At 46.7% G+C, this 144179-nt stretch overlaps 1 protein-coding gene across 3 annotated transcripts; it reads left to right on the forward strand.

Annotated features, from left to right (window-relative positions):
* The first annotated feature begins 2623 nt into the window (after nt 1–2623).
* LOC146860955 (uncharacterized) lies at nt 2624–57568 on the forward strand. 3 transcript variants are annotated; one of them, XM_085644930.1, is made up of 5 exons: nt 2624–2761; nt 22776–22874; nt 27806–27895; nt 33100–33257; nt 53549–57568. In XM_085644930.1, exons 2-5 carry the CDS (start codon nt 22787–22789, stop codon nt 54383–54385), a joined length of 1173 nt encoding a protein of 390 aa, XP_085501056.1. In that variant the 5' UTR covers nt 2624–2761; nt 22776–22786; the 3' UTR covers nt 54386–57568. The 3 variants fall into 3 exon arrangements, with proteins under 3 accessions (XP_085501056.1, XP_085501055.1, XP_085501057.1); XM_085644929.1 differs by lacking the exon at nt 2624–2761 and adding an exon at nt 2892–3272; XM_085644931.1 differs by lacking the exon at nt 2624–2761 and adding an exon at nt 3175–3277 and having other exon boundaries at nt 53549–54518.
* The last annotated feature ends 86611 nt before the right edge of the window (nt 57569–144179 follow it).

Raw genomic sequence — 144179 nt, forward strand, 5'->3', positions numbered from 1 at the left:
ACTTTAGGTCATGACCCTAGCGAGACTAAGCAGCGTCTTAAAGACTGCCTGATCCATGTTGATAAATAGATGATATCTAACCATCCCCAGCTAAACGGGGGCAAGTCTGAGATCATGCTCTTCGGCAAAGCAATTGACCATTGGACACAGGACTGGTGGCCGTCCAGGCTCGGCCCGTGTCCTTCCCATAAGAACGTGGTCCGAAATCTAGGATTTTACATGGACAACTGTATATCCATGTTAATCATGTCATTGGCACCTGTTTCGGTGTTATGCGGAGCCTTCGTAAGGTTTTTAAATGGCTTCCCTTAGAGGCACGCAGATCCCTAATACAAGGACTGATCATTAATAGAATGGATTATGGCAATGCCTTATTGCTGTCAATAAATGTAGACCTCATAAACAGACTTCAGACTCTTCAGAACACGGCCGCTAGATTAGTCCTTGACCGCCCATACAGATCCCCGTCGGCAAAATTTTTAAATACTCTCCACTGGCTTCCAGTGAAAAAACGAATCCTCTTTAAAACTCTATGTCTAACTCATAAACATATGTACGGAGTCGCCCCAAAATATTGGCTGTCAAAGTTACGATGGTATCAACCATCCAGGACGCTGCGCTCTAGTGATTCGGCTCTGCTCACCCCCCTCAGAATTCATACTGCTAGGCAAGGGGGCCGTGCGTTTTCCTCCTTGGCCCCAGCATCTTGGAACAAAATGCCTCACTATCTCCGCAGTATGTCAGACCACAGTAGTTTCCGCAAAAAGCTGAAGACCTGGCTTTTTGGAAATTAAGTTTCAAGTCAGTTTCCTTTCAGAGCTGTCTGCAAGCGCCATGAGACTTGTAAGAGTGATTTGTGCGCGATACAAATGCCCTTGATTTGATTTGATTTGAGGACCTTCCTTCCTTTGGTTTTCATTGGTTTATATGTTTTGAGAGTGCAAAAGACTTTGTGATGGTCTAGCTTGGTACAATATACAAAGGTCTATGGTGCACCCTAGGTCAGAAGAGGCAAAAAGTGCATCTAAATGTACTGGAAGATAAGTGGTCCTTTGTTCATAAGTGTTAGATTGCAAATCTTGAGCTTTTTGAAATACAATTTTCTATTTCAACTGGGCTTTTTAAATGATAGTTGAAGTTGCCCAGAACAAGCGAATGATCATTATCAATGGTGGTACATGCTATACCTTCTTTATTGGAAGTGGAGACTAAGGCAGAAAATTGTGTGTGGTGTGGGGGAGAGGCGATAAAATCAAAGCAAATGTATTGTTATGTAGCCAGTTTTGCATTTGCATGCACAAACCTCTCCTTCAAATCTTCTTTGAAAACGTTTTGGGTTTCTGATTTTATTAGCTTATGCACCTCTCAAGATCTAATAGTTAGCTAAGCTGATAATAATTCATGCAATATGTAATCTGAATATCCCTTTACCCAAGTATCAGCTAAGCAACAGAGATCAAGACTTGGAGATTCACAGAGATAAGCCATTTGAAGGATATGTTTTGCCACTGATCTCACATTGCTCAACATAACCTTCAGATTGTATGTGAAGAATGGCAAAGAAGATGATGTTGTAGAATTATGAGGCGAATAGAATGACATTTTTTTTTTTTACAAAGGAACAGTGTGGTTTGAATTATCAGAATGTTGAGACCTTTCGCTAGTATAAGAAAGCATATGAGATGGGGGAAACAACATATGTAATTCATTGACGCTCGAGATAAGAGGGTGAGGTACATCATCATCAGGATTCCTGATCCCTGCTAAAAGTTGGTCGGTTGGGCAGCATCTCGGGAGGTGGGTGGGAGAGAATGGTAAGATTCTGCATGGCTCAGAGAAACAAGGTAAAATGAGTTTGCAATGACTGAGCTTTTTTTAAAAAAAAAAGTAGATTGCAAGAGCTAATGGTAAAAATTAGAACCAATCCCTCATCACTTTTGGGATGACAAGCAGGTAATGGACTGGCCATGTACATGTAATTTGCTCGATCCTTTACCAATTTGATTTCACACCAGCTAGGTGAATAAACAGACTGTTGCGCCACAGACCTGACTAAACAGTCACTTCTGATTCGACACATTGAGGGCCCATGACAGAAAGAGTGCTGAAGCATACGCCTAATACAGCGAGCACAAAGAACGGGAAGGTTCTGCCCTGCTTGAGGACAGGAGAGTGAGAGGTTGACCGGTCTAGTATTGCAGTGATCGGGGTGCTACGGCGGTGCTTTTCGTTTATTTATTTTTTGCAGATGTATATAGCGCGAACTCGACCCGAAGGTATTGGAGCGCTTTACATGAGCACCAGATACTTATACAAGGACACGTTAGTTTTTTGGGACGCACGGGGAGATTAAGTGATTCACAGAATGATGAGCTGACACCGAGGCTCGAACCTGGTTCCCCAGCTCCAAAATCGGCTGATCTGGCCGTGTTGCCACATCCTCTGCCAATTCTCAGGTAACGGGGTCAGTACTGGGAGAGCAGGGCTATAACAGGTAAGGGATGAAGTGCATCCGCAGAGCGGTGGGTGTGTCTCTCGGTGCGGCAGTGCCAGGTGTTCCCGGGATGTCTCCTGCTTGCAGAGTGCCCGCCTGCTGACGTCCTTGCCCGTACGCCAGTATCCTAGAAACACTGAATCAGCAACGCCAGCCAATCACAGCTCCAGGACCACCTAAACCCGCCCGCGGACCCTCCATGAGGGCGAGACCAGACATCCCTTCAGAGAGCGCAAACCGGAGAGACGGCCACCCCGGCGTGCACAGGTGAGACGCAGGGAAGAAGGCAGGGCACCCTGAAGGGAAGAGTAAAGAGGCAGACTTAGGAGGAAGAGAAGCGAGAGGGAGAGAGGATGGGACACGCTGGGAGTTAAAGAGGGAAGCTTCCGGAAATGACAAAAGAAACCGGAAAACACACTAGAGAGGAAGGGAGCTGCAGCAAGAGACGGTCGGGACCGTAAGGGAAAAGTCAGGATCGTAAAAGGCAACCTAGAAACCGAGGGGGTGGGCAAGGGTCGCTGAAAGAGGCAGTTTGAGGAGGGATAGAGCTACAAAGAGAGCAGCAGAGGCGGGCAGGGAAGAGAGATAATAGTACTAAAGCAAGAGACGGGAAGAGACAGATTTTGCGTGCAATAGGAAGAAGAAAGATACGGGAAGACCATGGGCGAAGTTGTGCAGGAAGAGGAGAGTGATTGGAAAGAACACGCTAAAGAGACAGAGTGAAGAGATGCGCTAAGAGTCAGAAAGAGACCTTCCGGGGATGCAGTCCAAGAGACAGGTAAGGTAAGAGTGAGATTGGTAAAGAACACACCTAAAAAACGAGATAGGCTGTGGAGAAAGTTACCAGAACTGAAGGGGAATAATGAGATCGCCGAAGGATACGTGAGCAAGAAAAAGAGGGTTGGTGAAGAGAACATAACTCCAGAAAGAGCAAGAAACGATAGGGTGCACCGTACATTGTATATTGGCCAAAATGTAATATGCAGTGAATGTATAGCCTTTGCAGTGTGTTGCAGTCTCGAGTCTAATACTTTGACAAACTATTCGATCCTGGAAAAACATACGATGTGCCAATATCCACTGACCTTGAAGATATATCAGCGCTTTGCAGCAGCCTTAATCGGGGTCACTGGAATTATGTGGCAGGAAAGCACCACATTTTACGACAGAGTTGACTAAATTATGCGTAAGGCTCCCGGTTTTCCGTTTTAACGGATTTTTACATATAAATACAGACGGAAAACATTTAGTTTTCTGTCTGTATTTATATATAGAAACGGGAAAATACTGACAAAACAAATGCCTCTGCCACCTCTGTGCTCCTCTATAAAATCTGTGTCAGAGGCGCACAGGGGCTGCAAATGAAATCTGAAACTACTGACGCTCTGCAGAGGGGTAAACAAGTGCATCTGGGGCCGCCTTGTCTGCAGAGACCCTCCAGCACCCCTTGCTGTGGTGCTCATGCAAAGTTAATTCTTTGAGCCGTGCAAGCATCCAAAGTCCTTTAAAAGGTGTGAAAACACACCAGGACATCGGCTGCAGCCCCAGCAACCTTTTGTTGTATTAGAGGGGAAAGGAGTGTAGAACAGCATGCACACGGACACTTTACAGAATTGGCCAGTGAAATGGGACAGCCTTCGCAAGGTCTCACTCCCAGCTCTATTTTTTGATGAGCTTGCTGTCTTTTATCTTTGCAGCAAGTAAATGAGGACCATGGTAAAATGTGCCTGATGCCATGAGCAGTTCTGTTGCCCTTGTAGACAAATTAAGCCTTCATACAGTGCTAGATTACTCCGTTGTAGAAAAAGAATAATATTCCACACATAAAAGTAAACAAATTATGATCTCTGTACCCACAAAAAATCCTGGTGCGACCATGTGTCTTAAATGCTTTATATTTGTTATTGAAGAAACTTTTCCTAAAGACAAAGCACATTATTCTTGCTTTGTCAATATTAGTAAGCAGTAGTTCTGTGAAGGTCCTAAGCTGTGGTATTTGCCATTCCAAACTAGCGTCTCCTGTATCTTATCCTTTACCCTGGCTTTTGACAGAGATATTACTATTAAATGTCTTGCTTGGGAAGGAAAAACACCTGGTATTGGTAATTATATTTCAGGGGCCGAACAGATCCTTCACAAAACTGACAGATTGCCAGGCTGTATACTGTATTCAGCATGCATCAGAATTTCAAAGTTTTATTTTTTACAGGGCCAGATACATAATGTTAGATGGACATATTATAGGTAAGCAGAACTTTAGAAAGTGAATGTGGGGGCGCAGGTGCCTCTGATGCAGCACCGTATGTGGCTAGGCACACAGCGTGCGTGTGGCAGTCATTTGTGGAGCGAATCCTTATTCTTTCCCACTATGGGTTCAGCCGACAAAGTATGCATGTCAATTTAAATAAATGTAGAAAAATACTAGCTGCAGCGCCTTTTTTTGATTGCAACAAAAATAAATGTGGATAAATACAGATAAAATGACCCAAAAATAAATATGGATAAATACAGACGGAAATGTTAAAAAAATAAATACCATAAAACCGGGAGCCCTAATTATGCGGCAAGAAAAGCCAAATAATGCAGCACATTTTTTTTTACAGTATTCATTGTTTTATCATTTTTACACATGGTAATATTGTCTGGGCAAATATGTCACCTCATTAGTACTAGTTATGTATAAATACATAAGTAAACAACTGAAAGATGACCAGCTAACCTTTATGAAGGGTCTTCCAATGCACATGTACACATATTGCTACGTTTTTTAGTAACATTTGATCTGTTCGAGCTAGGAACAATTTTTAGTTGAATTTGCAGATTATGCTGCTGATGATAGATTATGTGGAAAATGCGACAAACCCTTAATTATGCACAAAAAAAACCTGCGGCAGAAGAATCGCATAATTACATTGACACTGGGTTAATGGAAGAAATAACCACCCGGGCATACCCCCAGGACAGGCCCCAGCATGGTATTCACTAACACATTCAGGGCTGTTTATCTGCAAGCGACTGCATTTGCACCTCAATAGCCGTGCCTGCTCCCGAAGCAGTATTGTGGAGAATCCCCTCTTGTGTTCGATCTATGCCTTCCTAACCACAGACAGGTACTTTCACACCTCATAAAGGCCAGAACGAGTGAGATTTACTTTTCTTTTGAAAGTGGTTGAGAATCAAAATTCAGGACAATGGGCATCCCACATTGCCTAATGCAGGTAGCTGGGCCGGAGCCATGAATGTGGAACAAATCTGCAAAATATGGGACGTTTGGCAACAGCAGAGAGGCTGGATAGGAAGCATAAAGAAGTAGACAAAGTCAGAATTAAAAAAGATGGTAAGAGTTTGGAGAAGAGTGAGAGATACAGGTGAGTAGTTTGGAAGGGAGAGGAGATAGTAGAGAAATCTTGACAGACTAAGGGAGGAAAGACATAGAAAACGAGTGAGAGAATGAGAACAAAGCTCTACTCAAAATTAAGTATGCAACATGACTTAATTCATAGTGAAAATAGGTGCTGGTGTTACCATTAGAAATGCTGTAACCAATTTACAAAATTGCAGGAGTGTCAAAATCTCCATATTAATTGTCAATATGTCGACGACTCTCTGGAAACCCAGTTGCACGGTTCACCTTTTCTTTTATCAATATATAGCCTTGAATGGATATCGTATGATATATGGGATAAAATACCTCTTCGTTACATTATAAGGATATAGCTTGTCACTAAGGAGTTTCTTGATAATGTCATGGAACATTGAGGAGACTTGCAGTATCATTGTAACATACATCAGGGGGTACCTTATTCCTTATAATACATGGTCACACCATCAGACTTCCTAAAATCATGGGGTTTGATCCTTAATATGAAAAAAAACATATGGTTGATGACATGAAAAATAAAAGCTGAATCTGTAGTACAAAATTAAATACTCCAATCCATGACGGGGAATGGGGGAAAGCTCTGAAATACCCTAAGAAGGTCTCTAGGAACGCACGCTTTAAAAACATTCAATATCACATCCTACACAGGGCCTATCTAACCCCCGCATGCCTCCAGCGATTCTATCCTGACACTCAGTTCCTGTGCCCCAGATGTCAAGCGCGGAATGCAGACTTCCGACACATGTTCTGGAGCTTCCCCATCATAAAAATTTTCTGGCACCACATTCACACTGCTCTGGGTACTCTCACGGGGCTAACTTGTATGAACACTTGGGAGGCTAGCGCCATAGGCATCTTTCGCACAGGTAAACAGCACAGGGTGCAGACTCGTTTCCTCTCCCTAGCGGTACTCTTAGCTAAGCGCAGCATCGCTATGCATTGGCGTTCTCCCACTGGTCCACCGTTGGCGGCGTGGGTGGGAGCTACCCACAAGTGGGCGGCGGCTGAGGAGGAGACATTACGGGAGGAGGAGGTAAAGGGGACCCGCAAGCACCCTATATCGATGGAATGGGCCATGCTATTGTATCAATTTCGACAGCTTTCCCCGGGCGCTGACCCGAGTGGCAGCCCCCCTACGTTGTCAGCCCCACGCACACAGTCACAGGCCCTACCCAACTGATCTCTCGGAACCCCACCCACACAAGCCCATCGCAAGCCCTGGCGCCTGGAATGCGGTCGCAGCCCTCGGCCGCACCCACAAGGATAAGTACACACGAGTCGCAGAGGTGTCCTGCCCAAACAACGCTGTATACCATCGCTAATGTAACTGGATATATTCTTCCATACCCCTTCCTTAGTTTATGCCCGTGTTCCGCCCCAGTTTCTATGCCATATCTGGAACCCGGACAACAGGATATAAACATCATGCTCTCTCTATACCCTGTTTATGCTCCTTGTTTATGTACAAGCGATATACACAGCCATTCTGTCCCACTACTGGATGTATACTCTGCTATGTCTATCTGAGGGTTGTGTATGATGGTCAATGTCTGAAATATGTAAATGGCAATAAAAATAAGTTAAAAAAAAAAAAAAAAAATTAAATACTCCAAAAAGCAGTTAATTGTTATAAAAACGAATTAGAACCAGTTTTATGTAAATCAGATAAAAAGACTGTAGCTCAGAATGGATAGCAGAGTGCGCAGATACTAGTTCTTTTCTGCTAAATTATGAAAAAAATAAAGTAACTGCTAATTTTATGGGGAAAAAAATCGTAAGGACGAAAAGCCCGTTTTCACTTTCATTTTATAAGGTGTAGCTGCAATGATGCTCTGTGACCTGCCCATCACCCTGTTGACTTCAAAGATTAGAATAAATGCTTCTTTCGAATTCCAAACATGTGTTCTTTCAACAGTTTTTATTAATAGCAGACACCCCCGTGTTTCGACCCATATGTTGTAATTTCTTCAGGGCTGAAACAAATCAATAACAAAGAAAAAAATCCCATGTATAAGGAAACATAAAAAGACATTAAATTACAAATATGTAGTTGAAAAACATCTTGAATCCATATAGATCTTCATTAGCTTGAAGCCAGGCTCTGGAACTCCCTCTGATTGCAGCTAAGGCAATCCTTGTCAGAATCTCTGTTTCAGACAAATCTCAAACCTTGGCTTTTCAGATAGGTTGTTCCCTGCGTCTGATATCTCTTCAGCTACCACTGACCTCTTAGCGCTGAGGCACTCCTTTCATGCTCTTTATAAATCAAATTTCATTCTAGGTGCTATGCAAAACATTAATATGTAAACCATAATAATAAATATATCCGCTATGCAGTCAAGTGAATTGTGAAAAATATATTTTTACGGTCACACATAAGCTCACATTTATGGAACTACTTTTTTATTTGTCTTTCAGCACTCGAAGGTACATGTGTTTTCTAGCTCTCTCCCTGGTGTACTGCTTCTGTCTTTTGTGTTTTTTGCAAATGCTCTGCAGAATTGGCAAAAAGCACTTTGCACATCATACAGCATTGGCAAAGCCTGTGTGGCCCAAAAGATGAGACCAGTTGGCTTTGCCAATGCTGGGTTATTGAGTTTCCTAAGTCTTTCTCCTTACTCATTGAAGAGTGTTCTCTGTTCACACCTTTTTCCGAGATCGCCTCCATTTTACACTACATATTTCAGTCCCCAAAATATGTTCTCGAATATGCTCCGGGCCAGAGTGATCATTAATGCATCTCTTGAAACTGGAGAATTCACCAATGATTTCAGGCATACATCAGACAAATCCGGAAGAAGCAAAGACCACCCTGGGCCAACGAATTGCAGACCTAAATACATTCATTCATTTCTGGGCGAACTAATTAAAAATAATTAGTCACTCATACTTGAGATTTAAACTTCTTCTCTGACAGATGGACAGGCTTCCAAAAAGGAAAACCTACTAAATCAGATTTAATTGCTGTCTTGGACAACCTCAAGAATACTGTTAATTTCAGGAACCTGATACAAATTATAGTGCTTCTCGACCTCAACAGAGGTATAAAGAGCTATATAAATGATATAACTGGACTAGACCCGTAGTCAATAACCCAAAAAGGGATTTTGGGCCCTGTTTGTCGTTGATAAGTTCTGCACGTTTTTTTCCATCTGAAAATAAAGTAACGCACCCCAGCCGCTCACTTTCATCTGATCTTTGCAATCACAGTTTTTTGGGTCTATGGATAGTGCTATACTCTACAGATCTCTCACAATCTCCTATTGTTAACAAAAACCTTAACAACGTACTTATTATGACCATCTAATCAGGATGTTCTTCTGTATGAGGGCCTGGACAGAGCAATGGTCTGCGCCTGGGCATATGCACATTTCCCTGGCCATATGAGGTTACACCAGGGCACAGAAAGCTATAGCTGGGCAGACAGGGCGGTAGCTGGGCACACACAGCTGTTATTCAGCACATAAGGCTGTACTTTGGTTTATTGGGCATATTCCAAGATATTATCAGCAGTTCACGATCTCAAGGTTGGAGTCCTAGTTGTACATCAGGAGTTAATCCTGGGGACCCTTTGCGCTTCTACATTATAGGATGGAAAAGCGATGAATAAACTGGGTACAGGTTCCGGTCTCAACATCTATAATTATGTACTGCTCAAGAATGTTTGCAGTGCAGTGCTGATCATATCTGTAGGCAGGGCGTTATGTTCATGTGTGGAACTTGTACAGGGCAAGGTTAAAAAGGGTAACAAAAAATGTCTACAGCAGGGTTGTTTTTTTTTTTTAACATAGCACAACATAGCACAATCCTTGACGACTTCACCCAAATTTAACATAATTTGTGCAGAGCTGCATAAGACACCTGTAGCTCTCTCCATATAATTTAAGATTATGCTTTGATGAGAGCCCCGGTCTATCAAGAAGTATAAACAGCCCTTCTCCATTAAAACCCTTCTAGCAATTTTGCCACCCATCCTTGTGCTGCAAAATGAAAATGGAAAAAAAATCCCGCCCAACCCCCCTTATTCTTCATAGAGGCCTTTTGTCGCGTAGTTCATTGCAAGATATCAATTTCTACAGTGGTATTCATTGTGATAATTGTAAAGCTGTCCTTCAAAGAGCATTAGCGAAAGGGATAACGGATTTAGGGCCTCATGTAGAAAATGATTTACCAAATCTAAAGGTGTGCGACTGATAAAAACACTTTTTGAAATGTATTAAATACTATAAACAATTCAGAAAGGCTTTACAGACCGTTAAATAGGTTTATGAAACAACAAGAAATCGGTATTTGGAAGGGGTATGTTCAGGGCGTCCCTTCTAAATACCAATTCCTTATGTTATTTATTAATGCTTTGCAACCGAAATCCTGCTTAAATTGAACTCTGTTTCTTGTGCAGTCTGTAATTTTGAAACTGATGGTTTTTCTACCCGTGACTATTGAATTTCTCCCTTAGTTTTCCCTGCACTGTGCTTAGGTCAGCAGGAGCAAACCCCTAAAGCCCCCCTTTTTGTCCCTGAAAAGTTTAAAAGAAAAAAACTACACCCTCAGAGTCTAAGCAGAGTGTGTTTAAAAGACTGCTTAATCTGCTTGATGGATTAAACTTGTGTTTTCTTGGAAAGTGTATGTAGCACTTGTTTTTCCTAGAAAAAGTGATATGTATTAGTGCACGAAAAGCAGTATTTTCAGTGGTTTTAAATTTAGATTTGGGCCTTACCTTCTGGCTAAAACAGGAACTGAAAAGAGTCGATTGAGGCTGTCTGTAGCCTAGGAGATTCTGACTTCAGGAGCAGCTCTCCCTCCCCCCTTGCCATCAGCCTGTGCTTACGTGATTGGCCATCTAGCTTCCAAGCAACCCTGAGTCCTCCTCTTCCCACACCTGCAGGCCCTTAAGGTTTGTGTAGGGAACCCCAAGGCAGCCCCCTCCATCTTGTTGCCCAGCCTGTCTGTGCCCTAAACAGCCCAGTGAGCAAGCAACAGCAAAGGTGGTAAGAACATAGACTAGTACTGTGTATTCTGGATACTTTAAAGCTGCTGTGTTTTTTCTATCTCTTACTGCTTAACCCCTTCGATGCGTGTGACGGAGCGGTTCCGTCATGCGCCTCGGTCGCGCTGTGTGGATGACGGAACCGCTCCGTCACGTCCACGCCCGCACACGAACCCTTGAGCACAGCGTGGTAATCCGCGCCGCGCTGAAGGGGTTAAATTGAACTCTTTGTTCAGTTCCGGATTACCAAATAGGTAAAGTAGGTACCGGCCTGAGGGCCTTACTCCTTTTAGGGGCCCTGCGACAACAGATCAAAATAATATTGATTTAATCTTGAAAGAAAATTACACTCAAGCTTTCTTAAATTGTTTCTAATTCATTTTTGTTTAATAACATTAGTATATATTTTTTAAAATATATTTTTATTTTATTTTGTGACAATTGTAAGCATTGACATAACTGTAACAACAACATTCCACTTAGACCACAATCAACCTCCTGGTGCTTCCCACATAGGTGGGCATCTGAGGGATACAAATCATGATATAAACAAAAATTACATATAGGACCTTAGTACACGTCACGGCAGAGCCGTCTCCCACAACCCATCTCCGCACCCCCCTCCTGGGACCAGCAAGGTATCGTTAGCTGGTCACATCAATTGCGGTAGATTGGGTATCCTCTTCGCTCGGGCTCAGACCATAGTATCTCATCCAGCACCCCCATACTTTCTTAAACTTTTTGGGGCAGCCTCTACTTTTGTATGTGACCCTTTCAGCAGCCATGTATAAAACCATACCCCCTTTCCATTCTTGTAATGTAGGGGTCCCGTGCGCGCCCAAGCGACAAGCAATATCCCGCTTGGCCACCATCAAGCCTAGTGCGCTGAAAAGAAGTTGTGGTCTAGGGATATCTACCTCACCTGGGACCCCTTACAGGATAAATCTAGGGTCCATTGGTAGGGAGATTCCCTGAATTGCTTTCAATTTGGTGATTATCATCTGCCAATAAATCCCTATTCGTGGACACTTCCAAAGCGTGTGAAGGAAATTGCCGGTGTCAGTCCGACAGCGCAGACACAGAGGCATCTCTGCGCATCCCATTTTGTGTAGTTTGTCTGTGTCGTAATAGGCCTGGTAAAGGATTTTGAATTGAATAAGGCGAAACCTGGCATTGATTGCAACCTCTCTAGGGTGCATCAGTGCCGCCTACCTATCGATGTCCTCCCATTTCCCCTAGGTCTCTTTCCCACCCCCCCTTAGTTTAACCAGGGTGTCTGGCATATTGTTGTTTATAGTTTTGTAGGTGACAGAAATTGCCTTAATTTTTAATTCTTCCTGGAGTAATCTGCCCTCCAGTGGTGCAAACTCGGGGAGCCCAGAAGCCTGTATTCCCTCTGCACTCCAAGCATGGCGCAGCTGGGCGTATTTAAGAAGTTGGGAGGCAGGAAGTTGAAATTCCGCCTGGAGGGCTGCGACGGGTTTAAGGTTGCCCTTGGCCATGATATCTCTCACTGTTGAGATTCTGAACAGTTCCCAAGCCTCGAATCCCCGAAGCTTATTCAGTTCTTTGAACCAATTTCCTTTCCACAGGGGGGTGGACCTAGATATTTTGTGTGCCCAGCCTAACGTAGTATTAGTTCCGTTCCAAACCTCTATAGGGGCTCTGTTTGCGGGGAGTAGTCTCTGGGTCCCTTTTCCACCATATAAATAGTGTGTGAATGCTTTTTGTGTAAATTTTTCCCTTTCCAACCTATAGGCGGGATGATCCCGGGGGTGTGTATCCAGTCATTTATGGGAATAAGGTGGGCTGCCCAGTAGTAAGCCATTATGTCTGGGAGCGCGAGTCCCCCATTGTACGGGTTGCGCTGTAGAGTCTTTAACGCAATTCTGGGATGGACCTTCAACAAAAGGAGTGCACGGAGTTCAGAGTTGACTTCCCTGAATGTGGATCGAGGGAGAGGGGTGGTATGTGTTCTGCAGCACATATAAAAATTGGAGTAGTGAAATCATTTTGTACATTGCTGCGCGGCCTATTATTGTAAGTGGCAGTTCTCTATGCATCCTGCAGTTCTCTATGCATCCTGCCTAAAGCTAGAGAGGACCCACTGTACATTGCGTGTATGACATATTATGGGGTTGGGGTTGAGGAAAATCCCAATATACTTCAAGCCCTCTTTAGCTATACGTAGGTCTCCGGGTATTGGAGGCCATTCCTTATCTTGCATTGGGCTATATATTATAGACATGTGGTAGTTAATTTTATAACCCGAAAACCGGCCATATTCCTCAAGGATTGAGAACACGGTGGGGATTGGGATAGTTATGTTCGTGATGAACAAAAGAATATCATCCGCATACAGCGATATTCTTTCTTCCTCCAGGTCATCTGATGTGATCCGGAAGCCTGTGACATGTGGGTGTTGTCTGATCAAGCAAGCTAGCTATGGGTTCTATTACTAGTGCGAATATTAGTGGGGACCAGGGACATCCCTGTCTGGTCCCGCGGGAGATCGGGAACTCAGATGAAAACCTACCGTTAACCCATACTTTTGCCCTTGGTTCTGTGTATAGTAATGCCACTCATTTCCTAAACTTCGGGCCGAGGCCGAATTTGGCGAAGACAGCATTGAGGAAAGGCCAGTGTACAGCATCGAAGGCCTTCTCGGCATCCAGCACCAAAAAGGCATGCGGGGTAGTCCGGTTCCTGACCGTCATCTTCCAGTTATGGGCTCTTCGGAGGTTCCACCTGGTCGCCCTGCCCGATATAAAGCCGGTTTGGTCTCAGTGGATAACGTACGTAACGACTTTCAGTTGCCGCATGGCTAATATTGTCTCAAGGATTTTGACCTCCATACTCAGGAGGGAGATTGGGCGGTATGAGTCACATTTGTCCCTGGGTTTTCCCTTTTTATGGATGACCACAATAGTAGCAGTGCGAAGATCAATTGGGAGAATCCCCTCTGCATATGCATCCCAATATAGAGCCAGAAGATGGGGCCAATGAGGTCTTTACTTTCTGTAAAAAATTCGGCAGGGACCCCATTCGGTCCAGGGGTTTTACCAGATCCTAACCTATTTACTGCTTCCCCGACCTCTGTCCGTGTTCTATCTTCCTCTAGTAGCTGGACATCCTCGTCTTCTAGCCCTGGGGTGGTGGTATCTATGAGGTAATTATTAATCTCTTCAGTTGTACAGAATGATTTGTGATTGTAGAAGTCTGCGTAATGTTTAGCAAATGCGGACAGTATTTGTTTGTCCGTGTTGTGTATCGACCGCCTATCATCTACAATGGAGTCGACCCATCTGGCCTCATTTTCTTTTTTGCTAAGCCAGGCCAGTAACTTCCCGGCCTTGTCACCCACCTCATACAGACGATGCAGCATCGCTAGCCTCAGTTTCCTATCCTCTCCCTGAGCCAGTTCACGATACTCGATCCTTAGGGCATCTAATTATCGGGCAATCAATGGGTCAGGCCTATCTAGGACTTTCTTTTCTAGGGTTAATAATTGTCCCTCTATTCGTTCTATGTGTTCTCAGTCTTTCTTTTTTCTCTCAGACTATCCAGTTTTCTGCCCTGTTCTGCAGCACTGTTTTATATTCCTCCCAAAGTGTGATCCCAGAATCCACTGTGCCCAGGTTTTCTTGGAAATAGATTTCGGTATCAGTGCGAAGCCCCTTTAGAATCACTACCTTTTCAAGGTCCCATGTATAAAGCCTCCATGTAGGCCCAGATGTTCTGATCTGTTGCCCCAGCGAAACCAGCAAAGGCGAGTGGTACGTTAGACCCTTTCCAACTACCCCATCTCCCGCCTGGGGACAAACACGTAGTCCAGTCTGGATAATACTCTGTGTGCCCTGGAAAAGTAAGAATATTGTCGGGCATTCCGGTGTTGGAGTCTCCATATGTCAGTAAGCCCCATAGAGTCTGTAAAACGGTAGAGGGGGTTGTGTCTGTGTTTCCCTCTGACCTAGTGGACCGATCCGTCCCTGTATTGATGACATAATTGAAATCCCCCCTATGACGTGGAAGGACATGGGGGGGTCTCGAGGGATGTCAGCGATTTTAAGGATTACACGGGCTTGTAGTGGAGGCAGTGAGTATGCGCAGATGATAGCTTTGTTGCGGCTGCCCCAGGTTCCCGTTACCCCAACGAATCTGCCATCTGGGTCAATCCAATTGCATGTCGTTTCGAAAGGGGGAGATTTTTTGATTAAAAATAGCGTCTCCCCTCGACCCGTATGTAAAGCCAGCATGTGCCAAGACATTTTATGGTGCCCTCCCAAGGAACTTGCATTGTGTCCCCAGTAAATGTGTTTCTTGTAACAAGACTACGTCTGGTCGCAGGTGCTTTATATACTGGGTGACCAACCCGCGTTTGATTCTATCTCTCAGTCCATTAACATTCCAGGTTAGGACCGAGACAACTTGGTCTTCTATGTGTGGGAACATGAGTGTCGTGGCAACAGAGGTGCGGCCCCAACCATGTACCTATTCCTCCTATTGTGGGTCCCTCAGGGTATATAAGTGTGGATGCTAGGTCCAGTGCAAACAACATAAACAAGTAAAAAAACAATCCCTTTCTGTCCCCCAGCCCTCCGCCCCCCACCCCTGTTCCCCTTTCCACTACACCCAAACCCATACTAGTGTAGGAAAAGCTAGAGAGGTCTGTCGCCCACCCCCTCCAAAAATGACAAGCATTTGCAATGCAATAGGTCTCGCATTAGGAAAGTTTGAGCTTTTTGTATTGTAAATTGACTAATTTTTTATTTATGTGTTGGTATTGAAAATATTGAAATTACTAGCTTTCTCATGTACAATGTCAATAGTGCCTGTGTGTGTGAGCAGTGGGGCTGTGTGTATAAAGTGCCTAAAGTTGCAAGAAAACATATGGTTTTTTAAATCCTTAGACGCAGAATTAATGTAGCTAATGTTATCGACCTTAGAAGGATGAAAAGGGAATGATCGCGGCATATATTAACTTTGTAAGCGCAGAAAGCGTGCAGGGCAAACCTTATTATTTTGGTTGTTTGAGACTCAGATCTGGGCAAAGCTGCAAGAAAACACGGAGGGGGAGGGCGGGGGAGAGATAGGCGAGAGGCATGTGTGTGTGGCAAACACTGGTGGGGCTCAGAGCGTTCTGTTGCTGCCTTGTCTTGTATTTCTATGGTTCCTTAAACCCTTAGAGGCAATTCTTTTATTTTAACTAAAAGGATGGTAGTTAAATGGTGTTTACGGCAGGATGGTCGTTAAATGGTGGCTACCGAGAAGCTGTGTGCTGAAAGGCAAAGAGAACACGGGCATGAAAGTGAAAGGGAGGATGAAAATGGAATGAGTGTGGCAGGATGTTAGTTAAATGGTGGTTACGGGGAAGCTGAGTGCTGAAAGGCAAAGAGAACACGGGCCAAAGCTGGAAGAAAACACGAGATGCAAGAGGCATGTGTGTGTGTGGCAAATACTGGCGGGGCTCAGAGCATTTTGCTGCTGCCTTGATGTCTGTGTGTGTGAGCTGTGGGGCTGTGTGTGTGAAGTGCCTAAAGTTGCAAGAAAACATATGGTTATTTAAATCCTTAGACACAGAATTAATGGAGCTAATGTTGTCGACTTAGAAGGATGAAAAGGGAATGAGCGCGGCATATGTTAACTTTGTAAGCGCAGAAAGCGTGCAGGGCAAACTTATTATTTTGGTTGTTTGAGACTCAGATCTGGGCAAAGCTGCAAGAAAACACAGAGGGGGGAGGGCGGGCTGTGTGCTGAAAGGCAAAGAGAACACGGGCATGAAAGTGAAATCGATGGATGGCAATGCGTCCGTGAGACTAGCCCTGTGGTGGGGGAGGGACAGTTGTGAGAGGCGCCATGAGGAAACAATCTCTCGGCATGCGGGGGCGGGGAAGCGCATTGCAAGCGGGGGAGCGGACCCTTTGAAGTATGATGCAGAGGCTGTGGCTACACGTGCATGCGCCAGTGGGCTGAAGCGCTTCCCCCAAACGGATTGCATGGCGGCACTATACACGTGATCGTGCGCGTGCTCGCCATGCAATCCACTTTTGGGAGCACTTTGAAATGCCCCTCTTACTAGAGTCTCGCATAGCGATTGCGTAAACGCAATAGCTAGGCGAGACCTAAAAAAGGAACTACCCTTCCGCTATACAAACCCTTCATCAAGGATAAAGGGAAATGGTCTTTGGCGGGCCCTGCGACAGCACTGTTCCTGAATTGTACCGCCAGGCAGGGTGTGTATCAGGGTCTCAACTAAACTAAACTGTTGGGGCTTGCTGGCCCTTGACTGGGAAACAATGCCAGGTTTGCACATTTTATGTGTATAGAGTCTGGTGGGTCATTTATCTCTTGTGGGCGAGAGTCGACCGCCCTCGGCTCCACCCTCTATTGCTGTGATCTCCGCCACCAAGGGGTGGGTGCTGTCATCCCCAGAGGATTCTCTCAAGTTCCCCAAATCCACCTGTGTCACGCTGGCTAGACCTGTTCGTTTCATTGCCATCCGCGACCTCAATGCGTGTCGTCTACGTGCGCCCCAGGTTTTTTGCTGGGTTTTCTAAGTGCATAGGGCGTCGCCGGACTCATCCTCTTTGTTCCGCTCTGACTTCTCCTGGTTCTCCTTTGTCGATCCGTTGATCTAGCGTTCCATGTTCTGCCCTTACCCCAGGTCTGTCGCTCTGGGGGCGAAAGATCGACCACTCTTCAATCCAAGCCCATACTTCCTCCGGCGTCTGGAAAAACTGCGCCCTGCCGTTGTATATGACTTTCAGCTTTGCAGGGAATAGCAGCATGTATAGAATTTGTAGTGATCTTAGTTTAGCTTTAGTAGAATCAAGTCTTTCTCTGCTTCTGCACATCTCTGCTATAATCAGTCAAGATCATGATCTTAGAGTTTTCGTGTCTAATTTCCCCCAGCCTGCGTGCCTCTCATAGGATCATGTCTCGGTCCATGAAATTAAGGATTTTTGCAATAATGGGCCTTGGGTGAGCCCCAGGGGAGGCCTTGCATTCAGGGCCCTGTGCGCCCGCTCAAGAACAAAACCTGTTGAGAAGTGTTCGGGCAGGATAATGTTTTTCAGCCATTTGGTCAAGAACGCAGGTAGATCCATTCCCTCCACGCCTTCCAGGAATCCCACGAAGCAGAGATTATTTCTGCTGGCATTGTTTTCTGTGTCGTCCACACGCCACTGGTATTTTGGAGGTCTGCCACAGCTTTTTGTAGATCCTTAACCGCGTCTTTGACCTCTAGACCCAGGTCTCCGCCTCCATATCTCTCTCCGATACATTCCTCAGCAGCGTAACCTTGGAGCACACCTCTCCGATTTTATTTTCTAGTGCCTCCCTGGAAGATTGAATGGCCTTGAGTATGGTGGCCGCCTCCGATATGGGCTGCGTAGCCTCGTACGGGGTAACCACTTTAGTATATTTGTCCATTTTCCCCTGTCTGGGGGGCTTCGGGTCCTTTTCTTTGGTCATCATGGGGTAGGAAGTCACCCCAGTACCGCTCCCCACCCCAAGTACTTTTCAATGGTGTATGAGGATCTTGCCAAATCCAAAAGTGTGTTCCACCCCGCAGACCATGCATCTATGCAAGAGGGGGGGAGGAGAGGAGAAGCAGCAGTCACACCATCTCCCAGGGGGCTGCTATCAAACTCAGATCCTCGCTGTGGGGGGGGCGCACCTATGGGCATACTCTAAACCTAGCACGCCCTCACCAGTCTCACACGAGGCACCACTGCAGAGATACATCCAAGCTAGTCCACTCAAGGCAGGGCTCCTCCCCGTCTTAATCAGCGCAGACCAGGACAGTGGTCCAGAGGCACGGGGGCAGAGAGGGCAGGCAATAGCTCAAGGTCCTATGCACCTTCGTGGCGTCGGTCACCTCACGACACAGGCCCTCCCAGGACCGAGAGGCACTCCACACCTCACTGGGCACTCACCGCAATATCCTTCGGGCCCTGCTCCGGCTTCGCCTGCGTACTCCAGGCTGGTAGACGAGATCAAAAGGCATAGGTGCTGAGACGTGCAGGGCCCGACGGGCCGTATTCAGTCCCCTCGCTCCAATCCAGCCGCCACTGGACTCAAAGGCCCAGCCGAGGCGAGAGGGGCAGGATCAGCACACACGCCCCGGCCCCCACCACGCACGGCGCTCCGAGGGTCCCACTTCCTCCAGGGACTTCACCTGAGTAATTGCACACCCAGCAGGGGCGACAGGCAGAGGTCACACAGGCCTGTGTCCCAGCGCCAGCAAGGCGCGCCGGGATCTCGTCTCCTCGCAGGCCCTTCCCCCTCCTCTAGGACCCAGCGGGGTCCCGCACACCGACAAGCCCCAGCACCAAGGGTAGGCCTGGCGACGAGCCACAGATCCTCGGGCACGATCGCTGCTCAACAGGAGGTAGGCAGGATCCTTTGCTGGTGTCTCCCGTCCGCTCAGCACTTCTGGGCCTCATAGGCACCCGTCCGGCATTTTTCGGCTCCGACAAGTGAGCGCGTGGCTTGTCCGAAACACCTCCATTGCACCGGTCTCCGGGGCTAGGGTTTTCCGCTCAGTGCCACGGGGGTGTCGCAGGATAAGCCGGATCGAAATCAGTGGTTCATAGCTGGCAGGATGATTGAGAATTGGGGCTCCGGTCAGGAGTTCCGGTATTCAACATCTCACTTGGCCATGTTCTTGGCCACACACACCAACATTAATAATTGTTAATGTTTAGTTTTGTGTCATAAAATTGGTTTATTAAAATTGTTGGTTGTTAAAATTAAAAATGTATTAGGAGATAATTTGCGAGGGAGCCCCCGAAATTATGACTACCTAAGGGCCTCCACAGGGTTTAATCTGGCACTGTCTTTGTTTCTGTGCAATCGGTTCTTTTAAACCTGCTGGTTTTTCTACTCATGACTGTTGATTTTCTCTCCTAGTTTTCCCTGCACTGTGCTTAGCCCAGCAGGGGCAACCCCCCAGCCCACCTCTCCCCCTTTTTGTGTCTTTAAAAGTAAAATATAAAAAGAGGCAAACTACACCTTCGAAGGCTAAGCAGAGTGTGTTTAAGAGACTGCTAAATCTGCTTTATGGTTTAAACAGTGTTTGGAAAGTGTATGTAGCACTTATATTTGGCTAGAAAAAGTGATTTGTTTAAGTGCGCAGAAAGCTGTATTTTCAGTGCTTTTAAATTTAGATTTGGGATTTACCAGCTGGCTAAAACAAGTCCTGGTAAGAGTGGATTGAGCCTGTCTGTATCCAAGGAAATTCTGACCTCAGGAGCAGCTCTCCCTGCCACCTGGCCATCAGCCAGTGCTGGAGGTCACACGCTCCTTATTTAAGTTTACTATTGGATGTTACATCTGTGCTCTGATTGGCTGCTGTATCTGGTGTTTCAATTGGTTTTAGGATTAGTGTTCTGATTGGCTGATAGGTATAGGGTTCTGATTGGTTCTTGGGGCTAGAGTTTCTATTGGACCTAGGGCTTAGGGTTTTTTTCTTTATGGACCTGGTTGCAGCACTTCTGACCTGTGTCCAAACAAACCTTCAAGAAAATTATTCTACTACCTCTGCTGCCACACCAGTAAGAAGAATCACCAACGATCCCTTAATCATGGGAATATTTTCAGAAGATCTAAAAAAGTTATACATCCAACCATTACTAAAGAAAACAAACCTGGACCCGTTTAACCCCAACTACAAACCAATTAAAAATGGACCTCTCCTGGGCAAACTCATAGAGCAGCATTCACCCAGATGTCACAATTCATTTTAGATAATTCCATACTTTCAGACTTCCAAACAGGATTACGTCCAGGAAGAGGCTCAGAATGTGCCCTCATTGCCATCAGGGAAGACCTTAAGAACACAGTTGACCGAAATGGGTTTGCTGCACTACTTCTCTTGGACCTCTCATCTGCTTTGACATGATTGACCATGACACTCTAATACAAAGACACTACGAAGCCGGCATAGAGGGGACTACTTTTGATTGGATCCCATTCAACCTTCAAAAACAGAGCTTATGTCACCCATATCTCCCCTTTCTCATCCAAACCGTACTTCACAAAACCAGGGGTTCCTCAAGGCTCTATCATCTCACCCATGCTTTTCAACATCTACATGAAGTCATTACCGGCACTGATCAATCAATTTCACCTCACATGCTATAACTATGCAGATGACACAAAAATACTCCTTAAAATGGAAAGCCCCAAAGACTTTGGAAACAAATTTTCTGTTGCCTCAGAGCCGTGGATCAGTGGATGACATGGAGCCATCTCAAATTGAATGTTTCCAAAACAGAAGCGATGGGAAAAAGTATGACCCACTCGCTGCCTGGCCTGACGATCTGGGAACTCCGCCTAAAGTATCAAAGGAAGCAAGAAACCTCAGAATTACCATGAACTCCAAGCTATCAATGAATGCCCCAGTGGACAAACTAGCTTTGTTAATATAAAAACTCTGTGGCGCATCTTCCCTTCCCCTTGCATTTCCACACAAGGTCCAGGCTACTATCTCTCTTGTTCTGTTTAAACTTGATTACCCCAATAGCCTCTACTACAAATCATCTTTAACCACTATGAAAAGACACCAATAGATTCAAGCTCTGTTGCCAGACTATTCTTACATGTAAAGTCACAAGCCCACATCTCCCCTGCCTTGAAGGCCCTACATTGGTTACCGGTTGCCAGAAGATCTATCTATTTATTTATTTACAGGTTTGTATAGCGCCTGAATCACCCCCGAAGGGATATTTCTGCGCTGCGGAAATGCAATAGGAGGCTGACGGAATAAGAGTCTAAAACAGCAGTTTTTAGAAGCCGTCTAAATTGAAGATGGTCTGGACATTGCCTCAGAGGGGTGGGGAGCTGATTCCAGTACAAAGGAGCAAGGTATGAGAAGGCTTTCCCACCCATCCTAGACTTCTTGACCCGGGGAACCAGGAGAAGGGATTTGGTTCCTGAATGTAGGTCCCTAGTAGTGGTGTAATGATTGAGTTTCTCGGCAAGATAGGCAGGGCTCATGCCATATACAGCCTTATGAATGGTGCAGCAGATTTTGAATTTAATAAGCTTGCGCACCAGAAGCCAGTGGAGCTGTTGAAGAAGAGGGAGGGAGGCTGTTCTGGGGGGGCATTTAAGACCAGACGTGCCTCGGTGTTCTGGACTACCTGCAGTCGGCCCAGTGAGGACTCCTTATCTGAGATCAGTAGAGCGTTGCAATAATCCAGTCTGCTTAGAACCAGTGTCTGAATGAGGGTTTTCCGTGTGAAGTCTGGAAGAAAAGGAAAGACTCGCCGCAACAGACCGAGCACATGGAAACAGGAGCCGACGGTATAGGTCACGTGGTCCTTCATAGTCAATGCCTGATCTAGGCGTACACCCAAATCATAGCTATCTACAATTGCATCACTATTAAATTACCATTTTTTAAAATAAAAACAAATAAATTAACTTGTAATACAGCAACACTTGAAAGTGTGAGTTTATTAAATACAACTTAAATCTATATATATTACCTTCCTTATACATTTAAAGCTTCCATGTACTTATGTATCTTTATTACTTTACTTCTAATTTAACATCCCCAATGCACTACCCTATATCTCACCCTATACCTCTCTCAATATATCCTCTAGCCCCACTCTCTGACTCCTCTCAAACCTCATTCTACACTCTCCAATTATTTATTTAATTTTCTCTCTGCATCGTCCCTAGAAATCCCCCCTTATCCCGCCCCACTGCAGTTACCTGCATGGACCGCGGCTGTGCACTACCATATACCTCTCGCAGTATATCCTCTACCACCACTCTCGGACTTATCCCAAACCCCATTTTATTACTATGATCTTCAAAATAACCCTTTCTATTCTCTTCCTTCCTCCACCCTTCCTTGCATCATCTCATACCTGTTTTGCTTTCTTTGGCTCTGTTAGGCTTGAGGGAAATGGAGTCAACAGAGAAATGGGGCAAGGAGAGCCTCTGCCTCAAGAATCTGGAGAAGAAGCTGAGCACCAAGAAGAATGGGGTAACAGGTGAGAAGATTGCTTTGGCACTTCTGAAGCTTGAAAGCCCAAATGTTGTGGTACTGTGTGGAGCACATGGCAGCTCTTGTGGGTGCCCTTGATTGTTTGAGTTCTCTCTGTTGTGGAGATGGTGTAACAGCTGCACAATTAGCTCTTTCTAAGTCAAATTCTCGTGCATATCCTGTTGCTGGTTACCACTGCGATTTAAGGCAAAGCAAAGGTGCTCTGGTTTTACAAAGATGCCACTCACTTAACCATCACTGCTCAGATCATAAGGATTAACAGAGAATATAACTTTATCATTACCCCCTTCTACAAAAAAATCTTAAACTATTATAACAAGTCTGTGGAGTTGAAGAACCACAATTATATTTCTGTGTAGGGGAGTTCTACAGACTACTTATGTTTCCAACATACATCTAATAGAATCTCTGTATATGAAATTGTATACACCTGCGGAGGTAGTCCAGTTGCTTTGGAACACCATCTGCATGATTCACTGTGTGGGGGCAAACACACCAGGCGAGGCCTCTCCAACTATCAAACTGTGTTTAGATTCCTGTCTCCAGGCATGTCTGACGATCCAGCTGACATTCTCTTTACAGGACAGGGTGTCAGATTTTTTTCTGGGGATGTCCTTCACAAAAACGCTGAATGAAATATCCTGCCCTGTCTGTTTGCTAAACATTTATTCATAGAGAGAACCCACCAAAGCATGAGCGAAACATAGGAGAGCACTTGTTGTTGTCAACTATTACAAAGAAGGTTAGATTATTTACTGCCACCCACTTTTAACTTGGAGCTAGTTATGTGATGCAGTTTACCATTTGTGGTGTCCCTTTAATGGCAGTCTAAATTCCCTTAAGGTTGATGCAACATCCAAGACTGGGCTTTTCATTGGAAGAACAATTTAGGAGTTTCATCCTCTCCTAATGTCCTCCATCCTGGAGTTATTTGTCCATGCCTTTTATGTCAACATCTCTTACCTTTGGGAATGTCCTATAGTCAAGCTTCCTTAATGACCCCCAGCCAGTGTAGCATGCTACAGTTTTGATCCTGAAAGTAGTTAGTCTCACATTGATCACAACCCCACTCACCCCCTATGCCACTATCCGGGGTGATTTGTGATAGTTGCTTTTCACCTTTTAAATATGATTCAGATTGTTATTTATGATAAAATCTTAACGTTTACAGCTTTATCTGCTGTATGGGTGGCTGTATGTAGGAATATTTTATACAGAAGTACCATCTTATATAAATATTGTGTCCCTAAAGGTATTTACAACAATTTTGTCCCATTAGGTGTAGATTTGTTAACGCCTGTGGGTTTAAATTGTTGTAAATTCTTTAAGAAACAATATTTATGTTGGAAGATATTCTGGCAATGGTATTCTGATACCACAAATCTGCTTTTTACGTGGACTACTGATTTGGGGTCTGATTTTGGTTAATCTGAAATGTTCCACCTACAATATTTGAAAGTATGCATATATCTGTAGTACCAGCTCTTGCTTCTCAGGTTGCGGCTCCTTCCAACTCTGGAATCCATTCTTCCAACCCCATAGCAAGACATATATGTTCAGTATGGTCGTTTCTCCCATAACATATATAGAGATTTCACATATCTTTCGTCCTGTAATTTATACTGATGTGCCTTTTGTGTGGGAGCTTGTTGTTAAAGCTCCTAGAGGGCATTGTGCCTCAGTCCGTTCTATATGCAAAATCAATACGTTTGCAGGTATCCTCTACTTCAAGTGAATTTGCCTTTCCCTACCCACTCCAGATTTGCTAAGGTGTACTGCTCCCAGAAGTTCCCTCCATACCAGGGTTGTGTATTATATATATTTTTTAAATATATTTATTTTTGATTAATCACACTAATGGTACAACAAGCATTGTCAAGAACACAATTTACATCTTGTTGATATCCAAACATCAACATACAGTTTCACAAGAATAATATGATGTGTGTCCTAGCATTAACACATAAAGTATATTCCAGCACTTATATGTTACACCATTTTCACATTATAACAAAATTATTTGTGGGTGCTCCCTCTCAGCTGACAGATGTAGGGTTCCCTTTCCTTCCCCATACAGTCTCTCATCACTGTTTAAGCGACCTCCATTAAGCAGAGCGGGGTCTGGGACAAGGCCACCTTGTGTTTCCTCCAAACAATCAGATCCTCCTTCTCATCTCTACTGGACATTTTAAGCTACCTCCTCAACTAGAGCCCACTCCCTAGTGCCCTTATCTATGCATCTATACTGAAGCTCAATGAAGCCAGCCATTGAATAGCTATATGCCATTTAGTCAACACCAGTGCCAATTGCAAACATTTGTATTGCATTTTTTTGTTATATGGTCTGGCAATGATGCTCAATAAGCAGCTCTCCGGAGAGAACTCAAAACTGACACAGTAGCTCTACATAGTCTCTCAGACACATATCTCCAAAATTTTGCAACTTCATTGAAGATCCACACAAGGTGGTAGAAGGAAGCACAACTCCGCCTACACCGTGGTCATGCGGCAGACCTGCCAGGATACATTCTACTTGGCTGCAACGGGGTCAGATACGAATGGTGGAGATAATTAAATGCAGCAGTTTGAATTGTGAATTCCAAGACCCCCCCCCACACACCAAATTACACTCCCCTTTCCATTTTGGATCTGTGAGCATCCCACCAGTATACCTCTCCCATCTGTTTTGACACCCAAATTTGGATTTGTCTTGGTCTGCCTTTAAAGCGTTATACAGCAGGATCATAGGATTACTTCCAATGCCCAGCGTCAATAGAATCCTATATAATTGTGACTTGAGGTGTATCAGAAAAGCCAATCCACATCTCTCTGGAAGTGGCAGCAAACTTAACAAATGGGAGAAACTGTCCGGGACCCACCTTGAATGTTTCCTGCATTTCTTGAAAGGTAATACAGACTTCTCTTGGTATAGATCCCTTAGCATGTGACAACCCCCTCCCCGCCACTGAGCCTTCCTGTCAGTGAACCAACATATCCGTGGCTATATGCTGAAATGGCTAAAGAACCCAGATGTCTAGGTCACGGGGAAAAAGGGAGTAGTTTTAGAACTCTCTTTACTCTGCGTTCCTCTAACCTAGCTGTTTGACATATTATATATAGGTAATCCCTGGGAATATGCACCCCTCTCCAAGCAGTTCCAGCATTGGGGTGTCTCTGTATGTTCACTTGAGCAGTTTCTTCTCTCAGCTGTCATCGGGTGTTAAACACTTTGCTGCACGCTGTAACTGTGCTGCTTAATAATAAAGTTCCATGTCTGACAGCCCCAATCCACCCTTAACTTGATTTTGCTTTAATGTGGTTAGTGCTACCCTGCTGTGTTTACCTGCCCAAACAAGCGAGACAAGCATAGAGTTCAATTCTGTGAATGTGGCAGAAGGTAGAGGGCACAATTAACTTTGCAAAGTGTATAAGCATCTTTGCAGAAACACAAGTTTTTACAATGATGGATAATGGGAGTGTTTTCCAAATGTTTATTGACAATTACAGTCCCTCCAGTATCCTTCCTTTGTTGTTAAGATATTGCTGGTCAGCTGCTGCACCACACAAATGCCCATGTATTTGAATCAATCCATTTCCCACCTAAACCCCAATTCCAGTAACTGCCCATGTGGACGCCCCTACATTGTCCCCAGTGGAAACCGTCTGGTCTTCCATTTGTTGACCTTATACCCTGCTATTGAGCCAAATGTTTCCAAACATGCCAGTACTTTAGGTACAGGTTCTCTGGCCTTTCTCACATAAAATAATGAGTCGTCTGCCTATAGAGCTATCAGATGCACTGAGACTCACACTTTTATTCCCCAACTTTTAAATTCCATTCTGACCATAATCACCTGACCATGGTTCTGGGCATCCAGAATATGCTTGTTAAGCTGGAGCTCACCTCAGTACTGCATCTTCATATCGACTAGGACAAAGGTGTGCACACGGGACAAAGCAACAAACAGGGCACCTTCAACATCAGGACTCCAGATTTGGGGCGCCAGTGATCACAAGCCAAGGTACGGAGAGTTGTCCCCTTAGCATGCTGCAGTCCAATTCCTCAACCAGGAGGAGAGAGGCCATCCAGCACACATCGCCAATGTCTTCCAAGCCCAGCGCAAGATGCTGCAGCATCCACTCAGCGAGCGACTGGTGCAGCTGCCCGGTGACCACATCCAGTGTTGCTCCAAAAGAGCTGGCGAGCATCCCAGAAACTCACAAATGGCACTAGATTCTTCACAGAATGCCAGTCGGTGCCCAGAGCAATGTTGTGTGGCAGCCTTTGCCCAGGATTCTTCAGTGTGTAAGTAGGGCCACGGACCTGGCAGCAAATACGTGCTGTAAGCCATATTGCTTGGTCACACACCAATGAAGTCGTATTTTCAATTTGATTTATTTACTTATTGTTCGATGTTTGAGGTAAGTCCTGCTTTTTGACAAATTTTTAGGTCTTGCCTGTCATTGCTGTCTATTGCTGAAAAGACATATTGTGGGCTTATAGGTGGACTTGGCATCCTCCAATTGTGTACTATTGGTTGGCTTTATTATCACTCATTCGCTTGCTTTTTATTTGTCCACTTGTGCGGGCTTTACTTCATTATTTTGTATTTGTTCCTCCCATGGGGCATGGAGTGCTTTCTTGTGGCATTTGACTGCTCATGTCACTCACCTGAGTATGTAACTAGGGCAGTGTGGTTGGAAGATTGGGCCAAGTCAGTGCTCCCATTACTCTCCAGTATTTATTTTTTATGTGTAACTCTCTGTCTATAGGGAGTAAAACAGGTCGCCAGTATGCGGTAGCTCTTGATCCACTTCACTGGGCAAAGAGTGCAGATTTCTCTATGGAGCCTGTTGCTAGGTGTATTTCTTTCTGGGGAGTGTTTTGAGTTTGTTAATGGGACCTTTCTGTTTCAGGCATCATTGCAAAACATCTTCAGAAAACCCAGACAATGCCCAGCTCCGTGCCACTTCCTGGACCTGCACCCCTCTCCCAGCACTGTACAGGTATGCGGCGCAAGAAAATATTATTGTGATGTTACTACATAATCCCATCACACTAATGCTGCTCTTGTAAGAAGCTGCTGCTGCTGTGAATCTACTTTCTCTTCAAAACAATATTTGACCCTGTGGTAATTCTCTCCTTTCATCGTCACTCACCATAGGTCTTAAACTCCCCTGACCTGACACATTCTTTTCAATGCCTTCCACTTTCCCGGTACCCCTCCTGCGATGCTTTCCAAATCGCTTTTCTCTATAGTTCTTATTATTTAATTTAATGCTATTTGGGGTCACTCTAGAAAGAGTTGCCATTAGAGATTCTGGTAAAGATGCTTCTCTCCTCATAATCTATGCAGTTCGTACAAGAAATCTGGCTTGTCAGGGAGTTGGGCTCCAGAATGTAAGCCTCTATATCGCTTAATTGTTAGAATTTAAGTGACACTTTTACTCTAGATCTTTAGGGTAAGTCCTGGACAGCATAATTTGAACAAGGAGGAATGAGTTCCCTGATCCTTCCAAGTTAATGACCAGCAGCATTTGAACAGTATGATACTAACAGCACAACACCTGTCTGGGAATGAAAGGCACAGAACCAGCATTTTTAAGGTCCTCACCAGACAAACACAAGTGGAATCTGCACTTGTAGATGATTAATTTTCTTTTCAATGTGGGTGTTTGCCTGATTGTTCTACTCTGCGGCACAAACAAAAAACAGAAATGATCTCTTTGTTATCCAGACTAATGCATCCGAGCTCTCTGTGAAACTTATTTGTTATGTTATGTTAATGAGGTTTATTGAGCGCACAAATACCCGGAGGTGTCTTTCTGTTTCATGTTCAAAGACATTCTAGTTCACTTTTTTGTCAATTGCATTGATTGTCCAGACAGTTTACCAGTTGAAGGGGAGCAACGCATCCATGGCTGTACTTTTATATTTTTGGAAAAGGCGGATTTGATTCCTGAACCCTGATCTATCACTTACACATTATAGGTTTCAATTCAAATGTTCTGGTGGGGTAATGTGTGCAAAATACTTTATCATAGCCTAACCTCTTTAACATTACAGACTTGGCCATGGAGTCTTTGGGTATGGTTGGCAGCCAAGTTATGGACTTGAAGGCTGATCCTTTACTTATCTAAAGTATGAGTGACCCTTCCTCTGGCCGCACTGTCTACACCAAGAGCAACATAGGTTATTGTAAGAAATTTGGTTATTATTTGGGGCTGGTGATTGCCCACTTCAAGGAATAATCACAATTCTTATCAGGGTGAACCCTCATAGTCACTAAATTATCCTGAGCTCAATGACCTGGTAGCGATGGCACTGAGCAGACCAGCTTGACTTAGTGCACTTTGTAAAGTATTTACGCAGTATCAAAATAGTAATAAAGTCAAAATGCAAAACTATAAAAATCACAAACAAAATGAGAAAAATTGAGTGAATTTTAACAAACCATATGACACCAATATGACAAACATCCAATATCTGGAAAACCAATATATGAATCTTTTCATTTTTAAGTAGAAACCTGACATAAAAGCACTAAATGCCAATGATAGTTACGGGTAACTGTGGCCCAGGACCTAGGCGCAATTTGAGGCTGGCCACTATGAAGCACTCTTTGAATACAGTAACCAGGCTTGTCCTGGTCGAAGATGTTCCCCTTTGACTTAGTGTCTCATTTATATATTGGCTGAAGGCCTATTGTTCTGCCAAGGTTACTCTGTCGTCCTGGTGGAGGGACTGCCTGCTAAATGTATGAATGACTACCAAGTAGGCGGTCATTTATAAAGCATTTGCAGGAACCGCCGTCAGGGCGGTTCCTGTCAATGCATTTTTCTATTTGGTACAGGGCTCCATCAGCAGGTCAAAACGCTGTACCAAACAGGCTCCTTTTTTTATTTTCAAGAAGAAAATCACGAACTGGGATTCGCTTTTTGAAAATAAAAAATACAATGCACCCCTCACCATGGGAGTCACTCCCATGGCAAAGGGAGCATTTAGCAGTGTTCACTGCCCCTCACTGCCAGAGTTTTCTTGGCGGTGACAGGCAGTGAAAACTGACCCGTCATTCTACCCATCCAAATTATCTGGGTAGAATGACAGGTCCTTACTCCGCTGGTCCGTTGGAGGGGTTTAATCACGGTGGAGTCAGAGTAGTCTCTGCCGTTATTATCCCTAAGGCCTGCTTGCTTTTAAATTCAGCAGATGGACCACATTCTTGGTTGGCGGTTAAAATACTCCGTTGTAATGGAGTATCCTTACAGCCAATAATTAAATCACCCTCTTAGTCCCAGTCACTGAGACTTCTAAAGCCCCAGGACCTCAGGGGTGGCACTTGGACACTCACAGGGGTCCAGGCCAACTCCAGTTGCCAATGGTCAGCTGGGTACCTCCAGAAAAGACACTATTAGTTTGCTGTATATCTATAGCTTGAATGGGAGGTCAGCCCTATGACCGTTCTTTATCTTGATACAAGAGGCTGGGGGGGGGGGGGGGGTTTGGAGTCCAGTCCTTCAGGCCTCCTCTAAGGTTAAAGGCAGCAGGTCCAATCCTCTTTTGATCTTCCACAGATCCAAGACGTTTTTTGGAGGGGGTGCCACTATTATGCCTGGCATTAGATCGTGGATTGGGAATAACTCCTGGGCATGCCCTAACCAATGGGCTAAAGGTTCCCAGGGCCATCCTTACCCACTTTGGGCATTTTCAAAATGGTGAATGTTTTCTGCCACACTAAACTTGGTCTCTAAGGATAGGGGGTGTATTTTGGAAATCCTAGTGTCTTGCAACATCTAACACTACAATCCAGTTTGAGGCAGCCATTGTACCCACTATAAACCCTGATAGAGAAGTCTGGTAGGACAAAAGCAGAGTCCTTCAGCAACCAGAAAGTGGAGACCCAAGAATTGCCTTGCCTTTCAAATGTTCCCCAAGAGTTGTATGCAAACCCAGCAGACCTGGCAAACGGTATTTGACACTTTAGTGTCAAAAAGTATTCCCTACTACTCCCACCCTGCATATTCTATGAAGTGCCAAGGCATCGTCTCTGCCTATTCAGGTGTGCCTGTTTGTTCTTGGGAGGCATTTTACACTTAGTAACAACTATTTAAGGCTAATTACTGGCTGGGAGGTGGCAGAGGTGTATGCTCATTAGCCTTCTGACAGTTAAGGCAGGTAAAGGGTAACTTCCTTAACACTTATTAAAAAATCCGACCACCATTAAATTGAAATTTTATTAACTATGAAAAATAGTGGTTTAAGTTTGTTTTTTTGCCAGTCCCTTTCCAGATATACAGTATTAGTATTTACTATTGCTTCCCAGTGTTTCTCTCTGGGTTAACAAGCCTTCCTACAGTGAAAATAGCTTTTGGGGGCAAGTCACTGTAAGGACATGCTAACTTTAAATTTCCGTATGTCCTACATTTAAATACCATGCACTCTGCCTTGTGGGCTACGAGGCCTACATAGGGTCTCTTTTTTTTTTTTTAGATATGTATGTATGTATGTGTGTGTGTATATATATATCTCCAAATACTCCGCTCAGTTGGCATGTATTTTCCAGGACAAACAAACGGATAGGGACCACCATTAAGTGCTGAGAACCTTTTTTTATTCGGTGCAAGAGGTCGCCATGACTCGTTTCAGCCCTTCCCACGGGCCTTGATCACATGATATAATTATATATAATATATTTTATTGTTTTAGAACACTGTATCATGGCTCCAGTATAGGGGTGACTTATTAATATTTAAAAGGAAGATTTTACCTGCTAAAGGGATTTTACTTTGTCAGGTCACAGTGCATGTTTTGCATTGTTACAGTCAGGCTATATTGGTAGTCCTGAATTCATGTTTGCACTGCCACTGTAGTGGCTGGCACAATAGGCTCTACAGTCCGCTAGTAGCATTTATCTTCCAGGCCCCGGGTGCACATTGTTCCATATACTAGGGACGTGTAGGTAAGTTAAATATACCAATTAGGAATATTTGGTATTCGACTGTGTTAAAAGGGAGCATTAACGCATTTTACTACTGAAGTTTCAGGGGTAAAGTTCACAGAGTTCTAAAGCCAGCAAAAATATAGCTTCAGGCACCAAGAAGAAATGCCACTAAGGCCTACATTTTTGTGTGCTAGTCCATTGACTGGACTGGTACTCGGGGCAGTGCCTCAAAGCTGGTCTTTACTGGAATGGAACAGCTGGATTGGGACAAGATCGTGCGACTCTTCAAAGATACATTGAAATTGTAAAGATAAAGATGTGATCCTCAGGCTATTGTGGCAGTAAGGCAGAAACGGTCAAGCCTGGGTTGTAGCTAGATTGTACAATATGAACTGGAAGATGCTGACTCCGACGCAAGGGCAAGTCCTGCCAGTAAGAACACTAAGACACAGAGGACCAAATTGTAGTTACAATGTGTTACCCAAATTTGTCCTCTGGCTTATAATGTCTTGAAAAGAGCACACCAGACAGGTAGAGACTTACTGCCCAGCAGCAAGGGTGGATTGATGCTGCTCCCTCCGAACTGAATTTAAGCACAGTGACTACATGGGAAAAAGGCAGGAGAAACATAAAAGGATCAATAGCCTGTATCCAGCCAAAGCCTTGCCAGAATGATAAGTAGTTGGTATCACAGGGAAAAGGGACAGGTTGTCAATGCCATGTGAGATGAGCAGATTTCCTTTTGAGAACTATATGAAATGTATGTACTGTCATTTCATGACTTGACAGGAGAATGTTTTTTGTAAAGCTCTACCACGTTAATGTTGTTGATTTTATACATTATTTGCTGAGGCAATTATTATGATTCTGGCATGTCTACTCTTTCTGCTGTCTCTGGTATAATCATTTTAGAGTTGAATACAGGCCATTTACAAATATTCAAATCTCACACCTCCCACTCGATGTATTCCTGCAATGCATGTCCTCCCCATTCTCCTTTTGCCTTCTCTTCTCTAGTTATTTTTTCATCCTTTCATCTACTATGCACACTTCCCTCTTACTTGTCCTTTCTTTCCCCTCTCAGCATACCTAGAAGTTCGATTCTTTGGGTGTCCTTTTCCTACATAACCTCTTTTGCCTCTTATTCCATTTGCCTTTCCAAGAGAGGCCCCGCTTCTCAAGTAGCCTAACTTTATACCAGTTCTGTAGCCTTTAGTATTGTGATTTCCTGTCATGCTGTTTTCACCCCTCACCTCTCCTGGCATGTAGGTTCCTGTCCTGACTTGATGATGAGCAGGAACGAGATAGCAGACCTCCGACCATCATCCACACCGCAACTTCAGCGTCCACACCGCCCACTCTGTCTTTCACTCTCCTCTGAGCCAAGGCTACAGACTAGGGACTGGCGCAAGAACCTCCAGTCTCAGGTAAGGTCAGGTATTGCGGTCAGTCTTGTGTTACAGAAAGATGGTGGGGATTGTCTCTGGTTCTTTCATTCCCTTGTGCATGATCCCTTTGCTTTCTGTGCAAACACTGGTTGATGGTGCCTTTGTTGGTCACTCCCCCCCCCCCCCTTCCATATACTGTCCAACCAACATTTTCATATGGGGAATACTTAGAACATTCCCTCCTCTGCCTTCTTTCCTGTCATTTCTCCTGTTATACACCATCTTTACCATCACACTCCTCATCGTCCAGCCTGTCTACTCTGTGCTCCCTACCCATGGCTATTCTCCTGCTTTTAGCATGTTTTGTCAGCAGATTAAGAGCTTTAGCCTTCACAAGCATTTGGACAGCTCTATATAACTGCCTATACAAAACAATTAAGGGCTCCGCTACTTGAATCCATTCCCATCCCCCAAGCCCTAACCTCCCATCCATGTGTAGTGGGACTGCCAATGTGCACGCAATTAATTAATCTCCCCATTTTGTTTTACTAAATACGTCCATCTGCCAGATTTGGGGGGTAAATCACATACTTTTTCTCTAAACGGTTCATCCATCTATCATATTAACCCATTACTTGCACGTTCTCTTCTGAAACATAATGCCCTCATAGGATGGCCATTTTGCAGGTATTCTGTGAGATAGCCAAGAGTTTGGATTTTGCTGCTCCGATTTAATCTCATTGTGGCAGGCAGGTGATTGTTGATTGATGGTTGCTAGGCTGGTAGAGTGAGGCTGTAAATTGCTTTTGCTTCTTCGTACCTCCTAAGTCACTGTTGAAAATTCCACTGAGTGTGGAATTAGAGCAGCACAATAACTTACCCGTTTGCCTGAGTGTCTCGAAGGATGAACTACCATCCAGCTATTCCTCAACTTACTATTGCTTTCTGAATTGAACAGATATCGCACACTAGGTTAATTTTGGTAAGCAATTCTTACTGTCTATTCTTGGTCAAACAATTTTTTTTTTTTTACAATTGCACACTTTATACAAGAATGACATGTGATTGCATCTGGAATAATTCTTCTAGTTTGAGAAATAAAAGCAGGAGCAGTCAGCATGCTGATAACGGCTGCCATCCATGACAGCTTCGGACTTTTTGGAAGATACATGTATTCCACAAATCTTAGCTTGTGAGGAAAACTCTTGTCTGAAGTCTTTACGTGTATTTTTTTGCATCAACCTCAGATCAGCTGACTGGAGATTCAATTCTGGGACCTTGTAAGCACCAGTTTTAAAATTAACTCCGGCCATAAATGGGCCATAACCTGCACAATTGCTAGAATATAAAAATGTGTTTTAATGGGTTGTTTCTTTACAGCTACCTAAAAGTTTAATGCAATGGAAAACGCCCTGTGTTGGTACTGTTACCAGTGTTGCAATAAAAGCATTCACAAAAAGATGAACACAGTTATTTCAGTTTCCTGCTTCTCTCCGGACATACAGTATTACAATGCATAAACTCTAAAACATTAAAGATGTTATTTCTTGAAAAACCATGCTAGTTGACAATAGAGTCTGACACTTATCAGTTCAAATGTTGGAAAATGCTGAAAAGTATGTGTAAAACAAGGAAAATAGGAATCCTCAAGGTTTAGCACACGTCCTTCGGGCAAAGTCCTGTAGTAACTTCACTGGATGTTCTGAGACCAGCAAGGCTTCAGAAGCATTGACTGTATATTGTTCTTTGTGTTCTTGGAGGACTTCAAAGCTGATTACTGGCATCTGATTTGAAGGAATTTCATTCATTATTGCTAGAGCTTCAACAAAATATGAAATTTAATTGACCAACAATTTGACTGCCCAGAAAAGTTTGCTAGTATAAACATTAAAGCCTAGTAACTTATTGCTACTTCCTAGTGCTGGGAAATTTACAAAAACAGCAAACATATTTTTGATATTCACCATAGTAAGACAAGGAGCACCAAGGACTGACAAACTCCAGTATTTCACTCTGAAGCTGATTCGGTTAAAGGCCTAATAGTAATAGGCTGCTGTTCTTCAGATATAGCGACTGAAAGATGTTGAGACGAGGTGAATTCAACAGCTTGTTTTGAGGAATGATAGCCTGTAGCTTGTAGTGATGGTAGGTACATGGTTTTAGTTGTTATTTTGTTGACTGGAGACAGTATCTTTTTGTTACTTGCAAAGGCTCTGCTTTCTTTTGTTTTGTAAAAATGTGTTGAAATGCAGACTTGTTTGTATAGTTCAACAAACTGGAGTGACGCTGTAATGTTAAACATAGAGCACAGACATTGCTTTGCGGTAAAAAGAATCCAAACATCAAGAAGCTGATGAGACTCTAAATGACGGCTGAGTTGGTTCTAACAAGTATACTGTAGATATAGTAGATTCTACTAAGGCACTGCAATATGATCACGCTGTATAGCGCTTTCAATCATTATTAGGGGACCTTGGCACTTTGTTCATCGTGGCACCCATTCTTATTGAACTGAAGGAACCGTTGTTTGTATATGTTGTTTGTCTGGTTATGTTAGATTAGTAGAGAGAGCGAGTGTGTTCTGTCTTTAGATTTTTCGTGAAGATAAAGGATGGGAGTGTGTTGAAGTACCAATGGTTGGCCTTGTGTGGTTACTCCAAGGCAGGGCTGGAGTACATTTGAGACTCTTTTGACATATTTAGGGGTGTAGTAACTAAAGAAGTGCATTCTGTGAATTGCAATTGACTTATTTTTTGTGGGTATGTGTTTTGCATTTAGCATGTTCCTTCCAAATCCTGCCTTAAATTTCCCTAAACTCCTCCCATTTTGTAGTAATTATTCCTCACCTTCACACAGAAAAGATGGAAGAGGAGGCAGAGAACACTGGCTGTAGGTTTGTGAGCTGGTTTTTGTAGCTTGTTTGTAGTACAACTGTAGTAGTACTTTACTTAATACAAAACACAGTTTGGGAATTGGGTACTATGTTGGTGTCCATAGGTTTTTCTTAAACCAAGATGTATTTCCTGCATAAGATGTAAAAACTCAGAGGCAGCATGCATAAGTGAAGAAGTGAAAGTATCTCGGGCCAGTCCTAGCAATGAAAACCTTATAGTCAGTAAGCAAGCATTGGGAAAGCTAATAGGTCTTGCCTTTTTAATGCAAGCGCAAAGCCTTTGGCTTTGTCAGTGCTTGCGTGTAAAGGAAGGAAGGCAAGCTGGTAAATAAAAGGCAATAAAATGAGACTGAAAATAAAGCCAGCCGGTAAGCAAGGGGTGGGCTGCCAGTCCACTGTGTTTGGTGCTATCCTCAAGAGAACTTGCAGGGTCAAATTTCAGTTGTGGCCCTGGAGATGCAATCTCCCATACCCACCCAACCCCTCAGGCTGTTCATTTGTACTTTTGTATGTGCGTACAGTAAGGACACCTACGGCTTTCAGACTCCTGTATTTGCTTCCTTGTGTACATATTATGTGATTTATTAACCTTGTTAAATCTAGTTCTATAAGGTTTTTTTTGTATGGTCTGTATTTAGAGATGTTCTGGCTCAAAGGATTATGTCATTTAAGATGGGTGCTCTGAAGCATCTTTTCTCTATTCCATTTTAGTATTTTATAACTAGATGAGAAACAGGCAAAATAATGCTATAAGTATGTCTTAAAAAAGCATAATGCGTTATCCATTCACAGGCTCTACAAAGTTATTCCATAGACTAGTTGCTTTTCAGAGTCAGCACTTCGCAACCCCCCATTAATGTTTTACATCTGCATAGAGTGTTTCTTATTGGGACGAGGCCTGTGCAGGGACTACGTCTTCGTCAGAACATTGATAAAATGCAACACATCTTCAACTTGACCATGGGTTTGCATGGAAGGAAACAGAAGGAAACTAGGAACTGCAAAGAAACGGGATCCGTGGGAATGGAAGATAACAACAAAGTGCAAGGATGCTAAACAGTCCTGGGTTTAAACAGTCCTGGGTTGCCTGTGTTCCGGTTCAGGGAGGTGTTGGTCTGGCAGTTTGGGCTGAACTGTTCCCATTGGAGCAGGGTCAAGATTGAGGTGGCATGGTGTGTAAAATAGCGGAGCACTGAGATGCAGCTCGAGAAATTACCAGTGGTTGAGATTAATTCAAGCATTCATCCATCACTTTTTTTAATGTCCTTTTTTTTATAATTTGAAATTAAATACTGTCTTCCATTCATCTCCTTCTTTAATACAGACAAAATAGTATGCTCCTGTCAGATCTTCGAGAAGACCTTGGCATTTTTTTTACTTGAGCCAAAAGGACAGAAAGAAGAGGAAGCAGATATCGATTTCTGATGGTTATCTCATTGAGTTCCCTATAGTCCACCCAGTGGCAGTAATTGCTGTCAGGGTTAGCAATGTGAAACAGGGATCCACCCCCTGGATAGAATGAATGGTGTATCAAGCCCTTCTGAAGATTTTCCTCCAAATATATTTTCAAGACTGCATCTTCCATGGGCGCCAAAGGTTAGAAGTGCCCATGGGGAATCTTTGCATTATGTTGAAAGTCAACAGTAAGGTCAAAATGTCTATGGGGTTGGAAATTATCAGCACTCCTTTTTTCCTTTAAAACTAGTTATGTTGCTGGTATCTGACATTCTTCTTTAGATTTGTGGAGGGAAAAACATTTTAGAGGTTTGTTTCACCTGTGTCACAGATTTCAATGAGCAGCACTTGGATGTCAATAGAAGATACTCGTCCTTTCAGTTGATTTGAGTTTTAACCAAAATGTGCCTAATACCAAAAGAAATTATACTGTTGTTGCATTAACATTAAAAACGACAATCTCTATATTCCCATTGTCTGTAGTCATGAGTAAAGGTTGAGTTTTCCAGTAAACTTCCCATCCCCCAAATCAAAGGCTGCCCATCTATGCTCAGGACTGATTTGGCCACAGTCGTCGTCTGAAATTGAATCTTCTATTTTGTACAAAATGTGGAATCAATGAAACATCATGAAGCTTCACAATCAAGAACAGCCATTATTCCCAGCGCACACATTAATGTTGGAAGGGTGGCAAGCACACAAAAGTGGCAAACTGCAGTTTAGAAATAATGCCTCTCTGAGCTTTTTGGACAATGTGCTCTTTCTTGCCCCAATAAAGACATAACCACTTTTTCCTTCATTTATATTTTTCAGCCTTGGTTAGCATTCATTCTTTTCATAGACTCGATCTGCATAAGCTCTTCTCTCTTTCCCTAAGAGTTTGTGGTCTGGGAGTTACCACAAAGTTCCAATGTCCACATTCCTTTTCTGTTTGTCAAGCCTTTTGTTCAGCTTCTAATAATTAATGCATTACATATAGTAAATTGGTTCCCCACGAGAGGGCCTCTTCAAGTTTTTCACGTAGATCATGATAAAAATCTGCAGCTATCGATTCATTGGTCCACTGAGCCTTAAATCGGAGTTAAAGCTCAGCGAAAAAGGAGAGGTAGATATTGGAGTCGTAAGACCCTCAAGGCTTTAATAAACAGTGCTTCTCTAGGAATGCCGTTAGTAATTCAGAGGGCGTGTCATAAACAGACCTTCAAAAGCCTCAGGGAAAAGGCTGAGGCGCTAGAAGCAGCAGTAATGTCATGTAACTATTATGCATGCAAACAACTGACTAATTAGGAATGAAAGAATCACTATATATAAAGCTGTTGGCAAACTCTCCTGATACTCCAAAGCTATAGCGGTAGACAAGTCTTAGAACGTACCAGAAATCACTTTCTGAGACCTGGGATATTTGAAAAGAAGCAGAAGGAAACCATGACCGGTAACGTCAAGGAATCTGGAACTGGGGGAAGTGAGTATTGTCAGCACCAAGAACCATACAACCAAGAAAGTTGCAAGACGTCTGTCTTTTCCTGCTGCCGCTACTTAAACCGCCCTAGAAGTGCTCAACCCTTCTTCTCGTTGGATGAGTACTCTGCTTGTCTGTGCTTCAGAAGTCCCACCTTTACATATGATGCCCCAGCTGCCACAGACCACGCTTTCATACCTTCGAGTCAGTTTGTCTCGCTGTTATATTAGTGGGCACTCAACTATTGCTCTAACGCACTCTTACAATAGTCTTCACACAGATACTGACAGGTAGGATGTTGGGAACTCACTAATTTAGCCACAATTTCCTCATTCAAACCATGTCAAAAAAGAGTAATCTCAAACGGTTGCAACGAATCCTATCATGTTTGGTATCAAACATGTTGGAATCATACCTTGCACACCATTTACGTTGTGGGAGGTATGAATCCAAGCACTGGTAGAGCCCTTAGATAGGCTCTCAGTGTTACCGGTAACAGCCTTCTAGTCCCTAGCAGCACAAAATGGTTGCTGCAGGCCAGAGACATATTTCTACCCTCCTGCGCTGAGCCAAGCTCGCGCAGGGGAAGGCAGAACAATAGGCATTATTATTATTATTATTAAATTAGATGTATTTGGCGCACAGCTACCCGGAGGTTTCCCGGCGCCTGGTACACTGCAGGACAGAGGCAGGGCCATAGAAGTATAAACGGGATTACTGATTAAAAAGCCATGTCTTTAGATCCTTGCGAAATTTAAGATACTGCTTTGCATGACGTAGATGAATAGGAAGAGAGTTCCAGAGCGAAGGAGCTAAGAAGGCAAAGGATCGTCCCCCCATTTTGGCTCGTTTGATTCTAGGCACCTGGAATTTTAATTGATTCGAGGATCGAAGTGAGCGTGAGGGGCGATAGTGTTGGACCAGGGCGCTAAGGTAGTGGGGAGCTGAGCCCATGTTTATTCTGTGCATGTAACAAAGGGCTTTAAATTTGGTACGATTGTCGATTCTCAGCCAGTGGAGTTCTCGGAGTGCACCAGAGGTTGGGGCTGTTCTGGGAAGTTGGCAGAGCAGTCTAGCCGCGGAATTCTGGACCACCTGAAGTCTGCGGAGCACTTCCTTGCCTGCACCCAAATAGAGCACGTTTCCGTAGTCCAGTCTGGAAATTACCAGACCCTGGACGACAGTTCTTTGGGTGGTCGCTGGAAGCATCCACAGGATTTTCCGAAGCCACTTTAAAATAGCAAAGCAAGTTGAAGCTACTTTAATCACCTGCTGCTTCATAGTCAGTTGATCGTCTATGACGATGCCGAGGTTGCGTGCTGATTGGGATGGGAGGGGGAGGTCACCCATCTCAGAGGGCCAATGTTGGGGGGCCCCAGAGCGATTTTTTTTATTTCCAAAGATGAGGAGTTCGGTTTTTCCTCCATTTAACTTAAGTTTGTTAGCGTGCATCCAATCGGCTATCTTTAATAACCCTGCTTGCAGAGAGGGTGGGTTAGAGGTTTCCTTAGGGGAAAGTGAAAAGATAAGTTGGGTATCATCAGCGTAGGAGTAAATAGTCAGGCCTGCTTGTTCTGCTATCATGGCCAAAGGACTAACATATATGTTGAAAAGTAATGGACTGAGAATGGAGCCCTGGGGGACTCCATACGAAGATATTTGAGTCCGGGAATGAGCTGTAGAGGAGAAGACCTGAAACGTCCTATTGGATAGAAAGCTGGACAGCCAATTGAGAGCCTTGCCACCGATGCCCTTTGTGTTAAGGATTTTTAGGAGAGAGGAGTGGGAAACGGTATTGAATGCTGCACTTAAATCCAGCAGGATAAGTGCTACCGTTTCTCCTTTATCGATTAGTTGACGGATGTTTTCGGTCACACCCAGTAAGGTTGACTCTGTTGAAAAACCAGAACGGAAACCCGATTAAGAAGGATGTAGAATCTTTTCGGCTTCAACAAACTTGTTCAGCTGGAGATTGACGTGTTTTTCCAAAATTTTAGAAAAAATGGGAAGCAGGGAAATAGGGCGGAAGTTAGAGAGAATCTCAGGGTCGGAGTTGGCTGTTTTAGTAAGGGGAGGACCATTGCATGCTTCCAGGTTGCAGGAACACAAGCTTCCAGGAGTGATATATTAAGGAGCTGCATGATGGAGAGGAGCATGGGGAGATCCAGTTTTTGGAGTACAGCTGGGGGGATAGGATCCTGCGGGGAGCCAGACTTAATGCTTGTAAGAATATTATGAAAAGAAGCAATTTCCAGGGCAGACCATTCATTAAGCAAATTGGTACTATTTGCTTGGGCTATTTCCTGTACGGTGTGAGGAGGTGTGGAGTAGGTGGATTGAGGTTTAGGAGTCACATTGGAATGATTGTGGAATTCGGAGTAGATTTTGTCGATTTTTATCCATGAAAAAAGTCGCCAAATCATTGCATTGTTTAGAGTTAAGGCCAGGGGGCTTGGGTTGGCAAGTGTCACCCGAGAGCTCCTTTACCACATTCTGTCACAGGGAGGTGTGACCACCTACCAGACAGGATTTAGTGTATTAGGGATGGGTGGGTACGCTTGCCAGCACTTGAAAGTCTGCATGAGGGGCATATTTGGTGTCACTGTGCGTAGTCCAGTTCAAACCAGTCCTGGGAGCTTTTGGCTCCCGCTCTGGCTCAAAACTGGACAAAGGACATGGAAATAAACTTCTCCCCTGTCCAGACCATCCCCTGGGAGGGTCCCCTGAATCGTTCCAACCCTTCCCCTCGGGTACTTGAGGGCGTACTTGGGTGTAGGTCCCTAGATTCGTCCTGGACAAGATTCAGAACTGAAACCACTGCACTTCTACCGTCTGGGCACTCTGGACTTCATTTGGGCCTGACTTCATCTCCATCTCAGTCTGCTGCATCGTCTGTGCCTGTGCACCATACAGGATCTGTGCAGAACCTGTGGAGCATCCAAGACACTGGAAGATAATCTCCCTTGGAGTGAAGGAGTCACTCCCCTGCATTCGCAGGCACCGCAACACAGCTGACCGGTCTGCTGATCCCGAGCTCCTACAGACTCCGAAGGGTTCAACAACACAGGAGGTTGGTTTCTATGTCCTTGGAGGCTAGAGCTGCCCTCTCACCAAGTTTGAGGCCAGAATCCCTTGTGGGGGCTGCAAAACCCGAACCCCTGTGCACCGCGTTCTTTTGCAAGTGCATATGCTTGTTGGCAACTCTGCGACAAGTGCATTGGGCTCCAAGTAACCCCAACCTCCGGCAACTTCTTCCACCAAGATCTTCAGCCACACTGCCTTGTGGGCACCGTGGCCTGCTCCTGCTGGTGAGCTGCTCGAGGTCCTCTCGCGACTCCGGCCTGTGGGTCCTTTTGAGGGTCATCTTTGTTTTCCTTGGGTTCCCCTGATTGTGCGGGGTCTGCCCTGACTCCCCTGCTTGTGGAAAGTGTCCTGGACTTTGCTGGTCCCAACTGTGCGCCTTCTTGATTACCTGTGTGGGTTGCATTTGCCAAGGCTTGTTGGTGCTCCCGCCGGACACCGACCCCTCCGCATTTGCCATCCTTCGTGGGGCAACTCGCATACGAGTCCTGGTCATCCTCAACATCGCCTGGTCCTCGCAGCTGCAGAGTCAAGGTCACCGTCATCCTTCCTGAAGCACCCGACATCAGAGGGCATTCGTCTTCCAAGTCTCCTAATCTCTCCCGAGTGACATAGACCCTGTCCTCTCTGCTTTCAGGTACTCCTCTTCAAGAATCCATGTTTGGATTCCTCCGGACACTTTCTCCTCTTCCAGCAGCGGCACTTTACTGAAGTCCTCCAATGGGTTCGCCAGCGGTTTCTGACGCCACTTCACACCTATGCACCCGGCTTTCCTGGGATAGGTAACTCGGGTACCACGGTATCCACGGCTCTCCAACCTTCTGTGCTTATCTCAGTGTGGGAGATCCTGGAACGTAGTAGAGTATTATATAATAAATACATATTTTTATAAATACCTCGTGTGGTTCTTTTCATTTAATCTATACTATGAGATTGCATTCTGGTGCAGCAAGCTGCTTTACACTCCTTCAAAACTAATCCTGAAGGCTACTCTCCACAGCTACCACTTGGATAGCTTTCTAAGGTTGTCTGGGAACTCTTAAATCGCCATACGGGCTGCCTGGACTAGTGCAAGGTGCCCACTTACATAAGTGGACATCATATACCAGACCAGCTTCTCACAATAGATCAACTAGACAGCTGCCCAAATACAGGGTATTCACTTATGACGGGCTATAGTTTATGGTAGGATTGGAAAGGAACAGTGTGATGTCATTTATTCAGAGAAATTGCTAGATTGCTGGTTGAGCACCCGTGCAGCGTGTTGCTGTCTAATATTGGATGAAAGATTCAAGGTCCATGGCAAATAATATCTGGGACAGCGGACAACCCTGCATTGTACCTCTCTTGATGTTGATGGGAGAACAGAGGAGGCTGTTGAGGCGTAGTCTTGTCACGGGGTTAAAGTACAATAACCGGACCCAGCTCAGAAAGCTAATTGGCCTTCCTATTCGGGCTAGGGGGACAAGTAGAAGGTCCCATTCCAATTAATCGAATGCTTTGGTGGCGTTGAGGAATAATGCCACAGCATTGAGTTACGGATCTATTTAGTGCATTAGAGCAAATAGACTACGACGTTTGTGGGCTGTTGACCTTCCAGGGGTAAATCCTGCCTGGTCTATTAGGAGTGTGGCTGTTAGTAATTGCAGCAGTCTGTTGATCGTTACCTTCGCATGAATCATATTATCTGTATTGATGAGCAAGAGTGGCTGATATGAGTCGCGCCGTTCCTGTTGCTTTCCACTTTATAATAGGGAAGTGAAAAGTGCCTCGCAGAGTGAGGGGGTACAGTACCAGCAATTTTGCCTCATACATCACCAGTAGTCTAGGAGCTATGAGGTGGGATTATTCTTTGTAAATTCACTTGAGAAGCTTATAAAGGTGATTTGCACAGGGCCATACTAGTGATTATCCACTTTATCTCCTCTATGGTGATGGGGTCATGCTCATGCTATTTATTTAAAAACTAGACAGGTGAGTGTTGGGGTTATTCGATGTGTATAGAGGATGGTGTAATATGTACTCAATTCCTTAAGGATACCTCAAAATCCATCTCTCCTTTGTCTACCTTAATCTGCACTCTATCTTTTTCTTACCACGCAGTACATAGAAGGGCTGACAGTTTTCCTGTCTGGCCGCTCTTCCTTATCTTATATCCTCACTCTACTGTGTTTGCCTCCGTGTTTCACATTGCTGTCACACTTCAGAATGATACACAATTGCCTTTGGATCACAGCTAGTAATAGATGACGAGTGCTAGAGTATGTTCTGCTCCCAGGTGACACACTTCCAGTGGTGGCCGGCACAGGTAGGAGCCGTGCGGCGGGGTCGGGGGGTCAGGGAAGTTGACATACGACGGAATAAGTTAAAGTAATTTTTTTTTAAAAAAGTTACCTTGCACTTGCCGCATCATGGAGAGACTTGCGCTCGCCACACTGCCTTGCGTAAGTGGTTTTATTCATTTTAACCCCTCACTTCTCTGACTCCCTCCCCGCAACGCCTCATCGCTCTTACCTTTGCCAGTCGCCACTGCACACATCATATTTAATGGAGGTGAGTCTCGCTACAGAAATACTAGGAAAATGTTCGACAAATGTTAGGTTCCACCTTACGGAAGCGTCTAGAGTGAACATACTAACTTTGGCATTAATTTTGAAGGGAGTGCCTAAGATGCTGAACAATGCAAGATATTGTTTTAACCGCTCTTTCAGCAGCAAAGCAGGTTATTTTAAAATACTGGTGCAAAAATCAGGTCACCAAGTTAGAGGAATTGCTGTAAGAACTGACTAAAGTAGTGGGGTCTCATTGAACAATATGGAGAGTTAACCATTCATGAAATTATATGGTCACATTACCAAAACCAAATGGAGAAGAGGTACAAAAAAACAGATCAGAACAGACCAAGAGAACAGGATGACCAGTAAAGAGGATTACGGTTCTCAAAAAAACAAAAAATCAAGACTTTTATAAACTTAAAGCGGAGCAGGTGAGAATAAAGTGGGAACGCATGCATATGTTTAGAATGAGAGGAGGGATAGAGAAGACAGGAATGGAATGAAAATGAACTCAAAGTAATCAACCAGAACACTGGGTGAAAAGAGAATTTTAGAGCAGGAGTGATGTGATATGGATCTATCTCCGGTGTTCAAATTGCATTGTTTACACTTATTGTGTGTTTAACCCCTTCCCCGCTCATGACGGAGCCGCTCCGTCATGAGCCACGGTTGCCGTGTGCTCATGACGGAACGGTTCCATCATGTCACGGCCGTTGGCGGCCGCTCCGCCTACGCGGCGCTATTTCCCCGCCTGTGCGGGGGGACAACGCAAATGGGCGGAGTCATGACGGAACCGTTCCGTCATGAGCACAGCTCAACCGTGGCTCATGACGGAGCGGCTCCGTCATGAGCACAGCGCCACCGCGCTGCCCCCCCGCACCCCCCAGCGCCGCGGCGGAATTCCCGCCGCGGCGAAAGGGTTAACGTAAAATAGAGAAGTTAAAAATCAAGGAAAATAATTTTACAAACAAAGCAGATATAACTTTTGCACACAAACGATTTCCTTTCATATGGGGTCAAGCTAAAAATATTTGGATTTCCTATGCAGTCGTGTAGTGTGGCTTAGATGTTGTGCTTGACTGTGAGATGGAACAATTTAAGTTATGTTCCTTATTCAAAGCGATGCACTCTGCTTATCCTGCACATTTATCCTGCTCCCCAGCCTCCCTTACCTAGTATGCACTTGAATATAGTTGTTGTTGCAAAGTAACCCTTTTTTGGGGTGTTCACTCACGGTTTTCATTCTTTTTGGGACTTCTCTGGTTGTAAACTTGAACACGAACACTGGGAAACTGCTATTCTGTCCTAGGGTATGTGCCCTTACCCTTCAAACATATCAAAAATGACTTAAAACCTGATTGGCACATATAACTTTTCTATAAGGCCAAAGTATATGATGCAGAAATACACTCCTGGCATGGAAAGTTAAATGCCACTTTTGGACTGCAGTACCTACTGTGCCAGTAAAAACCTGGCTTGAGGCGCTCCCTGTGTAGCCTGACTGCAGTAGATTCAACTTTGAACCCTGCTCCCTAGACCTGTCAAAATTCGGGTTGGCAGAATGTTTCATTCCGCCCGCGGAATTGGCAGTATTTTGGTCACTCGTCATTACTCTTTAACGTGGCGTTCTGGCCAAATTTCTCCAATCACCACATGGTGGAATTTTTTCCTGCGAGGCTCCAGAAGATGTGAGCGATATCTGGTGTTAGCATGATTTTCTAATATGGGCAGTCTCGGTCAGAGAGCTGACCGCTCGAGTAGATTCACAGCAGCTTGAGTAGATTTTCTACTCGAGCTGCAGCAAAATCAACTCAAATGGCCTTGTGCTTTTACGCAACGCATGGTGCTGTTCATGCTGATTTTGTTTCATCGTAGTTCATGCTACCGGCGCTAAATGGCAGTGCAAGCTGCATATTTTTAACCGTTGGTGGGATTTAGCGGCATCTTGCTGAATTTTATGTAACTCTGCGAAATTCCACAGAGCGAAACTGAGTTCTGCCCACCCCTAGTCAAAATCACCATTTTGCCAGGCTGAAAAATATTGTTTTTTTTTTAAATACTAAACTAGTCAGCCCTAAGCATACCTTGATGCCCATAAGGTAGGGCAAATATTATTTAAGAGTGGGACATGTGACATTGCAAATGGCATATTCCACCAGTTACCAGGTCCAAAATGATATTGTCACTGATCAGGTGTAACTGGTATCGAGAGGAATGTCAAAATATAGATTACACACTTTAAACTGAAACGTTTCATCTGTACAGGCTAGAGACTCCGATCAAAGACCTATTTTTATATTGAATAAAAGCCCAATCTAATAGTTATGTAGTATTTTCATTAAATATAAGTGAAATGTAACTTTCAGAAAGTTACCTTTGCCCTGCCTAAAGTTGCTGCAGGATAATTTGCCTTAGGTCTTTAGCAACTGTTCAGCCTATACTTGGCCTGAATTCGACGTAAAAGAGGTGTGAAAGCGACTCCCAGAGCACAGATAATGGCCTTGAAGTAGGGAGGCACTTTGCCCCATGCAGGAAGACCAGTTGGGGTGGTCCCAGGAACTTAATTAACTTTAAAGCAGTACCATGTCATGAGCAAATGTGAGGTGACACTCGAAAGGCCCCAGCTTTTGTTGCCATTGTCAGGCTGGCACCAAACCCAATGGCTGGAAAGCTACCCCCAGAATCTGGTTTGAGTAACTATAAAGGAAGGCACTGCTCATTACCCTGGCCACATCTCTAGCTCTCCACAAAAAGAGAGAGGGTTTTTTTCTTGAATTTTGAGAATAAGTGGTGCTGTGGGATTGTTGACAGTAGGGAAGCAGGAACTGCTGGAAAGGTGGGTAGGGTTGCTCCCCAGAATGTTTACCCAATTAGTTAGGGGTGTCCAGGAGTTGGCCCCACCTATTAACTGGCACCAGGCATAAATGTGGCACCTTCTGAGAACACTTCCTGGACCTACAGAAGATTAGAAGAGGACTGGACCTGCTGTCTGTGACCTGAGAGGAGCCCTGAAACTGGACCTTGTATCTCTTGTACCTGGTACAAAGAAGTGGCCGGCCCCATGTGTGGCAATAGGGACACAACATGCTGCAAGAGGTTTTTTCCTGGAAGTGCCCATCTGATCAGTGGCAACTGGCCCTATACTGGGCTTTGCTGTTGGCCTCTGCCTCATATCCTGAGACTCTAAGTGGGCACCAGATGAAAGTATTGAATCTTTGAGAAAGTTTTCTTCCAGAGCTTCAGGAGATTCTGTGGGAAAAAGTACCCAAACCACAGTTCCATGGCGTCTGATTGCATTTCAGCTTTGTCCGGACACAGCTCCCAGCACCTATGAAAACAACCCTTGGCAAAGCCAATAGGTCTCTCCCATGCAAGAGCAATTGACTTTGTCAATGTCTTTTGGACATGTTGTGCAGGAACATGTCTGTTGTGCATCATGACTAAAAGTTATAAAAAAACACACTATGATGCGGCTATCGCTGGCCGCTTCATGGTGATTTTTTTGTTATGGTAGAAGGGCAATGTGGACAACTGGAGGGAGGGTGGGTGGTAACCGAAAGCTAAAAAAAAAAAGAATTTTAAAAAGTAATATGACCCTGCCAGTGCTAACTGCGTCATAGTGATTTTTAGGTCTCGCCTGACTTAGCAGCGCGCATGCGATGCTCTCGCCATGCGAGGGCTTCTTGGAATCGATCCGGTTCCAGTAGTCGTGTCTGATCTCCGGCCGCAATTGTGATTGTGCGCGACGTTTGTCGTCATCAATTATTCCAAACACAGTGTCATGATTGCACCGGAGGCATTTTAATCCCTCCTGGTTGCCACCCTGTCTGCTTTTGCCCCGCCCTCCGGGATTGGATCGTTTACTTGCGGCGGGAGACAGTGTCTCTTAATTAGCCGCTAAGCACTTTTTTTTGGCTATTATAGTGTTTATCTTCAACAATGGCTGACGCGCCTTTCATTTCTCTGGTGCGGCTTGTTTAACTTGTTTTGCGATGCATAAACCTACCCAGAGGGTAGATCTCAGATCTTTGTTAATGGAAATAACTTTCAAGGTTATTTCTAAAGTTGTTTTCTTCTAGATGTGTTTTTAATAAGTACATAACATCTATAGGTACACGAGTTAAATGCAACACTAAACTTTGCAGTAGAAAAGTACCCCTTAGCTAACCATCTATATGCATTCAGTTGTTTCTTAAATGCTTGAAAATGTGTACGCTTCTCTGTTGAATAATACAAACCGTGAGGCATTGTAAAGTAATATTCTATAAGTGTTTGGAGACGGTCCGTTCATAGCTCGGTGTCTGTTTGCCCAGAGCTCTTAACACACCGAATAGCGCTATACTTGTAAATCCCTCTCCAATAAACTTTCTCCCAACTCCCTACGCACTGGAATTCCTCCTTCCGGATGCCTTGAGCTGCAGGGGTGATCTCGTGGGTGATCTATTTGATTTTCAACATCCACTGTCACTTCCCACAGCCATGTCTGAATGGAATGTCACTGGGATGGAAAAAGCTGAAGGCCAGTTGGCACTTTCCTCTGCCAGAGACTGGTTTAACTTTTAAAACGGTCATAGCCAGAGTCAGCTCTGGTGTGTTTTATCCTCTTTGTCTGTGTGCTTCCCGTGCCAGTGCGGTTCCTTTTAAATAATCACTTTATTTCTTTTGTACCTGAACTTTGTGGGCTTTACGACGCCTTACATAGAGCAACGTCTTAGTATTACAGGATTCGGTCGGGTTCATTCTGTCGACCTTTAAAGGATGAATTTGCTAGTTGTGCATTTGAAGCAGTTTCTTGCAAACTACGCACATAACTGCACCACTTTCACTTCACGGAGTGTTTTCGCTGTTTCACCTGTCCGTGTATCTACTTTCCTCCGTTGGCACACACAAGTTGTAAATATGGCGGTGCATGTGTTCCGCCGGAGCTGGTGGTGACAGTTGAAAGGGTCACGAGGCTGTCACGTAGCGCTGTGCACCATCGTTACTGTCTGCGTGGGGCGGTTTGCGGGTGCATCTTTTGTGATCACACATAGAATTGACTCGGTGGTGAACCCGTGACGTATGCGCTTCTGGGTGTGCACAGTGGTGGCAGCATCTTTGTCAGCAACTTGTGGGCCGTGTTCCTGTGAATAGAACTTGTAGTTGGTGTGCGTATACTGTGGGTTGTTTTTGGATGGGAGGATATTTACTCACTTTTTAATTGTGGCTGTGTCGACTTTTGTGGTTCAAGCTTGTTCTTTTTGTTTCCCAAATCTTGTTTTCTCATCACAAGTTACGAAGATCTACTGTTTGCGTGTGTGTGTTTATATGTGTGTGTGCTGCCTCAAAATGATGCTGTCATGGCTGAGGCCTAAAGGCGTTTCCAAGCAACGGATGCCAATGAGTGGCAGGGGAGTCTCCCGAAGCTCTTATTTTTGAAGGGCAGTTTGGATGAAAGGACTCCTTTATTTGGTGGAGGTTAGGTACCGTGAAATTGGTTAAAGGATAATTCGAATCAACCGGTTCTTGGTCTTTGCGTGGGCGTTTTTGCAAAGAAAGGAACTGTTACATTGTTTATTTGAAGGAACGGAATTTTGGGTGTATTGTGTTAATGTTTCCCTTCACGTCTAACTGGCTTGTGTGATGCTAGGATGAACAGTTTATGGGAAGGAGCTGATTCAGGTGCATGTGTCTCATGTTGTCAATCAGTGGCATGTTTATATGCAAATGTGTTTGTCATGTTTTTCAAGATGTGAAGTTGTGTGGTTGTTAAATTATGGTTGGTATTGTTTTGTTGTAGTAGAAGGGCTGGATCTGGAAGACAATGCGCAGGTTTAGTCTACACTAAATAGCTGTGAGCTTCAGTGTAGAAGACACTCATTTGTTAACGTAGCTAGTTTGGTGGCAGCAAGCAGTTTGAATGTACCCAATGTTGCCCTTGTCTGATGATGAGAAGCATTGCCGTTTGAGTGACGCACACTTCCTGGGTGTTAGGAAGGAGCATGGGTTGAGTTGTGCCTTTTGTGCTGGGTCTGAAATGGACGCCTCGGATATTATTTGGAATACTTTTTTTTGTTTTCCTGTGTTTGGTCTTTGGTTGGTAGGTGTGGATAAGTGTGGCTTTTGTGCGGTTCCCTTTAAGAAAGGAAGTGTGCGTGTCCTGTAATGTGCAGTGTTCTGTTATGTGTGGGTGTTGCATCAGTGGAGCGCCCTGCAGAGGGTAGAATACTCTACTGTGAGAGTATCCACACTTGAGCCCTGAGCAGGGTGAAGGCCTGTGCTCCTAGCGTGGGGCAAGAGTCTTTCCACTTAAGCATGTGACAAGTGTAAAGATTTAACATACTCTTGCTGGCGAGCCATCACTACATGATTAGTCTTCAGAGACAACAGCAGTTTGCATTTTCTTTACCACAGAAGGAAGAAAGGGTGAGCCAACTGAGCAAATGAAGGCAGAGCCATGCCTGCGCGTATTCAGAGGTGTGACATGACAGTTGTACACATCTCCGCAGTGGGTGCTCAGCCACGCTCCGGCATCTACCTCGGTCCCAGCCTGAAAGGCGCTCAGACAACCCTGGGATTAGAGCCGGGTGTCATGGGACCAGTAAAGCTGAAAAAGAACAGCCTCCTATTTTTTTGTAGGGGGGGGGCAGGGGTGACCTCATACCCTCTCCTATTTCAGCCACTTACTTTGACGTAGAAGTGAACACAAAACTGGGTTTGCGGTAGTCTATAGATTTTATGCGAGCTTCAAAGAAGTCTAAACGAACGACCTCAAGACAAAAAATGCAATAGGGCTTGCCTTTGATTAAGTTAAAGCCATTTGCTTTGCTATGCAATACCATCAGCAAAGCAAATGGCTTTAACTTAATCAAAGGCGAGACCTATTGCATTTTCAATGCTTGTTTTCTTCGTATGGCAAGTGGGGGAAGAACACATAACGGGAGGATGGGGGGGGAGGGAAGAGGCAACAGCCACAACAGGTGGGACGGAAGAAGCAACAAGAACAGTGGGAGGAAGTTCTGGGAGGGAAGGAGCAACATGGACAACGGGAGAGTCCGGTGGGAGAGTAGCAGCAACACGGGCAACGGGGTGGGGGAAAAAGCAACAAGGATGACAGGTGAAGAAGAAATAAAATAGTATCTTCATCCGAGCACCATCAGCAGAAGGACCCTAATCATAATGAAGCAATCAGTACTTGGTCTATGCTCCAGACGAAAGAACAGGAAATGAAACCAGCAAATGCTGACCAATTCCGAAGCAGCAAATAAGAGTGCCAATGCATGGTAAGCAATGGGTGGGCTGGAAGCGGGCTTAACCTAGAAAACAATATCTCTCCAAAAGGAGAGAGAGAGAGCATGTACTAGTATAGGTGAGACCTAAAAATGACTACGTCACATTCTGCAACAGCTCCATAGCTCTGGCGAAACCAACCTGCTTCAGGAATACGGCCTTCATTTCCATGGTGGTGGCTACAGTTTCAGCGGAGGCCCGCTCAAGGAGGATTTTTTCTCAAAAAAGTGACAAAGTCCCTTGCTGCATTGGGACTTAAACATTTTTCAAACTTTTTAACTTCAAGGAGTTTCATCAGGACCAATCCACTTCTTGTATCTGGGCTTTATTGTGGTCGGCCTCAAATTGGCCTATGGCCCCGGTCTACTACTTCCTCAGAAAATCCTTGGTTCTTTGCGCCTTTTGGCAACTTTTTCACTTAAATCTTCAAAAAAACATATTTACAGTTTCAGCTATTTTAAATTTGTCATTTTGGTATTACTTTACTTGTATCATTTTTCTCTTTATTTAAAAATTGGTTGTGGAATATTATTGTTTGGTGTGACTTTTTATACTGTGCAGGCACTACTCAAATTATTTCAAATTGCCTTTGATTTAAACTTGACTGCTTTGTGTCTGGTTACCGGGGATTGAATACAGGTTTATTTTTTGTAATTTGTGTGACATCTTGCAGCTGGTAGCCTTCTCTTTGGACACTTGTCAAACCCCAAATAATCCACTTTCCTAAATTTGTAAAGCTAATAATTCTGCTGTCCTTTAACTAGTTAGAGCCATGAGCCCCTCCATTTGACCCTCACTAATCCAGAACTTTAAAAAATACTCTATACCCCATATTTGATCATAAAATAAGCTTATCCTCGGCAATGGAGCCCTCCATAGCAAGAGTCGCCATGTTTTTTTAAAAATCCAGGTGTATCAACTGTAACATTTATGGCAGCTCTTTATTTCCATCTGTTGTCTAGATTGAACACTTTTCAAGTTTGAAAAATGTCTATAGTACTCAAATATAGACAATAGAGGCTGTATGGGTATTGTTAAAAACCATCCTTACAATACAGAAGCCACGCATTATGCCTATAATTGAGAGTCCATAACTCTCTGGCCTCTGCTAACTTTTGTAGGATTTATGTTCCCTAGTTTGGTTTTCAGGACTACTCCAGTTAACTTTTGCCCATAATAGAACATGAATATTATGAATTTGAGAGTTAAAATGTTAACCTCCTATAGCCAATGGCTGACTGCACCAGGTTTTCTTGTGCTTGTAAAAATGTTTTTTTAAACTGCTCTTAAATGTTCAGCACTAAGAGGTTCGCAATGCATGCTAGGGATTGCCGTAGATTTCCACTCACCGGTACTATTAGTAAAATCTCGAAATATTATCCTTTCAAACGTTCTTTTGCTGGATTCTAATGGGAAGGGTGGCTTTCCATGCAGAAAATGCCACACATTGACATCTCCATTAGATAGTGGCTGCAGAAGATGCATTGACTGTGCACCGCATTCTGGGTGTTCCAGCAGGCTTAGTGGCATGAAAGTAGTAGCTTAATGTGTGACTCAAAGAAGTATCTCCCATAGCTATTCATCTGTGTTCCCTAATACTTGTTTCCTTGTTTCACAGATGGAGCAGGCCCATAGCAGTGGGGCTGCAAGTAGCACGGGCTCTCTGGAGAGAGCATCCCTCTTCTGTGCCACAGGCTCGAGCACTGCATCCAGCCCCATTGAGCTGATTTCCAAAACCAAATCCTCCAGCCGATTCTCCCTGTTTTCTCCACCATCATGGAATGGCAGTTTTGAGCAAGATGCCCTACCACCATCTCGCACAGGCTCCAAAACGTTCCTTGGCTACAGTCGAAAGGGACACCTAAAACCTGAAGAGATGGAAGACACAGGGTACAGGCAGGAGCACTTCCAGTTTTCAGAGCCAATTATAGGCCGGGTGACAGACTGCATCTACCTGGGTAACCTGAACGCAGCCTACAGCGGCCGAGCTCTCTGCCTGCACGGCATTGACAGCATCATCGACATGAGCAGCTTACCTGGGAACCGTAGCCCCAGTGTGGTCCCTTGTACCTGCTCCCGAGGCGGGCGCCACAGTTGGTCCCGGCTGAAGGTAGCCATCCAGGGGCCACCAGAGAGTGAATGCGCTGCCTTGCGTCAGCGTGGCTTTGGTGACGTCAATGACTGCCTGGAGGCATCTGCTGAAAAGAAAAAGAGGGTATTGGTTCACTGTCTAGATGGCTACTCCCTTGCACCCACCTGTGTCATCCAGTACCTTATGGTGCGCCGCAGCATGCGACTGCTGGCAGCCTATGAGATGGTGAGGGCCCGGTTCCCTGTCAACATCCGCCAGTGCCACCAGGAGCTGCTGGTTAGCTTGGAGCAGTCGCTCTGGCCAGGAGAGACGGACCCAGACAGTTTTAAAGGAGTCCTGTCGCGGAAAACAGCCTGGACGTGACCAGGTGGGAAATGAACTGCATGGATGGAGGATGTTGAAAGTACTAATTCATGAGATAGTTAATTTCCTTTTCTGGGCTTGCAGGGCTCACGATGTTTGGGGGTGGGAGGACACAACGGGAGATACTTTTATGTTTTCTAATTTTAATTTTCCTCTCTTCCCCTTTGAAAAGGAAGATTTGTTGAATGAACCAGATGATGAATGGTGAGCTTGCTAGCCAGGCTGTGCATTACCACTCTAGGTGCACAGCTTGGCACCTCAAAACAGTCAGACTCTGTGCTGGGGAGGGTTTGATTGTTGAAAGATTTGGATTTTGCTCTAGAGGAAGATTTGCCTTCATATCTTGTGCACCTGACACATAGTGTCTTGAGGACTCTGCCATTGAAAGTCCTCCTCAGTGGTGTAAACTTATCAGACTGGCTGTCGAAGGTCCTGCTGTTGAACACTCCCAATTCTGTTCCCCACGGCCTCTCTTCTGAAACTTACTAGAAGGGAGAGCACTCAGAGTTTGGATATCAGCCAGCATGAGATAGACTGAGGCCTCTTATTAATGTATGTCAGTTGAGAACCTGCCAAACTGACCCACGAGAAAGCTATCATTTGAGGGGCGAAAGGATTTTTACTTGCAATTAGACGATCGTCCATCATGGACCACTGCCCAACTAGAGCAACTTGATTGCGTGGGTTGTTTCTTGATCCCTTTTCAAGTGTAAGTATTGAATGGTGCCACCTCCAGTACTGTGCCCGGCCTTGCACGGCTCTGGTGGCAGAGGTGGCTGCTGTTTACAGACACTCCTTACCTGGATTGGATTCTGCCACATTTGCCTCATTCATTGCCAGAGTGACCCTGTAGGATGCTGCCAATGGTCCCTTAATTTGCACTTTATCTGGATGGGGTGTGTGTCTGGTGGCCTCCTATAGCACTACTAATGTGGGGCTCTGGGCTATATCCTACGGCATGCAGTGAGCTACGTAGACAACAAACTCTGCATCCATAGGGTCTGGCTGGGTCACCTATGAAGAAAATGTAAGAGAACAGCCTGACTGAAAGACTCTTCCCCTGCTGTGACCTCTGTGCTATAGGTCTTAATATGCGGTGCTCTTGGTTCTGCTCTGCTTCCTTTCCTGAGGAGGTCTTTGACTGGATGAGCTAAAATCAGCCTTGGATGATCAGCTCCTCACTTCAACTCAGGATGACATTTATTCTTGAATGACAACTATCTCCTCTGCTGTGGTGAAGGTTGTTTGGGCAAGGAACTACCTGGCCAGCAAATGTACCTGTGTGGTAAGCATGTTTCTTAGAATAAACAAAATGGGAATGAAACAAAAAAACTCTTGCCTCCATTCTGCACACGTTTCAAGGCAAAACAAAGGCCAAGATGTCCCCTCGCAGGTATAAATGTGTGCTTTATAGAATTTCCAAAACCCATATACTGAAGTATTTCATATGTAATTACTCCACACACAGTAAAACATATTCCCTGAGGTTTTGACCATTATTCGGGTCAGAAAATGCTTGGGTATAGGCTAAGAAGTGGGTAGCCAAACAGTATGTCCAGATGCGTGCATTGGTGTCTTACCGCTTCAGTGGCGTCTACAGTACTTGCGCTCTCGTATTCACAGCCCTACTCATCATTAGCAATATTTATACTATTTGGACAGTGGGTACCGTAGTATCACTGATCACTGCCAGTGACCGTGTTCAGGCAAAGGGCCCTTTCAGAAATGTACTCGGGTTAGGCAGTGGGTCTTCTTTCCTCACCGATCACTGCCATGGCCAATGTTTTTTAGGGAGAGGGGAAAGTACCTTTATGCAGCTTGTGCGGTGAAGGCAAGGTGTACAATTCAGTACAATTGACTACCTCACTGGACTGCCAGCTCGGACTCTTTCTGTGCCGCAGCATTTGCAGACAAGAAAATGTTATGGGCAAAGAAATGGGAATGACCAGAAAATATGGCTGTGATCTGGAATCTGAAGCCCGCCTGTAGCAATGCAGATCGCGACTGTCTAGCCCCAGAAGGAAAAGATGGAAGGTGGAGTCGAAAAAAGCAACTATTCCTGAAGCTTGGTGTCGAGGGGTCCAGCAGGCCTGGTACAAAGGATAGTTCTGTATGGTGCACCATAACAGGAAAGAAAAGTGCAGTGAGATGGTAGGATGGTGAGGACGGTTCATGAAACTGAAATTAGGACTGCCCTTAGCTGTACCGCGTGTCACAGGCGTTGCAACCTTTGCATAGACGTGCTCTGTGCTCGTGAATTTGCAGTACTGAAATGCCTTAGAACTCTTATGAAACTCTGTTAAGAAGTGGGTACAGCTCCCTAACCATTAGCAGCCACTGCCATTGCCAGAGTTTAAGCATCCTATCCAGTTTCACTCTCGGTTCCCTGAGCAAAATGCCCTTACCACCTTTATGCGTAGTGTACAGTACCACTATGTTTGACTGCCAAATGAATACAGTGCTCTTACCTGTCACTGCCAAAATCTGGTTGTTTGTGCCTCACTAGTCTTTGGTAGTGTTAACTATTAGTCAGTCTACACTGTCCTGACGTACTGCCGACAGTTGACATTTATGTGGAAACCACATGCTCCTCTGTTGGCCAGTCTTTGGTGCTGCTTTGTGAGTGTTCAGGAGCTATGAACAGTGGAGCCCTTCACTCTAATAGATGGGCATTTTAACTTCCAGTTATGAGGTGTTAACGGCCCTTTAAAAATCCGTCCAAAGCCCATTTACATGCATGTTTACTAGAAGCTGTACCAAGAACTCTGACCTCAAGAGAATTGACAGTTCTAGCTCTCCTAAAATGCCCTGGTTCAAAGGCAAAATCAAAACTGCAGATTATTCAAGAGTTGGTTGTTTGGGCTGCACCTGACCCCCTTTAAACACCATCCAAACACCCAGCTCCTTGAGTGGGATGTGAAAGGTCCTACCAACCTATCGGACAACTGAAGGCTTGTGAATGTCAGGAGTGTGGCTATGGAGATGTTTGCATGATGCTCGAGGGAACCCACAGCTCACTTGGAAATGGATACTGCGTCTGGCTAGCTACTTAAGTCCCTCATTTGTATGGCTTGTTGGACAAGCCTGTGGAAATTGTATTTTTTTTATTACTGTTGTCCATTTTGGTACCCTACAGATAGTCCACTCTCAACGTAAACAAAATAAAATAATTTTTGCATCTAATTTTTGCTTCTGTAATTCTTTTCATTGTTTGACCTTAAGGCAAACCTGTCAGAAACAGTGCTCTGGCCACCATCCCACCTATCAAAAAGACCAGAACGGGAGGAAAGTCCTTCTCCTACCTCGCGGCCAAGGCCTGGAACGACTTTTCCCTCCATCTCCGCCAAACCCCCACACTACCCCAGTTTAGGAAGGACCTCAAGACCTGAGTCTTCGTATGATCCCAGCACTCAATGGAGCTGCCCAAGCGCCTTGAGACCCTTGTGGGTTAGTAGTGGCACTTTACAAAACCCCTCAATGATTGATTTCTTCATTAGTGTCCGGAAGGTTCCCCAAGCTTTCTGGACCATTGGGGGGTGAAGATTTGAGAGCAGATCGTGTCTAAGCCAGAGGTCTTCAAACTGCGGGGCCCACCCCCCTGTGGGGGGTAAGGGTGGGGGGGGAAGGGGGTGTGACGCAAATGAGTCTGCAATTACATGTATATGAAGACCGCCTGGAAGTGCGACAGGCACGTTTCCAGGCTTTCTTCATTTCCATGCAGCAGTTAAAGTCCATTAAAAAAGTGTGAGGGCGGTTCTACTGAGTTTCATGGGGCAGGGTCAGTGAGTGTGAAGACTGGGTCAAAGACATGGCTAAAAAAAGAAGAAAAACTGCTTTTTTTTCACCTTCAGGTAACTGCATATAAAAAACACGCACCCTCAAAATACAAATAAATGCAAGTTAAACCAATCAAAGGGAAATGCATTCTTTTACCTTTTGAAACCTGTTAGCTAATGTGGGCACTGCAATTTTCTTTGTGTGTGACCAGAAAGTCACATAATTAAATCCTTACTGGTGCAGTGAGGAATAGTGACTTATTTATTTACAGTGCTACAAGTTCCCAGGCTTTCACAGAAAGCACTGGGAATGTAATCTATACTAAAACTGAATCACACAGTATTAAACAAGCAGCTGCAAAATACTATTTAAGATAAAACAAGGCTTGAAAAATGTATATTTTAGTGCTAAGTATTCCGACTATATCTAGTGTAAATATTGTCCATTAAAAGGGTGTACTCCTTTTAATGGACACATGATTTAGCTCTCAAAATAAATAAATATTTGTCACCATTAAGCTCCAAGTGACTCCATTAATTAAAACCTACACTGCCTCCAAAGCAGCCTTTATGTTTGGTGATTAAGCAATTGCACACATTTAGATTTCTTTCAGGTGAAACGACGTGTTTCTTCTTTAGCAGTTCTCTATTCCTCTCTCTGTTTCACAGCACAGGAGACCCCCCTCCGCCGCACGCACTGGGAGTGTCCAATGGAGCCCAGTTATGGCAGTCTTACTGTTAAAAAGAACACGAGGACTAACATTAGGGCCCACGTCACCATTTCTGAGCAGGAAACGGCCCAAGCAAGAGAGGAGGGTTAGGGGGATGGGGCTAAAAGTAGTTTTTCTTTTTTATACAAAGCCTGCTTTTGACATCCAGCCTAGAAGTGAGGGCCCTGTTCAGTGGGAAAAGTAGACAGCCTGGTTTGCAGAGCTGTAGGTATCATTGGTTCTGTCGCTGATTTAGAGACCTAGGGCATACTTACTGTGCTAGTGTTGCTTAGGAAGGGGAAAATTGAAGCAGAGGAGACAACTTGATTTGGGCATCAGAGAGATGAGAGGGGGGGGGGGGAGTGATGATGAGGGATGGGGCAAGATAGGAGCCCATGTTGTTAACAATGGTCGGAGGCCACAGCAAGTCAGTAGCAATGATTAGTGAAGCAGGTGCAGTGACGCTTTCGCCCAGGGGCCCGCTGCATCACAATTATAAATGTATTACTATAAAAAGATGGCATGATGTTCGCTAACAATAGGGCAGATGGTGCCCCTCACGCAAAAAAGGGGGGCAACATGTAGTAACTCATTTTTTTTCAGAAAGAGACCAAGCTTGTTTAGAGATTGAAGTGACGGTCAGTCATGGTGGGTAAGGAGTGAAAGCAGAGAAGATAGCCAGCTTCTCAGCAGGGCTACAGCCATCATTAGTGCAGTAGGTGGAGTTGAAATGGGGACCACAGCACCCCAATTTTGGGGAGTAGTGTTTTTTTTATTTTGTTTGTTTTGATGATGTTACTTTTTTTTTTATAAGTACCACAATTAGTGTGGATTACGAGCTACAGAAAAGCACCCATGAACTGATCTCATGATCCTCGCCCCCTGTGATCATCCCTACCCAACTCACTACCAAAATCCTTACCATATAGTTTTGGAGGGGCCAAGCTTCAAAACATTATGCTTAGGAAGACTCTGACCTAAAAAAAAAATGTGAAGACCTCGGGCCTAAGCTCTGTAGCTGCTAATAGTTGGCCCTAGAGCTACGTCAGAAAGCCCGATCTACTGTATCTATGTTATAATCCAGCTTTTATGAGCTACATCTGCGCAGCTCCACCACAGGGCATCTCACCCAAATCCACATGGCTGCTTACTGTACTCTGCATTGGCTTCACACGCCTTTCCTGGCTGGGTAGGAACTGCTGTGACTCCACAGGAACAAATATCTGCAGTACCATATCCCAGCTGCAAGAGGCAGAACAGTCCGGATGCTGCACAGCGGAAAACGTCCTGGTCGCCATAGGACCTGTCATAAGCAGGGAATTATGTCCCCAAATGTACAAAACAAGTACTCCTGGCCTGCAGAGTGACATGGAACAGACCAAGATCAAAGAACTTTCACCTGGTTTTCATCAGTTTTTAAAAAAATTATTTTTATTAAGCTTTACATATAACCGTATACGCTTTGACATATCTCGTACGCTTCACATAAAACTCCCTCTTGCATCATGTGGGTTAGTGAGCATGTGGTGACTGGACGTAGACATCAAGAATCAGTTGGTCATAAAATCTTGATTTGACTATTAAAAAAAGCCATAAAAAGCACAGCAGTTCTTACAAATAGCACATAATAAATACAGATACGCAATTAAAAACATCACTAGAATACTAAAACACATTAGTCAAAAACAGATAAAGAATTGTCAGTTCCATAGGATTTCCTAAATTTCCAAGGCTGAGCGGATAAGTATCGATAACATCAAACCTTGATCAGACGGGGCATTAGCGAGAATGCATGCATGTGACATACAGGCCTCACTGTTACCTGTGTTTTTTCCTCATAAAGTTTTATTGGCATTATAGGTAACCGTATTACATTTGTATACAAGGACATCATTTGCTTCCTTTACCATTTACAGACCACTTAATTCCCCACATATTGTTTGCCAGTTTAACTTGTAGAACATATTCCAACACCTAACTCCCCCACACCCATTCCCCTCCCTGGTCAGTCCTAATCAAGTCTCATGATCACCTACACATTTCAAAATCATATCTATTGTTAGAATTCCGGACACTTCCTAGGCGGTATCTCACTTTTATCGTCTTCTCTATGGGGTTCCCCTTCCCATGAGCTCTTGGGATTCAGGCTCCTAACCCCCCCTGTAAGTCTGCCAACAGGTCCTCCTCAACCTTATCATTTTTCCTCACAGATCTCATTCATACCAATTCCGTAGTCGCCCATCGCTTACGTCTCTAATCCAGTCCGAATATTGCAGGGGCCGAGGATGCATCCATTCTATCACTACCCGCCTCTTGGCCAAAACTAGTCCCAGGTTGACAAAATGCCTGCTTAGCTTTTTGTTCTTTGGCGCAGGCAGTACACCCAGCAGTACCTGCTTAATCTCTCTGGGTATACTCCAACCAGTAGCTTCACCTAGACCTGTCAGGACCCTCTCCCAGAAGGGGTGCAATAACGAGCACGTTCATATCATTTATAGGAAGTCTGCCCCCTGATATTTGCATCTTGGACATTCATCTTTGTGGGACGGGTAGATTATATGTAGGCAGCTGACCGAGATTACCCTACCGATTTGCAAATCAGCTGACCCGGTTTAAACCGAGTATTGCTGAATTTTCCAAATTGGATTCACCACTTGGCCATTTGCACCTTTTGGCCACTTGAGGGAGCCAAAGCAGTACATATCGAGATCCCTGCTTTGGGAATGCTGGTTTGCCTTAGTTAGCACTACAGTGTCAACTACTATCTTCTACGGAGGCACCTAATGGCTTTCAGGCAGGATACAACAGCTGGCGGATCGGCCACAGACTTTCCGGCGCAATGGCGGCAATATGACTCGCTGATACAAGAGGAAGTCCTTTAACTCTGCACTAAACAGAGCGGATCTGCGAACATAAGCACCCGCTCGCAGGGAGGAGAAAGACCACTCCGGGAGACGGCAGATAACTGCAGGCACTGAGGCCGCGGCAGTGCGAGAAAACCGTATTATTGTTGGACCGCCCTAATCAGAGCGAAGCGCTGGGAAAGCGGGATATCGTGAGCAGACATGCCAACACTCCAGAATCAGGCGGGAGACTACCGATTTCATGGATATTCTCCCGCCTCCCGATTCCTGCAAGCAAAAACCCGATTCCTCTGGGTTTCAGCAGACAGGGCTTGGTATTGTGTAACGTGCTAATTCTTCCAGCAATAGTCAGAATTGCGATGCAGGAGGTCTAGAAGAGGTGAAAAACTAACAAAGCCTCATTAACAAGCGAATGGTCTGTGAAGTACTGGGGGGGGGGGGGGGGGGTTGCGGCGGCTGTGTGTGTGCCCGAAGCTGTTTCAGCCCGGGCTGACGGGGGAGGGGTGTATGCACTGACCGCAACCTGCCAGGCCAGTGCAAACTCTTGCATCCCCCTCTTTCTCTGCCTGCCATTGCGCTCCATGCTTCTGAAAGGTGATAAAAAAAACACGTGAATTCGCTTTCTAATGTCCGATCCACCAGCAGCACACTTCCAAAGTCCATACATGACAGAAACCCAATTGAAGGCCCCATTCTCCCGATTTATTTATTTATTTATTTATTTTTTTTACTTTATTTTAAATCTCCCGCTTTGCTTTTCTGAAATGTTGGCATGTATGATCGTGAGGCACGCTGAAGAAACCACAGACTGCTACTGAGTGCGCTGTGAACTGGCACAGGAGCGTGCAACACGCGTCTATACAGATCGGATGTAACAGAGAAAGCAACTGTATTAGCCCAGCCAAGAGATTACTGCCAGCAGGATTAAAGTATGTTTAAGGCACACTGATGATGAGGCAAAGCAGTATGGACACTGCTGAGCATACTGCTGTTTAACTAACCTCAAATACGTCGTTGTGGAGGTTGTGAGGCCTCTATTCATCCTCCCACTGCACCTACACTATCCTTCCACAGTAAAGCGCAGTAGGTGCTGGATCTGGACCCTTTAGCAGGAACGCTGCATTTTGCCCAGAAGGCATAAACAGGACACAGTTTAGTGTGCAAGCAGACTGTGCAGTGAATCCCTGACCAGTTTAAGCTTCACTGTCACGATTAAAAGGTCATGGAACTATAAATCACTGCTTCCTTGAAATTCAGAAGGCACTACTCTATGCAAAGGGGTAATTTAAGGGCAGGAATGAACACCTGGGCAGGTGAACCTTGGCACGGGAGGATACCCGCCAGTGACTTCTGCCACTGCTGCTCCAGAACGTGGAAAATTGCGAACATGGGGAAGACTGACACAAAACAAACAGGGGCATGGGATTGTTATGACTGGCATGATTGGGATGCTTCAGTGGGAGGGGGGAGGAAAGGGGGATGTTTTACTGTTTATTGATATGCAGCACGACAGACAAATATATGAGATTTTGGTACAGGCTACACGCAGGAAGCAAAGTCTGCAAAGAGTACATTAGTGTAAGGTTACCCGATGTACCCATGGCACCGGGGACATTGTTCTCCACGCTTGGATGTAGTTCAGCAACCTAATGCATACTGGGACGTGTAGTCCTCGTTCACGTCCGTGGAACTAACGTACCAGAACGCAGAGAAAAGGCCCAGGCCTGGAGCACAGCATGTTTGGTGACCTGGGTCCTTGTGCATAACGCACTTTTATCATCCCCACGTTCGACCTTAGGCGAGCGAGGGAATACTCGACGGTAGCTCAGGCAAAAGCAGAGTTGTCACGGGACTCCTGCAGCTAAAAATGTTTGAAAACCACACCGTGAATTGTGCTACGTAAAACAACATTTTTGAATGTCTGTATAATTTATTTATGAGGCGATTAAAGAGGAGCACGCGTTTTATGTGGCCAGGACGTTGGAGCCTGGGTTTCAAATCCAAGACAGATGATACTATGTCGTCCGAAGCTCCCAGTGATATTGTAGGGTAAATTATGAAAAATGATCCGAACTGTGAGACGTTGCTGGCTGCCACAAACAATTCTCTGTAGTTTGTACCTATATACACTGCTTGGTCTGGTCAGATGGTGACATTCTGGCATTCATCTCTTCAGCACACATCATGATCGCCCTCTTATCCACTTTAAATGTCATACAGTGTGGTCCTTACCATGGCTGGGGCCTGACGAAGAAAGCAAGCGATAATAACAGCAAAGCGTTCCATAAACACCGGTAAAACACTGTCTCAGTTGTTTTTTATGGCGCGAAAATGAGTAACCACTGAAAAGCACTGTTTTTTTGAGGTATTGAAATCACTGGAAAACACTGAAAAAACACCACCAGAATTTACCAAAAAAAGAAACTGAAAACAGGAAAGCCTAATTATATGCAACATGCGTGGGGTAAGGTATACTTGATGCACTATATTATAGTGGAGGAGTTTAAATCGTGCATTTTTTACTAACATTTTGCACCTCCTCATGCACCCTTCTCCAGTCACTTTCTGTCAGGGGTTTATTCATCAGCGTATCCCATTTTTGTTGGATTCTGAGGGATTCCCCTGGCAGATCCTCCTGAGTGCTCTGTAGAGGTGGGAGATAAGTCGCCTGCCTTGTGCCATGTATAGCATGACCATCAATATATTGGTGGTGGGGGGTTCCTCCTGAAACCCCGGCCAAAGTTTGCGTGTAACACTGGAAATGTTCCCATATTGCAGAATTTGGCCTCGTCCGTGGTCAAAGGTATCCTGTGCCTCCTCCCGAGTCATGAACCTTCTGTCCACATAAAGGTCCCCCAGCATCTGGCAGCCGCCATCCTTCCGCCGACTAACTGACATGGAATCTGCGATACTGGCGAATGGGCACAGTGCCCATAGGGACATATCAGGTGGGTACGGAGCATGCTGCACCACCCTCCTCACCACGTTCGCCCATACTGTTGCTACATGGCGTTCTACGTACGTACATTCCCACAGGGATGCCGCTCCCATATTCAACAATTCGGTCTACGAGCGGTCGCCGTACGTTCCGGCCAATAGGCTCTTTTCCCGTTGTCCTCATTGTCTAACCAATGGACCGCATGCTTCAGTTGAGAAGCCATGTAATAGAGCTCTAGCCGGTGTACCTCCAAACTACCCTTTTCCCACGTTCTCTGCAGCATTTTCAGCTGCACCCTTCTATGTTTTTCTCCCCACAAGAGGTCCCCAATGAGACTCTCTAGTGTATTAAAATAAGATCGCGGGATCATATAAAGTGAGTGCTGCAGTGTATATAGGCAACGAGGCAGGACAATCATTTTAACAACCGCGATGCGCCCCGTAACGACGTCACATCAGTCCAGAAGGGTATCGATCCCCTCAACCCTTCCACCACTCAACCAACGTTGAGGTCAAGCTAGGCAGTGGCTATTTTTGCCAGGCATATGCCCAGGTATCGTGCACCGTCTTGGCCCCCTCCTGGTGGAATCGCGGCCAATCTACCAATTGGGACCACCCTGGACTTCTCAGGATTGATGCAAAGTCCTGAGATCTCACCGAAGTTCCGCAACTCGGCCAGGAGTACAGGGATAGAGCTCTCCGGGCGTGTCAAGTAGACTAGTGTGTCATCTGCATATAGAGAGACTATATGATTAGTCTCCCCCCAACGTCACTGCTCAGGGGTCCATCACAGTTCTCAGACGAGCGGTCAGTGGCTCCATAACAATTGCAAATAGTAGGGTAGAAAGCGGGCATCCCTGTCGGGTGCTCCTTCCAAGGATTAGCCGCCCGACACCTCCCTGCCCACCCAAACTCTGGCAGCTAGAGCTGCACAGAGTAGCTGTACCCATTGTAGGTACTGTTCGCCCACCCCTAGTCTCCGAAGGACCTGCCACATATAAGGCCACTCTACTGAGTCGAACGCTTGTTCGATGTCTAACAATGCTTTGGCACTATCAGTTTACAGCAGTCTTGTGGCGTGCCACACATGCGCCAGTAGTCTCAGGTTATACGTCGTATTTCTCCTGGGGATGAAACCTGCTTGATCCGAAGGGAAAAGCTGTGTCCTCTTCGGGAGGAGCCGTTCGGTCTTTATCCCACTGAGTATTTTTACATCAATATTTAACAGCGATATTGGTCTGTAGTAAATGGGCAGGTTGGGGACCTTATCCTTATCCTTTTTTAATATCCTGTTTACGAGTGCTTCCCTCCTAGAGGATGGAAGAGCACCTTTCCCCAGTGCCTCACTATAAACCTCTAGGAGTCTATCTACCAGTAACCGGGGGAATTGTCGATAGGACTCTGCCGGGAGCCCATCGGAACCCGGACTTTTAGCCGGTTTAAGACGAACTATAGCTCAGTTTAATTCATCTTTGGTGATCGGGGAGCCCAGAGCCTCCTGTTCCTCAAGCTTCAAGCGGGGGAATTCAATCGAGTCCAGAAAGGTAAGCATAGCCTTCAGGTCTGGCCCTGAAAGTCCTGTGTACACCGCTCGCAGATGACTCACCAGAGCCATAAGATGGCCGACAGGTGAGGAGCTCCGTCCTGGAGTTCCCGGCGATTGATCGCCTTTTTGGCTCAAATCCCGTGAATTCACCCTCTCCTTGGACCCTTCCTGCTCACCTGCACTGTGTGGTCAGAAGCCCTCGTCTTCTTCAACTCCCGCAACTCTGTCTCGAATTCTCACGGATGAACAGTGATCCTTATCCTGACCACGGAGATCCTGATCAATATGGCCAATGCCCGGTGGAGCTACTCGTATGGCTATAGAGACCAGCTCTGGTTCTTCTTTTCCTCGGCCGTCACCTACCCAGCCGGACATGGGACACTATTGCCGTCATCTCCCCACTGTTATTTCCGTCCCCCTCACCGATGATTTTCCGTCGATGGAGCTAGACTCAGCGCTGTGCCCCCGAGCTGGCTTTCGCCTTCCGAGCCCTGAGAGCCGTGCCCGCTGCTGCCTCCATAGCCTCCTCTGCCTTGCCTTCCCTCTGGACTGGACTCTCTTTTTTTGTTCTTCTCGTTCCCTCCACCTCGTTCTTCAATCCCTTCATCGTCCGATTAACCACCGGGGGTTTGCTGATGGCGGATCCTTGATCTTCTCTGCCGATGCCCGGCTGGGCTGCCTTGGATGCTTGGGGAGCAGCCCATCCCCTGGACTTGAGCCACGGCCGCCTGGCGTCACCCTTCTCCATCTTATGGACCACGGCTGGGATGCATGGTACCTGTCACCCCGATTGATCAGCATCAAGGGTGCCGAAATCGCTGCTGGCCACTGCCTTCCCCTCTCGAGGTCATTACCTGGGGGCCCGCTCTGACTGCCTCCTGTTCTGCTTTGACCTGATTATGGTCGGCATTCCCGCAGCTTTTCCCCTGCAAGATCCAGAGACTGCTCTTCCCCTGCCAACCTTGCTCTAGGGTTTGCTTTCCTTTGTTGGTTTTTCGAACTGACTGTTTTCCTCCTCGTCCTCCTGCCATTTTCTCACTAAGTCTGGGGTCCTTGTCCGGCTCCGCCATCTTGTCTCTACAGACTCTCAGGTTGAATCCGGCCACCGGTCCACGCCTTGTACCCTCCAGACTCGTCATTGCATCTTAAGGATCACCTCTTGGACCTCTTCACCCCCCTTTCCTTGCTATTTCACAGTGGATGCTTCAATTTGCCCCCTCCTCCTGTCCCGTTCCCTTCCTAACACTACCTGAAGCAGGGTAGGAGGCATGGCCTTGGATTTTGTTGATCTACTGGACCCTACTGGTTTGTTGACTCGCTTTCTCTATTTTTGCGTTCCCTCTTTGTACTATTCTCCTTGGCCGCTCCTTCCAGTCCTGATCCTCATCCCTTCCTCCTTCATTTTCCCCCTCCACTCCCTTGGTACCATAGTACCTGTCTCTGTTTGTAATAAGCTTATAACCGAAGTAATCATGTAATTATGTTTTCTTCTCTTTGCAATGTTCTTTCATGTAACAGCTGTAACGTGTGTAAAATGCTAACCCCATGTAAAGCGCTCTTATACCTGTGCTATATAAAACTCATCAAATAAATGAATAAAATAGGAGCCTCGGCTATTGCCCAGTGCGTGTACACCAATGTCCCATTGTCTGCGCGCATCTGCATTATCTGTGCCACAGCTGTTTCTTGCCTCACTAGTCGTGCCAATAATACTCAACTTCTATCTCCCTCCCTGTATAGTCTCTGACGATAGGCCGTATGAACATGTTTTTCTAACCAACGAAGATCAGTCAGGAGGGCCTCCTTGGCCGCCCTTCTCTCCCTCAGTCTCTGGGGGGCCGTGGCAATCTCAACCTCCAGCGTGCCCAGGTTAGCCTCATGTGTAGCCACATCCCGCTCCAATTGGCGTCAAACCCGTAAGAAGTCTTGATGCGGATTCCCCTCATGACCGCTTTCTTGGCCTCCCATTCGATCGCCCAGCATGAGGCCAACTCCCATTTCTCCCGAAAGTACCGGTTTAGTTCCTCCGATATTGTGGTTACGAATGGAGGGTCTGCTAGTGCTTGAGTATTGAGCCGCCACAAGGGTATCTCAGACCTAACTCCTCTACCCCCAAATTCCATCAGGAGTGGGGAGTGATCCAACATATATCCGGGCTGGTAGGTTATCCCTCCCACACTCCAACCAAGATCTGTAGAGAGAAACCAATAATCCAGCCTACTGGAGGATCTTGTGGCGGGAGTGTAACATGAGAACTGCCTTGAAGTTGGATGGCGCTCGCGCCATACATCTCGTAAGTGCATGCCCACTAGCATATCTTGCAGTGCGCTAGTCATTTTTGGCTTAGTGCGGAATCGCGGTGGTTCTCGGAAGACAGAGCCGTCAATAGCACAATTAATGTCCCCGCCAGCATTGTTGGTGCTCCCAGGTATGGTGAGGCTGTCTCCAGAAGGTTAGTGCAAAGGGAAGCATTATCTTCATTTGGTGTCGTACCTCCAGGTCAAATATACACAAACAAAAGAACAGGATGCTTAAGTGAGCTTCAGCAGTGCAAGTTGAATATTTAAACCCCTTATGTAGATAAACCTACTTTGTGCTTGCAAAATGTGCTGCCATTTTATTTTCAGATATCGGATATGGCTGGTGTGGTCAGATACCACTTTTCTTCTGTCGAACATCACTATATTTTTCTCTATATTTGTGACATGGCAGCTTCTATAACCCATCAGCATGGTCTAGATATGCTTGCTCTTACTCACAGCCATACAGGTGTCGCACAACTGGACTTAAAATCTTAGGCTTGATGGTTTGGAGAGGTCAAGCTACCCAAGTCCTTTTACTGAATGTCAGTGGCCACCAGCACCACACTGTAACATGAGCATCGAACACATCACGAACTTGACTCTCTTTATAGTGAGAATATAAACCATTCCATAAACGAATGCCTCTCCCACCTTGCAGCCCAAGGAGTTCCAATAAATATACCAAAAGATTTCGAATGTTGAGGCAGAATTGCACTCATTATTCCATGACAGGTGACAGAAATCACATTTTCCTTTCTACTCCGACTCCCAAACCAGCATGCAGATTTCCATGTCTCCTACCCTACATTTGCTTGCCTAGGGCATGCATAATTCTCATTCTGGATTTCTGCTCCCTCAATAGAACAAATACTTTTCAGACCGCTTAAGTGACCTTGTTTATGCTGGGTCTGTTTTTTAACACCACCGCTGACTTTTATGCTACCGAAATATACATGTTGACAACAAAATGACCGATTTTAATTCATTCTTTGCTCACCTTATGCAGTACGCTCGCCATTGTCCCTTATGGTTTCCCCTACCTATAAGAACGGACGTGCTTTTGGCCTAAACGTCTACAAGCGTATAATTCTCACGTTAAACATCCATTCTCAGATATTGGCAGCTCGTTGCTTGGTGATATTGGCATCAACTACCATGTGCTACTGTTTAGCTGTGGAAATTATATGACATCTTCATTGGTGTTGGAATAATTTTCAGAGTGGGGGTGCTGCCATTAATGTTGTATCATTAAAGTCATAGGCATAGTGAAATATCCAGGAATCAAACAAAAACAGAGATAGCAAATGTGTTGTGCCCCTTCTGCAGGAGAGTTTTAAGAATGTGGTGTGTAGCCGGTGGTGCATTTTGGCGCACTGCTGCGGTAGCGCACTGTCAATTACAGAGCGCACATTTTCTGTTGAAATGGCTACTACATTTGCATTGACATTTTACTGATAAAACTAAATAGCGCACAAATGATAATGTACGGAAATACAGTTTCAGTCAATATTTATCATTTGTGCATCATCGTGCAAACTCTTAATTTGTTTTGATCCTATTAAAATCTTTTTTTCCATCACACTCAAGAATTACCAAAAAATTGTTTCATTTGTTCTTTCCTAATTGCTGATATATTCTGAAATACATGTATTGTTCATTTACATGTATTTAAATGGTGTTGTGTGTTAGGAAAAAAGCAGTGACATCATACGCCTTTCTTTCACTTCCTGTACCCCAGCAAGATTGTCACCTAGGTCACTTTTACAAAATCCTTTCACTTTGCATTCGGAGAAATAAAAGTAAACACCAGTTTCCGAATAAGCAGCAATGTAGCTTAAGACATTGATCTTTGTCTTTGAACGCACAGCAATTGTGACACTATGAACACAACATTTAAAGGCATTTTTAATGCTCATCCACCTTCTGAACTTCAGCATGGTTATTTTTGCGGGTGCTGCAGCATCCCTACTTCCAGTGCCTATGCATTTCTTATCTATGTGAATCGAGTTACGTGTTGTTTAGCCATTGTATTATTCTTCTGATTTCCTTTAGTTCCCTCTTCATGGATATGCTGGTAGCTGACAAATTGTAGCTTGGGCATGCACATGGCTGTGTCACATGACTGAGACACATTTAGCCATTCCCATTCTCTGACCACATACCAAGCCTTTTCCCAGTGTATGCAGACCAGGCATCAAGGGTGTTTCAACTCCTCAAAAATAGCAGCCCTCCTTTGTGGTAACAGGGCACCACACTTTCCCTCCATCGTTTAGCTGGAAATCTAGGCCCTTCACCAACAGTGAGGAACCTGAGGGAACTCCTGGATCTGACATTTTCGTTCTGCCCCAGATAAGTCAGGTGACCAACTCTTCTTTCTTCAAAATGAGGACTCTTCACAGGATTTTCCCACACCTTGAGTTATCCTGTTGTCTAGAGGCCGCCAATGGATAGGTTGTTTATCCCTCAATAACAACAATGAATTATACCTTAAGTCAGGCAGCTTCTAAACCTATAGCTCACTCAACAAGAGAAGTAGAGGTTTATATGCTGCCGTACACCCTCAAAGGTAAAACTCAAATAGCAAAAAATATGGCTGCTTCTTTATTCCTACTCCTTACTGCAGTGGTTCCCAAACTTTTTTGACCCATGGCTCCCTTGACCTAATTGGCAGTTGGCCGTGGCTCCCCACCACTTTTTTGCCGGCGCACCGGGGTGCCTCGGCGCACACTTTGGGAACCACTGGTCTACATGAAGAATCAAGCCTAGACGTGATGAAGGATTCAGAGAGTAGCCATCACCATCATAAAACTTTATTTACAATCACACAGATCTTATAAAGTACATCTCAATTGCTAGAGAAAGGCTCAAGGAGCTCTGTGGCGTTACATGGGGTGGGCTTGGATGAACCCAAGATTGCTCACCAGATCCCATCTACCCAGTGTTTTAAGCTGGGTCCTGCCAGTGCAGTTCTAAAACGCAGCTGTCAAGATGGGTCCCTATCGGGCTCTCCATTTTTGCCTTCACCCTCAGGATGAAAAAAAAATCATAACTCTGTAGAAGTCACTTCACTGCCTTTGAGGTAACTTCAAAAAGACTCGTTATAGTTCTTTCACAGTCTCATCATTTCAGAACTGAATCATTTTCAATATTATATACAACAGAGCCATAGTTGTTGCTTATTTGTGTTATGCCACTAAGAATCATTGGCACAGCCAATAGTCCTGGCTTGTTGTAGGTGTAATGTTGTATTATATATCTGGATGCAATGACAGAAGCAGCAAATTACCAGTCAGGAAGCACACTATGCTGAGCACAGATTAAGCAGCGCCCTTTATTACATTAGCCACACCCCTTTGAGACCCCACAGTTTTTTCATCCCACTTAAAGCCCTGCATTTACATAAATGTAGGTGTACTTCTCCCGTCATACTTGCTGCATGATTGTTGGCTCATCTGCTTCAAAGTCGTATTTTTCCTCCCACCCCACACACCCCTCTTCGCCCTCAAATTCTTGGTGTAATGATTATTCACTAACAATTTGGCAAAATAACTTCCAAGTGTAATTGTGCTGAACTGTAATGCGAATTCAGCTGTTCTCCAAACTTGCAGCCTTTTATTGCATTGCTTCAGGACGCACCGCTCTTTCTCTCAGCCAAATTCACTGTGATGCGTAGGGTGACCAACTGGCATTGGTGCAAATTCAGGATGGTGAGTGTAAAAATTAATATTAATTTTGAGCTGAGCCTTTTTGAGAAGAGGCCCATCAAGAACTTCACCCTCACTGCAGGAGCCATTCCAGGACTGGGACAGAAGCCACCCAGGGCGGAGACAGGATCCACCACAGGGGGGACAGGAGCCATCACAGAGGGGACAGGAGCCATCACAGGGGGGACAGGAGCCATCACAGGCGGGGGGGGACAGGAGCCACCACATGGGGGGACAGGAGCCATCACTGGGGGTGGGGGGCATGAGCCATCACAGGAGGGGGAACAGGATCACCAGGGTGGGCACAGGGATGGGCATGCAGTATTCTAGTATCATCTTGGTCTCTTCCAGGGTGGGGTAGGGCTCCTCACCCCCTCCTGGACAAGACAACGAGACGACAGGCTCTCTTTCTAAAATATTAGATTTGCCATCCCCCACTGTGATGTACAGAACTTAAAGGAGATACTCCAAAAGAACTGATTTAACTGATTGTCCTCCATACTTTGTTAATCAGTGTGGGTGCGACTGTGCCATTTCTTTATTTTATTACATTATAGACTGCATGTTTTAAGAACCGAGGTTTGCTTACAATTTAGTAACAGGAATTAAGCTCTGTGGAGAGAACCACGTGCTGCCTCGGTGTAATCAGGGCCGGTTCTACGATTATTGGGGCCCTGGGTAGAAAGGGAAGGTGTGAGGCCCCTCTAAGTTGCAGAGACATGACACATGACGCATTCAGGGCTGTTTGCATCTGAATAGATGCCCCTGCGCCTGAAGCTGCAGCCCCTCCCTCTCAGTCACCTTCAAAGACAGCTCATCAAGGGCTGAAGGTGTGACGGTTGCCATCCCGCTGTGCCTCTCCAATGTTGCTGGGGGTCTGAGCTTCGGTACTGAATCGGCGTCGTTACACCCGACCTCAACAGCATCGGAGTCAAGCAATTACGGACAAATGGCATCGGTTAAAGAATCCTTCTCCTTCACGGACAACGGACAGACGAGTGTTGCGCTGCGGCTGCAATTACCATGACCCACATCCTGTGCGGCGGCGCGGCGCCCCTGGCCTCTCATCACGGCGCACTGGGGTGCCGCGGCGCACACTTTGGGAACCACAGCCTTACTGGAATAAAGAGAGTGTACCTTTAGGAAACAAAAAAAGATTTGGACAGAAAAACCTCACCCACTTACTTGTGGCATGCCTCATCATTGGCCAACCTGCTCCCCCATGTTAAGATAATACTAGGCCTGGGTGGTTTTGTGGAGTTTTACTCCGCAGAACACCCCAAAGTGCCGGAAAAACTCTGCCGTGCTCTGCGGAGTTTTGCCAGCGGCGGAGTCTGTTAAGTTGCACTCCTCACACTGATTTTTAGCGCCAGGAGTTTGTCCTGCGCTGTAAAATCAGCACGAACGGCACTACACGTCGCCCAAGAGGGTGCTGCTGCTTTTTGCCGCTCGAGTAGACCGTCTACTCAAGCGGCAGCTTCCTCGATGCGAGCTGCATATTTCTCAATGTGAGTGGTCGCGACTTGCCGTGACCGCCCACGTTGAGAAATCTCGCCGAAAGGAAGTCTAGTGCGTGATTTTTTTCTTGTGAGCGCTCGCCAACCTAACGTTGGCGAGCCGCTCAAGACAAAAAACTCTTCACAGTTTTTCAGAACTCTCACGGAATGGGCAGAATTTCGCAAACTCTGCCGCCGGTGCGGAATTCTTCACCCACCCCAGATCATACCAACAATCGGTCTCAACCTCTTGGGATGGGGTTGAGGCTTTTCCGTCTAAATCTCTTTTGCTTTTTCTTTTCTAAAGGTACAGTCTCTCTTCATTCCAGTATGGTTAGAAATAACAAAGCTGACATTTTTTTTGTATTTAAGCTTCTAAACGTAGGCAGCCAGAATAGTGTTGCACCCAACCTTAAAGCTATTCGCTCACTCATGCGTGTTGTATTTAATTACATACAGCATTACACTCTGAGCCATCAGTGGTACTGAACTGATCTTACAACACAGACTTGCACCTCTTGCCCAAGAAGCACCCTTCAAGCTAGACAGGATTTACGTCTGACCATGTTTGGTGCTGCTTTGTTAGAGGTTCCTTTGCACTAGAGTCAGCCCAGCTCATATTCCTCAAGTTAGAGACTTGAAGAATATGAAACCTCCACAACTAAGTGGATTTTGGAGGAGTGGTAAAGACCTGGTTCTTTTCTAATGCTCAATCCTGTAACCATTAGGGACTTCCTTTCAAAATGGGGTAGCGGAGGGAGGCAGAGCTATTCCGTGAGCAAAATGGCCACCCTGATGAACAGCGTCTAGTCCCAAACAGATACTGGCGTTATTGGGGAATGATACAGGTGTGATAGAAGCTGTAACTTGGACCCAAAATCGGGTGAAAACAAAACCCCCCTCATAAGCCCGAGAAGGACAACTGAGCCATCCACGTAATACTGTTCACTTGACCGATATTGCCGCCAGCACGGTCCATTAGCCGAAAGTGGAATGTGGCCTTTGGAGCTTACTTGGGCTCCATAGAACATAGTGTAGTATACTCGCAGCACCAGTTTGGTCTTTCATGGCACAGACAGGACTCGAAATGCTGCTGAAACTGCGGATCTTGGCAAAATACACCAATGCTCAAATCTATCGAGAAAAGGCACAGGTGACATAGGGAACTGATAATGCTGAGATGGAATGGCTGCTCTTATTTGACTGCGCTGTCTCCAAAACGAAGGAATGACACAGCACAAGGTTTGAGACCGGTTTCCTGTATATCTTTACAGATGGAATGACCACCTATCGATAATGATCTGCACTTAAATGTCACCTGCAGTTGCAGCTCCTTGAACTTTTTCTTTCTGTTAAGAGAACTTTAATCCATTGCATCATTAAACTCAATCACATTATGGGGTAAAGAGACTTGATCATGCGACAATACCTACAAATAATGCTTCTAATGTGTTTATCATGAGAAATCCTTATTGAAAACATGCAGAAGTGGATGTGCACTACTTTACTTCTAGCTACTCCCTAATCTTCCCGTCGGATGCTAATTTCGTAAGCGTTATCAGCCACTAAACCACCAAGCCAAATAACCAACTGTAAAATGTCAGAAACTTCCCTCGAGGCACTGATGAAGGAAATTATTGGTGAATGGTTCCGCTATTGGCAACCTGGATGGTAACTGTAAAATAATTGTCTGCAATGTGAGAGGAGGTGAAATCCTTGAGGATGTAGGTTGCAGACTTCATTATGCAACTGAATGTGACTGAAATCCACCTCACAGCTCTGGAAGATAGACTGGAGCAGGAACCAGATTAGGGAGCTGATTTGTGGCACCTAAAAAGGAGTTCTGGAAGACTGAAATAGCAGGCACAATATATGCATTCATGGGGTCACTGAAACAGAAACAAGATGATCTGCTTGGATTCCTGCAAACTTTACTGCCACCGCCTTTGTATGTTCACTGTCTGCCCTCGAATTTCAGAGGGCACACACAATTCGGCCCAGGCTCCTCACTGTAAAGGACCTCATCCTATGATAGGTTGCCTACTATGCCATCAGCATGGTAGAACAGTATTAAAAATGGCATGACGTGACAAGGGCCTATTCACTATATTCGTTAGGCACTTCAGATCTCTGTGGACTGGTCATGAAACACTAAGTGCTACTGGAAAAAGTGCCTGATGCTTCGACCTTTTCTCAAAAAAAGCAACATTGAATTTGGGCTACTTGAACCCGCAACAATGATCATAGTGGTTGAGTGGAAAATGATGGAGTTCACTACCCCATATGGCTTGAAATCCTTTTTAGACAACCCCAATGCCGATACTATCAATATGGCACCACCCCTGAGAAAAGGGCCTCTGGACACATCCTCAAAGGTACAGGCTTTAACCAAAAAACCCTGTTTGGCCCACAATTGACTGGGTAGGAGACAGTCTGGCAAAGAAGGCCTAGGCAGAGTAAATGAGGAGATGAGCAAGGGGCAAGGGTCGAGATTAATCCATGTCTACTTTGAAATCTGTAAGTGACCCAGATAAGTAAAACACGTTAAATAAATTCCTTACTTTTGGTAAGACCTAAGAACTGAACTTTGGCACATGGGGAAATGGGAATTTCATACCTGAATATATGCATTATTTACATGAATAATGATAGTTACCCTTTACAGTAAATAGGGGTCCTTATGTTATGCTATGATTACATGCAAGAATACCCTAGATTGTGAACCCTGTCACTACTGATGGTTCAGACATGAGCACCTGGATGAAGAACCTGCAGACAACCGAGTACGGGACAGTAGACTTAACTAACTATACATGTAAACACTAAACATAGCATAACAGGACATGCATTGCCTGCTGCCATAAGCTGCTGCTTTCTACATATCCTTATACTCAAGAGACAGTTCACTTTACAAGATTCTTACCTTGTTCCAGATCTTTCCCACATCTCCTCCATTGATTATACTGACATCTGATGATGCCACTGCCTCAACGATCCACCACCAATGTTTGTCTCTTCATTCAGTGTGCATGGTCTTTGCAAATATGTCAAAAGACAGAAAACAACTTCACTATTTCAAGACTAAGCATTCTGACGTAACCTTTATTCAAGAAAATCATCTCCCAGATGCAGAGACCTTGAAATTGCAAAGAGATTAGATGGGTATTGTAGTCAGTGGGGGCTGATCAAAATTGCATCAAATAGAAGGAAGTACTGAACCCTAACCGACCAAAAAGTGCAGAGTAGGGATCCTAATTGATAAGACCTTACCTCATAAGCTACTGCCATCTTCGGAAAACCAACACAATTAGTATTTTCTTGCAAAAATTAAAACCTTCTATACACTGGTTCGATTGACGCACTGATCGGTACTAAATTAAAGTTCCTTTCAGAGCTCTCAAGAGTTCTCACTTAATTTTATTTGGACCAATTAATTCTGGTAAGTTAGTAGAACATGATGATACACCCCATGTTAGACAAGACTGGGGCAGTTGACCTCCACAATAATAATGACCGGGCTGTCCTTCAAGACGTAATGAAACACTGTCCTGGCAGACGTATGACTCCTCATACATCCTACAGATAGAGAATATACATACACTTTTCTTTGTTATTGTGGATAACTAATTGTGACATACTTCTAAGCGGTCTATCTGACCATGCGTTGTTACAGCTTGGAATGGAATGAGGTCATGTTATCCCTTACATTTTGGAGGCTACAGGCCTACAAATATGAAAACCCCCACACAAAAAAATCTATTGCTATCTCATATTCAAATATTCAAAAGTAAAAATGAGACACTGGATATTTCTGCACAAACAATATGGGTGGTGTAGAAAGCCACATCAGTGGTTCTGCTATTGGAAAGAGGGAGGCCAGGGCTAAACAGCTCAGTTTAGAGTACTTGGTGCAATGCCTCAAGTACAATATTCTTTTAGGCTGTTTCCAGAATTGTGGAAAGGGTTAAAATCAGAAGAGTTGGCTCCAAATGTTGTTTTCCCATTCAAAGCAGAAACTGCAATGGTCGTAGTGAGGCAGCACCACTACAAAGGGAGAGAAAAAGCTGGCCCGCTTTTAGCGTTTCAGTTGCAACAGAGAGAATTGTAGTTATCCATCCCAGTGAAGCATGATGAGCAAAGTCAGACTCTGATTCATAGACTGTATAAAACTGAAGCATTCAATATGGAAGCAATAGAGGAAACGTCCCTTGCAATCTTCAGATGCCCTATTTATCTCAGGAAGGATGCTCCCTCTCGAGAGGGAGATTACATTTGACAAGACACATAGAGCAATTATACACTTGTAAATTGCCCGGGCAGACAGGTTCTCTTGGGAATTTTTAATACCCATCAAGTTGATTCTATCTCTTATTCAAATTGAAGGGAAAGACCCATTGCTGTGTGGCATCTCTCGCCCCATTTCATTGATAAATATTGATATGAAAATTCTGGCCAAGATCCTTGCGATAGGGCTGAGTACAGTGACTCCTTCCATTATCCTTGGCTCTCACGTAGGGTTCATGCCTGGATGTTCTGCGAGGAACCACTTGCGTATGTTGATACATGTTCTTTGGCTGACTATAGATTTACTGAGTCAAGCAATAGCCTTGTTGCTCAGTGCCAAGAGTTTATTTGATCACATTGCTTTGGGCTATCTTTTTAGACAACTTGCCATATCTGGTCTTGGATATGACTTCATTTCCAAGCCGAGGTGGTGATATAACTCGCCTACAGCTAAAATCAACTGCAGAGGTACCGCAAGGCACAGCACAAGACAAGGATGCCCTTTAATTTGTCAAAGCATTCACGTCTTTTTCCTTTGCTTTACACAGATCCACTGATATTAGGGGAATGACTGCAGAACTACAATCTTTTCTATACACCACTGTCATCTTACGCTCACACAGACTACCATGTCTCTCCCATCAGTATCATCTGCGATACACAGATGTTCCTAGTTTGATGAATATAACATTATTTGGGATAAGTGTGCCGATACACCCCTGGACCACATAAGCTGAGCCTTGTTACACAACATGAGATGGATGCCCAAAAGTAGCTAGGTGTCTTAATCAATCCGGGACTGCAAAATGTGTTACGTGACAATTTGGTTCATGTAATCCTGTGCACCCAAAATGATTTTGCACCTTGGAGCCAATTCAGTATGTCTTTATGGGGCAGGGTCCAAATAATTAAAAATTTGCGAACATTCGTGACAAGAATTTTCAATTCTATTAAGGACACAGAGGCAAGGATTATGCTTCTCATTTCTTTGCTCTTTATTAACAGCAGCCAATAAAAACACTTTATTCATACAAACTACAAAACCCATGAGCACCAAGTGCCCTATAACCATAGAGACTATCCCTATATAAGGCGTAACTGAGGTAACCACTTCCTCTTTCTTTGCATGATCTTGGAACCGTTAAGTCCAACATATTCAGAACTCAATCTTGAAAACGTTTGTCTGTGATGGAAGAGTCCTTCACGAAAAACCAAGGTATCCTTAAGTCCAACATGGAAAAAACTTCTGATCCTGGGGACGGGTCCCCGAACTTCGAACAACCGCTGGATAACTGTAAGACATCTCAGGAGGGAAAGACGCTCCACTTATCCCAGCGTAGAGTTGCTTGCCATTTTTACCTGTAACAGGGCGAAAGCTCCATAATACCGGTAATCCCATCAGATATCATAATCAGACAAAAAAAGGGAGGAGGGAATATTATATACAATACAGACCGGATGCAGTATTACTAGAATAACCGCATTAATCACAATATATGACTCTGAATAACAGCATTGATAACAATACATGCATCTGGGTGGGATAATGCACGCCTCCGTGTCCTTAATAGAATTGAAAATTCTTGTCATGAATGTTCGCAAATTTTATATTCTATGTCAGGACCAGAGGCTCCGATTATGCTTGTTCAAAGCTTAGCCACCACCACTGATGCTACTTCCAGAATAGGTTTATAGTAGAATGACTTAAAGGTGGTCTCAGTAGACCAATCAGCCTCATTCATTATATCAGCAAGACTTACTCCCAGAGAAAAAGACTTGGATGCCATCGTCCCTCGAACAGAGTGAGCACCAAATTTTGAGACATCAATGCCTGCTTCACTCATGAGCCAATGCACCCATCTAGACAAGGTGGCTGGGGTCACTGGGCGAAAGGGCTTCTGTAAAGCAATAAACAACTGACCATTCATATCTGAACGAAATTCAGCCGTACTTAGCTCATACGCTTTTACAAACTGAACCACACACAATTTTGGATTATCCGGAAAAGCTGGATAAGACACTGAATTAGTATTACATTTAGTACGTTTGGAGATAACAAATGTGACTCCTTCAGGAGAGAATCGACGTCCCGCTAGATCCAAAGCACGGATGGCAGAGGCTCTCTTGCATGAAACTAAACATAACAACATAGCCAGCTTGGCGGAAAGTTGTTTTCGTGAAAGGTACTTGTTAGCGGGACAGTTTTCCAAGAACCGCAAGACAACAGAGACTGAATAAGTAGGGCAAGGAGGTTTGACCATCCGAATACCTCTAAGCAATTTGAATACCAAGGGATGTTCACCTACTGGTTTGCCATCCACTTGAACATGCCCTGCCGAAATGGCAGACCGGAAGTTATTTACCGTTCTGTATGCTAGGCCAGATGAAGCTAAGAAGGCTAAGTAGTTCATGACCATGGAGACATTTGTTGTAGTGGGATCGACGTCCCGCTGAGAACACCAGCTACACCATCTGTTCCATGCTGATGAATACCGCTTGTGGGTGTTAGCGGATCATGCCTCTTTAATGAACCTGTGAGCGTCTCTCGAAAGACCTGGGTTCTCCCATCTATTTCTGAAACTTGCCATGCTACCAGAGGAAGTTGTCCTGCCTCTATCAAGGGATGCGGGTCTTCTGAGGGTCCAGTAACAGATGCCATCTCTGTGGAAGGAGGATCGGCGCAACACAAGACATTTCCAGGATGATCGGGAACCAAGCTTGCGCCCTCCACAGTGGAGTAACTAAAATTAGCTCCGCTTGCTGACATCTGGTCTGAGCCGGAACCCTTGGTATCATAAACGGAGGGAATGTATAGCACAGGACTGGGGGACAGCTCTATAGGAACGCGTCCAAGGCTATTGCCTCTGGATCCATCGCCAACTGTAAAAATCCGGAAGTTGCCTGTTGAGACTGGGCCCCATAGTTGGTTCAGAAATCGGAAAACCCGAGGGTGAAGCCTCCAATCGCTGAAGTCCCGCAGGTAACGAGAGTGCCAATCTGCTACCTTGTTGCTGCGTCCCGGGAGATACTCTGCCACTGCTGATATTCTGTGGGTCAGGCAGTAATGCCAAAAGTCCTTGGCGATCTCCGCCAGAATTCGGGACCTCGTTCCGCCCAACTTGTTCATATATCAGACTGCCAACACGTTGTCCATTCGTTAGAGCATGCAGCAATCTGTCTTCTGAGGGGACAGACTGCGGATTGCGAACGAGCCTGCCAGCAGCTTAAAGCAATTTATGTGTAAGGAGAGTTCCTCCTGAGACCACCGACCCCCTGTGGAAATCGGACCACAACGAGCTCCCCAACTCCAACGGCTGGTGTCTGACTCGATCACTACGTCGGGTCTGGATCCGAATATGGCTCTGCCATTCCACGACTCCATGTGGTCTAGCCACCACAACATCTTCAGCCTTGCTTCCTGGGATAGAGGAATTCGCTCTGCATATTCGAGGCCTTTGCGGAGATGTTGAATCTTTAATCATTGGAGTGCGCGGTAGTGAAGTGAAGAACTAGGATTTTAATCCCAGCGGCGCAGGGGACACGCCCTCAGTCTTCGGGTTCACCTGTCTTAGAGTACAGAGACACGGGATTCTTCTGGTGACATCAAAGATCATATTTATTAGCTGCAGCCAGTAACAGAGATCCTAGAAGTACAACACGGTGTATGTTCTCAGGAGACTGCTCAGCCTAATAGAGCGGAGCGTCGTCTTTTATGCCAAAAACCACATTCCTGGCTAGCGTCAATTACTCACAAACTTGACCAATCAGAGGATGATATTTACAGAGGCATCACATAACGACAAACCCACTTTCAGTTATCCAACCCACCGCCAATGACAAGGCATAAATCCATCATTCTTGCTCGAACAGGCCGGACGGGCCCATCATAAAAGACCTCAACCCAAATCAATAATTAGGCCATAAGGCCATAAAAGTAAGGAGCAGAAAGAGATGAGGAGAAAGATAGAGGGGTGTGTGCGTGTGCCATAGAATCAATAATGTCCTGCTCTTTGATCGTTATCTGACCAGCTTCTTAACAAGGTACTGGCTCAACAAGTTTAGCCTCGGGCAACAGGGTCAGTTGACTCAGGTCAAACTGAAGTCAACACGAGCTCAAACTAAGGTGTATGCATCCCTAGAGGCTCGCTTGGCCACAGTCATCCTGTAGTCGTTAGCCTATGTGAGGGCAACCACAAAATGGCGGTTATAAACAAAATGGAACCCACGGGTGCAGACTAGATCGTTAAATACACAGTGAATCCATCGGTGTAGCATGACGAAAATGCTTACGCGTACCGCACTTGTCAGTCGCGGTTCGCGGATACCAAAATCATCACGATACGACAACCTTCATTAAATGGGTTCAGAATTCGCGGAACCACAGACCCTCCTTTTGCCCTTACATAGGCAATAACCTAAACTCACGTCAATCTGAATCCAGGTCTTTGTTCATCAGATCATTGAGATGTTGCTGTAGCATCATCCTGGTACTTAGTAACTCTCTCTGGACAGGTCTCCTCGAACACGAGGTAGCAAAAAGGCCACATATTACGGGAGCACACTGTACACAAAGACAGAACAGGAAGAGGGTAGCTAATACCATCCCAATGATCATCAGGCTCTTCCATCCCCAAGTGGATAACAATCCCCAGAACCATTCCATAAACGACCAATCTCCTTCGTCCACATGTATGGACTCGGAGATATTATGTAACTTGGAGATGGCTTGGAAAACTGTCGGAGCGTTATCTGGGATGAAAAAACAACACCTCGATTGGATCAATTTACAGAACCCCCCTCTATCTGCAAGTATGACATCCAACGCAACTCTGTTCTGAAGAGTCATAAGGCGATCCGACTGGAGCTCAGCAGTCAAGTTACTAAGGGCGCTGGCAGTTTCGACTATGGTGGACTCAACCACTCTCGTCAATTGCCGTATGTTCCTGCTGTTAACCATAGGTCCCCAAAATGGCAGAAAACCCTTCACGGAATCTCCCAATTCTTGTCCTGCGGTATCTTCCTTACTGAAGACACCTCTAACGACTCTCGTTTTGTGGTAATCTGCTGCAGCTGTAAATGTAGGAGGCAACAAGAACGAGACAAAACATGTGCCCGAGAAATCAGGGGGCAACCATGTATATGCTCTGTCATGGCAAATGAAGTAGGTACCCTTAGCTGCTAAAAACAATGGGGAAGTCTGGGACGCAAAAACATATGTCTCAGTGCAAACACTCTTCCCTAGCTGAGCTCTAGGATTCTTGCCATTTCCTTGCAGACAGTAATGACCCCGATGGGGTACTATCCAGATCGGGGAGGATCTCTTCGCTCGCTGGTTCCCACTCAGGCTAACTCCATATACAGTGACGTTCCATCCAATATACGCTAGTGTCTCATCTCTCGGGATAGCCTCATAAGAGCTCATTCCTCTAATCATGTCGACTATTCCCTTGACCAGATCACTATTCTTCGGGCTATCTTTCAGAGAACGTAGGGGGTTAACTTCACGGGCATAAATGAACATTGTTCTGTATGCCCACACAGAACCATTGTAGCTAAATGGCAGGACCAGGTAAGGAATACCTTTCTCGGCAGTATGGGGCATAAGGCCACACACCCAACAATTAGTTGTGTTCACTATTAGCTGGTATTGGTGCAGAAGCTGAACAAAGGAATTATTTGCGAATTCCATTCTCCTAATGGACTCATGTTCAGGCAGAGGGTGAAAAGAATGCGAAGAAACAGTAGGAGGAGGCATAGGTTGTGTAGTGGGCATGAATGTCGCTTGAATAGAGAATGTCACATATCCAATTAAATACATTATTAAACTTAACAGTATAAACAGACATAATATTAAAAAACGTTTTCTACTCATTATTATACACATTTTGCTCTTGAAGCTCATTCTTTTAGTAGGTCTCTCCATCTCGAAAAACTCCATCCTCTAATCGTGCTGCTCGCGGCGGATGGGTGTTCTGTGCTAAGGAATGCGCCTGTCGGTCCAGGGAACGCCCTGAGACCAACCAGAACCGTCGACCTAACGTCTTCGGCTTGCACTCCAAGGACTTGGCACCACGACCCTACAACTGAACCCGGATGGTGGTTCGAAAAACAAAAATCAAAAAATAGTTTCTCAGAGGGGAGCCAACCAAAAGAATAGCAAAGAAAGGACTCAGTTTGTTATTCGTCCCACGACTCTCGGTCGCAAGTTATAGCGCTCTTTACCAGGCAATGTCTGTTCTCGGAAGAGTAACTCAGGTTCAAAAGTGTTCAAATGATTTGATGGAGGTACAACTTCTTGGAGAAGTTCGTCGCTCTCTGGCTCAATGTTTGTTCCAATCAAACGGGCATCGCTAAAAGGCAGAAAACGAGGCACGGTCTCAGTCTCAGACTCAGGAAGTCCTCTTTGGACCCACCGGTCGTATGGCAGAGGCAAAGGGACCCTCTTACAATGTACGCCGTGAATCCAGTTCTTTTTACCGTGCACTCGTACTGCAGAACGGGTGGACAACAACACCAGATACGGTCCTATCCAGCGGGGCTGCTCGTTCCGGGTTCGCTGGAAGTTCTTCACGAGCACCCACGCTCCAGGTTCAAGGGTGTGCCCTGGATCTTCAGAAACCTGTGGCAAAGTATCATGAACCTGTTGATGCAGAACACGCAATTTAGCCGTCAATTCGTACAGGTAGTCAAGCAATACAGGGTGTTCTATCTCACTAAATTTTGTCGGCCGCGGCACTCCCCAAATATTTGCCGGGCGACCGAACACAACCTCATAAGGACTCAGACCCATTCGCGAATGCACAGTCATTCTTGTGGACAGAAGGGCTAACGGCAAAGCATCAGGCCATTGTAGACCAGAGCTCGCTTGAATTTTGGCCAATTTCAATTTTAACGTGCCATTGTAGCACTCAACTAGACCAGCTGACTGGGGATGATTGGCAGCGTGGAACTTCTGCCGGATATCCAACCCATCACACACTCTCTTCATCACTTGACCCACAAATTCACTCCCATTGTCACTCCAGACCACTCTCGGCAAACCAAACCTAGGGAAAAATTCCTTAATAAGGGCTTTAGCTGTGGACAAGGCAGTGTTGTCCTTCAGAGGGTAGGCTTCCACCCATCTAGAAAAAGAGAAAACAACCACTAAGACATACTTCAGGTTGTTGCACCTCTCCATGTGGATGAAATCTAGCTGCAAAGCCTCAAACGGATACGTGGGGGGAACAAAATGACCAGCTGGAGTTCCCTTACCAGGATTGTACATCAAACAAACCATACAGTTCTTGACCAAATTCTCTGCACACTTAGGAATGCCAGCATTTTGCCATACTGGGGCCAATGACTTACAAATCCCTTTCACACTAATGTGAGCCATCCCATGTGCCATGGTAACCACTGGAAGTACATACGCGTCAGTCAACAACCATCGCTGATGCTCTGACAACTCAACCCAACAACCATTCGAATCCAATTTACCCTTGCTTTCTCTCCATTCATTCAACTCTTTCTCTGTAGCTTCAGCTTGGATGGATTTCACACTCTCAATTGTATCTTCACACATACTCCTATCTGGAATCCATCTCGCTGGACCCGCAACATACATTCGACTCATCACATCTCTCGCAGTCTCTTTCGCGACTTCATCTGCAAACGCATTACCACGACCAACATCGTCCGTGACTTTCTTATGCGCACTGCATTTCACGATCGCAACTTGCAACGGCAAAGTAAGAGATTCAAGAAGTTCATTCACCAATCGACCATGTTGGATCTTGGTCCCATGCGAAGTCAGAAACCCACGTTCTCTCCACAATCGTCCAAAGCTAAAAGCAACACTGAACGCATACTGGCTGTCAGTGTACACAGTCACTCTTTTCCCTTTCGACAACACACACGCTCTTGTCAATGCAATCAATTCTGCCGCTTGTGCGGAGTTGTGTGGGATACGAGCAGCTTCAACAATCGTATGCAAAGTTGTAACCGCATATGCCGCAGTCGTATCACCGTTCGGAAGTTTAAAACACGAACCATCAACCCATAATGTACCATCACATTCTGCAAGGGGAGTGTCCCTAAGGTCTATCCTCCATTTCGTTTCTTCCTCAGTCCTGAGGAAACAATCATGCTGTTCTGTATCATTTGTCTCAGTTGAAATCGGCAACAACGTGGCTGGATTCAACGTGTTGCATCTTTTTATATGTACATGACTTGCTAACAAGGTCAATTCGTAACCTGACAACCGAGCACTAGTTAAGTGCTGTGTCTTGGTACGGTTCAACAAGGTATCCACTGCATGTGGAACCATCACAGTCAATGTATTGTTCATCACCAGACCAGCGGACTGTCGGATTGAAATAGCCGCTGCCGCTGTAGCTCTCAAGCAACTCGGCAATGCTCTAGCTACCGGATCTAAAGTCGACGAAAAATAAGCACATGGACGTTGCCTATCGCCAAACTGTTGAGTCAAAACTGACAATGCACATCCCTCTCTCTCGTGGACATACAATGTGAAATGTTTACTGTAATCGGGGGTACCCAACACAGGAGCTGAACACAGGGCGTCACGCAATTCTGAAAAACTCTTCTGACATTCGTCAGTCCAGGGAATAGGATTCGGGGTATCCTTAACAGTAAGAGCTATCAAAGGTTTTGCAAGCAAGGAAAAATTAGCAATCCACTGTCTACAGTACGATGTAATACCTAGAAATGCACGCACTTCTCTCTGTGTCGTAGGCACACTCATTTTCGCAATCACTTGGCTTCTCTCTGGGGTCAATCTTCTTCCCTCCTTCGATAAGAGGTGACCTAAGTAGGTAACTTCTTGTCGGCAATACTGCAACTTCGACAGAGAAACTTTATGATGGAATTCAGACAAGTGACGTAACAACGACAGAGTAGCCTCTCTACAAGTCTCTTCATTTTCAGCGGCGACTAAAAGATCGTCAACATACTGAATAAGGGCAGCGCCATTGGGTAAAACCAACGAATCAAGTTGCGTCTTTAAAGCTTGACTATAGATCGATGGACTCTCACAATAGCCTTGAGGAGCGCGTTTAAACCTGAAGCTTCGGCCTCCTAAAGAGAAGCCACAAATATCTCTACTCTCTGCGGCAATCTGGATGCTGAAGAAAGCATTCTTCAAATCAATCACCGAAAACCACGTGGCTGTAGCCGGAATCAAAGTCAGTAGAGCGGTGATATCAGGCACAACAGGGAATTGTGGAACAACGATCTTATTCACCTCGCGAAGATCGATCACAAACCTATATACAGGAGGCTGAGAAAAATCAGTTCGTTTCAGAACCGGCAAAACCGGACTATTGCACACATTACCTCTCGTTTCCTCAATCACACCTTTCTCAATCAGATCAGAGATGATCGCCAAAAGTGCTTTTTCACCATCACTTGAGATACGATACTGTGGAATGCGTGGTAATCTAGCATTCGCCTTCAATGTCACAACATATGGTGGAATCTCCAAAAGACCCACATCATTAGGACCAGTAGCCCAAAGACTATCAGGAGAGAAGACAATTCAGCTGGAAGTCGGTCTTTAGACAAATACATCGGAGAGATCACTCTCTTTCCCAATGTAAGCTGTACTCCTGAAGGAGAACAATAAAGCGTCGCATACAATCTCTTCAAAAAGTCCAAGCCCAACAAGTTCTCACCACAACCTGTAGTCAGAATGAGGGGTGCTTCGAAGTCATAAGGTCCAACAGAAAGAGACAAAGGACTAGAAATCGGATTGCTAACCGGGGCGCCAGAAAAACCTACTGAAACATTTGTTAAGCCAGACAAAGGTGCGCCAGGGAGTTTGGTGTGCATGATAGAACTTTTCGCAGCACCAGTATCCAACAGAAAAGGTTCAGACACCCCTGATGCAATCACTTCAACATAAGGTCCACTCTGATCCACTGGAACTGAAACAACTCCCTTTCTTTGTCTGTGGCTGTCCTAGCAAGCATTTACTTCCATACTCTCTCCTTCAACGTAATAATCGTCCGCATAATACTGAGCCGTCCTACCAGACGCACCATTCTGTTGATCAAAACACTTCATCGAATTCTGCGGAGGCAAGGAACGCGCAATCTGAGACACACCACGTCCTCGACCTCGCGGAGCTTGTTGAACACCTCGACCTCTCATAACAGAAACACCATTCGTGCGCTGTATTAATCTCGGGCAATTATTCTTGAAGTGACCTTCTTCTTTGCAATACGCACACTGATTGGGGCCTACAGGGAAACGCGGTTGAGAAGACTCGACCATTTGCGAGCTTCTCTGATAGTGTTGTGGTTGCTGATAATCACGCTGGGTATTGCGGGGCGGGTATGCTTGCTGCAGAAGAACCTTAGTCTTCAATTCCTTAGTCTTTTTGTCCGCTTTCTCTATCTCATCTTTATTTCTATTCTCATAGTACTGGGCAGTAGTCAATATCTGTGCTGATGAAGAAACAGCCCAAGCACTTTCAGAATCCTTCAACCTATTGCACAACTCGGGAAGCAAATTATGCACAAACTTGTCAACGAACAACCTTTGACCACCTTCTGTACTCATGTCTTGACCACTGTGGTCTACAAATGTCTCTTCAAATCTAGTGAAAAAGTCGGACACAGTTTCGTCTTTCTTCTGCTTGCACGCAGACAATTTGTCCCAATTCACACGTGTAGCAGGCATCAAAGTCTTCATATAATCAATAATTCTACCAGGGAGATCAGCAATCACATTTTCGGGTTTAGCACCACCTATTTGTCTTTCATCTGTAGTTCTAAGATTATTCCATGTATCACCTAATTCCTGCACATGATCCGTATGACGGATCTTACTCCATATAGGCTGTGGAACAACATTCCCAAATAACATATCTATATCCGCCAAATTCATAATACAGGAACTCGCAGTTTGAGATAGCTCCTTATAAAACCCCGCAGGATTTTTACGTGGATCAGGCAGAGTCTGCTTTAGAGCTAGTACTTCAGCACGCTTCCATGGAACATGTACCCAAACGCGCTGGAAATGTGCCAGAACAGGTGGATTAGCATTCGCATCACCAGGTCTCCAAACGGGAGGAACCTCACGCATCGGATATTGATGTGCCTTTCTCCTAACTGAAGAATCAGGCTCAAATAATGACTTAGAAGGAAAATCGCTCCTAAATGACAACAATGTCGCGACTGCTCTTTCTACATCGAGACTCACTATAGTTCCTTTCGCGAACTCGGACTGCACACAGAACAACTCAGGCGGAGCCCGCCCTACCTCACTATCTTCCCACTGTTCACGGAGGTAAGAACACATCACATCAAATACATATCTTTGGGTCGGTGCTTCCCATTGATGGAAAACATTCGTAACACTCTCAAGATCATAGTGTGAAGGATAGTTAACCCATTTACGTGCCAAGTGATCCAGCACTGTCCGTTCATCAGGACCAGGCAATTGACTACGCAATTGCTTACGCTCTACAACAGGAGACATACCTAATGAACCCATTAGAGGAGAGAAAAAACTAGCAACCGCATCAGTCATTCTTCGTCGGGCAGAAGGAGAAGGTGACAAAAGAACAGAGGACAAAGCGGAATGAGAAGGAACCGAAGTCGGAAGAGTGACAGAAGGGACAGACAACACAGGTATAGAGGTAGTAGACGAAGGAGGTGGCAAAGACGGCGGCCCTTGAGAAGGCTGCGCCGAAGCAATAGTAGTAGCCAGCAAAGGGAGAGCTGGCTGTTGAGGAACCGCTGGCGGTAAAACAACCGGAGGTTGCGCAACTACAAGTTGCGGAGGTGCGGTAGCACTCTGAGCATAAGGGGGTGGCGAACTTAATAGATGTGACATTAAAGGATCTTTCACAAGATCTTCCTTTTCTTCTTGCTGTTGAGGTGGCAAAACTGGATAACATTTGTCTACCGCTAATTTACGTTGCCTAAGCATCTGTTCGCTTTCCTGCTCTTCCTCATTATCCCTAAACTGTATCGCAGCCTGCACCATCGACATACCTTGTGCACGTTTATTTCGTTTCGCTAACCTAATTTCCTTTTGTTTAGATTCCTTTCGCCAAATGCGGAAGGAGTCGAACATTGCCGGCCGGGCTTTCTTTTTGAAGAGTCTGACTTCTAAATTATCTAAAATTTCCGTGTCGTAGCTACCATATTGGGGCCACTTTAGGACACCATCTTTCCTAGTATACCTAATCCATACCTCATTATACGTGATGGGGCCCACGCCGTGTTTCAAATAGAGCTCATAGTTCGGAGTTCCGATCGGAGGCACCGGACACGAGTCCTCCAATCGGGAATCCTTTTTACAACCATAACAAAATATCTTTCCAAGTCTGCTAAGACCAGGCATCTTCGCTCACTAGTCTAGCTTCAAACTTCAAGGGAATATCAGAAACGTTAGTCTCGTGAATACACGAGTCCCTCGGCTTTGGGGCCTGCAGGTACCAAATCAAAGCGATCCCGAAGGATACCAAATCAAAGCGATCCCGAAGGATACCAAATCAAAACGATCCCGAAGGATACCAAAACAAACTGGGAGATGCTCCACTCATACTTAACTGAAATATCGATGACGTCGCCAGAAGACCCGTCTATCGTCTCGCTTTACAAATCATCAAAGGGCTCCAAGACAGGGCGACAGTCAGGGCAGCAGTCCCTCGTAGCCGTCGGAATGCGGGGAACTTCGCAGCAAAGACTTTCGGACCACAACGACATACAGGGGTCGATGAAATGGTAGGCCTCCCTCCAGAATTTTCACACAAAGCTCCTCACGATCTTCAGGCTTGGACCGGTACCGCTGAAGTCGGCCCGAGTTGGGCGCCAACTGAAGAACTAGGATTTTAATCCCAGCGGCGCAGGGGACTCAGTCTTCGGGTTCACCTGTCTTAGAGTACAGAGACACGGGATTCTTCTGGTGACATCAAAGATCATATTTATTAGCTGCAGCCAGTAACAGAGATCCTAGAAGTACAACACGGTGTATGTTCTCAGGAGACTGCTCAACCTAATAGAGCGGAGCGTTGTCTTTTATGCCAAAAACCATATTCCTGGCTAGCGTCAATTACTCACAAACTTGACCAATCAGAGGATGATATTTACAGAGGCATCACATAACGACAAACCCACTTTCAGTTATCCAACCCACCGCCAATGACAAGGCATAAATCCAGCATTCTTGCTCGAACAGGTCGGACGGGCCCATCATAAAAGACCTCAACCCAAATCAATAATTAGGCCATAAGGCCATAAAAGTAAGGAGCAGAAACAGATGAGGAGAAAGATAGAGGGGTGTGTGCGTGTGCCATAGAATCAATAATGTCCTGCTCTTTGATCGTTATCTGACCAGCTGCTTAACAAGGTACTGGCTCAACAAGTTTAAACTCGGGCAACAGGGTCAGTTGACTCAGGTCAAACTGAAGTCAACACGAGCTCAAACTAAGGTGTATGCGTCCCTAGAGGCTCGCTTGGCCACAGTCATCCTGTAGTCGTTAGCCTATGTGAGGGCAACCACAAAATGGCGGTTATAAACAAAATGGAACCCACGGGTGCAGACTAGATCGTTAAATACACAGTGAATCCATCGGTGTAGCATGACGAAAATGCTTACGCGTACCGCACTTGTCAGTCGCGGTTCGCTGATACCAAAATCATCACGATACGACAAACTTCATTAAAAGGGTTCAGAATTCACGGAACCACAGAAGGGGCCCCAGGAAAATGGCTTGGATCGAAGAGGCCAGTAGACCCACTATCCGGGCCACTGACCTCAAGGATACAATCTGCTTGCTCACAATCAACCTCAACTCTTTCTTGATTGCTCTGATCTTCTAAGTTGGGAGGAGAAGCTGGCAGCTCCGGGAATCGATCCGAAAACCCAGAACTTCGATAGATTGCGTGGGAGACCGAATGGACTTCTGAGGATTCACCACGAATCCCAGACTCTGAAGTAAATTGATGGACCATTCCAGATGCGCGGCCACAAGCTGAAGACAGCGAGCCATGATGATTATGTCGTCCAAGTAGACGATTAACCGAACCCCGCGCGCCCTCAAAGATTCCACCACCGGGGGGAGAAGCTTCGTGAAGCACCATAGTGCTGACGAAAACCCGAAGGGAAGGACTTTGTATTCGTAACAAACGTCCTGCCAGAGAAACTGAAGGAACTGATTATGTGGGGCGTAGATGGGCACGGATAGGTACGCATCCTTTAAAGCTTGATGGACCATCCAATCTCCTTGCAGGAGGTCGCGCAAAAGATGGATGCCCTCCATCTTGAAATGACGGTACATTAGCCCACCCGTTGAAGTTTTTCAAATTTAGGACTAACCTGGACCCGCCTCTTTTTTCCTGGACCAGGAAAACATTGCTGATAAAACCCCTCGGATGGATTTGTGTGGCAATGATGGCTCCTTTCTATAGAAGAGAGTTTATCTCGTCTTTGATAAAACTCTGATCTTGATGGGAAAAATATATGGCCCTGAATGGGGGTATCGTACAGTTCTAGTTTGTAACCTTGGACCGTCTCCAAGATCCAAGCATCTTGCGAGATCGTCTGCCAGACCTGTAGGAAAGATTGGATTCATCCCCCCAACATCACTTCCGAACACAATTTCAGCCTCATCTGCATTTCCGGCGTCTTGCGGGTTACCCTGGTTGCCTCCAAACCTGCCCTTCTGGAATCGGTTCTTTGCTCTCGGGGTGGGGTAGAAGGAGGAATTGCCGGACTTTGGGTCTTAAAACCCTCCTCTCTGTTGGTGATACTGGCCGCGTGGGGCGCCTTGGTTAAACCCTCGGCCGAACAACCGCCCTCGGTATAGTCCGGCCCTGGTGAAAACCAGACGGAAAGCGCGTTTGAGAGACTCCTGCACTTTATCTAGGCCACTGAAGATGGCTACAAACTTGGTTAACTCTTTTAAAAAAAGGTTGACCGAATAGGAGACTCTGAGATACGGGCCCTGCCTCCGAAGAGGAAAGTTCCGCCAGTTTGGGGTCCAGCTTGAGGAGGATGGAACGTCTCCTCTCTCTGGACATGGTGTTGTTTGCGTTGCCAAGCTGGCACACTGCCCTTTGTGACCATCCGATTAACTCATCAGGCTCTATTGTTGTCCCTGACTCCTTTGCGTTGAAACCCATTGCCAAGATCTTGGTTAGGGGTCCGACAAATCTAGTAATTTGTCTTGGCATGACTGCCAAGCCTGGTCAATGCCTTTCTTGGGATCTTTAGAATACTTTTTTAAATAGGTTAATATGGTAGGGTCCACCTCGGGGGTGTCTGCCACCCTTGCTGCCAAATCCGGTCTCGGGCATTCTGACCGAAGTCGTGCCCTGACGTCCTTATCACAGGGCCGTCGGAGGTGCGATTGGACATAATCCGCTACCTCTGGTGGGAGCCATGCAGTCGAGTTAGGGTGGACAATGTCCATAGCCTCAAAGGTGAGGAGCTTGGGCTGAGAGGGGGTATCCAAGTGACTCTCCTGCCTAGTTTTCTTTGCAGGTCTATGAGTCTCCTCCTGCTCTGAATCTTGCTCCGAGGAAGAGTCCCCATTCTCCCCTTGAAGGGAATCCATAGTATCATCAGCCATAGAACAGGCGTGATCGTTCGCCATGGACTTGGTCAGACGTGCAAAATCCTCCGCATGAGGATTGAAACTTTTCCTGCCACTGGGCTTGGATCGGGCGCCGGCGGAGGGGAGCCATCCCTGTTAAAGCACTTAGTTGTTTAAGTGGCGCTTTAGGGGTGCAATCGCACTTACCAGGGCTGAATTGACTGATTGCTGCACCCCTGCGTCCAAGGCCTCCACGAGGTCCTGTTCTAAAGAACCTGCAAGTTCAGCATCAAAATATTCCTCCTCGTAAAGGAATTCGGCCATGATGAGTAAGTAAACGGGTATAGGCCACCAACAATATACAAATACATGAGGTGAAACTCAATCAAAGGGCCCACTGAATGGAGAATCACGGGGGAGGTACAATCGCAGGCAAGCCAAAACACACAATTATTCTGTTATTTGGTGGAGGGAGGGCTTGCCAACCTCTCTAGGCAAAGCCTAAGCAATATTGTACTGCCCCTCTGCCCTCTGCAACCCAGGCGTCGGGCGTCACTGGGGGCTTGAGAACGAGCAAGTGCAAGTTTGAATCGGAGCGATTTCCCACTCTGTTGTGTCCGTACGGAGCCTGACGGCAAAATGCACAAAATGGTCGCCCGTTAAAGTGAAAAGAGGATTGTGCGATCGCTCGACGTGTAGTCCTTGCCCCCACACTCCCTCTCCACCTGGAACTGCCTCGGGCACAAAGCGCCCCGCAGGGGAGGCGATGCGCTCCCAAGCGGTGTGCGACCCCGACGCGGGACAGACACCAATGACTCCAACGAGGTACCGCTTACGAGACGAACGCGCTGAGGAGCGCTTCCAACCAAAATTGAAATATATCACAAATACATTAGAAAAATACACAGTGCTGACACAATCGCTACCGCACTCGCTATTAAACGTCCAAACCCATACACCACCATAAAATTAGAGTAGTAAGAGAAAGGCACTTAACTGGCTGCGGAGCAGCAAATAAATAGAAAGTGGTTACCTCAGGTACGCCTTATATAGGGATAGTCTCAATGGTTATAGGGCACTTGGTGCTCATGGGTTTTGTAGTTTTTATGAATAAAGTGTTTTTTTTGGCTGCTGTTAATAAAGAGCAAAGAAATTAGAAATATAATCGGAGCCTCCGGTCCTGACATAGAATAAAGATGACAGTTGCACCATGTAATAACTACATTTTAGTATGCTCACCCTCCTCATCCACCTGCAAATATTGAACCACATTAATTCTGACATAAAATCGTTTGTCTGGGGAGGATGATTTGAAATATCTAAACTATACACCAGGGATGTGGATTTCCTATAGCCCGACGCCCAGGACATATTGTTTGGGGTCAAGGGCAACAAGTTTTCATGTGTATTCTCTCCTTGGGACAAGTAGGCCCAACCTCCTGCAGCACAAACCCTTTGGCTGTCAGTTTACAGTACCACATTATGGATCAGAGAAGGGCACTGTCTGCAGTTAAGGTAATATTGTTGTCCATGTGTTAATTCTGTTCAAACTTGTATTTATGGTTCATTAATTGAAAGCCTTTATTATTAGAGTGTGCGCTCTAAGTAAACGTTGTAAGCTCTGACTGCACTCCTGACTGGTTCCAGTATAAAAATGTGTACACACGTTTTCCAAGTTTAGCAAAATGAGACTATGTGTAATGCTCCCAAAATGCTCTCTGATTAGATGCAAATATTTGCAGAAGCTTGAACGAAAGATTGATGATTCTTTGCTTTCAAAATAAAATGTTCGTAAAAAATGAATGCAGGAAAAAAAAAACATTTCACTAAACTACTGTAAGATTTCTGGTACCATTTCTTTGCAACATCATTTAGTAACCTGTGTTGATGTATGCTAGTATTCCCCAAAAATGTTCACAATGGAAAATCAGGTTACCCAGTTTCAATCAGATTATGGGAAACAAAAGTAAACAAGCATTGGCAAAGCTAGTAGGTCTGAAACTGGTGGTCAACTTTTTTAGTTTTGTCAATGTGTGAATTGTTTTGACATCGTTTTTGTAAAACCTTATTGGTGTGGGAGCTGCCGGGCCCTCACCATTATAACAAACATTTGCAAAAGCAAAAATAGTTTTTGGTCTCAAAAAGCACACACTGCCACAGTAGTTACTGGCACTAAACAAAACTACTTTGTGTGCAGATATGCTCCTTGTGAAAGAGCAGAACCACAGTGAAGCAGAGAGAGAGAAAGAGAGAGAGAAAATGAATGTAAATGAATTTAGTAAACGCAAAAAAGGTCATGGTCAACGGCGACCAAATTAGTGGCCCAGTTAATAAAGAAAGTCTCAAAAGTGCACCCATGGTATATGTCTTTGCATTAAGTGCAGCTATATGGCTTTCATAAATTTCCAAGAATTTACAGAAGTAGGACAAGAAATAGTACTCCTAGAAAATATTTGTGGACTGCATTTTAGCATGAGGAAATGTGCATGTGAAGATTTGCTCATGCGAAATCTGAGTGTTTGCAAGTTCACTTTTCCTCCAACCACTTTTTTGCCAACTCTGGAAGAAGGTTTTCTTATGCCATTGTGAGGAGTGTATTTCCAACATTAGATTAGAGAAGAGTTGTTGAAAGCCCTTAGTTGTTGGCAGGTTAGTAGGTTTGCAAAGACTCAAAAGCGCATTCTAACACTGGAACTATTGCTTACCACTACCTTCAACCCCATTATGTAGGTCTGGGGAAAAATTGCAACATAAGGGGAGTGCAAGGATCCAAACACGACTATAGTATGTGCCCTGGCATAATCAGAGAGGCTATATAAAAGCTCTTATATAATGAGATTGCTGAAATAATTTGTCGCCGCAGTACATGGAACCAAAGGGACAAGTGGATTTTGTTACAGGACAAGTAGATTTATGAAGCAACCTGCCCCATGGACAAGTAGATATTTTAATGGATTCCACACACACAGACGGAATGTGGCGGCCTACTACTACCTCATATGAGGGGTTACTGCCTAGCACATCAGCTATCACAATTGACATTCTTCTGCTTCAGCATGGCTTTTGCTAGTACTACAACTGGAGGGAGGGTGGGTTGGGGCAGAGTCATGGGGCAGGTAAAATAGAACGTCAGTCTTGATATCTGATGCAGGATCATTTGGCCATACTCCATGACATGAAATATGTGATTGATCTGAATGCGTACACTATCAGATGGCTGACAACTGCACTAATGAAGGCTGAAATCAGTATACTACGATATTAGAGGTCAATGCCGACATTAGTAGACTAGTTGAAGGAGCTGTGCTGAATTACCTCATTTGAGAAAATTATATATGTGGTAAATGATCATATGGATAAATTGACTTGCTATGGAATCCATATTTATATCATTAAATTAATTATGTGTAACCAAGTTTTGATGTCTGACAATTTTCCCCTGTTGAATGAAAGATCATCACATCAGATAACGGATCAGATAGATAGAAAGGTACTGTGGGAGATTAATGGTATGGGGTTTGTATTAAGACCTCGGGTACATTATCAGGGGATAGGTGAAGTGTATTGATTCTCTTAGGGCTGATTGTGGATACTAATATCTATCTTCTAGCAAAGCAGAGCTATGCATGCATTTGTCTGTTGATGTTGTGCAGTCTTAGTTGAGTAGATGTCAAATTATGTGAAGTTTGTGACATTTCAGTTTTCATATTGATAATGCTTCTGACAGTGATCCTGTAGACCTATATGTTCTATTATGTAAAATGGAAAATAATAAAGAAGTTATGCAAAAAAAAGCCAAAATAGGTTAGCGGTATAAACATGTCACTTTATGGCTCAGAGTTAGCAAAGAACTGGAACTTAGTTCTGTTCGAACAGCTTTCAGAGCAGAAGCAGTAATGGATGCACCCCTCTGTCGTGTTTGATGCATCATGTTCAAAGCAGGGCCTTCTGCGCCTACAGGAGTTCAGAGGGGTTCCTTACGGGCAGTGGATGTTGTGGAGTGCAGACAGCGGTGGTGGCAAGTGTAATGTCAAATGTGTTTTTTGTTTGATCACAGATGCAATCAGTTTTTGGTGGAAGGCTGAGTTTGACCATATGAAGTCTCCATTCTAAGATGGTGCCACCAACATAAATCACATGATTTTCAAATTTTAAGATAAAGCAGATTGTCTCCCTCTGAGTTCTATTCCTTATTTTGGCACATAAAAGGCTGCACTTGCAAAATGTGGATGTGCTGCAACTCAATTCGTTCCCTGATTTTTCACCACTTTCAATACCTCTTTGCTGTACTTTTGTGGCACTGATTTTTCTCAGCAGATATTGATCATTCGTTGTGAATCTTCCCTTTCCTGTGCCTGGTGTAGCTTTTTCGTTATTTTCATTGTTACTTTCCTTTAAGTAGCTTTGGATCAACTTCTATGTGGACCGTCCTACTCTGGACCTGTTATCCTGCTTGGCTATTTTCTTCCTCGTGATGTTAGGTGGTTTTTGGTATCTTGCTGTTTATCACTAATGCAGCCAACACCATCTATGAAGATCTTCACATATTGCCAATAGAGTTTTTGTTTTCATTTTGGGTTTTGGGGGTATCCTAACTACGTTCAGACACCTGTCATCTTTCACATGTATTATTCCATGCAGGGTGGTACTGGGGTTACTTTCCTCCAGCAAGCTCGAAGGACACTCAAAAGACCTACATCACTTCCAGCTCTTGACAAAACCAAGACAGCACAAAGAAGGGATGAATAGAAATAATGAATTTGACTCCTGCCTAAATTGGTCTCTGCCGATAGTAATCAGTCTGTGTCTCTCTCTGCCATTACAGATAAAGACCAACCATAAGCAAATCAGTGTTGTGTTGGGCCTCGGACCAATGGCCCAAGGGAGATGAAAATTGAAGCAGAGTAGATATCTTAGCTGGACCTCAGACAGATAGCAGAAAGGAAGAGGGGTAAAGATAGGGGCCTGTGTTTTTAGCAAAGGGCGGAGGAGACTGTCCACTTCGGAAGGCAGTAACTATAACTAAAGAAGCAGGAGCAGTGGCAGTAGAGCCCAGGACTGGGAGGTGCCCACTGCATTACAATAAGAAATGCCTGCCTATACAAAAGAGGCGCGGGTGGGGTGGAGCTTATTTTCCTTACCTGTGGTAGGGTAGAGGGACCCTTGCTCCAAAGGGGGAGGTGGGGCAACACATGGGAGCTTGTTTTTTTCTGAAAGAGACAGAGAGCCTTTTTCAAGATGATGATGGAAGGCATGAAGGAGGTAGAGGAGACAGCTTGCTACTCAGGAACACAGCTACCATTAGTGAAGCAGGTCAGTAGCTGCCGGTGTGTGGATTGAGTGGAGAGGCAAAGGGGGGCGGCGGGGACGTACATAAAATAAAACATTTTTAAAACACTTACCTGCCTCGCCGCATCGTGCCCCTCTCTTCTGCAGGCACAGTCTCCCAGAGTGCACTGCGGCCAATCCTGACGCTGCTTTCATGCTGCTGAAAGCAGCGTCTGGATTGGCCTGAGCGCCAATGATTTAGGCACCCAGTTAGACTGGGAGCCTGTGCCTGCTCTCCAACCCGGCAACGCAGCTCAGATTGGAGAGAGCTTCAGCTCGCATGACGGTTTGGCTGGCCTGAGATGGCCGGTTAGACCATCTTGCGAACTGAATACCAGTGCAATACACTCCTCCACCAGCCTGTCATCACCCTGCCCCTGCCCCCAAGCCTCAGCTCCGAGATAAAAAATAAAACGATAATAAACAAGGGTTTATTATAGTTTTATTTTTCATTTTTCGGCTGCTTGCAGGTGAGGGCGATGCTCCGCCGCCATAGCGGAGGAGCCGCCACTGCAACAGCTGCATTGGGATCCAGGCTCACAACACCCCAATTATGTTTCTTTGCACTTTATAAATCTCACATTTAGTGTGGATTATGAGCTACAAAAAATACTCCTGAAATGATCTCATAAGCTCCTATCCCCCACCTCAGTCCTGCCCCTCCCGCTCCTATTCTTGCCATACATTTTTGGACAGGTTCCCAAATTCAAAAACATTTGCTTAGGGTGGCTCACAGCAAAAACATTTGAAGCCTTCTGCTCTAATAGGAAGGTCTTTACACAGCCCCCCAGGTGGCCTTGAGGTTAAAGATCGACGTCCCCATTCTTCTAAGAGACATACAAATCCTCTGCCTTGTGTGGCTCACACTGTGCTCTTCAGAAGTATGTACCACATAAGCTCACGGCTGGGAGGACGTCTTTTGTCTGCGACACTCATGTCTTTCTTCTTCTCTCTCTCTAAACATCAATGCAGACAGAAATCGACAGTTTTTGCTTCTACATGCACATTGAATACCCCTCTTTGATTTTTAATCTCGTTCATCACCTTTTTAGGACTCTCCTACGTGCGCACAAGCGCTGCTTTGGAGTGACTGCTTGGAATCACTCCGTACTTTTTTGGGAAACTCGTGCATGTACTGCACTGTTTCCAATGAGCCCTCGTGCATTTACGGCGTTTACCTTGCGGGAGCGAACAATGGCGCCATCTGTTGCAATTATTGCGCCTGCCGCTGCTCGCGCCCGTAATGTAAACGCTGTAGATGGACTGAACCTGGAAGCCACGCCCCCGTTCCCTACCATGATGTTTCCGGCCCCGCTCCAGTCAGTGGAAAGCCTCTGCAACTAAGCAGAACTCGGATGACCCAGTGCTTCAGCGGGGAAAGACGGAGAAGTATTATCTTAAACATACATTATTTCATTTGTGGAATGGCCACAAAACCGAGCATTGTCCTATCTATAATCTTTTAACCCCACCCTTTGCTTTTCTCTGTGGCCAACATTTTGGTAGTGTATGCCACGGGTGTGCTACATTAAAGTTGTGCTGTTAGCCACTCCGGTGTTGACGAATGAAAAGAAATGTGTGTGTACGCTTTATGCTCGATTCGAACTGTTTATAAAATACAAACTTTGGCGTTCTTAGGGGCCAGATCAGCCGGCGTGATTTGAATGTAAACGAACCCACTCAGCTGAAAAGCAGAAAGAAGGCGGGGTCATGAGGGATATTGTGGCAACAAAACCGAAGGATGCACCTCCAAGTATACAAAAGAAAACACTATATGAATCCATCATTAACACCCATTTACTCTTTCGCGTGTCAGTGGAGCTGCAGATTTGTTGATAATCACGAGCGTGCATTTCTGAATTATTACCAGGATTTTGACTTTTAAAGCAGCAACAAGAACAGCCATCTTATTAGAATTCTATTGATAGTATTTGATGTGGCACCTCACAATCCCTAGGAGGTGTCAGGGCGCTTCACTTTTGCACCTCTCGATAAAGCGAGGACAAAATTACATCTACGAAACGATTTTAAAGGATTTAAAAGGAAACCTTTTGTAACGTATATGAAAGCATTAGGGTGTCAGATTAAGGTGACAATACCATTTCGAGGAGAAAAATAGTATTTACAGGATGGCATTGGACCCCAGGATTAATTCATTCTCAAATACTGGCGTGTTTATCAAAACCCATTTCCTGCAACTAATGTTTTTTTTTTTTTTTTTGCAAAAATCAGAGCGTCACTCGTTTAGTGAGAGTGTTACACCATAGAGATGGCTGGCAGACGGCTGGCCTGTCCGAGGGTCCATTGGCTTTATTAGCAGGGCCGGACTGGGAACTGAAAGCAGCCCTGGCAAATTTTGCCAGACCAGCCCCCGTCCGGCGCGTTGCGAGCGAGCGCGCTCGACCGCCACTGGGGGGGGCGGGGGGGGGGGGGGGAGGGGTGTTCTCCCCTAAGAAAATTTTGGAAAACGGCAGGCGAAAATGGTGAATTTTACAGCACATTTTTCATTACACATTCAAATTGTATCAACTTTCAAAGCACAGTAAATAGTAGATGATGACCTTAAAGAACATCACGACGAGGGAGGGAGAGAGAGGGGGAGAGAGTGACTGAGCGATAGGGGGACAGGGATTGAGAGGGATAAATAGAGAGTGCGTGAGGGAGCCAGAGAGAGGGAGAGAGCGAGAGAGTGCGAGAGAGAGCGCTAGAGAGAGAGAGAGAGCGAGAGCGATCACACTGTTCCCTTTTCTGTCCGCATTTGTCTTTTCTTCTTACTTTCTTCTCTCTTCCACCTTGATTTTCGCTTTTTGTTTCCCTCTCGGTCCCTTCTCTTTGTCTCGGACTCTTTTGTACTTGCCTTTTTGTGGTTTCTTCCTCTGAATGTAGATGAAACTTGCAATCAAAATAAACCGATGATGAGATCTTTTCATGCTGTCCAGGGACAGTGCTACGAAATATAAGTGGTGGGCCTTCCAAAACATAGTTCTTTTTTGTGTTTTAGGTTTTCAATATTTCAGGAACGCCTGCATTAAAAATGCATTCATATGACAAGGAAATATAAAGCTGCTATAAAAACGAATAAGGCGCTCTAGACCATACAGATGTTTTATACACTGGAATCGGCACAACCGTAGGCTCACAAACACCAGCTAGTGCGTTATTGTGCGATGGGTGTATCCGGTGGGGCCTCCCATAAGCTTGGAGCCACCTTTTATAAGATATGTAATGCACCTGTGATAATAGGAAATTGAGGTCACGTCTGCATCACAGAGAAGTTCTGGTTGAACACAACGGCGAGCACATGCGCCAAGCCCAGATCTTGTGTTACTACTCTTGCGAGAGGCGTTTTGGAGATTAATTAGTGGCAATGTGGTAACAGCGGGACCCCCCTCCCTTTTTAAGGCGATTTGCTTGTACCTGCTGGGTTTACAGTCAGGCAGCCACTCTCTAAAAAGGTACATTTAAAAGGAGGGCTGCTCACAATGCAAGAAAAAAAAAAAGAAGGAAAAATACAAGCCATTTATTTTCTTTTGTCGGAATTGCCAAAGCGATCACAGTTTGACTTGTGTGCCTCGTCGGAGCAGAGTGAATTGGCAACAACAGGCTCCCCCCTGCAGTAAGGACAGGGCACGCTGGGGTGTTCGTTACATGCATGAGGTTCCATCAGATATGCGGCAGGTGCAGCAGGGAGAGAGTGCCCCCCCCCCCTCCTCCCATGCCACAATTACAGACATGGAAAGGTGGATGGGTCAGTCAGATCTTGCGCAGGCTGGAGGTGCGGCATTTCAAGCCATCTTCTGTAGTGAGCAGAGTCCCTGGCACGGGGATTTGTACTGGCAGGCGCGAGAGTGCTTGTGTACAGTTTACACCTTTGAATGCGTCCGCAGTACCGTGTGCCCAACAGATGCGCGTGACAGCAGACCTTCCAGCCTGCAGCAGGGCATGGCCCCTGCGTTTCTGTAGATGTGGAAGGCAGTGCGAATGAGCTCCCCCTCCACCCACTCCCCCAGTGTGCTCTTTCACCAGGAGTTTGGTTGGGCGGCGTTCTCAGCAAAAAAACGCACTTGCAGCAGGTAGAAGTTAGAATGTGTAGGCGCTAGAATTGCTGGGAAGGCAGTTCTCTCTCCCATATGCCTGCCAGTCAGTAACATTTTGTGGTTTCTCTGATAGAAACGGGTACCCACAGCAAACAACACATGTCACAAAGACTACATACATGGGCAATCACATGCATGGCCACTGTTATGGCATAGTTGTTCTAGAAGGAAGGATAAGTACATATGTTCAGCTGCTTTGAAGAGACAACTCATGACTGCATGTTTGGGGGCATGTCTGACTGCTAAACGTTTTCATATCAAAATAGTGAACACTGCATGCAGTCTCATGGAGTGCACCATGTTAGTAAACATTCTCTGGTCGCTTTCACTCCTGCAGTGTGTGCATTGTCTAGTGGCACGACCTCCCAGGAAGACCCACACATACACTTCACATTTGGGGACTGCGGCTGTTGAAGCGTGTCATGTAACCGCGTGTAACTATAAAAAAAAACACTGCTTGTAGGTTCATGTGCTGCACTATTTTAAGGGTATGGCCACACTTTTTAATACCACTTTACGCAGAATGCGGAAGGTGACATATAAGGGTATTTACATAGGTAAACTAACCCCCCTAGCCAAAGAATGAAAAAAAAAATCCATTCGTATTTCTCTCGGTTTCTCCCTTTCACACACAGTCTCCCCTTAATCTTCTCTCTCACACCCACACTCTCACTTGCACGCACACACCCCCATTGTGTATGCGTGTTTCTGCTTCCCACTCAAACATACGAACAGAAACAATATGGCTTTTGCACACATGTAAATACATACATACTTTGTCTCGCTGTCACACACACACAGATTTGCACCTCTGTCTCGCTCTCACACACTAACAAAAACACATTACCTCCCAATCTCTCATTCCCCACCCCTTCTACGCAGTGAAACACCTGTATGTCTAAGCCTGGCCTGCCATTATTACAGCCACCGTATGGTAATGCTCGTGATATCTGCACAGATCAAACCAGACCCAGTGTCGCAAGGACAGTATCTGGTCGCACAAGCATCTTTCTTCCCCAATGGCTGAACTACTGAGGCAAATCACGTTTATGTGGCTTCTGAGTTTAATTGTTGAACATTAAAGAATGTATAATTTGCGACCACAACACACAGCAGCCATTTCTGCATTTTTAATACAACCATTCCGACTTTGAGAGGAGTAATCTAAACATCTTTTAATTGGGCCTGTGATTTACTTTCGGTGGCCCCTGGCCGGCCGCCCCCCCACCCCCCCCCATCCCCCCATCCCCCTGCAGTCCCGAGAGGCTGAGGCAGCAATCACAGTAGCCTTCTCATTCTCTGCATGATCGGCTCTCCAAACGAAGTCACTGTTAGCCACACTCAAGTAGGCTCTCCACCCCGACTGGCTCCACTTCAGCCACCTATGGGGCAACATGCATGCCAGACAGAGCACGTCCCAATATTGACAGCAGGCAACACTTAACTGAAAAGGTCCATAGTCATAGAGACGTTTTAAGGTTATGGCCATGAGATAAATGCACATCCACCGAGTCTGAAATGAAACACATTAAACAGTCTGTGCTTATCCCAACACCAGCCAAGGATCTAGCCTTCCTGGACCAAACTTGGACGCCTCCGAGTCAGCATTTCAAAACTTGTTGTAAACTGCAGCAGATCCAAAGTAACAGACAACTTTTTTTACATTACGTTTGTCAGCCTCACTTTCCTTTGCTCCTCAAAGTGCAAAACAAATGTGTGATCATACGATTACCTCCGGTTTTTAGTCAAAAATAAGTAGATTTTACTGTTAGGAGTTATCACTAAGGCACATGATTGATATGGCAATTTCAATGGACACCATGGGGTCAGGTTTGCAGGATGCACCGCTGGGTACAGTTGTACTACAATGATGGCCTTTCTGGCTCTAGGGTCAAGAAACCCTGCCGACTGGTCATCATGACCTGTGTTTTAAATGGGCCGGTACTCGTCGTTATGGAATTCCAGCATTTCTCAGTTCTCTCCTGGAGGACTGGAGCTTCTCCTTAGACAGGGAGAATACCGGTGCTCACAGGGTTCCAGCAGCAGTGCAAGCGCTCCTCCTGGGCCTTGATTATACAGTAGGTCACTTGTTTGGCAAACCGAGAGCAAGCTCTGGTGCGCGATCACACGCTGCCAACCTTACCAATCAGTTAATTTATTGTGTGCGGCCAGCGAGTTCCCTGTTCAATTCTAAATCAGATAGGGAAATGTATGACTTGACATACCGCTCAAAAGAGGGAGAGAAGACATTGCAAAAGTATTGTAATGGCACATAAACACGATTTTGCTCATTGTATTCGTGTAAAAACAGAAACAAATAGCTACGAAATTCCGAGCCACCAGTCGCCAATGAGATGGAAGGAAGGTAGAGTGATGCAGAAGCAGGAGGCAGTGAGAGGTAAAGATGGGGAAAAGAGACGACAGAACCCCTATAAATTCAAGAGGAAGAGAATTAAGAAAAGCAACTGAGCGTAGGTAGAGAGAGAAAAAAAAAAGAAAAAAAAAGGGGAAGAGACTGAATAGGGGAGAGTAAGACAGACTTGGCAAAGGAGAGAAAGGGAGACAAAAATATGAAGAGATACAAACAGGTGTAAGTTTTGAGGGACAGAAAGGAGGAATTGACATGGGAAAGGTTTAGAGATGGGTATGGATAAAAGGAAAGCAGTGAGATTAAATGCCCATGAAAAAGGTTTCATGCGTAGCTTTGCCAGTGATTTACCACAATAAAGTGTGTCTGCATCTTACTGAATAGTTTCTCAAACTAAGAGCAAAAATAGCTCGGTGCAGCCTACAGATTTCATGCCCAATCCCTCAAAGTTACAGCAACTGCTGATCACTAATATTAATCAAACCCATGCCTAGGCCGTGATTAAAGTAGGAGAACGAAAAATGCAGCCAGCCAGCCTGTTGCATTAGCTTAGTTAAATTCTCCTACTTTAATCGCGGCCTGGCCGCCCCCACCATGCGCGCCACCAAATCAAAAATTGTAATCATGATGATGATTGATTCATCATCATAATTACACATTTTGATTTATTGCCTGCACCCGCGAAGGTCCAGTGAGAGGCTGAGCGCACAACTCAGGCTGAGCCTGAGTTGTGCGCTCAGCTCAGGAATGGGTAGCTCAGTGAAGGTTAAACAAGGCGCTAGCAGGCGAGAGGCCTCAACATGTACACAGAGGACAGAGCTGTGCATACACGGTAATGGAATCTCCAGACCACCACCCGTCACCACCACTGCACGAGGCGCGACGCCCGCCAACTGTTTGTGCCACCCACCATGATGAATCAATGTCATATTAATTGATTTGGTGCCAGAAAAACGTTACGTACTCACCTGCTGTTGGTGGCAGTCTGCAGACACAGGGGGGCTACGTCGGCGGGCTAGCCTAGGAAAGAATAATTAATTTATGGCCGTCCAAGATCAAGAAGTGCGGTCGGACCTCTGCTCGTCGTCACTCCTGATGCTGCAGGCAGTCGCGCAGTTTAAATCTCGCGACATCAGCCGCACCCTAGAGAGGCGCGCAGACGCGGCGGAGGAGGAGTCAGTGCATCATTCTGCGCGCTGCGCAGAGGCACCTCCTCCTCCTGAAGTTCGGTTCCACTTGCACACTGCACGGGTCAATCAGGCTTGCTGCTGTTTTCCCTGCAGCTGCACTCAGACAGCGGACTCGGTCGGAGTAGTAGTCTTGCTTTTGCTGGGAACTTGGAAGTCTGACTGACTGTCTGTCGGACTGAGAGTCAGACAGTCAGTCAGACAGTCTCACGGTCCGACGACGGTCGGACGGAAAATCGGCCCCCCAGCCACAAAACCGGCCCCCTATCGGAAAACCAGCCCCCACCCCATCCAGCCTACCGGGGGATTGCCCGGTGCCCGAAAGCACCAGTCCGGGCCTGTTTATTAGAGCTTCACTAGGGCACATTTCTCACCCTTTCTTAGGAGCTACATTTTGAGCAAACCCCTTACAGTCCAATTCTCGTACACTTTTGGGCCTCAATAGTCCGATTTTGGTGGAAATCAGTTCTCAACCTTTTTACGCGATTGATGGCAGTGAAAAACGTGCACGACTGTCACTGGCGTTTCTTGTGGTTATGCCTTGGCTGTCACTGATTTCTTTGCAGTTGTCATTTTTGACAGGAAGCACGTTCCGTTTAAGGAGGAGTGTGCGCAGGTTCAGTTTCAGCAAATTTGTTTTGCTTCTCTTAAGTGTTACCTTTACCTTTAGGAAACGGTCTGCGGCAAACATTCTAAACTCTGTGGTGAAGGTGCCTTCGCAGTGTTCTTGTTGGCTGTGTGTGCAAAAAAGCATTTGAGGTACCCTGCCCTTTCCAAGCCCCCGCCTTATCTCATTCCCGACACAGCAGCAAATTTAAATAAAATCATTGCTTTACTAGCACATATCCCTTTTACTCCTTTTTAAATATATCGCATCACGTGTAGTAAACTATAACCAAGATCTATAGCATAAGGGAATATTGGTTCACCGTCTCTGCAGTATATTTTTCTTATATTTTTGTTTTTTAAATTATACCATTAAACGTAGCACAAGGGTGTCACAGAAGCTTTATGTGTTCTTTCACCTTGTTGTGATACTTTTTCAAACACTCTTACAGTTCCTTGCCTAATTTTGTTTTATTTCTACAATAAGTCAGTCATTTTATGGAAAACACGGCGCTTATGTATAAAAAACTAATTGCATTATGTACAGTCTGTGTATTACTAAAATATATATTTTAGAAGCCCCATTTTATTGTAAACCTTTTTGTGCATTTTGTAACAGTCAATATTATACAGTTTTAAATAACGTACATATACACACAGGCTCTCACCTTGTAGCGCTAAATAAACACAAGTCACTATTCTCGACTGCACTAACCAAGATGTAATTCTGTTTACTGAGGCAAGCATGAATTCCTTAATCAGACTGCATGACCCGGTGTGCAGTAATCGTATAGCTCTTCAATCCGTAACAGCACAGCACCCAGGGTAATATTGTGTATGGTAAACACTTATAAGGTCCCAAAGGCGAGACCTCTTGGCTATGCCAATGCTTGTTTTTTTAAATCTCCCTTTCCTTTCTGGGCGTGGGTTCCATGCTTACCTGAAGCAAGGTGTAGTCTGCGGGGTGCGCTCCACTTCTGTTCATTTTCGCTCACGTCACGTCCTGGCTTGGATTACTAAATTGAAGATTAACACCAGGGCGGCATTCCATTATAAGCAATGGCTGCTAAAACATCTAAGAAAATTGTCAGCCATAACAGAGTAATTGTAAAGGGTGAGATTTAATAACCAATCCCTGGAAGGGCTCCTTGGAAATACTGTGCTAAATATGCGTAACTGCACTTTTGTTTACCAGGGCTATTAACCTTGAAATAATCCCTAAATGAAACGGTAAAAAACACACTAAAGATGACCAAACCATAACTGAGAAGCACTGCTGTAACTGAGGCAATATGAAGATACTAAAAGAGCCACAGAGGCCGATGTTATTATTAGAGAGAAACGCTGCCTTAAGCTGCCACAAAACAGACACCACGGTTGACACTTGACAGGTTCTAGCAGCATTGCAGAACACCGTGACCCCTGTTGGGAAAAGGCAGGAGGAGGGAAACCAGCTGCCAAGTAGCCAGGCCACACAGGCGTTCAGGGTAGTTATTAGATATTCAATCAGCAGAGAATACAAAAAGTATTTGTATTGCTTCACTAAGAATCGTAGCAGAAACCTGGGTGAGTCGCACAACGCTAAGATTATTGCGCATCATGGGTATACCTGAAAGTCTGTCTGCAAAATTAATCAAACAGGACCCAATTAAGAGGGAATCACTCAGTTAACTATATTCCTTAAAATAAACCTGTTCTCGTCCAACACTTTGTGCAATGATTCTTAGCGTAAGTGAAGCAATGGGACATATTTTACAATGGCGGCTCCTCCGCTAAGGCGGAGGAGCGTCGCCCCACTGCTTTGAAGCAGTGAAAGAAAGGAATAATAAAACGATAATAACTTGATGTTATTATCATTTTATCTGTTCCTGTTGCGGCAGCATGGGTGGGGTCGGGGCTGCTGTGCTCTTAGAGCAGGGCAGGGGGGAGTGGTTGGCACACTGAAGTGCGCATGACACTTGACCAGGCGGGCAACTAGAGCCAAATTTCGGGGGGGGGCTGAAAAAGATTTCGGGGGGGGGGGGGGGGGGGCTATGTCTTCCAGCCATAGGCAGAGTAGCTGTAAGAAGGGGTGAAAACACAACAAAAGCCTCATTAACAAATAAATGGTCTTTTAAAGACCTGTGAAGTACTCGGGTGCGGCTGCAATTAAACGGACGCCAGCCCGCAAGGCTGTCTCAGCCGGGCTGACACACATGACGGGGGGCTGAAGCCCGGTGAGCCCAATGGGTGTTGCGCGCCTGCACTCGACCGGCTGTCTCCGGCCAAGCTAACAGTCTTGCGCACTTAGTATGTTCTCTGCCAAGGCTGCATTACAGCCTGGGTGGAGGACATGCCCAGGCCCCCAGTCCCCATCTGACCGCCGAACTACGGTGCGCAGACCAATCAAAATGCTGCATTGCAGCGTTGTGATATGCTCATGGAAGCCTGGATGCTTCCTGTTCGGCTGACGCAAAGGAGAGACGACATGGGAGAGAGCGGTGAGGAGATCAGCGTCTTTTTCATTTTTAACACTCTCTTACCCCCTCGCCCTCTACCCCGCCACCCCAGATCCGTGCCAGCTGCCACTGGACATATACCTAAAGAAGATATGAGAGGGCACAGCAGATGTATAGACAATTTATTATTAATACTGGGAGATTGTGCATGATGATAAGTTGTACGGACTATTTGCAGGGGCTAGCTACGGGGGTGTTTTTGGATGTGAACATGGGGTGCATAGTTGGGTCCAGGGGCCTCCAGTCGGGCTAGCATTGTCTATGTTCGGGTTTTCCACTCGGATTAGCAGTCCTCATTGCACAGACACACATCTCTATGAAATTTGCAACGCTTCTATACACCCACCCCTCCTCTTCCCTCTTCTCACACAACAGGCCAAGAATAAACAAAGGGGCTGGATAGCACTTATGTGGTGCAGAGAAGTCTTTGAAATGTAATACTATTGTCATCCTTTATGCTATTTAATGGCAGTGATGGTTGGGACCATCACTGCCTGAGTTAGATTCACCCTCCGTGAATCTAACTGATTAAGCTTTGCCCTTGATTATCTACTCAAACATATGATAACTTATGGGGAACACACATTTTCTTAAAATACCTTGGCTTACTCCACTATTGCTGACATTTCTAATATTTGAGGAATGATTTTGGAACCCCTGCCCAATTTATTTGAGGATTAATTACCTAGGTGACTTGAGCAGACTTAGTAATTAGGGCGCTTGATCAGTGCCAACCCAACTGTGGATGTATGATTCGTTTTGTACACATTTCTCAATAGACCAGTTTGTGTAAATTACAAAGACCTCTCGGTTATGTTTATAGATGAATAAACTCATATATTGGGTAATGACGTGTTAGAAGGGCGACCTCCGGGGAGTCAAATGGTGTTGGACTGACCACCCCGAGGGGCACCGTTCCGTAAGGAAGCAGCCGAGCGCCGCTGAGAAGCCTCCTGGGCGAGGTCCTTCTCCTAGGATCGAACAGCCAAGTAATCCCCTCCCACCACAAAGGGACACAACCAGGGTATCAATGCTCACAAGTCGTTTATCAGAATTGAGGGTAGGTCTCCGTGGCAATATTTACAGGCGGATCAAGGGATCCAAAAGAGTCTCAGGGTTTGGTTAGGAATGGGGGTAGCGGGACAGTCTCAGTATCAGCCCGGGACGTCGTCCGCCGGGTTTGAGGGGTCGCTTTCGGTGAGGTCGAGCCGCAACGAGGTCAGCAGGGCTCCGGTGGTAGCTTCAGCGAGGTCGAGCCGCGACGAGGTCAGCAGGACTCCGATGTTCCGTGAGGGTCTTCTTCTCAGCAAGGGGGAGCCGCGACGCAGTCAGCAGGGCTCGAGTTCTCAGTTACAGGCAATGAGTCTCTCTCCGTAGGATCAGCCGCGATCCGATCAGCAGGGCTCTGGACTCCAGGATACAACTACTGTCCTGGTTGTGGGTTGCCCCAGATATATGGCTGGAGCCCTTTGATGTCCGGACCCTCGCGCCGGGGGGGCCGGAGGGGCCGGGATGAGAGAGTCCAGACACCCAGCGGGGGGTGGAGCCATCGCCCAGGGAGGCCGGGGGGCGATCGGACCCAGGCGTCGGGGGCCGGCGGGAGGCCCCATCGAAACTCCCCTCCTCCGGGATCTGTGGAGTGGCCACTCGACCCCCTTGGGTCGGGTCTTGGCACCTTGATGTTGGGGCTTCGCAGGGACCGAGGCCCGGGTGGGCCGCGTCGCGAAGGCTGGTGCGGGTAGCGGGGGCCCCGAAGGGTTGGGGTTGCCCCCGTTTGGTCTGGTAGGAGGGTTCGGGACCACGCCACGAGGCTGGGTCCAACAGGCGTCCCCCCCCCAGCGGAAGGCAGGGAGAGTCACCCACCTTCTTGGGTGTTCTCCTCGCCGAGGCGGAAGAAGCGGGATAGGCCGTCGGCGTTGGCGTGGTCGTTGCCGGGCCGATGGTCTACAGTGAAGTCCATCCCCTGCAGAGAGATGGACCATCGCAACAACTTTGGGTTCTCGCCTCTCATCTGCATTAACCACCGCAAGGGCCGGTGGTCGGTTTGGACCCGGAAGTGGGTGCCGAAGAGGTAGGGCCGGAGCTTCTTGAGGGCCCACACCACGGCGAAGGCCTCTCGTTCAATGGTGCTCCATCTTTGCACCCGGGGCAGCAGGCGCCGGCTGATGAAGGCCACCGGCTGGTCAATCCCCTCAGAGTTCACTTGGGACAAGACAGCCCCGACTCCGTATTCCGAGGCATCAGTCTGTACCACGAACTCTTTGCTGTAGTCGGGAGCTTGTAGCACGGGGGCGGTACACATCGCTTTCTTGAGGGTCTCGAAGGCCGCCTGACAGAGGGGCGTCCAGTGCACCTTCTTTGCTTGCTTCTTTGAGGTGAGCTCTGTGAGGGGGCCCACAATGCTTCCGTACTTCTTAATGAACCGCCTGTAATAGCCCGTGAGTCCCAGGAAGGCCCTCACAGCGGTTTGGGTGGCTGGGGGCTCCCAGGCCATGATGGCGTCGATCTTTGGCTGGAGGGGAGCCACATGGCCGCTCCCCACTTGATGTCCCAGATAGGTTACGGATCCTTGGCCTATCTGACATTTGCTGGCTTTTATTGTGAGCCCGGCCCTTTGGAGGGCGGTCAGAACCTCCCAGAGGTGCCTCAGGTGTTCGGCCCAGTGGCTGCTGAACACCGCAATATCGTCCAGGTAGGCGGCGCTGAACGCTTCTAGGCCGGCCAGTACCTTCTTCACTAATCTTTGGAAGGTCGCCGGGGCATTCTTCATGCCGAAGGGCATCACTCGGAAGTGGTAGTGGCCATCGGGTGTGGAGAAAGCAGAACGCTCTTGGGTGCCCGGGGTGAGCCTGATCTGCCAGTATCCGGCGGTGAGGTCAAAGGTGCTAAGGTAGCGGGCTGCTCCTAGGCGGTCGATCAGTTCATCTGCCCGAGGAATGGGATGGGCATCGGTTTTGGTGACGGCATTTAATCCCCGATAGTCCACGCAAAACCGGAGCTCCGGGGTGGTGCCCGGGGCGGCAGCTTTCGGCACCAGGACCACAGGGCTGGCCCAGGGACTGTCGGAGGGCTCGATGACCCCCAGGGCCAACATCTTGGAGACCTCGGCGTGGATGCAGGCCCGCACCCGGTCGGGGACTCGGTAGGCTCGGTGTCGCACGGGGGGGCTGTCCCCGGTGTCGACGTCGTGGACGCACCCTCGGGTGACTCCGGGAGTGAGGGAGAAGAGAGCAGCGAAGTGATGCAGCAGTCCTTGACACTCTTGGCGCTGCTCCGTAGTCAGGGTGGCGGAGAGGATGACTCCCTCTACGGAGCCGTCCTTTTCGGAGGTTCTCAGGAGGTCGGGTAGGGGCTCGGAGTCGTCCTCGGCCCCATCGTCCGTAGCCATCAGCAGGCTAAGATCCGTTCGGGCAAAGTGAGGTTTGAGCCTGTTGGAGTGGAGAACCCGGAGGGGGTTCCTGGGGGACTCCATGTCGACCAGGTAGGTGACGGGGCTCTTTTTCTCTACCACCTTGAAGGGCCCGGTCCATTTGTCCTGGAGAGCACAAGGGTCAACGGGCGACATGACCCAGACCTGCTGGCCTGGCTCGAACTCGATGGAGGAGGCGTTCTGGTCATACCAGCGTTTCATTTCCTCCTGGCTGGCCTCGAGGTTGGCTTCGGCCAGTTCCCTGAATTTCCGGGTTTGATTCCGCAGGGTCAGGAGGTACCGGTAGACATCGGGCGGAGCATCCTGGACGGTAGTCTCCCAGCCTTCTTTGACCAGGCTGAGGGGGCCCCGGACAGGGTGTCCGTACAAGAGTTCGAAGGGGCTGAACCCCAGAGACTTCTGTGGGACCTCCCGATAGGCAAACAGGAGGCAGGGCAGCAGGACGTCCCATTTGCGTTTTAGGGGCTCCTCCAGGCCCTTGATCATTCCTTTCAATGTCCTGTTGAATCGTTCGACTAGTCCGTTCCCCTGGGGGTGGTACGGGGTGGTGAACTTGTAGGTGACCCCGCATTGTTGCCACAGGGACCGCATATATTTTGAGATGAAGTTCGTGCCTCGGTCGCTCACAACCTCCCGGGGGAAACCCACTCTGGAGAATATTCCCATCAAGGCCCGGCCCACTACGGGGGCCGTCACTGTTCGGAGAGGGATGGCTTCAGGGTATCGGGTGGCATGATCGACCAGGACGAGGATGAAGCGATGCCCTTGGGAGGTTCGGGGGTCCAGAGGCCCCACAATGTCGATCCCTACCCGCTCGAACGGGGTGTTGACTATTGGAAAGGGTTGGAGAGGGGCTTTGACTTTTCCCCCACTCTTCCCGCTGGCTTGGCAGGTCGGGCAGGTGCGGCAATGATTGTCCACGTCCTTCCGCATTCGGGGCCAGTAGAAGTGGGTCACCAGGCGGCTGTAGGTTTTGTCTTGCCCCAGGTGCCCGGCGAGGGGCACATCATGCGCCAGATTGAGGAGGAAGTCTCGGAATCGGAGGGGGACCACCAGCACTCGGCCGGCCCCCAGTTCTGCGGTCTTCTGCTCGCTGTAGAGAAGGTCATTGTCCCAATAGACCCAGTGGGTCCCTGTTTGCTCTCCGGTGGCCTGGGCGGCTGCTTGCTGTCGGGTCCCTTCGAGGGAGGGGCAGGTTTTCTGTTCTTGGCGGAACTGCTCCCTGGTGGGGCCACCTTCTTGGCGCCATTGGGCGAGTTCGGGTAGGTCGCTGAGCGCGGCGACCTCGTCCGGGGGGATTTCGGGCGGCCCGGACTGAGCGTCGGCTTCTTCTTCGATGGAGGGGGGTGGCTGTTCGGGCCACTCCGGCTCTTCGGGGGGAGCAGGTATGCTCGGCTGGATGGCCCGGGAGTCGTGGACCGGGTGGTTGCGCAAACCCACTCGGGCTGTCCCAGCATTCCCAGATGCTCTCGGTGCTCGACGTGGGCCCAGGGGGAACTTTCCAGGTCGTTCCCCAGGAGGCAGTCTACGGGGGCGTCGTCGCGGACGGTCACCTTCAGCATGCCGACACTCCCCCCCCCACTCGAAGGGAATCCGGGCCATCTGGCACAAGCTCTCGGTGTTGTCTGCCGACCGGACGGTGCACAGTACATTAGGCATGATCTGTTTGGGGGTCACCAAGTGGCAGCGGACGGCTGTCACGCTGGCTCCGGTGTTGCGGAGGGCTTCGGCCCGGCGTCCATTAATGGTGACCCACTGTTGGTACTTCTGGGTGTTGCTCGGGATGGGAGCCCGGGGCACCATTTCCCGGCTGCCCAGGCATACCAAGGTCATGGCGGCGGGTTCCCATTCGGTTGGCTCTGCGTCGTCGTTCTCTTCATCTTCTCCCCCTTCTCCCAGGGCCGCGGCCGCCAACTGGCGGGGGGGTGGCCCGGTGGTCCCGGCTCGTCGGTTCACGGGGCAGGTCGGGTCACTGGCATAGTGCCCTGGCTGTTGGCAGTTGTAGCACGTTACCGTCGGTCGAGGCCCTGGTCAGGCTAGGGGGGTCCCTCTTCGGGTGAGGGACGGGGACGGGGACGTGCGGTTCGAGGGTGGTCCCCGGGGAGGACTCCCGGGCGGCCCTGCTGGAAAGTCTCTGTTTCGGTTCGATCCCCCTCCTCCGCCGCGCTGGCGGGGGGGCCCCGGGTTGTTCCGCTGGTACTCCCCCATCGAGTTCCGAGGGACCCGGGTGTTCACCCATCGATCGGCCTCGGCGGCGAGCTTCTGCGGCTCGGTCAGCTTGCTGTCGAGGAGGTGCTGTCTCAGCTCGATGAAGCAGTTGTTGGAGAGGTGCTCCCATACAATGAGGTCGAACAGCTGTTCGCAGGAGGTGACTTTGCTGCCCTTGATCCACCCTTCCAGGGCTCTGCTGAAAAAGTCTACGTATTCCACCCATGTGGTAACGGGGAGCTTCCTGCAGTCCTGGAAGCGCTGGTGGTACATCTCTGGGGTGAGACCATAGCGGGTGAGCAGGGCCTCCTTCATATGGTCATAAGAGGTCATCACCGCGTCTGGGAGCTGTAGCAGGGTGTCTCTGCCTTCGCTGAGGAACCGTCCCCATAGGCCGGCACCCCAATCTTTCCGGGGTACCCGATGGGCGGTCATGGCTACCTCGTAGGCCTTGAACCATTGTTGGATGTCGTCGTTCTTGTAGTACTCTTTGACGACATCCTTGGGGATATGTACCTTCGCCTCGGCCTGCGGAGGGTTGTCCCTGTTTCCGGGGGCGCCGGTCTCTCCATTTTTGGACTTAATTTCAAGTTCTTTAAGGCCCCGCTCATGCTCGAGGGTTAGCCTCCTCTCTTCCAGTTCTCGGTGCCGTTTGTTCTCCTCTATTTCTTCTTGCAACCGTAGTTGCTCTAGGGCCAATTTCTTTTCTGCTAGTAGGAGTTCGCCGTCCAGGCGGAGTCGAGCGAGCTATAACTCGTGGGTCCCAACCCTCTCCCGTTCTCGCATCTCTTCCGGGGAGAGGCTGGTCTCCATGCTAGTTCTTCTCCCATCTGCTGGGGCTGCGGCTGGTTGCTGGTGCACGCTTGGCACCGGGTTTTCTTCGTTTTGGGGGGGAATCCGCTTCGGGCTCTACCCAGGCCCTTAGGGCTTTCTGCAGGTCTTCTTTTGTGTTTAATCCGGTGGTCGCGATGCCTTTGTCTTTACAAAACTGTTTTAGTTCCTTATGGGTATATTCCTCCAACCGTTCTTGTTGGAACTCCGCGGTTGGGGTGGTCTCTTGGTTGCTCATAGTTTCTCTGTGTCTGGGTAGGTAGTGGGTGAGTTACTCGCTGTACGATTTGCGTCGGGCTCGGATCGCACCGCTGGCCACCAATGTTAGAAGGGCGACCTCCGGGGAGTCAGATGGTGTTGGACTGACCACCCCGAGGGGCACCGTTCCGTAAGGAAGCAGCCGAGTGCTGCTGAGAAGCCTCCTGGGCGAGGTCCTTCTCCTAGGATCGAACAGCCAAGTAATCCCCTCCCACCACAAAGGGACACAACCAGGGTATCAATGCTCACAAGTCGTTTATCAGAATTGAGGGTAGGTCTCCGTGGCAATATTTACAGGCGGATCAAGGGATCCAAAAGAGTCTCAGGGTTTGGTTAGGAACGGGGGTAGCGGGACAGTCTCAGTATCAGCCCGGGACGTCGTCCGCCGGGTTCGAGGGGTCGCTTTCGGTGAGGTCGAGCCGCGACGAGGTCAGCAGGGCTCTGGTGGTAGCTTCAGCGAGGTCGAGCCGCGACGAGGTCAGCAGGACTCCGATGTTCCGTGAGGGTCTTCTTCTCAGCAAGGGGGAGCCGCGACGCAGTCAGCAGGGCTCGAGTTCTCAGTTACAGGCAATGAGTCTCTCTCCGTAGGGTCAGCCGCGATCCGATCAGCAGGGCTCTGGACTCCAGGATACAACTACTGTCCTGGTTGTGGGTTGCCCCAGATATATGGCTGGAGCCCTTTGATGTCCGGACCCTCGCGCCGGAGGGGCCGGGATGAGAGAGTCCAGACACCCAGCGGGGGGTGGAGCCATCGCCCAGGGAGGCCGGGGGGCGATCGGACCCAGGCGTCGGGGGCCGGCGGGAGGCCCCATCGAAACTCCCCTCCTCCGGGATCTGTGGAGTGGCCACTCGACCCCCTTGGGTCGGGTCTTGGCGCCTTGATGTTGGGGCTTCGCAGGGACCGAGGCGCGGGCGGGCCGCGTCGCGAAGGCTGGTCCAACATGACGTTAACCTGCAAATAAACTAGAGATAATACTTTGGTAGCATAAAACAGAAACCAAAAGGTTTTAGGGGACATGACTTACCTGTTTTATTCAATCAGCATCCATTTAGCACTGGATCTATATAATTATACTGGCAAATTAGACTATCTGGTGAATTTGTAGCTGATCCTATAGAACATGTTTGACAGAAATACAGATTCCTTAATGGAACTCGCCCTTGATGTGCTCAGTATTAACAGTTAATAGGTGAGAATTTGGCTGCTCTCTGAATCCTGTTATACCTCACGCTTGCTTAATGGACTTTTGACTCATTTTCTACCCACTTTTTCTTATCTCTCTTACACTTTACCCTTAATATGGGTGTGAATAAGTAGAAACTTTGTGTTGTCACATGAGGTGCAGAGGGTTACATCACTTGTTGCTAATGTAATGGAATGCATTCTTATTATAACTCTTGGAAAGATACTATTTAAAGGGTGATGTAAACTTTAACTAAAATCACAAGTCCCTCTAAGTATCACTGATCACTAGGTTTGTGTACACATTTGAAATGTCCTATGGCGAAGCCTATAGCAATACCCCAAGGTATAATCATTTGGACTGGGTGTGAATTATATGATTTATAGCCATGAGGAAGTCATTGGCGACTTACCAGATGATGAAACGTGTTGGCAGCGTAGAATGGTCTGTGTTACGAGCTGAATATAGAGGACTACAAGTATACAACACAAATGAAGTCTACATTGTTCTTTGTGAAAGTGCTCAAAGGTCTAACCAAAATATTTTTGACATTGTCCTACTTGAGGAACAATGTGGTGGCATCGCCTCTATTCTGTAGAGCACATGTCCATGGAATACAATGACACTGGACACTAGGTTTTCTGAAAAGTGTGCACCCGCCGAGATCTATCCACTGTATAGTATAGCAATGAATTGTATTGTGTGTCGTTTCAAGAAGTGGCAGTTAATGGGTGCAAGTGGATGCTCATTATGTCTCTTACTGTAGTACGTACTTGAAGAAAAAATTGTTATAGCATGCAGATAGAGTTTGCATCCATCTTCATGGGCAATGTGGATGGAAGTCCCAGCAAAGGTCATCAACATAACAGTCTTGGTGCTTGCTCTGGTAGTCTCATCAGAGAGACAAGAGTTGTCTTCATGCCAAATCCAGGGGCAGCCTGACAGCATAAGATGTAGGCGTTTCCGCCAGAGGTCCTTCTCCAGTTACTTGTCTTCCTTGTGGTGGCCATCAACAATACTGCAGGGTTGCCCTTTCCCGTACATCAATATGTTACAGATGACATCAGAGGCTAACTCAGAAACACCCATGTTCCAGGCATATGAGCTGCAGATCACACACTTAGCATAGATCGCCATCTGGTGTTGGGCCCGGATGTTTGCATGTGTTTTTGTCCTGGAAAAGTGTTTGGAAGTCACGGGATCGGTGACTCCTCCTTTGGACTATAGTGCGCATGGGCATCGGCTCCATCCTCCGATTGTTTTTTTCCGCCATCGGGTTTGTGTCATGGTTCGTCTGTTGGCCCCCCTTCCCCTGTCATCTGGGTGCCTGTGTGCGCTTGAACCTAGGCTTATGCGGGAAGCGAGCCTTGCTTACTTCCGGGTTTCTTGGCAGTTAGCGGTCCAGCTTTCCTTGCCGGAACTGCTTCCGGGGGAATCCGCATAGCAGCAGCGGTATTCCCCCGGTTCGGCGCTTCGTATTGACGCCCGTCCCTGTGCTGGATGCATGCCTATGTTCCAGGACGCCCGCTCAGGTAATCTGGTGCCGCGCTGGAGTGCTTGTGACTTTGCCCGTGACTCTGCTTTGCTGCGCTGGTGTTGTTACCTGCCTTGCCGCGCTGGAGTGCTTGTAACTTGCCCGTGACTCTGCTTTGCTGCGCTGGAGCGCTAGTTTAGTTGCCTTGCCTCGTAGCGCTGGAGCGCTAGTTTTGTTGCCTTGCCCTGAAGCGCTGGAGCGCTTGCATAGTTTATCCTTGACTTTGCTTTGTCGCGCTGGAGCGCTAGTTTTCCCTCTGCCTCTGACTTTGCCATATTGACCAGGAGCGCTTATTTTTGGATTTTTTTCTCATATTGCGCAGGACGCTGGTTGATTTATTGTACATTGCGCAGGAGCGCTAGCTACTGTGGTACTCTATCCTGTTCTTTTCTCAAGATGGCTACAGATCTTATGATGTCCAAATATGAGGTAACCGCTGACTTCCGCATGAGTGTATGTTAGTGATTGGTAGAACGTTTGTCTGCGCTAAATGTAACAGGTATTCCCTTGTCTCCCTGTCCAGCTGGTGTCCACGGTTCATCCGAACAGAGGGACACCCTCTACTAACCTTCCTGACATCATCCTGCCATTTTTAACTACCTTCCCCACTCCCATCTTCATCCTAGTTTGTTATCAGATCTAGAGTGGGGTAAGGTGGGCGTGGGGGCGATAGCTCATGCCGTCTCTGCGAGATCTCTCCACAAGAAACAGGTAATGTTGTGGGGAACCTGACAGTTCGGATGTGTTTGTCGCGCTCCAGTTCGGAACCGTTACCGATTCCACTTTCGACGCGTAATCCTTCACCCTTTCGACAGTATTGTCTCGATCGCAAACCTTAATCGTCGCGCATCTCTCCAAATCGAAGTCCTCGATTCCGATTGTCGACGAAGGCCTTCGGGCCTACCTGGGCCTTGGCTTCTGGCTCAAGGAAAGGACGCCGTTCAAGAAGTGTCCTCAATGTGGGTCAAAGTTTACTCACACTGATCTGCATGAGGTGTGCAACCTCTGCCTTTAACCAGAGCACAAGGCCAGAGAGTGTCCGGCTTGTGCCTCTTTCCGCTCCAAGAAGACCATTCAGGACCGACGTGCTCGAAGAACCCTGGCTCGCTCGTCGACATCAATCCCCGACGACATCTTCCAAGAGGGCATCGACGTGCCGGAGCGAGAGCGGGTCGAAGAAGGCCTCGTCAGTGCCTCAGAAGCAGATGACTCCAACGTCGAAGAGATCACTCCGGCGCAGCGGGTCGTAAGTAAGAACGTCGACCCCCGAACTCCTCCCTACACCATTGAAAAGGGCTTCGGTCACACCTTCGCCTTTGGGCCCAGGTGCACACCGAGAGACTGCTTTCCATGCCCTGCCCTCGGGCCCGGCAAAGAAGCCTGCTAAGCCTTCAGGCAGCTCGGGCTCGAGTCAGCCTGCTGTCGGTACCAAAACACAATCACCGGCACCGAAAAAAAAACGCCCTCCTCCTCTGTGCCGACAGCTGCATCCACATCCAAGCACACGGCACCAAAACCCACAAGCACTGACTCGTTGACACCGAAAAGACATTTGGAGCCAAACAAAAAACCACTCCTGATGGGTTCGGATTCGGAGCCAAGGAAAGCCTCGGAACCGAAGAAACAACAAGTTCCACAGGCCACAGAGACTGTAAAAATGCACGGTTCCAAACCAAAACAACACAGAACCACTACAGGGTCAGTGCCGAAGAAGCCTACGGAACCGAAACGCACCAAAAGACCAAGCTCCAGCAGAAGAGCTGTTCACACCTGACCCTGCTCAAAAGACTCTCATAAGGGATCCTAAAACTGGTTAATTGACTCTTAGTTCTAGGAAAAGCCCACTAGATGCACCTGCACCGGCTCCACCACCTAAAAAGAGGGACATTGCCACATCTCCTCTAAGAGTCTCTTCTCCAACTCCTCTTCCACCACCTCCTCCTCCCCCACCACACCGTTAGACGATGATGACACCTTGGATGACATAGGGGAGGGTCCGGACGATGTGCCACTAGAGGATCCTAGTCCACCTTCTTCTCCAGACCCCTGGGATGATTATAACACACCAATCTGAAAGAAACACGTTAGTTAGATTCCTCACCTTAGAATATCCCCAGGCGTCAGACTGGATCCGGAAGATTTTTCGTCAGCAATACCCCTTGCGCGTCGCGTCGCTCTGCCGGACCGGGATTCCAAGAGACTGGAACAGTTCGGCAAAAAGCTGTTCTCCTCCCTTAGTTTGGGCCTGCGGTCTTTGAACACCGCCTGTCTCTTGGACCGTTATTCCCACTCTCTGTGGGATACGGTGGAGGACGTGCTGCCCCTGTGTCCGGAGGAGGTCCAGACACGACTTACCCAGGCTCTGGCCGATGGGAGGGATGCAGCGCGACATGCTATCCGATGTGGGCTTGACACTACGGACTCGCTGGGTAGGGCGATTTCTACCTCAGTGGCGCTTAGACGTCACGCCTGGCTGCGGTCCACGTCCTTTTCGGGCGATGTCCAGAGCACCCTCATGTACATGCCCTTTGATGGCACTCGCCTTTTCGGCGAGAAAGCGGACAGTGCGCTGAATCGCTTTAAGGACTCCCGGGCTACGGCCAAGTCCTTGGGCCTCTCGGCCCCGCGGTCGCAAACTTCCGCCTTTCGCCCCTTTCGTGGCCAAGGAAGGGGTGCCTCCTCACGTACGCCTAGCCACCAGCCGCAGAACCAACCTGCGCGCGGACGTGGTTTCCGCCGAGGCGGTTCTGGAGGAAGACGCGGTCAGCCCACATCCACCCCGGCAGCATCCGCCTCAAAGCCTTCCTAGTCCGAGCTTTCAGGCCCATTCCACGCCAGTGGGCGGCAGAGTTCGCCATCACCTGCTCCACTGGCGGTCCATCACATCGGACAGGTGGGTGCTGCAAATCGTCCGAAGGGGCTACTCCCTCCCCTTCAAGACGACCCCTCCAGCCATGCCACCGCAGCACCACCGTATCTCGGGGGATCATTTGAATCTTCTCCACGAGGAAGTTTCGGCCCTCTTGGCCAAGGGGGCCGTCGAGCGCGTTCCGAGCCCAGAAGTAGGTTGTGGTTGTTATTCCCACTACTTTCTGGTTCCCAAGAAGGGCAAAGGGGGCCTACGCCCTATCTTGGACCTCCGGAACGTCAATGCCTTCCTCCGGAAGGAAAGGTTCAAGATGTTAACTTTGGCTCAGGTTCTAGCTGCCCTAGACCCTGGAGACTGGATGGTAGCGTTGGACTTGCAGGGCGCATATTTCTACATCCCCGTCCTGCCGGCCCACCGGTGTTACCTGCGGTTCACGGTGGGCCACGAGCACTTTCAGTTTACCGTGCTCCCCTTCGGCCTCACCAGTGCCCCTCGGGTGTTCACGAAAGTGATGGCGGTGGTCGCAGCTCATCTGCGCAGATCAGGGGTTCCAGTCTTCCCCTATCTCGACGACTGGTTGTTGAAGGCGGGCTCGCCCCAGACAGTCGACTCCCACCTCCAGACTACGGCGGATCTCCTGCATTTGCTGGGTTTTCCATCAACGTGCCGAAGTCACACCTGAGTCCCTCTCAGAAGCTCCTCTTCATCGGAGCGGTTCTCGATTCGGCGCAGTTCCGGGTCTATCCGCCGGAACAGCGGGTCCGGTATATTCAGGCCCTGATTCCCATCTTTCGGCCTCTATCCTGGGTTTCGGTCAGGCTAGTGTTGCGGCTTCTGGGGCTGATGGCCTCCTGCATCCTACTAGTGCATCACGCCAGGCGGCGCATGCGGGCTCTGCAGTGGGACCTGAAGTTTCAGTGGGCCCAGCATCACGGCAACCTGTCCGACCATGTCTTGATCTCGAAGGGCACTGCACAGCAGTTGCAGTGGTGGCTCACGGACCGCGATTGGGTCAAGGGCAAGAGCCTCTCCCTTCCCCAACCGGAGCATGTCGTAGTGACGGATGCGTCCCTCCTGGGATGGGGTGGCCATATGGGAGAGGCGGAGATCAGGGGCCTCTGGTCTCCGGCGGAGTCTCGTCTCCACATCAACCTGTTGGAGTTGAGAGCGATCCGACTTGCACTGAAAGCCTTCCTTCCCTCTGTCAGGGGAAGTGTCGTGCAGGTGTTCACGGACAACACCACCGCCATGTGGTATTGCAACAAACAGGGCGGGGTGGGGTCGTGGACCATTTGTCAGGAGGCTCTGCGCCTCTGGACGTGGCTGGAACACCAGGGCGTCACCCTAGTGGTTCAACATCTGGCGGGCTCTCTGAACGCCAGAGCAGACGAACTCAGCCGCCGGTGCATGATGGATCACGAATGGCGTCTGAACTCCGAAGTGGCGCAAGGTCTCTTTCAGCAGTGGGGAGAGCCTTGGTTAGATCTATTCGCCACCGAAGAGAACGCGCAATGTCAGCAGTTCTGCGCGTTGGAATTTCCAAGGCGGCACTCGCTCGGCGACGCTTTTCGTCATGAGTGGAGTTGCGGTCTGTTGTACGCCTTTCCGCCTATACCACTTCTGCCCAGAGTGCTGAAGAAGATCAGGCGCGACCGGGCCCAAGTCATCTTGGTGGCTCCGGATTGGGCACGAAGGTACTGGTATCCCGAGCTACTCAGTATGTTGACCGATCCTCAGATACGTCTGCCCCTTCGGGAGGATCTTCTGTCGCAGCAGCAGGGGACGGTCCTCCACCCGAACCTGTCCAGCCTCCACCTCCATGTGTGGAGATTGAGCGGCGGCAGTTGATGCCATTTGATTTGCCTCCTGAAGTCTGTGATATCATTCTGGCAGCCAGGCGTCCCTCCACAAAGACGGTATACGCCTGCCGGTGGAGCAAATTTGTGGCATGGTGCACAGCAAAGGCTGTGGATCCCCTTTCCGCCCTTCTTTCTGAGGTTCTACTGTTTCTTCTTTCTTTGGCCCGGCAGGGCTCTGCCCTGGGCACCCTGAAAGGTTATCTTGCTGCCATCTCTGCCTTCTTGCGGCTTCCTGATCAGCCTTCTCTTTTCAAGTCCCCTGTAGTTACACGCTTTCTAAAAGGCATTATTCACACGTTCCCTCCTGTCCCTTTTGTAATGCCTCAGTGGGACTTGAATCTTGTTCTCACATTTCTAATGTGCGCTCCCTTTGAGCCTCTTCATAATTGTCCTCTTCGTCTGCTGACGCTTAAGACTGCTTTTCTGGTAGCCATCACCTCGGCTAGACGGGTGAGTGAGCTCCAGGCTTTATCTTCAAAGCCTCCTTTTCTCTCTGTTCATCTGGACAAGGTTGTCCTTCGGCCTCGTCCCTCCTTTCTTCCGAAAGTGGTGACTCCATTTCATCTTGGGCAGTCTGTCACCTTGCCCACCTTCTTTCCGCCTCCGCATCCTTCCAAAGAGGAAGAGAGGCTCCACCGTCTGGACCCAAAACGTGCGCTCTCCTTTTATCTGGACCGCTCAAAGCAGTTCCGGGTGGACGACCAACTTTTCGTTGGATACATGGGTGCTAAGAAGGGGAAAGCTGTGCACAAACGGACCATCTCCCGGTGGGTCGTTTTGTGCATCAAAATTTGTTACTCCTTGGCAAAAAAGGACCCTCCTGTTGGGCTGCGCGCCCATTCTACTCGGGCCACGGCGGCTACCACTGCTTTGGGACGGGGTGTCCCTTTGCAGGACATCTGTCAGGCGGCAACGTGGGCTTCGCTACACACGTTTGCCAGGCATTATTGCCTTGACAGCCAAGTCCGGAGGGATGGCTTCTTTGGCCGTTCTGTCCTCCAGGACTTTCTGGTGTGATCTTGGTTCGCAGACCCACCACCGGGGATGGTATTGCTTGGGTATCTGTTCTAAGGTGAGGAATCTAACTAACGTGTTTCTTTCAGATGAACAAGTTACTTACCTTCGGTAACGATGTATCTGTAAGAAACATTAGTTAGTTAGATTCCTCACCGACCCACCCATCCTCCCCGTTCTGCGAACTGACATCTAGGGTTAAGGTTATCCTTTTCAGGCCCCTAGATTTTATTTTTGGCACCAGTGTCGGTCTTTGCATGGCTCTGCGTTCCTGGCGCGGAAAGCTATGTACAAGAACTGACGTCAGCGCGCGAGGGCGGCGTCTAAGTACTCCGACGACGTCATTCCGGCGCACGACGCCGACGACGGACGCGGAGCCGCAGACGACGCCTAGCGACGCGCAAGGGGTATTGCTGACGAAAAATCTTCCGGATCCAGTCTGATGCCTGGGGATATTCTAAGGTGAGGAATCTAACTAACTAATGTTTCTTACAGATACATCGTTACCGAAGGTAAGTAACTTGTTCGATGTCCCTAATGTTCCACAGGATGACATCTACCCCTCCAGGCCTTCCCCTCCAGAGGACACCATGGGCTTTAATCAGCTCGTCCACAGAGCTGCCCAGTACCACGGGGGTTCACTTGCATACAGACCCCATAGAGCAAGATTTCATAATGGATACATTTGACACCACTCAAAGATCCACCTCAATACTACCTATGCTTAAAGGGGTTATTAAGCATGCACTTGAAGTCTTTAAAGATCCTGTTAGGGCTCGAGTTATTAACCCCAGGATCGAGAAAAAATATAAAGCTGCCCGTGCTGACCCAGTTTACATTAAAGGCCCAGTACCCTTAGACTCCCTGGTAGTTTTCAATGCTAGGAAAAGGGCCAATTCTCAGACATCAGGTGACGCTGCACCATCCGACAAGGAGTCTAAACTCTTGGACGCCTCTGGCAAAAGAACAGCCTCACAGGTGCCTAAAATATGGCGTATCGCCAAAACTCAGGCGCTGTTAGCCAGGTATGATGGGGCATACTGCAGCACCTCCCAGATAAATATAAAAACAGGGCCAATTAACTCATACAGGAGGGTAAGCTTATTACCAACACCTCCATCCATTGCGCTCTCGACGTGGCAGACACTGCCTCCAGAGCAGTAAACACAAGTGTCCTTTTGCGTAGGCATGCCTGGCTACGCATCACTGGTTTTAAACCTGAAGTTCGAAGTTCCATCCTCAACCAGCCATTTGATCAGGAGCACATATTTTGCCAAAATATAGATGCAACCCTTGCAAAAATGAAAAAGGATACGGACACAGCTAAATCAATGGGAGCCGTGCAGTGGCAAGCTCCCAGACGTTCCTTTTGTCCCACCTTACAAGGGCACCCCCAGAGGCTACTCCTCAGACAACCCCTCCACCTCTTACAAGGCTCCCGCCCAGTCTACGTTTACCAGAGGTTACCAAAGAGGCAACAATAACAAAGGCAGAGGCAAAACCAACAACACCCGCTCTGCCTCCACCCCTACCCAATGACTTTCCTCCAATTCCCCCAGCCCATTCCACTCCGGTCGGGGGAAGACTACAACAGTTCCTGCCTGTCTGGACCAACATCACTATAGAGAGGTGGGTGCGAAAAATAGTTCAATCAGGTTACTGTCTGGAACTTACTTCTACCCCCACACACATACCACCCAAACAATGCCCAATGTTGTCAGAACATATATCTCTGCTAAAGCAGGAGGTGATCTCCCGCCTACAAAAGGGTGCAATAGAAACAGTTCCCCTGCACCAACAAAAAACAGGAGTTTACATACCAAAGAAGGACGGCTCTCTAAGGCCTATTCTAGACCTCAGACCTCTAAACCTCTACATACAATCACACCACTTTCACATGATTACACTCTAGCAGGTCCTACCTCTTCTTTCACAAGGCGACTTCCTTGCTACTCTAGATCTCAAGGACGCCTATTTCCATATTCCTATTCACACAGCACACAGGAAATATCTAAGGTTTGTAGTGGACGGCCAACACTATCAATTCAAAGTACTCCCTTTCGGAGTCACAACAGCACCACGGGTACTCACCAAGTGCCTAGCGGTAGTGGCAGCCCACTTAAGAAGACAACACATTCACGCCTTCCAATATCTGGACGACTGGCTCATAAATGCCAGCTCATACAATCAGTGTGTATGATGCAGCGCAAAACCGGGTAACTGCGAAACAACCCGTACCAATATCCTCCCTGCGTCACAGACCCGACGTCACACTAATTCATTCACACATGCAGTCATTGGTGGGGCCCATAACGCCAACACTCACACATTACTTCCACACCAGTCTGCACACACAGGAAGGATGAGTGATTCAAGCGCCGGACATGTGAGGGGAACACCTTATAACCTATAGGGAAGGAAAAGTTATTTACAAAATATACATTAACGCCCTTTCGCCTACAGATCCTTAATCCTAAAACATCAAGGCACTCCTCCCACTTCGGTCAATGGACCAAATAAGTTGGATTGGTTGATGGTGATTTAGAACCAGCTAAAACACTTTTTTAAGACTTCAGAATCTATCTCTTAAATGAAACTCACAACTCATGAATTCTCGTTAATCAATAATTGTTTATCTAAAATTTCATAATGATTTGAATTCGCATTTGTCTCTTCAAAGTTTTAGAACGTTTTATATCAAATTTTTTGTAAATCGCAGAACATCATATTTACCTAATCTGGCTATCTGGAGTCCTCTAATTCATTGGCTCTGCATAATTTTGTCCTAAATTGTCCGGAAGCAGGCCAAAGCTCAAAGTTCTTTGCTCAGCACGTTACAGTCCCAAAGATTTATCATTTAGGAAAAGTTTGCAGTCATCAGATGATCGGACAGCATCCGGACCCGCAAAGATTCAGGAAAACGCAACGTAACGTAGCGCAAAAATAAGAAGCAAAAGGCGACGACGTGGTGGTCCTCTCTACTACCCTTTTTATAATACAATGAAGTAAAGAAGATACAATTTTATATTTTAGGACAGTCGTGATTGGCTGGTTGAGATCGTCCGATGTAAGTTTTAGGTTCTCAGTTCAGTTCAAGGGGTGAGGTCATGAGTTAGTCCAAAAGTCGGCTTGTTCCGGTTTATTGTAAGGTTGATTGTTCTCTTGTCTTGTTAGACGTCCCGTTCTACATCCTTGACCAGGGACATGCGGGACAGAGGTCGCTACGAGGTTTAGGAGATTTCTTGCGCATGACCAGCTCACTCCGTGCCTCATGGAACAGAGGCCACTTTGTCGTGTGCAGTTAGCGGCCATCTTGGATTTAGGCCCAAATGCCAACTTAAGCGAAACAAACACAAAAGAGTAATTAGTACATAGAAATAATACATCTAATGTTAACCCCTTACTAATCCCTCTATGTGCTTGTATTTATCTAGCATATAGCAACATTTAAAGCCATTATATTCACCTTTTTGGTCTTCCTCTTGGGGTAACATTACAAAAGCAACATATATCATGCAGTATTCTATTTACCACATATACTATTGTTAATATGCGTACAGATTTTAGTTATAAAGGGCTCCTATTTCCTACCTGCTGATATTCCAGTTCCTGGCTGCGTGGACTCGCGAACCTGCGAACCTGCGGATCCCTCCAGTGCTTGTACTCTGCTCATAGCGCCAAGGTTGTTTTCGTCTCCCGCTCCCGCCGCCGCGTTAACAGCCATCGCGGCCGCGGAGGGGAGACTACATACCCCAGCAGCCCCAGCGGCTGGAGGCACGCTGTTGCTAACTTCCGCGCCAGGAGGCGCATAAATCACTGCAGTAGCCCCGGCAGAGCGGGCTCCTATTTCCTACCTGCTGATATTCCAGTTCCTGGCTGCGTGGACTCGCGAACCTGCGGATCCCTCCAGTGCTTGTACTCTGCTCATAGCGCCAAGGTTGTTTTCGTCTCCCGCTCCCGCCGCCGCGTTAACAGCCATCGCGGCCGCGGAGGGGAGACTACATACCCCAGCAGCCCCAGCGGCTGGAGGCACGCTGTTGCTAACTTCCGCGCCAGGAGGCGCATAAATCACCGCAGTAGCCCCGGCAGAGCGGGCTCCTATTTCCTACCTGCTGATATTCCAGTTCCTGGCTGCGTGGACTCGCGAACCTGCGAACCTGCGGATCCCTCCAGTGCTTGTACTCTGCTCATAGCGCCAAGGTTGTTTTCGTCTCCCGCCGCCACGTTAACAGCCATCGCGGCCGCGGAGGGGAGACTACATACCCCAGCAGCCCCAGCGGCTGGAGGCACGCTGTTGCTAATTTCCGCGCCAGGAGGCGCATAAATCACCGCAGTAGCCCCCGCGACGCGGGACGCGCGCGGGTGGCGCCGGGAGAAGCCCGGGACAAGGGCGGGACCGTCTGTGGCCGTCCGGGGCCGCTGGAGGCCGGGCAGGGCCCATCCTCTTACACTTGGATTAAGTGCATGTTCACTTCAGGTACTGTTATAACCCTGTGTTTTCATACGCCTAATATAGTGGTCTCAGACTGGGGTGGCGTCTGTTGGTCCCTATATGAGGGAGTTGGCCTACGCACCCCTGGCTTGACAGTGACTGGGACATCCAACTTTGATATTTGATTGTGATACCCACCTAATCCTCACTGCAACTTATTGTTTAACTATTGTCAGGGTTCTGCACTGTTTCCATCCACGGTCCGGTCTTGCCTTAGTAATGTCAACTCGTTCAGGTAAATGTTTGAGGGGGAGCGAGGGGGGTATGGCGGGCACTATGGACCAGTTTATTACCCGTGTGGCCAACGTCCTCGACAAAGAAATCGATATGGCAGAGCGGCGGCTATCCCGAAGCCCGTTCTGTGATAGACGATCTTCGATTGGCCCAATAGCCCGGATACCCTCACCGGAGCGAATAGCGGACTCGCTCCTTCCTGCCCCCCCTCCTTTGGACCATCCTCGAGTGGCGGCTTTGAGAGCTAACATAGAAGGGCTCGAAAGTCTGACGACCATGGCACTTAATGGCCAAAATTATGTGGCCCCTGCTTTAGCAGCAAATAAGTCTACCATTTCAACCTCACATCCAGCTGACCCCACTTTTCTAATGTCGCCCTCCCCGGTGGGTTCTGAGGTGCAGGCAGAAATTAATCTAGTTTCTACAAAGAGAAAAAAAATATGTCACCCCACAAAAAAGCAGTATGCTCAAAAATTGTAAGAACCAGAGGCGGCCAAGCGTTAGGAGGGGTGCTTCCAGCAATGTAGTAAGGGGGGCCCCTAGTCCTCTACAAGAAGAGAACGAAGAGGGCACTATTGAGGGGCTTGTAACTATTGCTTCTAATAATCAGATTGCTGGTAGTATAGTGACTCTTCCTCCAGATTCTCCCTTGATTATAAAAATGGAGGAAATAATGAAATCTCTACTCCTCCCAGTTCTTGATAAAATTAGAGGGTTAACTGAGCGAGTAGATAAAATGGAGCAGAAAACCCTAGACAACTTTTTCTCATTGAAATCATTTATAAAATTGCAACTAAGAATGAGAGATGATGGTCTAGGGGGGGGGGTCTGACAATAAGGTATTGTCTACTGTTCAATATAGTCCAGCCACCACACTTGATAACCTACCAGTTGCCTTGGAAGCAACTAATCGCCATTTGTGCCCACCAGTGCTGACGGTAGGTGCTTCTAGTAACCCTGGCCATCCTCCCTCTAAGCCTGCAGAGAAACCTAAGTCCCCTAGGGTAAATACCACTACATTGGGCAAAAAGACGACACGTACCCCAGCTTCAGTCTGCACAGGCAAGGACAATTCTACTATTATAGCTACTTTTCCAGCAGTCCATAATGTTCTTGAGACCCCAATTGTCAATCCAGTCAAAACTATAAAGGCCCATTAGTTGCAACCCGGTGAGGGCCCTTTTTGTGGGAAGGACTTTAATATAAACCTTCCCCCTGATTGCCAGCCCTACGTAGTTGTGTTGACCGGGGTACCGGTGCTTAGTCCTGGTAAGCGCGAGCCTTACTCTGAATTATTTAATAAAACCTTATTTTGGCTCAAAGAGAATAGACCCTTGCCCGAGTTTTGGGAGGGCAGGATCATTCATGTACGTAGAGTTGGATGGATTGGCACTAGGGAAAAAACAATAAATGGGGACTGTATCATACTGAATTTTGAAGACCCAAGGATTGTTAGCTTTATATGCAGGGGACCCACGAAGGAAGACAGCGTAGTAGGTAGCACGAGCAAAATAGGCACTTGCGACCTTAGCTATTTTAATCCCCCAATTCCGCCCGTGAGACAAATTGGATCCCATATGTGGGAGGGCTGGGAGAGCAGACAATCTCGTAGACGCATCTCTAAATTTAGCCTGTTCAACAATTGCTTTAGTCAGGCGCAGGGCCGTTTCTGGGAAAATTATTGACAGACAATCCCTCCTACACAGGAAATGTATGTGGAAGTTTTTGAGGAGTTACAAACTGACAGTTTATGCAATGAAGAGCGACAGGTGAGCCCCTCTACTATCACTCTCTCCCCTTTACCTACTTCCAGGGGCAACACACAGGTGGTGTCTCAGCTCAGTAGGGAGCCGCCTGCTGAAGGCCCTAAAAGCCTCCATGTTCTCGCACCACCTGATGGCGAAATAGACACTATTACTGTCAATACCCCCATTCCTAGAACATCAGCCCTAGGACAGGGTGGGGTGCCCCTGGAGGTAGTTAGTTGGAATATTGCCGGTTTAGCTCGGAATATAAATATCCCAGACTGGAATACATTTATTGAATGCTTTGGGATTTGCCTGTTCCAGGAAACCTGGTGCATGGAACCACAGTATAAGTTGGGTTATACCACTTATTTTGCACCAGCTGTCCGACCGATCGGTGGTAAGGGGCATCCCTCCGGTGGTCTACTAATCTGGGCAAGCATCTCCCTTCGGTACTCCATCAAATGCACAATTACTACTTCCCCTGACCTTCAAAGACTTTCAGTGAGAGGTCCGTGTGGAGGAGGAGTGCTCGAAATATTTAACATTTATGTTAGAGGCACTAGGGGTGGCTTACCTTCTCTACCCCCAACAGGCATTGATGAGGAACTTAAGAGGTGTGGCCCAGATTCTCTTGTTTCACTAGCCGGGGATTTTAACTGCACATTCGAACCCCTTGATGTGGACGACATGTTGGGCACCAGTGAGGATGATGTTAGGAGAGGCATCCCTCCACTCTCAATCGCCCCAATTAAAAGGTGGACCCAAAAAGCCATTGACCTTAATGCCCTCTGTTTGGAGCATGGTCTTAGAGCAACCAATGGTAGATCCAAATCAGACTAACTGGGGGCTCACACGCTCAATAGAATAGGCCATTCCTCCAGGATCGACTACATCATGTTGAACCTTCGTTTGTGGCCCTTCCTGGTGGATATGGAGGTTCGGCCTTCCGTCGACAGCGACCATAACCCTTTAGCCCTGTCTTTGTCACCTCTATGGAAGGGTAGTCCCCCTCCCTTAACCCCCTATGTGTGGAAATCAACACAGGAAGTGTGTCCCTCCAATTGCGGCAGGCGCCTGAAATGGAAGAATGTCATCGGTAACGATGGCAAGATGCGGGATGTACAAACTATATTGGCTAAATTTACACCCCGCCTGGATTCTCCCTCTTTCAGTGCGCTGGAGGTTCCCGCAGTTTTTGCACAAACCACAAAGGCTATAGGTGAGCTATTTATAGCCAACAATATGGGAAAGGGGATTAATAAGAGAGGTGGTAGGAAGGTTCCTACTGGGTGGTTCTCAGCAGCATGCCGAGCTGCTAAAACGGAGCTACTAAAGGCAGTTAAATCTAAAAACAGAGCCCTGGTTTGTACCACAAGGGGCAACTACAGGAGGGCCTTACTAAAGGCAAAGGTTGATTGGGAAGATCAGTTTTGGTGGGATCTGAAGGCTGCAAGCTCAAGGAAAGATGCAAAGGGTTTTTGGGACCTATTAAGATCCAGGGAAAAACCCGCGGACTCAATGATTACATGTAATGTACCCGAGAGTGCGTGGGTTGACCATTTCTCCAAACTTTATTTAATGGCTCAGGACGAGGGGGAAAATCTGAGTGTAGGACGCCCTCATGTTTCTTCATACCCTAAGGATGAGCTTCTGTTCACATCCAAGGAAGTGGTAGGGGCAATTAATAGTCTGGTACCCAATAAAGCTGCAGGTCCGGATGGTATACCCGGAGATTTGTTACGCATCAACCCGGAAGAATGGGGAAAACTCATCTCTGCCCTATTGAATTCCTGTTTTAGAGGGGCAACATTCCCAACCTCATGGAAGGGCGCTGAGGTCGTCCCAATCTTTAAGAAAGGTTGTCGGGACGACCCAGCCAATTACCGCCCAATAAGCCTTTTAGATACTACCCAGAAGGTGGCTGGGAAGGTGATCCTGACTAGGATACTGCAGTGGGTAGAGGAAAAGGGTATTCTTTCAGACTTTCAGGCTGGCTTCAGATCTGTCACGGGGACAATAGAGCAATCCTTTTGCCTCATGATGCTATATTGGAAGGTTGTTCTATTGGGCAAGGGCAGTCTGTATCTCGCATTTATAGACTTGCGGACTGCCTTTGATCTAGTTCCCCGTAGCCAACTATGGAGTGTGCTTGATGAGTTGGGTATCCCACCCTATCTGTTAGGCATGTTGTTAAATCTCCATGCCGACAACTTTGCACAAATCAGGTGGGGTAATCAGGGGCAGAAAACACCACGCATACCTGTAAATAGAGGGGTACGCCAGGGATGTGTCCTTGCCCCCACTTTGTTCTCATTGTATGTCAACGGAGTGGTGGAACATCTGCTACAATATCCTGCAGACGCCCCATCCCTGGACGGTAGAAGAATACCTACCCTCCTATTTGCAGATGATACCCTCCTGATTTCTAAAACCCCGGCTGGTCTCCAGAGTTTATTAGCTAACTTTAAGTCTTTTTGTGACACAAGAGGGATAGTTATCAACACAGCGAAGACTAAGTATTTGGTCCTTAACCCCCCGAAAAAGTTGTCTAAACCTCCGACTCTGGATTCCGTTGCTCTTGAGAGAGTCTCAGAGTTCGACTACCTTGGTATCCGTCTCTCTGACTCTATGAGCTGGAAATGCCACCACCAAAAGATGTTGTTGACCCATAAGAGGGTGGTGGGTGCCCTCCTCAAGGAACATCGTGTCTCATCCCTGAAACGCATTGCTCCTGTCTTAGACATCTACAAGGCAAGGGGAGTTAGCGCAGCTCTATATGGGGCTGAACTTTGGGGGGTTCATAAGGTGGATCACTTATTTCGCTCTGAAAGTAAATTTCTTAAGGATTTAATGGGGCTCCCTTATAGTACCCCAACCCTCCCACTGCTACTAGATATGGGAATCCGGTCAATTAGTGACCAGGCCAGGCTCCGCCCCCTTCTTTTATGGGCGAGAATCTGGAGAATACCAGAATTATCCAGTTATGCGGACGGCTTAACCGACGTGCTGGGGTCACCAGGCTGGGCCAAGATCCCCTGGTTGAGGGAAGTCAAGCGTCTTCTCTTCAGCCTCGGTCGTGGCGAGGACTGGAACAATAGAACTGCACCCCCCAAGCAGGAGCTGAAAAGGATATACTGGATCTGGATAGATGATACTAGAAGTACCAATGCCAATCTGTGTAGGTCCGCTATGGATTTTCTCCTGATTAAGGATGTCCACTCCTGTGAACCCTACCTGGATATAATTTCAAACCGCAAGGATAGAGCTCTATATTTTCAATTTAGAATAGGCTTACTTCCTGTCGGTGAATTGACTTCCAAGTGGAAGGTACCATCCCAGACAATTTCCTCTTGCCCTTTTTGTGTAAATAGGCTTGAGTCTGTTGCCCATCTCCTATTTGAATGCCCAGCCTATGCAGCCCCCCGCAGTAGATGGCTAAAACCACTATGTAGAGATCTGGGAACCAGATACCATCTAGAGGCCCTACGAATTTTAAAGAATGATCCACGGCCCCTTTTTGCCTGTGGCTTAGCCAAGTTCCTAGGATGGGCTTGGCGCATCAGATCATCTAGGCTCTTGTATCTTGTTTAATATCTTTTTTAACAAAAACACATATGGTTTTAGTTAATTTATTGGCATCTGTAGCAGTATGAAATGTTTGTTTATCTCTCCATGCTCTGATTCCTTTTACTATTTTAAATGTTTATTATTGTATTTCTGCTTTTTAAGATATATTTATATCGAAATAAAGCCTTATGATTGAAGTTATAAAGGTTATTTAGCCATGCAAAATGCAAATCCCACGTGTAATTCGAATATTAATAATGTTGGTTAATATACATGCAAACTCGTTTAATAATATTATAGTTAATAGATTATATAATTAGTATTTTCATGCAGAATAGAGGAGGTATAGTAAATTTTGCACTACCCGCTCCATCATGTACATCACACTCACACTACTATCCAACTACTCCACGACTTGGGGTTCACAGTAAACTACGCAAAGTCTCATCTACAATCATCCCACATACAACAATACCTTGGTGCCACAATAGACACCCACCTTTTCTTCCAACATCATGGGGATTCTCAGTCAGTCAGTCAAAGTTGCCTTTATTTCGATATAAAACATATCTTTAAAAGCAATACAATACATCTATTTTTAAAAAGAAAATAAAAGGCCAATTCATACGAAAACAATTATGCAGGTTCAAGATACGAATGGCATAGATAAATTACATAAAAATTCCAATTTTTAAAACCATAATTAAACAACATACAAAAGCCTTTTTGATCTGATCGACCATGCCCAATTTAAGAACTTCGCCATACCACAGGCGAATAAAGGGCGTGTGTCGGATTTTAAAATACGGAGAGCCTCACTACATTGTCTTGTGCCTAGCTCTTTACATAGGGGTTTCAGCCATCTGAGGCGAGGAGCTTTATATGCAGGACATTCAAATAAAAGGTGGGAAACCGACTCAATCCTGGTCTCACAGAAAGGGCAGAAAGGAGTAGTCTGTGCTGGTACCTTCCATCCTGCGGTCAACTCACACACAGGCAGCACACCTATCCTAAATTTAAAATATAAAGCCCTATCTCTAAATTTTGAAATGATATCGAGATAAGGCTCAAGTAGTGCCACCTCCTTTACTAATAGGAATTCAGCAGAACATCTACATAGATTGGGATTAGAGTTTCTGGAATCCATTACCCATTTCCAGTACAGTTTTTTCAGAACAGACTTGGATGGTGCGGTCCTGGACTGCCAGGCCCCTCCAAGACCCAACTCGCCCAGCAACCGCTTAACATCCCTCAACCATCCTATTTTATGCCAACCAGGCATTGATAAAACCTCATTTAGCCCCTACGCATAACTAACAAGCTCCGGAACTCTCCATATGCGGGCCCAGAGGAGTAGAGGGCGCAACCTTGCCTGGTCTTTAATAGGACAGCAGCCCATGTCAAGGAGTAAGGGAAGGGTGGGGGTACTATAAGGGAGGCCCATTAAATCCTTCAAAAACGTATTTCCTGAACGGGTCAACTGATCCACATTCTGCGCCCCCCAAAGCTCTGCTCCGTAAAGCGCCGCACTCACCCCTCTTGCCTTGTAGATGTCAAGTACTGGGGCAATCGGTTTGAGGGTGGAGGACCGTTGTTCTTTGAGCAGTGCCCCCACCACCCTTTTATGACTTAACAGCATTTTGTGGAGATGACAATTCCACCTCATGGTGTCAGAGAGGCGGATTCCTAAATAGTCAAACTCCTTGACTCTTTCTAGGGACACTGAGTTCAGTGCAGGTGGCCTACCCCTTTTTTTGGGGGGATTCAAGACCAAATATTTGGTCTTTCCCGTGTTAATTTCTAATCCCCTCAAATTACAAAAAGTTTGGAACCTATCAAGGAGGCTCTGCAGTCCAACTGGGGTCTTGGAGATCAAGAGGGTGTCGTCTGCAAATAATAGAGTGGGTATTCTCCTGCCCGCCAGGGATGGAGCATCTGAAGGATTTTGTAAGAGATGCTCCACCACTCCATTGACGTACAATGAAAACAGAGCGGGGCTAAAACACAGCCCTGACGGACACCTCTATTTACAGTTATTCGGGCGGTTTTTTGGCCCTGATTGCCCCACCGAACCTGTGCAAAGTTTTCTGCATGGAACTTAATTATCAAAGATAATAAGTACGGTGGCATACCTAAATCTGACAACACCCTCCATAGGCGGCTGCGGGGCACTAGGTCAAAGGCAGTCCGTAAATCTATAAAGGCAAGATACAGACTGCCTTTGCCCAGCACAACCACCTTCCAGTATAACAACAGCAGACGGAATGACTGCTCAATGGTCCCAGTACCTGACCTAAAGCCCGCCTGGAAATCAGAAAGTATCCTATTCTCCTCTACCCACTGGAGCATCCTCCCTAAAACCACCTTTCCTGCCACCTTTTGCGATGAATCCAGTAGGCTTATAGGGCGATAATTAGCTGGGTCGTCCCGACTCCCTTTTTTGAAAATCGGGACGACCTCAGCGCCCATCCAGGAGTCTGGGAGAGGTGCATCATAGAAACTTGCATTAAGTAATGATGCAATGAGCTTTCCCCATTCTAATATATTAATGCGGATCAAATCCCTGGGTAGCCCATCCGGCCCCGCAGCTTTATTTGGGACAAGACACGAAATCGCAACCTCTACTTCCTTCCCTGTAAACAGGAGGTCCTCACTCAACCCGAAAAAATCAACCGAAAAAGTTTCAGCTGGATCTACCCCAACCCCCGTAGCCACAGTATAAAGGTTGGAAAAATGGTCAAACCATGACGCCTCAGGGATATTGCATGTTATAAGGGAATCTATGGGTTTGTCCCTGGTTCTAATTAAATACCAAAAACCCTTCGAGTCCCTCCCAGCACTTGCCAGTTTTAGATCACACCAGAACTGATTTTCCCACTCTTTCTTCGCCTTACCAATAGCACCCCTGTACAACTTCCTGGCTGTACTAATCAATTCGGTATCCTTAAGTTTAACTGCATTGATTAAGTCCCTTTTCGCACTTCTGCAGGGAGCAGAATACCAACCAGGGTTACCCTTAGGGCGCCCCATCTTGTTGGCCCTATAACCTGGATTTCGCACAGTGAAGAGGTCACCTAATGCATTGGTAGTATGGCTAAACAGAGTGGAAATCTCATGAACATTCGTCGCAAGGGAATCTAGTCTGAACAAGGCGTTAGCCATGATTGATCTTATTGCCACGATCTTGCCCTCATCGAAAGCTACATTTTTCCATTTTAGGCGCCTACCGCAATTCGAGGGACAAACCTCGCTTGTTGACTTCCACGCCTGGGGGGCTTGCAGTTTCTCCCCAACCGTCCACATTGGGGACAGTGACAAAGACAGCGGATTATGATCGCTGTCAGACGAAGGGAGGACCCACCTTTTCTTCCAACATCATGGGGATTCTGAAGGTACTCAGGGTTTGTGGATTCCCCTGGAGGGGTCACAGAAATGAGCCAAAATACAGCAAAATGTAGGTTTTTTTGGGGAGAATGGGAAAAACGGGCTGCAAATGAAAGCTTCTGGGTTTTTCTCTGCAAATGTTATCAAAAAAGGGTTTGTGGGGCTGAAATCACCTTTTTCCCAGCTTTTAGGGGATACCAGACTTTTGTCAGAAACCCAAAATTTTTTGCACAGTTTTGGCATTTTTCTGGGACATAGCCTATTTTTGCTATTTTTTGTGCTTTCAACCTCCTTCCAGTTAATGGTAGAAATGGGTACAAAAGCAATAATGGATCCTGGAAATCTATACATTTTAGAGAAGTAGACAAAATTCTGAATTCAGCAAGGGGTCATTTGTGTAGATCCATCAAGGTTTCTTTATAGAAACTAACAGTTAAATATAGGATACATTGAAAATCTGTTGAAACAAAGCGCCTTTTGTGTCAACGTTTTCACCTGTAACTTCTTCTAATTTTGACAGCTCTTTGAAATCAATATACCGTTACATCCGCTGGACATTACTGGTTGTGGGGATATATAGGACTTGTAGGTTCACCAAGAACCCGACAAACCCAGAGCCAAAAACTGAGCAGCAACTTGCAATGGTTTTTATTATGTACCGGGTATATAGTAATTATTCTGTAAAAATGTGTACATGGAAAAATCGGTATGAAAGACACCTATGTATTTCTGAAATGGGAACAAAATATAGAGTTTAGAAACAGTAGATATTTGCACATTTCCGAAATTGGGATACTCATACTAGCATGAGAATTATCAGTCATTTTTTAGAATGACTTCTTTTTTACACAATGTCTTTCATTTGGAAGGCAGAAATGCATCGAAAGTCAATAGGTAATAACAGTTCCTTTACAAACCTGAATTACCCTAAGTCTCCCGATAAAAATGGTACCTCACTTGTAGGGGTAGGCATAGTGCCCACGACAGGAAATGGCTCAAAACCCAAAGTGAACACACCACATTTTCACAATGCAAAATTACCCTTTTTTAGCAAAGTGCCTAGCTGTAGTTTTTGAACCATAGCTCTGCCGGCACCTAGGGAAACCTAGCAAACCTATAAATGTTTTAAAACTAGACACCCAGGGGAATCCAGGATGGGGTGACTTGACTGCCTCCCACCAGGGTCTGTTACCCAGAATCCCTTGCAAACCTAAAAAATTGCCAAAAAAAGCACATTTTCCCCATATTTCTGTGTTGGAAAGTTCTGGAATCTACTTGGATCCACAAATTTCCACCCACCCAGTGTTCCCCAAAGTCTTCCGAGAAAAATGGTACCTCACTTGTGTGGGTCGGCCTAGTGCCCGCGACAGGAAACGGCGCAAAACGCAATGTGGACACACCTCAATTTCGCTGTGAAAATGACCCTTTTTTGGCAAAGTGCCTAGCTAGACACCCAGGGGAATCCAGGATGGGGTGACTTGACTGCCTCCCACCCGGTTCTGTTACCCAGAATCCCTTGCAAACCTAAACAATTGCCAAAAAAACGCATTTTCCCCACATTTCTCTGGTGGAAAGTTCTGGAATCTGCGTGGATCCACAAATTTCCACCCACCCCGCGTTCCCCAAAGTCTTCCGATAAAAATGGTACCTCACTTCTGTGGGTCGGCCTAGTGCCCGCGACAGGAAACGGCGAAAAACGCATCGTGGACACACCTCAATTTCGCAGTGAAAAATGAACCTTTTTTGGCCAAGTGCCTAGCTGTAGTTTTTGAATTCTAGCCCTGCCGGCACATAGGGAAACCTACCAAACCACACATTTCTGAAAACTAGACACCCGGGGGATTCCAGGGAGGTATGGCTTGCGTGGATCCCCCAACGTTTCCTTACCCAGAATGCCCTGCAAACCTCAAATTTAGCTGAAAAAAACAAATTTTTCACACATTTTTGTGTGGGAAAGTTGTGGCATCACCGGGCTGACACAAATTTCCTACCACCCAGCGTTCCCCCGGGTCTCCTGATAAAAACGGTGCCTCACTCGTATGGGCGGCCCGAGTACCCGCGACAGGCAAGGGCCCAAAACTTATTGAGGCGACATGAAAATTGCCTACCTCAAAACGACCTGGTTTTGCAAGGGGGGTCACCTGGGTTTTTGGCCCGGTGCTCGGCGGCCACCTAGGGGAACCTACCAAACCCACACATTTCTGAAAACTAGACACCCGGGGTATTCCAGGGAGGTATGGCTTGCGTGGATCCCCCAACGTTTCCTTACCCAGAATGCCCTGCAAACCTCAAATTTAGCTGAAAAAATCACCTTTTTCACACATTTTTGTGTGGGATAGTTGTGGCATCACCGGGCTGACACAAATTTCCTACCACCCAGCGATCCCCCGGGTCTCCCGATAAAAACGGTTCCTCACTTGTGTGGGAGGCCCAAGTACCCGCGACAGGCAAGGGCCCAATACGTATTGAGGCGACATGAAAATTGCCTACCTCAAAACGTCCTGGTTTTGCAAGGGCGGTCACCTTGGTTTTTGGCCCGGTGCTCGGCGGCCACCTAGGGGAACCTACCAAACCCACACATTTCTGAGAACAAGACACCTGGGGGATTCCAGGGAGGTATGGCTTGCGTGGATCCCCCAACGTTTCCTTACCCAGAATGCCCTGCAAACCTCAAATTTAGCTGAAACAATCACCTTTTTCACACATTTTTGTGTGGGAAAGTTGTGGCATCACCGGGCTGACACAAATTTCCTACCACCCAGCGTTCCCCCGGGTCTTTCGATAAAAACGGTGCCTCACTCGTGTGGGAGGCCTAAGTACCCGCGACAGGCAAGGGCCCAAAACATATTGAGGCGACATGAAAATTGCCTACCTCAAAACGACCTGGTTTTGCAAGGGGGGTCACCTGGGTTTTTTGCCCGGTGCTCGGCGGCCACCTAGGGGAACCTACCAAACCCACACATTTCTGAAAACTAGACACCCGGGGGATTCCAGGGAGGTATGGCTTGCGTGGATCCCCCAACGTTTCCTTACCCAGAATGCCCTGCAAACCTCAAATTTAGCTGAAAAAATCACCTTTTTCACACATTTTTGTGTGGGAAAGTTGTGGCATCACAGGGCTGACACAAATTTCCTACCACCCAGCGTTCCCCCGGGTCTCCCGATAAAAACGGTGCCTCACTCGTGTGGGAGGCCCAAGTACCCGCGACAGGCAAGGGCCAAAAACATATTGAGGCGACATGAAAATTGCCTACCTCAAAACGACCTGGTTTTGCAAGGGGGGTCACCTGGGTTTTTTGCCCGGTGCTCGGCGGCCACCTAGGGGAACCTACCAAACCCACACATTTCTGAAAACTAGACACCCGGGGGATTCCAGGGAGGTATGGCTTGCGTGGATCCCCCAACGTTTCCTTACCCAGAATGCCCTGCAAACCTCAAATTTAGCTGAAAAAATCACCTTTTTCACACATTTTTGTGTGGGAAAGTTGTGGCATCACAGGGCTGACACAAATTTCCTACCACCCAGCGTTCCCCCGGGTCTCCCGATAAAAACGGTGCCTCACTCGTGTGGGAGGCCCAAGTACCCGCGACAGGCAAGGGCCAAAAACGTATTGAGACGACATGAATATTGCCTACCTCAAAACGACCTGGTTTTGCAAATGGGGTCACCTGGGTTTTTGGCCCGGTGCTCGGCGGCCACCTAGGCCTATGCCCCATCTGCCCCCCGGGGGGGGCAGAAAGACTGTGATAATTGGGGGGTGGGGTGGGGGCATGTGCCTGCCCGTTTTGGGCAGCCCCCCCCCCCTATTTTTTTTTTTTAAATCCCTGGTGTCTAGTGGGCTTTTTGCCCCCCCGGGGGGGCAAAAAGACTAAATTATGCCAAAATTATTTGGGGGGAGCAAAGGCCCTTGCCCAAGGTGCCGCTCCCCCATCCCTGGTGTCTAGTGGGTGGATCCCTGCTTGGGGATCGCCCTCCTGTAGCGATCCCCAACCAGGGATCCACTGGGGAGGGGTACCATTGGAAAGGGGAGATTCTCCCCTTTCCAACGATACCTCTCCTGTCTTTCTACGTGCTCAGGGGGCTGAGATAGCCTACAAAGTGAAACTGAAATGAGCATCTTGGCTCATTTCAGTTTCATTTTCAGTGTAATGACGTCGGCGTCATTACACTGAAAGCAGGGGGGGCCTCGGGAGCTGGGGAAGCTCTTCCCCAGCTCCCGAGGCTATTTTCAGTAAAAGGGATTCCACGGGGAATGCCTCATGACGAGCTGGACTCGTCATGGGCACATCGCGACTGTGCTCCATGACGAGTCCAGCTCGTCATGGGCACAGAAGGGGTTAAAGAAGCTAGACGTCCCACCACTAGAGCCTGCTATGCAGCCAAGTGGAAGAGATTTGTAATATACTGTCATACCAACAACATCAATCCCCTAGACTTGTCTATCCAACACATCATAGGTTACCTACTACATCTCCAAAGGTTCAACTTAGTCTACACATTTATTAGGCTGCACCTCGCTACCATAGCAGCCTATTTACAAAATAGACAACACCTATCACTTTTCAGAGTGCCTGCCATCAAAGCCTTTATGGAAGGCCTCAAAAGGATTATTCCCCCCCAGGGTACCACCCTCCCCTGTGAGGAATTTAAACATCGTTCTCACAAGACTAATGGGTCCTCCCTTTGAACCTCTACATAAATGTAAGCTCCAATTTCTAACATGGAAAGTTGCTTTTCTAGTAGCTATCACTTTTCTTAGAAGAGTTAGTGAACTGCAAGCGCTAACTATTCAGGAACCTTTCCTACAAATCCATCACAATAAGGTTGTTCTCAGAACCAATCCAAAATTCCTCCCTAAAGTCATTTCTCCTTTCCACCTCAATCTGTAGAGTTGCCAGTGTTCTTCTCGCAGCCACAGACAGTCGCAGAAAGAGCTCTTCATACCCTAGATGTCAAAAGAGCATTGCTTCATTACATTGAAAGAACACAACCTTTTCGTAAGTCCAAACAACTTTTTGTGTCATTCACACCACCATTCAAAGGCAACCCCATATCAAAGTCTGGGATAGCTAGATGGATTGTTAAATACATACAAATTTGCTATCACAAAGCAAAACTTACTTTATCTGTTCCTCCTAAAGCCCACTCTACACGAAAGATAGGGGCTTCAATGGCATTTTTAGGGAACATTCCCTTAGCTGACATCTGCAAAGCAGCTACATGGTCTACACCGCACACATTCACAAAACACTATTCTGTGTATGTGCAAACAAAACAACAAGTTAGTGTCGGCCAGACTGTACTCAAAACATTATTTCAAACTACTGCAACAGGTACTGGTGGTCGCCGCTAGGGATTGGGTACTGCTATACAATCTATGCTAAGTGTGTGATCTGCAGCTCATATGCCTCAAATGGAAAATGCTACTTACCAGTATGCATGTGTTCTTGGCATGTAGAGCTGCAGATCCACACACGCCCACCCACCTCCCCGGCTACCTTTATCTGTTCCAGTACTATCTTATTTAGATACAGCATACATGGTCATCTTTCTGTCTCTTACAAAACTCCATCATTTCCCTGCTGGCGAAAAACAGTCTGAGGATGGAGCCGATGCCCATGCGCACTATAGTCCAACAGAGGAGTCACCGATCCTGTGACTTCCAAAGACTTTTCCAGGACAAAAGCAAGTGCAAACATCCGGGCCCAACACCTGATGGCGATCTATGCTAAGTGTGTGGATCTGCAGCTCTACATGCCAAGAACAGATGCATACTGGTAAGTAGCATTTTCCTTTCCCTTCATTGAGCTATTGAGTGTTTGCAATGCATGGCAAGGGTGTGAGTTATATTTAATATATACATATATATTCACTGAAAAAAACAAAGGTTACAGGGACGTTATAGTTAGGCTCAAATTTCACTCGTA

Source organism: Triturus cristatus, chromosome 3_1 (genome assembly GCF_964204655.1).
Source record: "Triturus cristatus chromosome 3_1, aTriCri1.1, whole genome shotgun sequence".
Lineage (NCBI taxonomy): Eukaryota > Metazoa > Chordata > Amphibia > Caudata > Salamandridae > Triturus > Triturus cristatus.

Excerpts from the sequence above, each read along its gene's own strand:
- LOC146860955 (XM_085644930.1), top strand. The coding sequence starts at position 22,787 with ATGGAGTCAACAGAGAAATGGGGCAAGGAGAGCCTCTGCCTCAAGAAT. Across the intron at positions 27,896-33,099 it reads CCTCTCCCAGCACTGTACAG|GTTCCTGTCCTGACTTGATG; the intron begins GTATGCGGCGCA and ends CCTGGCATGTAG. Across the intron at positions 33,258-53,548 it reads GCAAGAACCTCCAGTCTCAG|ATGGAGCAGGCCCATAGCAG; the intron begins GTAAGGTCAGGT and ends CTTGTTTCACAG.